Consider the following 144,179-nt stretch of genomic DNA (forward strand, 5'->3'; position numbering starts at 1 on the left):
TTAATAACTATACAAATTTAAAACGTGAAAAATATATGTATGTTCAAAAATCATATTTGGACTAAATTGGATGTACAAAATCCGTCGGGAAGATAAGTACCATTATAAAATAAAACATTTTTTTAAATTATTTTATTTCAACATAAAATATTGTACCTGAACTACTTTTCAACACAGCTTTCACTATTGTATAGATCCCACCTGTCATAGTGGGTGACCAGCTTATATCAACTTTCAGCAAATAAATATTCCACTGTTACGGGAGTGTCAACAGCAGCACTACATGAGTTATTCCGCAAAACAATACTTCGCGCATGCATCTCGTACGAGAATATTTCAAGATTCTAGACCAAGCTTATTTTATAGGCAACAATAAATTTTAAATAAAATGGCATTTAGATAAAGGCTGTAATCTCATTAAGTTGATGAGATGTCAACATTTAAATATAATACCACCTTTCCCAATGATGTGGACCACTGTCTAGGCTGATGACACTGACTTTCTTTACCACTGAATAGGATAATTATCAAACTATGCTTTTCTGCATGATTAACTCCTCTTACATCTCTTACTGACATTTTGTATTTTTATTTTCATTAAATGCTATGCTCTGTATTTATGCAAGGAAAAAAATCAAATCTCTTTCATTCATTTACCAACCTAACAGCCATATCAAACACCTGCCTGATGATGCAATGGAATTAAATGCTCATAACACATTCTGAACATCTTAATTTACAAAGTTCAGTTCAGTTGGAATTAAATGATCGTGGAGTACTCAAGGCACATTCTGAACATCTTAATTTACAACGTTCAGTTAGGTGGAATTAAAATAACGACAGAAAGTACTTGGAAATATATTTGATTGTACAATATGTCAGAACAGAAAGAACCAATAAGAGCTTAGCTCTCTTTACAATATCACAAGTCTACTCTACAGACAGACAGTCTTTGGTTCATCCTATGCAGCTAGGTAACATCCGAGATGGAAGCTATGTTGTAAATACTTTATTTCATTTTAGTAATCACAGAAAATTATACACAACAATTTTCTATAATATAATACAAGAGTTATAACAATTTTATAAAGTTTATTAATGTTTCAAAAATTTTTACTGCACTAAATATATTTTACATCAAAATGATAAAATGCAATTTTTTTGTTGTTTTATTACAAATTGTCAATTCCAATAATTTTGTTTCATGGTAACAATGTGGCAAATATAGAGGACACAAACATCTACTTTTAATTCAAGTACCAAATTTATCTTAGAATCTTCTTATTCAAAAATATTTGAACTTTTAATTTATTTACCACATCTATCATACAACTGGTTTTTTATACGTGCTTGTGGATCAATTCAATTCAGTTAGTAATACACCATAAAACAATTAGGAATTATTTCACTTTTGGAGTAATTTTCAGGAAAATCCTAAGGCTATTGCTGAATTTAAGGCTTTATAAATCAATGAATCACCTTGGGGAAATGATATTCAACACATATTTTCCCTGCAAAATCTTTGGTCAAATATTACACCTTAAATATGTTCAGTTGAATGATACAATAAAATTGTTAAAATAAATTATTTAAATTAGCTACACACATACTACTAATAATTAATAGAACTACTTTACAAAATATGAAGTCATTGGTATAAAAATATCTTTATTAGTGTCTATAGCCAAAAGGGGGTTTTAAAATGCTAGTTTGTTGGAAGTGTTGTTTCTAGTTTAACAGCAAAATCAAATGATCAGTATTAAATTTAAACATTTGCAACTAAAGAACACCTTCTTTAGTCCTTCAAATGTCATGATTTACAACCTACTAAAAGAATTCAAAAAGTTTGACATGATTGAAGCACCACAGTAATTTAAAAATATACCTCATTTTATCCCATTGTAATACACTAGGTCTAATATTATCAGACTAAAATTATATGCAAGACATTGGATAATAGAAGTATGCAATAGTGAAACTAAAATACCAGAGTGTGTAACATTCTAACTGAATTGAAAAATTAATGAAACAGGAGCTACTGGCTGATTTCTATAAAATAAACAAAATTCATAGCTACTATTACAATACCAAAATAATACCATGATTAAAAAAAATCAAGTCAACTAATAAAACGTAAAATATTAACATATGCTTTAGTAACAGATAACAGCCGTATTCGTTGTCTACCACTATCACTAAGCTACAAAGCTTGATTAAACTAAAATAAATAATAAAACACATTATTTACAGAAAAGGAACAAAATTATTTACTATTATACTATCTTAGCTGTACAGTTTTGTATGTATGCTCCACTTAAATTAGAAACTAGATTGTGAAGAATACCAAAAACATAAGAATCAGTGTTGAGTAATGATAACTATTCTGTTTATGTGTAAAGAACACAAAATACAGATTGTGTTTATGTGTTTGTGTTATTCTGTTCTCTTGTTATTATAGTTTGATTATTAGGAATGAAAAATAGTGAAAGTTTGGTAGAGCAGATATCTCTCTCTTACCAAGTTGCAAAAAGATGAGTTTTCCTTCCGGGGTTTTAATTTTTGTAACTCTTGTTTCCTTCAGTGAAGTGTCAGAGGGAGATTACAAAATGTACACTATAATTGCATTGACATTAATTTTAGCACTACTAATATTACTCAAACAGTTAATATAAAAAAAATCACAATTGGTGGATGCAGTTACAATAAACATTATAATAATATATACACAATTAATAACAATAACAAATTTAAAGATAGGCTTGGTTCGTTCACTTCAGGATTTGTGAATCAAGTGGGATGCTTTCCTTTTTCAAATTTCTTAAATTAATAAGCTTACGTGTACAATATTTAGTGATCAACCACTTAATGTAAAAACAGAAATGAAGTCAGACATATTTTTAATTGTTCAGAATTGCAATGATATTGAATGTTTTTCCAAATGTGACAAATTTAAAACAGTGACATTACAGCAGTCATTACATAACATACTATGGATTGTTTCTACAGCAATTTAAATAAAAATACAAGTATTACAATAAAAGTGTTATAAAACAAAACATAAACCATTTTTGGCACACACAGTTGATTGAATATACTTGATTTGATTTTAATGCTTCTTTTTGGGACTAAAAGTTTTTTACAAAATAAAAAAAAAATATTATCAAAAGTTTTACGAAAATGAGGATTACAGTTGTTATCTTTTCCAAATGTTTAGTTAGGACTTAAGAATTATTGGTGTTTTTAATTTGACCTTCAATACTTAAACATCACAAAATAAATACAATAATTTTCTTTTTTATTTCATTTTCCATGACGTACCTACTACAAACAACAATAGTGAATTAATATTCGAGTGTTAATTGAGGATTGCGGTTAGATTCCGTTATTTGTTATCAAAACTTAAATTTTTCCACGGAATTTATGGTTAGGAGTTTTTATAACGTTAGTAAGCTCTCCCAGGCTCTCGTGGTCAGACCTCTGAAACTGTGATCATTTTTGTGATAGATATTACATCTTGAAAGATGTTTTCTGTTCATCGCCATCAGTGAGGGATAGTACTATAGGTGCTGACACTGGTCACACCAAACTATAAAACCGTTCGTAAACTAGAAATAATTACTAATCTTATTCAAACAATTATTAAGGCTGTTTCTCTTGGCAAATCTTTTACAATACTTAAAGCGTAGTGTAGGAAAACTAACAGATCTGGCTACAGAAAATGGAAATCACCCACATAACCCTAAATGGCAATACTCAATCAACATTTTCAAATACCGATCCTCTGCCATAGAGTTTATCATATAACTAATGATAAAATTAACAGGGTGGGTATAATTATCACCTTCTATTCAAATTATGAAGATTCAACAATAGATTTACAATAGTATTCTAGGAACGAACAAATCTCATAGGTGTTCTTTTCACTTTTACCTTATTTCTTACCAATTCATTAAGTTCCGGTTTTACAGTAACACATTGCCTACTGGAGGTTGTAGTGGTAGAACTGTGAAGGACACTCCTCTGTTAGACACTGTGCCGCTTGGTAGCTAAAGTTTTAATTAACAATGTGATGGAAACAAAGTGCAATTCTTTTATGCAAATAACATAAAACAATAAGGCTACTCCACTGCAAAACCCATTATAACAATTCCCTCTGCATCACTAAATTAGTCTTTGAACACATAAAACAAAATTCACTTCGAGAAATGTTTTAGAATATATAAAGATTAGTCAACAATGCAACTCTTAACCCTTTAACTGTTAATAAATCCAGTCAGACCTCTATGTAATGTACAAATGTATTTTTGACATACAGCTGGATGGATAATTGCTGCTTTTTAAAGTTTTCCTGCATTAAGAAAGCTACTGCAGCAATGATATAGTGTGGAAGTCTTCCGTCTTGCCAGGTCCTGGTGCTTTACTTTACTTATATGTTTTTAGAGACCATGTTTAGTTACTGGTAAGTTTCTTTTAGCTACACAATTTGCATTGATAGTATTAAACACAATTTATGACTAATAACTGACGTCTTCAAAGACTTATCCCTTGATTTACTTTTTGAAAGTACTTGTAAAAACCACTCCTGCATTTTATTTTTATTGTAGAGATGTGCATAAAGAACTGGAACAGTTCCTTCAGAACATTCTAGAACCGGAATATTCCTGAACGGTTTCTCTCTTCAGAACTCCATATTCTGTTGGAACGATTTACTAATCACCAAAAAGTTTCCAGTATTCCAGAACTGTTACACATAATGATTAGGCTGGTAAATGTTCCAGTTATGATATAGACTACATGTAATAACATGTTTTTGATATAGTATTCTATATGATACTTTAAATAGTCATGAATTTTCAATAGTTCAAAAATATTACTTTCTACTTGGAAAGTATTTTAAATAAAATATTTTTAATTGAATTGTTTACTTTTATCACCAATAATGTCCAAAACTTAGGTAGGGGATCTAATTAATTAATTTCTGTTGAGGTATTGAATATTAAGGTAGATATCTATAATGGACGAAAACCATTTATGAAGAGATATTGTGTTTTAAATTCACTTATTGACACAATTGAGGTATTTATGTAGTAAAATATTTCACATCTCAAACATAATTAACAAAGTGTTCCAGAAAGTAGTATGTACTACACAGAGTAAATAAAAAGACAGGATTCCCCTCTATTGTTTTCTAAAATTTATATAAGGTGATATCCTTTAGGTGGTGGTGCAATGTAAAAAGGAAGTTTTATTTGATAATTTTTAAAATTTTATGTAACCCCCCAAAAATGCAGGATTTGGGGGAAACTAAAAAATTTCAAATGTAAACCCCTCTCAAATTACCCCTCATTTTGAAGAGCATAAACACATTTAAACAATGGTGAAAACCAGAGATCGCTACATCTTTCACATCCAAAATAATAGGTGATCAAAATTGTAATGGTCTATACACTAACATTTACAAAACACCAGAAGGAAATGTTGAAGATTTAAGAAACAGAATTGATGATGCCTGCAACCAAATACCACTTCAGACTTCCCAAAACACGAGAAAGGAACTCATCCTACGCTTGTCTCATTACCAAATAGTAGGAGGGCTTCAGTTTGAACATTTGGTTTGACTTTGTATCTTAAAAATATTGTTCTGGTAACACTGGCTATTACTTTGCATGGCAAAGAGATAACGATATCTGGTTTTTACTATTGTTTAAGTTTGTTTTTACTCTTCAAATGAGGGGTAATTTGAGGGAGGTTAATATTTGAAATTCTTTAGCTGCCTTCAAAACCCCATATTTTGCGGGACACAAAACATTTTCAAAATTATCAGAATCTTCCTTTCCACGTAGCACCACTACCCAAAGGATATATCCTTATATAAACTAAAAAAATAGAAGGGAGGGTTCTGACTTTTTATTCACCCTGTATTATTCCAGAATGAAATCAGCAAGGTAATAAACCGTGTAGGCCAGGATCTGTAACTATCTCACTGGACTAGTTCTGAATCTGGAATATTCGGTTGGAACAATTCGAGTTCAGGAATGGCCAGGCACACACCTATTTTATGGAGAAAATTTCAGATTTTTTTCTATGTACATTTTAAATTTTATACAGCTAGTGAAACATGTCAGGGTCTCCTCTCTGTTCCTTTCACTTTGTGGGGATGAAACTAGAGGTGAAGTGATATGTTAAAAACCTGTAGGCTATCTCTCTGACAAACTTAATGTTCTTTGAATGGGTAATATGTTATCTAATAAGTTGTTTTCAAATCTGTGTAACTCACTAAGAAGTTGTTATAAAATGAAAATGTTCTGTTAGGTTTCTTCCTATATCAATTTATTATTTTTAACTCTCACAACTATAATAATCCAAAAAGCTAATTAATAATATAATAACTAAATTAAGAATTACTTCTCTACAGCCCTCAAACATTTTCTAAAGTAATTTTTTTATTTGTAAATGTTCAAAAACTAAAACGGTTAGGAGAGAGAAATACAGATACCTAAAGAGATCTTACGATTTAAAATTGGGTTTAATTGTTTGTTAGTAGTGGCTTAAACAAACAAAATCGTGTCATTGTTACAAATAGTGTTCAAGAACATTTTCTGTTATTGTATAAATGACAAAAGAGCTGTTTCGTAAATAAGCTGTTTTATCTATATTGCCAATTTGGTACTAATTATGGTTATTATATAGGTAGGCCTAGGACAGTAAAACTTTATGGTGAAATGATACCGACTGACTGACATATACACTATTGACTTAACAATATTTATAATAATTGGGTAATTTAATTGATATCTGCCTTCTATCCATATCACATTTATATTTAATAATTTTTTTGAAGGTTTTACGGCAAAATAGGCCATTCTAATACATAAGATTGCAATGTTGCCAACGCACAAAATAACACAGGTCTTTCAAGATTTTTTATTTATATTTATGTAAATTACCTCTGATAAATACAACTTTAAAACTTTTACATAAAAATACATTTCTATGGTTTTGCTCTGATTTTGCAGATGTATCTGCAAAACAGTCGCTACAAACAAGGTCTTCAGCGGATAAATCCGCATTCGTCCGCAAAGAGAAAAGTTTAATTCACTTGTAAACATTTCATACTAATTTTGCAGAATTTTAAAACTGAATTTGCCACCATCATTGGTTAAGGAGTTTAAACAAGTACTGAGCTGACAAATGTAAAGCGCAAAAAGTGTGTACAAACAATACAAAATACCTGAATGTTTTGTAACTGTTTTAATTTTTACTTTCTAATTGATTCTGCCGTTCTTAAACCAGTTTGTTAACACATGCTTTTGCCAAAAGAAAAATTGCAAAGTCGATACCATAAAGCTCCTTGAGCTAGCTGAAAGTCATGGAGGAAATGCAGAGTTCATTAGTGTAAAATGAGTAACATATTATTGTGACTTTCGTTGGTGTCCCCAGATACCACCATCTGTATACATTACATTAATATAATTGGACATGTAAAAGGAGAAACTAGATGCCCAAAGTTAACAGTACAAAATATAGTGGCAGTTATGGTTTTGCTAGGAAATTTGCAAAAGTTTAGCTACACAAAGTGTCTTAATTTGTAAGGTGATTACATTTATTAGTATTTATAAATCAAAATTAAAAATGTTGCATTGAAATTTATATCTTAATTTTATTTCACGACAACACTGAATATACTTCACTTGCTGAACAGCTCTTGTAAAACATAACTCATAGGTTGAATAGCAGAGGAACACTTTGAACCTTTGAATGGCAGTCGTTTTAAAATAAAAACTACCCACTAATCACAACACCTGTTTTTTTACAAATTGATGCTCATTAAAAAACAAGATTCTCACTCTGTGAGTAGGGCATCTTAACAGAACGTTCAATAAAATGTTGTATGTGACAACGGAATTGTTATATCTGCGTTTCTGTACGTAGAGGTCTCTCTTCGGTTGACGAGTTGCTAGACCCAGAGCGAGAGCGAGGGGAGTGTACTAGAGCATCCGGGCGACTCTTGTACAGTACAGGAGTGTATGAAGAGTTCACCACATTGTCCAGGAGGATGTTACTGCTGCCCGCCTGTAGGCGCACAGAACAGTGCCTTGGACCTCGCGGTCTGTCCGGCTCACTCTCATCACTTGTGTCCAGATTTACTAGAACACCCTCGCGCACACAGCTGTCCTTCTCTGCTCTTTCCCACCCTCTCCGTCCCAGGCGCTCGGCCGCAAGTGTTGTAAAGTCACAGGGCTTGTCCGGGGCTTTCCCTCGCACCGACATGGGACTCGAACTCCGGCCCACCAGCCCTTGTTCCTCCTTACTCTGTCCCGTCCCTGTGTTCAGACACTTGTCACATGTCTCCACTGCGATAGTCTGCGTTGAAACATGTTGCGTCACACCTAATATCAACATCTAATTGATTATCTGTCCAACTTAATTCACTAGGTAATAAATACCGATATTTCCCACCAATTCTATTAAGAATGTAGATATTCTCAATTTGTTCTTAAAAGAATTTTGTATCTAAGATTTGAAAATATTACTGTCTTTATGGATAAACTGCGTAACATTATAATTCTTTAAAGAATCATTTATATTGTGCTTCCAAATATATTTGAAGTTAAATACTACTATTTGGCTACCGAAACACTTCAATTCTAATCAACTATAATGAACTCAAGTATTTAGAGTAAATGTTGATTTACTTAAATCATACAGTCATGTGCAAATTAATCTGAACAAAACCAATTTCAGTTAAAAACAAACATTTATTAGGCTAATTACATAAGTTTTCACATTATACATACATTTAATACTTAATGTGGCCTCCTTTTGCTTGTATTAACATTTCAAGTCTTTTTGGCATTGAATCGACCAGTTTCTTGCACATTTCTTGAATTTCAAGGTCATGAAACCAAACCTGAATCAGGGCTGAAATCATCTTTTCTTTAGTTGTGCAGTCCTTTTTTCTTAATCTTTTCTTACAAATGGACCAGAGATTTTCTATTGTATTGACATCAGGCGAGTTTCCAGGCCATTTCAAGCACAAAATACCCTGTTCATCCATGAATTTTTTAACTGCCTTGGATGCGTGACAGGGTGCAAGATCTTGTGAAACACAGGATATTTTACGTGATAGTCAGCTTCTAGTTTTTTAAGTTCAGGACTCACTCTGCTTTGTAGAATAGGAATATATTTCTCACTGTTCATCATTCCAGATATTGGTACCAAAGGCCCTAAGCCGAAAAACAACCCCAAAACATTTTTTTAACTGAGTGTTTTACAGTTTTTTGCAAATGTTTCGGTGACACAGGTTCATTATCTGACCTTCTTACATGGGACAACTTCCTACCTTGGACTTCAAAATGACTCTCGTCAGAAAATAAAACCTTCCTCCAATTCTCAACTTTAAAAAATTTGTACTTTTTGGCCCAAGCTAAGCGTTTTTTTCATCATAGCGGCTGTGTTAACAGTTGTTTTTTCCTTGGCCTTCTGGCTTTTCTGTTAACGGCCAAAAGACGTCTTCTGACTGTTGAGTCATGAATATGAACTCCAGCATCTTCTAAGTCTTTTTTAAGATCAAAACTGATTTTTTCAGGGTGAAGTTTACTATTTCTTAACAAAATTACATCATCTTTGGTTGTAGTTTTTCTTTTTCTTCCACAAAACCCTTTTCTTTTAGGAGATATTGATCCGGTTACGTTTTTTAACTTAATAATATTATTTACAGAGCCCAAACTAACACCACATTGTTCAGCAATCTGTCTTTGAGTCAAAGAAGTGTGTTCATGCAGAGTTACAATCTTGCTTCTTTTCCTAGGAGTTAGATCCATAATAAACTAATATCGAAAATAACCCAAGAACTCACCAAAATAATCGGAAGGTTAAAAAATGACGACACAAAGACAGTAATATCACTTAACCATGTGCAAACATAAACATAACCTCAAAAAGTGTTGTAGTGATGTAGAAACAATGAATCACATGTACAAAAGAAATAACACCACATCTGCAGGTTGGCCAACGCCGAAAATCCAAATTTACCTCTGTTCAGATTAATTTGCACATAACTGTAGCTTTTATTTTAGCCCTACAGGTTGTAAAGAGTTCTGGGCCAGAAATATTGCCAATTTAATAGGGCCCAGCCTCATCTTGCAAATGGAGCTTGGTAAAAAACACATAAGTTATAGTGACACTGATATTTCACAAATACCTACCTCAGAGAAAAATAAGAGAATTAAAGTTATCATATAAGGGTCAAATGTATCTTTTCTCTCAGCTGCAAGAGTATTGAACAACATGGGAAAGAAGGGGGAAAGTTACTCTTCATTATGTGCAAATATTGCTTGCAGCAATCCCTAAAGTACAATGGTGTTTAAAATGGACGCACAAATAATGACTTTCCACAATGTAAATTGATTATGTCACTGTAATCCGCCTCAGATATTACTGTACTACAAAGTTTGCAAGACTTTTATCTCATTGCCCTATGTCACTTAGTATACATTAAATTCAAGCTTACATTCAAATCCCTTTACAGTACTAATATTTATTACAATCGCTTACCTATTATGGGACACGTACAACTCTCACAATGTCGTGTCTGCGCACGCTCCTTCTCCCTCTCCTCCAGCACCTTAGCCATGATAGCAGCGGAAACAATATCCAGGGTACCTTGCTTGCAGTGCTTCTCATCCGGTTGCTCTTTCTCTGTACCACAATTACATCACATTTCATAAACTTGATGTACAATTGTAACACTTTGGGTGATACTCTAATGTGTTTCACTAAGATGTTAGTAATTTTTCAATTCACTTTTATTTATACTCCTTGTCAGTATTACGAAAGAAAATGCTCAGAGTTTAAATAATTTTTACATTTTGTGACTTTTACACTAAATTATCATTACTCTAATACAACCCTTGTCCCTATGCCTCATGTATCACCCTTGAAGTCAACAGATAAAAGAGCAAGTGATGAGGGTCAAAAGTGGACTCTGTTTTGAAGTCAACAGATAAAAGAACAAAGTGATGAGGGTCAAAAGTGGACTCTGTCAATATCAATAATGAAATCTCGTTTTAGTTTCAAAGAGCGATTTAGTTGGTAATAAAAAATTCCTTTTCAACTCAACATATATCTACAATACAGTTTCTTCTTACATTGTCAGCCACATTATCACAATATCAACGGATTGACAATAGCAGCAGGCTTTGGGTAACCTAACCTAAACAAACTAGATGCGTAACAGTCTCTAAACTGTAAGTAAATCAGCTGGTTACATAGAATTGGACATATACCTCAGTCAGCAAACAGTGGAGAAATCAGCCCTTTTTGGGGAAAATTACAAGTTGCAGACAACAGAGGAAACAGATTTTTGGCCCTAAGGTTATCTGGACTCTTGATGGATGAGTTTTGTACAGCGTTTCCACGCCGCCAGTTAACAATTCCTTCCAAATTAACTGATACTTCAATTATTGATACGTTACCTTGTTAGTGTTTAAATAAAACACTTTTTATAGTATACAAGCAGCTCCAAATATTTTTTTCATTAGTGCATTCTCTTCACGTTATCTTAAATATTATATACAAGAACCGTTTTTTTTTCCATCTCTGATCTTACACCATGACATCAAGACACGGTGTGCGCAGTTGTCAATTGCGCATCTTCCCCGCTACAACATCAGTCACTGCCGAGTTCACTGCACAAGTTTGTGCACAAGAGAGCCCACCTTAACAGTGGTTGGTATGCATAGAAGTTGATAGGATCTGTGTAAGTAAAGAAAACACCAGCTTTGCATTTTTACCTTTACTATTAAATAAGACCGCTTGATTTGTGTTATAAACAATAATAATAATTTAATCCTTGAAATATAGTCTGTTTTAAATACTTTGATAAAAGTTTGTTTTTCACTGAAAATATGCTAAAATAAATACAAGTTGAGACGTAAATCAGGTAAAAAAATTGAATGGAAAGGAATGTTAAGTCTCATATAATTTCATGATACGTAACTCTCCTGTTGATGAATATATTACCTGTAAATGATAGGGCAGTTTTTTCAAACATGTAAGTACATAAAAAAATATTTTACACTGTACAGTACTAATTAAAGTTATGCTTATTGTACTTCAAAATGTTCAGAAATAAATATAGAAAGTGATTATAAAAGAATAAAAATCAATCATATGAGCTCTTTATTCAAAAGTTATTTAGTTCCATCTCAAAATATGTTTGGACAAAACCCTCATTGGCATGCAAAATGTATAACCATTCGTACAGTACATGCTAAAAAAGCACAAACAATATTATGGCATAAAATACTTAGAGCACTGTGACAGTACAACAAAATATACATACCATATTAAGTTCTACATTGGAACAGACTATTTGGCAGGAGAAAATGAACATTTTACTAAAATGAGCGATAATCTGTTATTCAGTGACATACAGGGAGTTAAGTGATTTATTAGGTCAAAGTGAAATTGAAGCTCTGGATTCTCCTCAAGATTATCCTGCATTGGAAGACTCCTCCTCTGGAAATGAAATATATTCCAGATTTATATGAACTAGACCCTTCTGATCAGGAAACAGACAATATTCCTGGACCAAGTAATAGACAATGAACACAATATAGGCCTAGAGCAATCTAGTAATTCCAGTTAGAAATTTAAAACTTTGCACACAACTATTGGTGTATATATTAATATTGTATTCTAATAGTACTAAATCATGCAAATAGTAATACAAATGGTGTGTTAACTATGCACCAATGATTGTATATAAGCTTACCCAAGCCTGACGGACTCTTGTTCACAGAGTAGACCATGGCAGTAGGAGGAAAGGTGGGGATGGGCACTTTGATGGTCTTCATCTCAGTCTTGCTCTGAATGTTTCCGTTACCGTCAGGTATCCGACGCTTGCTACTTACGTAGCTCCTTACCTTCTGCTGCATGTCGTGAGGAAGCTGGAACAGCCAATTGTGGAGAATGATGCAAACGTAAAGAAATCTTTGGTGCAAATATATTGGAATTTTAATAATCTGTGACAGAGAAAATACAAGTTTACACTCTGTCTCCACAATAGGTAAATATAGGCTACAGTATAATATGCAGCCACCACCACAATCAAATCATGATTATCAATTAGAAATATCGAAACTATTGAATACAACATTTGACTTATATATATTCATAATTAATCATTGCCAGCTGTTTTTAATTTCATTTACGTACTGAGTAGCCTAGTGATTACTGCAAGAAGAATGTTGATGAACTGGTGGTGCAATTAATTATTGTGTCAAAATGTATTTTGAATATTGACCAATGTTTTAAATGGTTACAAGATCTTGCTCTTTTAAATCTGAAGTGCCCAGTTTGTAGTGAGGAGATGAAAACTAGAAATATAGGTGACAAACAAATACGACGTTGCAAAAAATGCACTTGAGAAAAGTTTTTTGAACATTCTAAATTTGGTATTACAGATATAATGGAAATCATGTACTATATTAGTTGAAACCAAACTAGGCCTATGACTTTTTAATTAATGAATGTAGTTTCGACAGCAACAGTACCTGCAGGAATACCATTTCAAATTTGCTAAAGTAATCGTAAGTACTATGCTGCTCAAACATAGTTTAAATAAAATTTATTTATTTAAAAAAATATAAAACAAAAACATTTAATTTACATACAAATTATAGGCTTCACTATAACACAATTTTAAGAGCATAAAATGTAATTCAGTTCGATATTGCTCCAAATTAATTAAAAATAAAATCATGTGTTTGATATTTGACTAATAGTAGCAAGTACAATTAGTGCAGTCATTGAAGCATTGTTGGTCCCGAAATTTTTTACTGTGTGAACCGAATTGCATAAAATTTTGGAATTAGGTTCATCTTACCCTTAACTTCAAAAGTGAAAATGATTTGAACTCCGCAACCACCCTGGGGGTGGTTGCCACCCCCTTCTCGGGAGTGAATTTATTTTTTTCAAAATAACCTCGGATATCGATAGAAGGCCTAAATTTTAAGCAAAAAATCATCTATAACGTTTTTTTCGAAAAATCCAATACTTTTCAAGTTATTGGCAATTGAAAATTCGCAACTGTTTTCACGTTTTTTTCATCGGTTTTTTGCAAATATCTCCAAAAATATACGTTTTATTGAAAATTTTATAAGGAACACAATTGTAGTAGGTAAAACAATGAACAATTTTGTTTTTATATAAAGTATTCCTAAGTGCAATATTAAGCTAGATATTAAAAATCAAAGCCGTTTTTATTTTGTCTGAAATTTAATCGATGTGGTCAATGCCATCTAGCGGCGAGCAGATGCATTTTAGGCATTCTAATAAAAAGAGTTTTATAGTGCTTGAAATAAGCTTTAAAATGAGCACTATTAAAAGTCTTTTTGCACGTAAAATAAGTGAGCTGTATTGCAAATAAGAGGAGCATCTAATGTTTTTTCTTTTTAAATCAATGGGTTTCATAAGTGCCATTTCCACCAAAATTAAAATTAATCGTATTCCGCCTAGAATCAACTTTATTATGAAGAGTTTAATAGATTGTATCAGTTTGGCTGCTTCAGGACACATATTTTTCAAAAAAAGTCACGATTAAAAAAAAATTTCAAATTAAAAAAAACCACCTTTTTTCATAATATCTCAAAAATGACGACACATACGAATAAAAGTGTAGGTATGAAAAATGTAGGTATATTTCTGACAAAACAATTTGGATTTTTTGATTTTTTCTGTAAAAACAAAAAATTGACGGAAATATGATTGTTTAAAGAGTGCTTGGCAGCGCAATCACAGCCTCTCTTAAGCCCTTTAACCCTTCACCGTTTGAGAAAAAAGGTTTTTTACTATATAGTATTGCAATGAAGGATGTTGTAGCTCTCTTAATTAACTTTACAATGGTTTTTTATAAATTGTGATAGCATGAAAATTGAAGGAGTTATGGTCAAAAAAACGTATCATATTTTTTTCTACTTAGTAACTGAAAAATTTCGGACTGTGTGAATATTTGGAGCAATGTGAAAGTACGCAGTATAATAGAGACCCAAAACTATTGTAATGTGTATATATATACATAATATGGCTCATATATTTTGGAAACGTAGGCATGAATACATACCAACTTTCTTATATGTATATATAACACATTTGAGTAAATTTTGTATAATTTGTAAATATGTTTATCCAATAAATGGCAATTTTTTACTCTAAATTAAATTATTTTTAAATAATATGTAATCATATATATTTACTGTTTTTTTTAATTTAGGGGTAGTTTTAAGGGTAGAAAAGCTTAAGAATATGATAATCATTTTCGAGAGTGTGGAATAATATTTAAATCCTTTTCATTTTATAAAAAAAAATTTGTAACAATTTTTTTATCAAGGGGTAGTTTTCAAGGGTTGAAAGGGGGTTAAAAATTTGATAATTATTATAGAAAATTATAAAATATTACTAACTCTATACTTACATCTTTTTTATATCATACCAAAGTATTTTTTTGTGATTTTTTCAATTTAGGGTTGTTTGCAAGGGTTGTAAGATGTTCAAGGGGTTGAAAATGATTTTAATATGAGGTAATTGTGTTATAAAACACTTTAAAATTTTAACCACTTACTATTAAACATGTTTTCTAGCGATAAAATGGCTCAATGTCCGATTTTTCCATTAAGGGGTTGTTTACACCCCTTAAAAATAATAGGCGGAGTTCAGATCATTTTCACTTTTGAAGTTAAGGGTAAGGTGAGCCTAATTCCAAAATTTCATGCAAATCGGTTCACAGTAAAAAAAATTCGGAGGTAAGACCGTATTTTTCGCTTCAATGACTGCACTAAATATCGATGTAGTGTGCTCTTTGTATCACAAGGAATCAGACATGTTTATCTTTTAAAATAGTAACAAGTAAGTTAATTTTATCTAAGCAAAGCAAGGAAGAGGGGAACTAGGCTACTATGTTATGCGGACGACCTAGTGCTTATGATCAAAGGAAAAAACAAAGGCAGGCTGGAACGCCTAATACAAAAAGAACTAATCCTCATAAGCAAGTGGTGTCATGGGGAAGGTCTACGGATCAACCCATCTAAAAACATATATAATTACCTTTACCAGGAAAAGAAAGTTCCAGCTAACACAATCTGTTCTGGAGGGAATCAGCATCAACCAAACAAAAGTAAAATACCTGGGTTTAATCCTGGATGAAAAGCTCACTCGGAACTCCCATATTGAAAACAGGATATCCAAAGCAACAATGGCCCTTGGGGCCTGTAAGAGACTTTTTGGATTTAAATGGGGACTTAAACCCAAAATGATATGCTGCTCACATATGCTGCCTTAGTGTGGTGGCCGAAAGTAGAACAAACAACAGCTGCTAAAAGGCTACAGAGTTTTCAAAGGCTAGCTTGCTTAAGCATCACGGGAGCGATGAGCTCCTGCCCAACACTAGCAATTGAAGCGGTCCTGGGATACACTCCTCTGGGGCAGGAGGTGGTGAGAACAGCCGCTCTAAGTGCAATGAAGCTTCTAGGAACAAAGGTAATAAATGCTACCTCCTTAGAAGGCCACATGAAGATATTGCAAAAATGTCCTGAGGCTGAAACGCTAACCAAAGTGTCAGACGCAGTGGTTAAGAAATACTCCTTTGACAAACCATATATGGTCTCTATCGGAAGTAGGGAGAAATGGATTAAAAAGGAGGCCTACCCTACAAAAGGAGTCCTGAAGTTTTACACAGATGGTTCACGCCTTGACTTTAGGGCAGGATACGGAATACACAGACCTGGAGTCGACATGGCTGTGCCCTTAGGAAGACATGCCACGGTTTTTCAGGCGGAGGTCATGGCAATAGACTCATGTTCCAGAAGACTAATACAAATGAGGACAAAAGGATTAAAATACCTAATACTTTCTGATAGTCAGGCTGCACTGAAGGCACTTAATACCTGTTCGTTTGATTCGAAAGCGGTCTGGGAATGTAAGAATGCTCTAGCAGAGCTGTCAATGAATAACAGAGTAACACTTGGTTGGGTACCGGGTCATGAAGGCATTAATGGAAATGAAAAAGCAGACATCCTTGCCAAAAAGGGAGCGGAATCCACAATGGTGGGCCTGAGCCAGGTTGTGGGATAAGCCTTTTCCAACATTAACCCATTAAAGCCCAACGGGTCGTTTTCGACCCATCTAAATACGTGTAAACCATTTTGTAGTAAAGCGTACTATTCCGTCTGTGATGATTTTGTCCGAGAGTGTACTAGTCTATTGACCTTGAGAAAAGGTTTGGGGCCTCTTCCACCACCCTTACTACTAATCGCAGTCTGCTACATTGAGAGTTGCACAATACATCATGTCTGCTCCACTTCACAGGTTAGTTTTATACATACCATGTCCTTTTAAAACATATCTAATAAGTGAATATTACTATCAATATATGTAGTAAACAAAATGTTTATTAGTGAGATTCACGAAACTTACTGACTTTTTACTATTACATGACAAACTATTAGTGGGTCGAAAACGACCCGTTGGGACCAAGCCCATAGCATAGGCCTAACCTCAAACCTAGCATTGAATCTTTTTTCAAATTTCTAAGTAAAAAGCGCACGGTGGTAAATTGAAATCAATATGTATACACATTATACATAAAACATTATTAACATTTATGTTATCTGCTTTTTCAACAGAAAATGTTTTATTTTATTTTTAACTTTTGGGTTATTTCAGGATCGACAGTCCGCTTACGCTAGCTGAGATCTTAGAAGCCTTGGAAGACACTGCGTCAGAATACACCGCAGCTGTCCTCCCGACAATGATGACCCTCACAATATCAGATGAAAAAATCTGGAGAGGAAGATTCTAATGACCCAGACCGAGTGTGCCGTCGTCAGCTCCAAGCCGAGGCAGAGATTCAATTTCGAAGTAATTGAAAACGATGAAGATACACCAATTGAATTAGGTGATGAACGAATTGGGAATGACTGCACAGGTACCGTCCGGGCAAACCAAACAGAGAAATGCCCTTTAAATGACAAGAAAATGATGTCTATTCGTGAAAGAGGGTCATTTGAAAACTACATTGACAAGTCAGATAACATAGCAGCTGTCGCTTGGAAAGATAACAGTGTTGACACACTATTGTCAAATGAGCATGGTGTGGCTCCTCTTGGTGAAGCCAAGAGATATTCAGTGACAGAAAGAAAGAAAGTTTCCATTCCTCAGCCATATCGTATTGCGCAATACAACAGGAATATGGGAGGTGTCGATCTAATGGACAATAATATATCGAACTACAGGATAGGCGTTCGTGGAAAACGGTGGTATATCCCAATCATTCTCTGGCTTTTTGATGCTGTGATGAGCTTGGTTTCTTGGCTCTTGGTTTCTGGCTCGCTCTCAAGGAGTTACTTTGGACAGTCTCAGTTTCCGAAGAAGTGTGGTCCAGGCTTTACTTCAAAAATTTGGACGCGCTCCTAAAGCAACTGGCCCAACAAGAGCACTGAAGAGGGCTTCAAACCCACTCCGTAGTGACCATGGAGGTTATCTTATAGTGGCAGGTCAAAGTAGAAGAAGGTATGTTCTATGTAAAAGTAAAACTGTAAAAGCGTGCAAACGATGTGAGGTCCCACTGCATGATACCTGTTTTGCAGATTTCCACAAAGAGTAATCATTTGTATAATAAACATGTCTTTCAAATGTGTTTGTAAATAAAGTCTCCACTATATACACTTTATTGTGTTTTACTAAGGCCTTACTCCCAACTCTTGTTAACGACCCATGTTAAAAAAGTACCAAAATGTTTAAAATAAATATTTTTTTGGTCATAATAGTGTAAATTAGATAAGGAATAATTGATTTTTTATAGTGAATGAAGTATTTTGAGAAAAAAAAAGTTTTGGGCTTTAATGGGTTAAAGCTCTGGTCAAAGATTGGGAAAAGAGGATAAGACACAATAATTGGAGTAGAGCCTCAGGATTAAGACTATCCAAATTGTTTATCTCTCCTAACGTTAAAGGGTGGACAGCTCTCTTAGACCAGAATAAGGAGGATATAAGACTGATATTAGGAATGTTGACAGGACATGGCCCTCTAAGGAAGCACCTTATGAAGGTAGGCCTTAGCCAGAGTAACGAGTGTAGACTCTGTGAAGAGGAGGAGGAGTCAGCAGAGCACATTTGGTTAGATTGTCCTGCCATCGTAGAAACTCGGAAAAGATACCTGGGAGCATATCTTTACGACATGCTGTGTGCTTTATGACATACTGTGTTCCATTTTATGACGCATGCAATGCAATTGTAAATATTGTTAATGCAATAAAGAGTATTATTATTATAATTATTATTATTATATCTCCTCAGCCCCAAGGATATCAGAGAACAGGAGCCCTCAAATCTGATTAGTTTTTGCAAAAGCCAAACTGATTAGTTTACTTTGAGGGCACAAAATTAAAGTAAGGGAGGCGCAAAGGTCCTTTTAGGACTAAGTGCAGGGACAAACTGTCCTTTTCCCTCAGGAAGGAAAAAAAAGTTAATTTTACATTGTTTTGTTTGTAACATTTTATAGATAATGAGAGCATAGATTGTTTTTTTTTTAATAATTTATTGTTAATATATTCATTTTTAAGATTTATAACCAGCAGTACTATATTGCAATTTAAAATACCTATTAAGTAATTTGGTTTGACATTTTGTACAGTACTTTTAAATAGTCATGAATATCAGGATTCAAAACACATGAATATCAATGATTCAATTGTGATGGTGGCCGCTTATTATACTGCCCATATTATATTCATAGGTACTATCCACTTTACTCACTTAGGACAAAAACCTGAAGATACCTATCATTGCTTATAATCCTATAAGGTCTTCTACGATACTTCCTTCATACAGGATATTTAGGTTGGCTCTTGTCTATATACCTTATACTGATTATAAGGAGCCCTGTGTTTTTAATAAGGACTGTTCACTTTTTAAGAATCATATCATTTTTATTCAAGAAAGTACAATATGCTCATGGATGAGTTGTAAAATACGTCCTGATTGGTTTTAAAAAATATCAACCCAAATAGGAACAAATTAGAAAATTAATAATTAACCACATAACTCTAATAAATACAGTAGGATATTAATTTTAGAACAGATTCACAACTGTCCTGTCAACATTTCTCAGATTAGTAACTGATCCAGAAAGGGATTAAAATCCTCTCTTGTGTAACAAAGGATTATTTTACTAGGACTTTGCAAGATTTTAAGGTGATAAAATTTAATAATGGTTTTATATTCAGATACAATTTATGTTATATCTTTCTTGGTAACTGTGTTACATTTGCAGTAACGTTTTTCGTTATTTGGCAATCAAGAATCTAAATTTGTATTGTATGAATTCTCCAAAATATTTTTGTTCTAAATTTTAACCTTTAACAAAATTTGTTTGCTACACAAATAAGATGAATAGCTAAAAAGAGGACTACCTCTCCTTTGCACCTTTTAGAAATATACTCCCCTTAAAATTAATTTAAAAAGATATGTGTAAGTATTCACTCCAGTGAAAGAAACACCTACAGTACAGCTGTTACTGAAGTGAATTACTAAATATCATTTGAAACTAATAAGAGAAGGTATTTGTCTATAAATACAAACATCACACATCATACTGTCTATAGTCTAGGTTACCTTCCAAAACAACTTGTGTTTACACAGGTTTACGACACTATTCTCTAGAAACATTCCATCCAAGTAATTATACAATAATCGTAATAAATGAAAAGAATATTATTACTAACCGAATCATACTTCTGTGAGACAAAGTTAGAGGGCTTGCATTGAAGCAGTTGAATCGCTAGATTCACGTCATTCCGATACCTCTCCTGCAACCAACAAACAGTCATCATTTAAAACTAAAATATTTCTACTAAAGAATAAATACATTCTACTTTCATCTAAAATAATAAATACATCTACATAATGTCTGAAATAAAAAGAACATAGCTATGTCATAACAATAAATGGCTGACTCATAAGTCAGTACAAAGAATAACTCCTGCAGTCGGTACTAGACAATTCCGTAAAATGACTTTCATTGAAGGGTTCAACAAGTTTAATAAACATACAATTATAATATGGCTTTGGAATGTAATAATATTAATAGCCATAATTACTTTAAAATATATTATTTTTGTACTTTCTGAATCTCAAATAGAAAACACATTACAAGCTAAATAATTTTTTTTAATTAAAAACATATTTAACCATTTTTATGAAGTAATTTATTAAACGATAATTTTATATATATATATATATATATATATATATATATATATATATAATATATAAATAATGAAATTTACACAAATTAAGCTTTATAGGAAGTATTAAATTTCACCCATCAGGAATCACTTCTGGCTGGTTTATACCTTTCAGTTGAACCTACCATTGGACACAGCAAAAACCGATGTGTCACTTAAATCTGGGCAACCTTATGGATGTCCAGGAGCGGCACATCACAAACCGCAACTGTCAAGATTCTGGGGTGGAAGGGTAGTTCGATAGGTCTAGTCTACTGCGGGAGATGATTGTTGAAGTTGGTGAGGTTCATTCCATAAGTATCAGAGGTTCTTGTTGGGCTAAACAAGGGTGTGCCACCCCCTGCCTGCTTTGAGAGTGGAGAGGCTGGTTCAGAGCAATGCAGATTCTCGACGATGCGCCAAAATAAATATAAAAAATACTAATTATAAAAAATATATTACAGTAGTTTGTTACTTTGGTTATCTATCTATATTTTTCAGATGGAAAGAACAAAAATGTTTTAGCAAGACTTATTTTTGGATTGGAGATTTAGCTTCTCCATATCAGTAATGTTGTGAAATCGTGATCTTTCAAGCATCGTTAAGCACTTCTGTTGGTGTCGGAATCGGGAGAAAAGAGCCGAAGTATCGAGTATTGGAAATGATCCATCGCTAGTAAAATTTCCAGGGACATTATAAAAAATTCACACATATCCACACATGTTTCCTGGAGTTCGAAATTCATGCATAATGCTTTAATAAGTGCTTATCATTTGTGGTAGTCCTGGTTAAATCTCACGAAAGTATCGTGGCTCCGAATATATCCCACTAGTAACGACCAATACATGAAGAATGCATCAGTATCGTTAGATTATAGTCAAAGACTACGAAACAACATGACTTAAAAATCCTCATACACGTTGGACTATTTGGTTTGAACAGTTTGAATCGTCCGAAACATTGTAAGGTGTGCATAGAAGTCGTTACTGTAAATAGTTGACTGGAGAACTGACGGGATTTCCAGCCGTCATTCAACAATGCCACTCTGATGACGAAGACAACATTACGTTGCGTTTACACTGGCAAGTAAAGTTGCAAGAGGATTTGCACAACTACTGCAACATAATGTGAACAAGATAAGCAATTTTATTCACGAGAACTATCACAAGTACTTGCTATAATTGTATCGCTGGTTGTTCCGGGAGTCAACATGAAGTCTGTTCACACACGGCAGTGATGTCTCGGCAATGTTTATAATTGAAATTTTAATAGCTGACACTGTTCTCCAGTTCTTGTAACCATCTGTCTGACAGTGGTTGCGGCAGCGCCCGCAAGAGCTCTTTCGCCTGTTTAAACTAGCGATTTTTACTTTTGGACACAAAACTTGCGCCATTTATTGCCGGTGTAAACACAGTTCAGTCGAGATTTGGATGTGACCGTGATATCAAAACATAACATCACTTTCTTTGTTTTAACCTATGTAATTTGATGACAATCGGAACGTGGGTGAGGAGCAATCGTTCATAGACCAACAGAGGCCTCGGCCATGAACAAGGGCTAAGTTTTGAGCGCTGCATCGAGCGGCGATTTAAAGTTTAATTACATATAGGGAACACTCAACACTAGCCATGGCAGACACGAGCGGCAGGGCAGTACCAAACTATGGCGCTTATCCGTCGCCAATTCTAGCCATTAAACGTTTCTCCTGCCGCTCATCCCTCAGCTCATTCTGTCATTACTGTACAACAGGACGCAAACGCCCCCTTCTCAACTTTATTTGTTGTAACTAACCCACTACTTTCTTCTCCAAAAGTCATCTTTATCAAGATTAGTAAAAATCACACTGACATTCTGGTGTACTCAAAAAACCGGGCTGCACCTCTTATCAAACTGTCAAACATTATATTATTCCATGAACCGAACTCTTAAGCCTGTTTATAACACTGTACATTTTAGCCCTGTGCCTATCTAACGCACGTCTTTTCAAAACACTATTTTCACTCAAGAATAAGAGTTGGACAACTTAATCCGGAGACACCACTTCGACGACTGAATAATATTTAAGTACAAAAAACCCATTTGTAATGGGGTTACTACCGCTCTACCGCTTAAAGTGTACCACTCGTTTAGTGCCAAAGTCCGAAACGGTCAGTCGACGGATTTTAATTGTCCAATGCATTTTACATATTTTGGGGTGAGACTTGCCGCGGCACAAGAGTAGAACTAACCAAGATAAACTCACTACACTTGTTGAGGTAACCTTAGATCAACTAGCGTTAGATGTAGCTCATGAACATAATATGTCGATCTTCATTCACAATTTCACGAACCACGTCGCGTAAAATACGATGTTTCGAGATTAATCAGCTCTTGTATCAAGAACTGTCAAATTATGTCTTGATTTTATAAGTTCTTGAAGACGGAAAAAGCATTTTTAACATTTTTCCAGTTCTCAAGAAAAATTCCCGGCTTATTCCCATTTGGGTGGCCACCCAGTTATAGGACTAATTGCAATTTATAAGCTTTTTGTCCTGAGAGAACAAAACAAAATTAGATATGTCCTTTTAGTGAAATAATGCAAATTATTGTGTTTTACCGTCACAAGTACTTGGAAATGAAATACTATGACACTTTGATCTGCACTAATCCCAAAGAGTTATTTATTAATACTTTATAATACAGCAACCCATTTGTTTAACTTGTAACTCACGTTCTCCTCTTGTAGCCTGGAAATGTTGAACTTCTCATCCACAAGTCGCCTGGTGAGGGACGCCACCTCGCCTGTCAGACTGTTCTTCTCTGTTTCACACTTGTCCACTATACGAAGCAGCTTGTCCTCCAGATTTTGATTCACCTTTTGCACTCGCTTGTGTGCCTCATACAACCTGTACAGTAGACCCGTCTCATGAGAAATGCCCACTGATTCCATGGAAAGATTATCACTTTTTGTTTTAAATTAAGTAGAGTCAAAAAGTTCCAGTCTGGAATCATTGCATATAATCAAGCAGTTCACTAAGAGCAAAAGTTCACTAAGCACTGCTGGCAATGCACTCAATTCTTTTTATCTGACATTCCATTATTACCATAAAAGCTGCTTGTTTTTTGCAATTAAAAAGTCTATTCTGATGCTTTCAACAGGAGTGTTGCCAAATAAGTAAGAATTTTCTTCCTTAACGAACCTCTAGTAGAATTTAAGTAACAATTCTAGAAGTATATGACTCCATCTTGTATGAGTAAACTTAAATGATTCATAGAATGTCAATCAAAACCTAAAAATTACATTCTATGACTGCTTTTTCAACATTCTCAATAACGGTACACTATAAAACGTAGCATGACAATACTTATACATAATACTGATTGTTAAAATTTTGTTATTACATAATGAAAGGTCAAAGTATAGTAAATATTGTTGTGTACAAAACAAAGATAATAAAAGAATAAAAAGTTTAAGCAATATAAAATTATCATGAGTAGATTTACTTGTCCATTTCTTGGATAAATATCCAAATTTGTATTTATACACTATAAAATTAGTAATCAGCTACTGTTACAACAACCTTCAAATTAAAAAGACTATTTAACATTAAGTCAATAACACATTTTTTAGAATAGAGGTATATGGAAACTTTAATTAATAAGCTTAATAAAATCTGAATGTTATAAAAATTTGCTATTAGAATTATCTTATTATATTACATTATATTATTTGGTATTTATATTCTTTCTTGCATTACTTGAATAATGAAAATAGTGTAATTTGTATATCACATTTCTCTGAAATTGGAATAATGATTGTATATTCAACACATGTTTACAAAACAACTAATTTTAAAGTAAAAAATTTAGAGAAATTTCAAACCCACGATGGCCTATATTAATATAATACACTTACAATAAAAATACTCAGTTATACAATTCCACAATAAATTTATGCTGGATAAATTTTTTTAATTGCTTCAACCTTAAGAATCAAACACAATAAAACCATTCTCTTAACAAAACCAAGAGTATTAAGGAACTAGCTTCTTAAGACAACTAAAGACATAATTTACATAGAGCTGCAGTGAAGATGATAAAACAATCTACACAACGTTCACCCAATAGATACAAAATAAAATAACATACAACAGATCTTCACAAAACATTTGGTATAGGGTTGGTTTACCATGATTACCATGTTCGTGTAAGGGATGTTTCTTAACCTTCTAACTGGTAACTGCCACATTAGGCTGCTCGCTTACTAGCACTGAGCAGTAATATATATATATATATATATATATATATATGGCAGTAAGCAGACGTTTCGGAAATCTGTTATTATTTGCGTATTTTTTATGTTTCGGTTTAAAACATAATATCAATCGATGGCAGAATAATCGAGCTATCATTTGATTTATATTATTACTTAATAAATCAAACTTTAATCTTCTTTGTATGGTTAGAAGAAACGTCTTGTGCAAGCAACTGTTTTGACTATGACCAGCTGACTGGGCCGACTTTCTTATTATTAGTTATGTCTGCTGTTGTGTTTTGGTGTCTGTCTAATTGATTTACTTTTAGTTTGTATTTTGTTTTGGTTATAAGTAATATGGCTGATGAAGTCACACTTAATTTTAGGAACAAATCTAATGATTTGAGAGAACTATTAGCTGAATTGGAACTGGCATCCTTATCTGGCTTGTTCAAGGTTAATTTTTTGTGAATAAAAAGACTATAGCACAATAATAAGCGAGTATTATTATTCCTTTAGTTTTCCTTGAAAAAATTATACATAATTAGTCATATATAGTTGGAATTTCAGTGTTGTAAAGCAACTTTACAAAAATGCTGAAAATACAATGTTATTAGTTTCTCATTAAAGTTCCAAAAGTGCTACGAAAGTAAACATGTTTTAAGTAGAAAGGCTAAAACTATATATATATTTTTTTAGTAAGTATAAAATTGTGTTCCTTTATGATGGCTTGGAATTTATATAAACCTTTCAAACATACATGATGAGATAGTGCTAAGTTATAAAAAATTCATAACAATTCTTATCAAGAATATTCAAACACCCAAATTTTTATGAAAGTAAGAAAACATGTTTATATAACGTGTGTTCCAAATGTTATGGACACTGAAGGGATCTTGGAAACTATAAGATATACAGCAAAGACTAAATGGACAAATTGTGTGTGATAACAAAACCATCAAATCAATGTGGTTAAGGTAAATTATTGGTTGTTTTGTTCACTCGCTATGCTCAAAAAACTGTTTTTGGTAAAAATGTTCAAACTATCACAACCTCTCGTTACTACCCATAACGGAATGTATTTTACGTGCATTGTGCATGATATTCCTTCTAGTTTTTAAATGTATTAATAACACATTTTTAAAGACCAGCAATCTGGGATAGGGTTCGAGTTAATTTTTTTTAATGCAATGGATCATTTACTTAATCAAAAGAAAGTAGATTTTCACTGATTTAAAAAATACCATACATCTTATATTAATTTCCTTGTAGGTTCTGTCAAATAACTCACAAAACTCTGTTTTTAGTATTGTTGTTTGAAGGGAATTTTTATTCTACTACTCAAATGGTTAGTAAACCTGACTGATATTTGACTGCAACAGTGTTGGAATCTGATGTTTAGTACACAAGTTTAACAAAACACAAACATGTATATGAAACTCAGTTTCTTGTTTAGTTTAGTCCGTTTTCCTATCAAAATGAAGGTTCCAGCCAAGAGCAATCTGAGCAGTCCAAGGTCAGATGAGCACAACATCAGATAAGGTCATGGTGGAGAAGTCAAGGATAACATTTCAGTGAGTAAACATAATCATTAAATCTAAACTGTATACTGAGTGTAAACTGTGAATATATTCAATGTATCAAATGTTGAAATGCCTTTCAACATACATCTCAAAGTTGGGTAAACATAACATGAGCTAATAAAAATTAACAAACATGGGGGAAAGTAAGACAAGTATCATGTGACCATTTTTTTATCATTGTTACATTCTAGATACTTAAATGAATGTCAAAATGGAACCAAAGTCATGTATATTGATAGTTATAATACTTCTTTAGATACATTGTAACTTGTTCGAATTATTTAACATTTCCCTCAAATAATTTCTGCACTAAAAATTCTAATAATATGATTTAACTTGTGTATATTACTTAGTTTTTTAGATAATGTTTTCCTGACTCCACAAATTTATCACTTTATAAATGTTAAATTCTTTGTGGTCTTTTAGAATTAATACTGATTTATTAAATATAGAAATATATACTGTATTTTTTATAACAACTACTAAGACAAAAATTATAAACAGATCAATTTAAGTTGTTTAGATTTGTCTCATGAAAAGGTGGAATTTTGTAGATTTGTAGTATTAGAATTTAACCCACAACATAATTGGTTATGTTCATTGATGTACAGTGTTAAATCTCCGGTTTCATTTATTTATTTAACTGGTATATCATGGGTTTTTACAAAACATTCAACTTTATGTAAGAGTACATCGCTGTGATATTGATAATTACAAAATAAATTGTACGCAACTATTAACACAAATGTTTGCCCTTACAAATAATCTTTTAATTATGTACAAACTATAATTTTAATGTAACTATGTAAAAAAACTAGTTTTACAAATTTATTGAAAATTAATAAGAATTCTTCCTTTAATGGTGAACTGATATGCCATCTATTTCAAACTGCATATTAACCATGAAACAACACCAAAAGGTTCAACCGAATAAAAATGGGTAAAATCTCCTATATATATATATATATATATATATATATATATATATATTTCTTTTTTATTTCAAACAAGTAAAATATTGTATACCAAAACATGCAACTATGTTGATATTTTGTATAGCCAATTCATAAAGATACAATAAGCTTACTGCTAAATTTAAACCCAAAATATGAAGTTAATTATGGTTTTGCCAATTATGTATACTTCAATTTTAAAACAGAAATTTATGACAAAAATATTGCACATGTAGTAATTTCCATATTATTTTTATTTTCTTAAGTTCTGAATCCAAAGAAATAAAATAAAATGAAATGTTCTTTGATGAAGAATAATAATACTTTTTCAGTTATAACACATATGTAATTTAAGTTTACTATGTATAGTTGTATGAAACCTAGTGAAAATAACATAGCATTATTTCAATACGATAACCTAGTTTTATGAATTATTGCAAGCAGAAAGTAGTTACTGTACTATGGCAGATTGTTTACAAGCTTTCACAATTTATCAAATAAGCCGTTATTGATCAACTGAAAGTAATAACGCGGCTCCTACACTATCTGTGCTATCGAAACTAATCTTTGTAATTAGGGAGACAATGGCATCATCGCAGGCTGATGTCATGTGCTCATTTAATTAAGATATTACACAGTCAGTTTGATGTATCTATTCAATTTGTTGACAACTCCACATTTCACTAAAATACATTAAATATTTTGTTTTTTATCCATATTTTGGTCATATTAATTCTTAAAAAAATACATTACACGTTGAAAAACTATAAGCTTTAGAAAACACAATGGATGTCAAACATTAAAACCACTCACTTTATTCTACCACCATTATGCCATTCACCATTAAATACATTTCCGAAGATATGTACTAACTTTACTTTTAACTTAGAAGAGTGGACACTTGGTACATTGGTCCCTTTTTGTCCAAGGAAGAATTCTATTGATTTCAGGGTCAAAAAGTTAGAGAGCAGTTCATGCTCTGTCTGTTAGTCTGTGCTATTACTCTTCATAGAAAGGTTCTGGAGACTTAAAACTTAGTCCAAGGAAGAACCCTATATATTTTGAGGTCAAAGGGGACACTGTCTGTGTGATAATTTTATTCTTGATAAAAGGTACTAATGACTTGACACATGATAAATACATCACTTTTGGTCCAAGAAAGAACCCTATTGATTTTCAGGTCAAAATATCAAAGGGCAGTTCGCCCGTTTGTTAGATAACTCTTGATAAAAAGATCCTAGAGACTTGAAATTTGGTACATATGCTCCTTTTGGTCCAAGGAAGAACCTGACAATAGATTTTTGAGGAAAAAGGAAAAAGGCTACCTGTAAGCAAATAACACACAGTGTACTCTTTCCACAAATGCAGCTCCAAGTATACTAACTTGATAAGGGTGTGTTAATTCAGCAACCACTCAATTCTCCCATTACTTAACACATTACATGAAATAGATGTTTTCTTTTTGAACAACTCTAGAATTTGGAGAAATTGTTGACTAAGCCTAATTAGTTATCACCGAAGAATAATATTGGACTTAAAACATTTCAAAAAGATAGAAATGTTAGATTACATTTCAATCATGCTTACGTGAGTTATATGTTTAACAAATTATTTTCGAATAAGCATCACATTTTAAAAGGACTAATTCTATTAAATTAAATGAAAAAGACCTTTATTGAGAAAACATTAAGTCCTCTCTACCACCCAATTTCACTGACAAAATTAACTTGACTAAAGGAATAAAACACTTGTCTAATTTAAATTTTAAAAAGAAACACACAAATCATGAGTTCAAAATAAAAATAATTATAGGCTTAGATTACTGATGAACAAAAATTTTAGTACAAGTATACTTGATGATGAAGATCATAAGAAGGTCAAGGCACCACTTTAGCAATGTCAACTGAGCAATTACTAGCATATGGTTGACATGTGCACCGTTTAGAGTCTACATTGCAATAACATAACATCATTCTGGCAGTACATATGCTGTTCCAGTACAACTGAGTTAACATGTTCACTGCCAAAGCTTACAGTATCAGCCTGTTATGAGGCTTATAATATTATTACCTCAATTGCCAAATATATCTCAGACATCTTGGTGTATCTTCTTAGGCGTATTATCAAATTGAAAATTCTGTTTTTGAATGCAAAAAGACGTTTAAAATAAAAACTAAATATGTAAATCTCACAGCCAATAATTCCCCAAACAAATTTTACCTTCTAATCGTGAACAAATAGCTGAGTGAGGTATCAAAATAAAACTATTCTCTATTATAAACATCAAATCCTGTATTTAAATCAAATGAAAAATACTTGACTTTGAACAACAAAAACTAAAAAGTAGGTTATTTTATACCAAGTGCCTTAAAAGTCCCCTCTCCCACAACCCTATTGACTTTCTTATGAACAGAGAGGAAGTGACTTTAGGCTATGTTTATATGACCAACTGAGGAGTTTTTTTATATGTAAAAATTGTTTATTCCCCCTTCTAAAATGGGGTAGTTTGGAGGTAAGGCTACCATGTACTTTCTTAACATAAATAAAGCGTGGATTCGAAATCACATCTCTCATTTTACAAGATTTCAGGTGTGATGAGATGGCAGCGTCTTCGATCCTTATCCTTATTTCATCAAGTTTGGCCATTCTTTATTTATGACAACATAAATGGTTACAAATACATAGACATGTTACGAAACGGCATTGTTCCAGTGATAAATGAGTTCGAACAAGGTGCTTACAAGCCTGTATTTCAACAGGACGGTCCTCCACCACATTACAATGTGTTAATCCGAACATTCTTAGATCAAATGTTTCTGGAAAGATGGATAGGTCGATGTGGTGCTATGGTAAAGTGGCCAGCAGCACTATGTTACCTGAACTTTCACCTCTAGATTTTTTCTTTTGGGAATTTCTCAACAGTTAAGTTTATGACACAAAGGCCGCAAACCTTGATGAATTAAGGATAAGAATCTAAGACACCTACCATCTCATCATACCTGAAATCTTACAAAATGTGAGACGCAGTTTGGAATCCAGGCTTTTTTTGTCAAGAAATACATGGACGCCATTTCAAGCATCTCATCAACTTGAAAATAAAGTGAGATTTCAAAAATGTTACAATTTTATTTCATTACAAAATTATTAAAAAGTAATGGGGTTTCATAGAAAAATTAAAACTTTAATTAACCATAAATTTTGATAGAGTAAAATAAACTTTTTGTCATAGTTCTTCTTATAGTACCCTTAAAATGATATGTCACTGGCTGTTCCTATGAGTTCCTATTTACAAATTTTGACTTACCCACTAACTACACCATTTTCAATACATTAAAAAAACTCCTGTTTGTAATATAAACATCCTCCAAAGTAAATCACTTAATCTCTGTGGTTCATAATAAAGTTAATGGGGGGTTGGGACTTTTAAGACACCCGGTATATGTGAATATAAGCACAGTGCAATTATCTCAACAAAAAATAACAATCCATAATGTGTAATCCATTCACCCTCGCTTAAAAAGCTAATTAGACAAATAAGCTTGTTCTGAAGCTCTGTTTCCGATAAAAATGAATGGAATTACACCTATATCTACTAAGTTAACAAAGAATAGAGAAGAAATTGTAGACAAAGTCTCTACAAAGCGAGTAAGTAATATAAAGCCGAATAATTGACCCAAACATTATCAATATGCAGATAGACCTCGTACTCAAATCACTTCAAAAAGTCAAATGATGCCCTCCTTTTTATCCTGAGAGCACTCTTGGGAAGTGTAATATTGGTTATTTTCTTTAATTCCAAATGTTCAAAATTAATCTCTTGATTGCCATGCCCATATTTACATTATTAAATGCCTGATTATGTAATTTCAGACAGTTGTAATCAAATAAACTACAACAGGTCTGTCTATAGGAGAATAAATGATTTTTTTTAAGGAGAGGCTGATCTTTTTTTAAGCATTACTCTGCTTATACAGTAGTTTGTGCGAGGGACATCACATTTCAACTACTATAAAATTATTACATTACACAGTGATATTTTCTATCAATGACATATTATTATAGATTGTGTTATAGAACTGCAATAGTGTAATGTCAGCCTTATGACCATAGTTTTTGTTTTCAAACTAAAGAAATTTGACAATAATTCTGTCTGATTGCTAATCCACTGTAATGGTTAGTTAAAATACAATTATAGTAATAAAATCATAAATAACTTGTTAACTGCTGAAGAGGACAGATCTATAAAATAAACTTTTTAATCTATCCATAAGCCCGAGATAATATAAGCACAAGACTATAGACCTCATAATCACGAAAAATATTTTAATTTGCTACCTCGAGTATTTGTCCTGCCAAGTGAGTAGTTCATCGGTGAGGGCCGCCATTTCTCCATTTGGAAACTTATCAGCCTCCTTCAGAAAGTTTGTCTCCATCTTGACGATATGATGTTCTCGCTCTAAGAGCCGTTGTTTCAAGTTTTCAATCTCCACATGGAGATGGAGATTCGCAGAATCCCCGCAGTGACGGCACGCACAGCCACATTCCTGTGATGCAAACAAAGGTTAATATGACATCATAATCATCCATCCCTTACTAATAGCTTAAACATGATCATTTTTAAATTGAATTCTAACCCTGGTGGGTTTTCTTATACATCTGTGTGCCTATGCCAGCCCAACTTATACGTAGTTTGGTTTTACTGCAGGACCAACTGTCAAGTAAACTCCCTTACTTAACACAATGACTGCAGTGATCAACCTCTGCTACTATCCCGGCTGTCCAAGATCACTAACACATACATAAATTTTGAAAATTCTTTTTTTGAATGAGGGAAAACCCTTAGTTTAAGTCATGAATGAACCTTTCCACATCCCATACTTATTTATAACCTTTTGCAGAAACCTAAGAGATTTGAAGGCTCCTGTTCTCTTATGTCCTTTAGACTATGGAGATAATCTTCTAATAATTCTTTTCCTGGTTTTGTAAATAGCGGGACAGTTTATCCCCATGTTCGTTCCACTGATTCTTCTGCCTCTTCGCAGGGTCTGTATTCATCAGTCTGGCTTAGACTCATCTTCATCAGATGTTTCCTAAGAGGGCCATTTCTCTTAGCATCTCAAGTACTAATTGTAAATCCTCCATGCTTAGATCCAGGAGTATAGACCATCCTTTTGCATATGGAGAGATAAATATTTTTTATTGCGTCATGAGGCCTTTCTCCAAGTCTTGGATTCTTTCTTCTCAAACATTTACTGTTGGAGAAATCTACTCCACAGCCCAGCGCTGACTCTACCAAAAGGCTTTCAGAGCCAATCTTGGCAAGAGCATCTACTGTTTCATTTTCCAGGAAGCATTTATGATCAGTACCCATCCGAAGACAACTTTATTCCTCTTTGCCAGTTCCATTAATACATTCTTGCATTCCCAAACTGCCTTTGAATCAAAGGAAAAGGTGTCAAGTGCCTTTAATGCTACCTGACTGTATTAGATATTCTCCACCTTTAGGTCTCCATATTCGAATTTTGCATTAACCTCAAACAGCAGTTACACGATATTCTGGTTATATAGCACTGCCCTTGGAAGACTAAAATAAGCTATCACCTGCAGATAACAATAACAATCACAGATAAAAAGATTTAAACACACAAATAGTTAACAAAAAAATAGTATTTTCTTTCAATATTTAAAAAAGTTATGTGAGATCATCACTCACATACATTTTATTATACAGTATAACTTTATTTTCTTCTGGCAGGCAAGTACAATAGGCTGCGAGTTTCAAAATAATGAATTGCAGCTTTGTCAGTTAATGTCACTGATATCATATGATTGCATTAGCAGAGAGGCTAAAAAATCACTAAAGACTATAGATAAACTGCTCGCAAAGAAACCTGTGCAGAAGCAAATTTCTGAGCAGTACCGCGCAGGAGGGCCCCCCCTTCGGCGGGGGGTTGTGGTGGGGAGTGAGACCAGTACCTTCTTGTGTCTGTTTATCAGCTGTGTGGATCAGGTCTTGCTTGCAAATTTTTGTTTACACTACAGCTACTTTATTTGCTCTATAACTATATTATATTTTTGTGTGTAAGCATATACTAGTGTCACATTCTAAGCGTAAAATATTAATTGAACAGATTCATGTAGCCATAGACGTATCCAGAGAGCTTGTATTTTGTTGTGAGGTTAGCCACGCAGTGGCAGTGGCCAATAGAGATGAGTTGTTCAGTCTTGACCCGTTCAATTCGAACGGGTCAGTCAAGTGAACGAGTGATCTGGATCAAAGTGTTTCAAAAGCCCCGTTCACCTTAAACGTTTCGTTCACTTTTACCTGCCAACTGAATAAATTTGATATTTTTTCAAATGAGATAAATTATTTTTAATGGTCGTTAAAACTAACAATATTATAATTAAGTTCATTTTAAAACCGCTAACCATGAAAAATAGCTTAACATCATATGGAACTTACTAAAACTATAGAGTGACATTCGTTGTTACTCTAGTTTCCCAAAATTGTTCAGTGGTTCCTTTCGTTCACTGCTAACCGATTAAGAATAAAACCGTAATCGTATAACTCAACGAGGACAGTAGGGAGTCTGGGTATTATGAAAAGTGGTGGGAAATTAATCGGTTGGATATAAAATATATTGTTATATATAAAAATCAATTATTTTCAAACAAGCAATGTGGCCGTTTAATTTTATTAAATCCGTTTTTCATTTAAACTGTAATTTATTTTAAATATTTGCAAGGGAATAACCTTACTTATGATAAATCAATCAACCAAGTCCATTGATTATAAATTAAGTATTAACATTTAAAATATTTAGTAATGTATCTGGTAACTTACAATTACATGTTCTTAATCAGTTTTAATAGATATATATTTACATTTCCTAGATTCCTGAAACAATACATTTATTGTTATATATATATATATATATATATATATATATATATATATATCCATTCACTGTACGTTATGCTGTTTCTTCCTCTGTTCGAACACTTTGTACAAGCGGATCCTTTCGTTCACTCGGTCATTATATTCAGTCGTTCATTTGTTCATGATGTTCAGTCAACATGATGACCGGTATAATACGCTCTAGTGGGAAGGCTCAATAACTCTTTACTGACCAGTTCAACTGAATGAATCACAGCAGTGAACGAGACCGACCGAGCCGGGTTAATCAGATGATCCAATACAGCGAATAACGAGCAGTGGTGGGGGTACTGAGAGAGGGAAGCATCAAAGCGTCGGAGGGGTATTTACCCCACCCTGCGTGAACTCAAATCACCTAGGGTCTTTTTGTAAACGGTTTGCCTATAGGAAAATTTCACTTCACTTATACATAGACAAGATGAGTTCTATGATGGTGCATGTCGAACCATGGAATTTGGCTGAGCATTATTGAAGCCTATCATTCAGGAGATGGACACAATTCGCCTTTTGCTGCCAGGGGATGTAAAGATTTATTTTCTGTATGATTTGTATGTATACCTAGATATCTGTCCACAGGATATGTCAAGGATGAAATGAGCTATAGATTTAAAAGTTTGCAAACAACCTCACCGAAGCTTGTTGGATAGTGTGATGTAATCCTGGCTAGTAGTAATCAAGAAGCCAAGAGTTAATTTGAATAGTAGCACAACTGGTTCTTCTTAGAATCAATACATTTTTCTTATAATGAGGAATTAATGAGAATCTTATAATGGCAAATTATAAGCCACCCTAATCTTGATCAAGGTTTAAATGGGACAGTATTGAAATGGTTAAGAATATGAAACAACAATTATTTTCCCAGATAAAGGGTAGCTCTCACCCCTCCCTCCCTCTTCTAGATAAGTCTCCTATCTTATTATACCCTTAAGAGGTATGTTTATGTAAGCTGTATAAACCATATTGACTTTCAGATTTTAAAAACTGTCAATCATTACTATCCACAGTCTAGTTATTCACGCTCTAACAATCATGGAATTATATTTTGATCAATTTCCAAGATGGGTGCATTTATATAAGTAAATTTTGTACAGTCACAATTTTCAGAGCTCCTATCAGAAAATATCCAACACTTTCCATTCACTCTCTTGTTAGTGGTACTAGCCAGATCTGTCACGAAAAATAATAATATAAGTGGCTTCACCAGATACCGAGCTGGATGTAGCCTATGTGCTTTTTAACAACTAGTGAATTGAAATAGGCTATTGGAAAACTATTTAATAAATTACCAAAAGGAGATGGATTGTAAATATAAATAGGTTTAAACGAGTTGAAAGCAAATGGCTTAAAGAAAAGCATTTTACTCTGTGAATGAATATTTGGCCTGTGATATTAGTTCCTTAAGTTTATAATTTTGTCTAGTCAAGTTTTAAGTTTTAACTTTTGTTTTATAGTTTGGAGATTGTATGTTTTAAACCACCTGACTTACATAATTTAAATATTTATATTGTTACATTTTTTCATTGGGTTTTTAATTGTATATCTTATTTGTGTTTCTTGTTCAGTCTGTGTTTTTTTACATATTTTACCCTACAATGCTTTCTTATTTCTTAAATAATTTTATACAACAACCACTCTCTATTTATACAGTTATTAGTTTTGTAAGTTCTTATGTCTTTTTGCAACATTCCTGTTAATTTTAAAATAAGTCTCCAATTCTAAAATTGTTAATTTTTTAAGTATTACTGCCCAATATTTTGACGAAGTCTATTGTAACTTATTATGTTGCTTAATGACTAATAAAGACATCTTGAATCTTGGTTAACTCTCCAATCATTTCTAAATAATGGCTGCAAAGAACTTATAATACATTATCAACGCTGGTTTTGTTTAGATTTAATTTTACAGATTTTCTCTGTTTGTTGTAAAGTATTTCCAACTAGGTCGATGGACGGACAGCTATTTAATGATTTAGAAAGCTTACAGCTTTTTGTGCTGTAATGTGAATTGCATGTTTATACTAAATTTGTGGTAACTGTGAATTTAACGCTTAACGGCCAAAGTGGTAAAAGAGTTTTGTGACCATCCCCCTATGTATGTGTACCTTTGCTACCATCCTCCTGAACAAAATATTATAAGTTTTCAAGGGTTGACAATGACAAATAACAAGTTTGTTGGTTTCTTTACAAGTTTATAGAACATTAAAAGTATAACAACTTTTATAGTGCAGAGTAATATTTCATTGTTCTACTTCTGGCAAAATAAAAGAAAAACATCCTCGAGACAGTACCTAAATTCGAGCTCAGATCACGTGAGCGCCTCAGTTATTCCAATGTGATCTGAGTTTGGAAAAGTGGCATATCTGGAGGCCAACTGGCCTATAAAAGAAACAATAACAATATTAAAATTAAATAAAAAATAACAAATATAACCCAAGAAAAGAAAGAAAAATCTGATATAAATAAAAAGAATTAAAGAAAAAAATAATGGTAAACTTACAGAATATCTAATGAGGAGGAGGATATAGATGACAATGGATGCCACTTTTTTTACGGGATACAAAAGAAAAGAAATATAAAATTCCATGTCTAACTAAATATGGCACAATATCTTTTCATTCTAACACAACCAAACAGAGTACCCAATACACATTTTGGACAAAATTTCAGAACGTATTATTTTATTATGCAACTATGGATCGGGACCCGCCTGAGAATTCTTCCTGGGAATGAAAACAGACTATTTTAAGAAATTAATAAAAGTTATTTGAGGATCATTATAGCTAAAGTGGCTAAAGTAAAGTGCAATCTTTATTTGTTGTATTTATCTTAAAAAAATATTGTAAAATTAATGTAATTTTTTGTTTAATAAATTGATTCAGGGAACAAGGTTAAAAGATGAAATTGAAAACCTTATAGTTATTTTAATCCTTGTATGACATCGGAAAGAAGTAAGTTTAAAGGAAGTAGTCAAGGAACTAGGTTAGGAGTAGTGGTTATTGTGAAAGTAACGGCCAGAGCAGCAAAATACAAGTTTTGCTTTAATAACTTATTGGAATCATCCTACTGAACAAAAAAAAAACATAAAGATTTCATGGGGTGGAAATGAGAAAATAACGAAGTTGTAGAACATAAATATATGGAACTACTTTTCACGTGCAGAGTAATATTCCATGTTGTACATCCGCCGTTGGTCGTCACGTGACCCTTTGTGACCGTGATTCAATCTTGTGATGACGTCATTGGATGCGTCACAATCTTTGGAAACGTAAATGAAAAATAATACTGAAATGAGCAGAATTTTGACCCAAATGAAGGATGTTTTTCTTAATTTCGAGCTACAAATTAGTTAGTTAACGGGTTAAGACAAGTGCCTCCGCCATCAGCGCGGGCTGCGGCAACGGTGCTGCCCTGCGCTGTTGTTAAATAAAAGAAAAATATCCCTCGAGATAGTACCTATCAGTAAAGTATCAAATTCTAGAGGAGCTGATAAGAAACATAAATTGAAAAAGTAATGCAAAGAAATTTATGTAAAGTGTAAAAAACTTAATAATCATGTAAAAACCCAATATTACTATATAATGGACAGCAATTGAGAACACTTACCACATTAAAAGGAAATAATCTCGTTTCGGTCAAAATGTAAACTCCTAACATGCCCAACAAAACATTACGACACACATAATTCACTACGATTCATCGAACTAGTGGATGGTTGATCCATGATTGACACGCACTCACTCGATCCGAACTACAGTACTCAAATATCTTGTGAAGCACTGGACCACAGCCCCAGAGCGTTCAGATAACAGATACGATAACATTGTACACAGATTTCGAGACACAGCACACAAACAGAACATTAAAATTAAAACGTTAAAACAACTATTTATGAATATACCCCCTAAAACCATATTATTTGTCATTTGCACCCCAAACGCTTAAACTTTTTTCAAAGAACTTAGAACGTTATAAAACGATGTAGTTGAGTAACAGAACTAACATTCCATCAATCAACAAGCATTTCCAGGTATTGTGATCGGTATTGTTGTCGCTGTTATCTTATCTTTCTCGGACAATCTCGATTACGGCAGGCCGTGCGGTATCACATGATTATTTAAGTTTTTTGCACGGTACATAATTGCCTTTTCCATTACAATTCAATTTATATTTATGATCAGCCCCTCTAGAATTTGATATTTTACTGATAGGTACTATCTCGAGGGATGTTTTTCTTTCGTCGACATCAGCGCGGGCTTCGGCAGCACCTTCGGCCGCGCGGCATCACATGATTATTTAAATTTTTTGCACGGTACATAATTGCCTTTCCATTACAATTCAATTTATATTTCTGATCAGCCCCTCTAGAATTTGATATTTTACTGATAGGTTCTATCTCGAGGGATGTTTTTCTTTCGTTGACATCAGCGCGGGGCAGTGCTGCCGAAGCCCACGCTAATGGCCGGAGGCACTCGCATTTTGGGTGGCGGAGTGTGATCAAGAATAAAAACAAGTTTTAAGTGTTTTTTCAATAAAGAGTTTAGTAATGTTTGTTTTTGTTGAATTTTTGTGTGTTTGGAGAAATGTAGAGGTAACTTAAAACACGGAAGTACAACAAAGCGACGAACCAGCTGAACGGGCGGCGAGACTCTGCAATCACGTTATCTACTAGACCGCTCGACTTTGACCTCTGTCTGAGGATGGGGAGGGGTTTGCGATAAGACAATTCCTGTTTTATATTGACGAAATATTGTTCTACGCTAATCTAGTAATCAGTAGAAGCAAAATGTCAAATAACGATTCATGTCTGGGTGTGGTCGGTATAATCCCAAAGTACCGATATTACTTAAATTCATAACCACTGATATAATCAATCGATACTGATTAATTAATTATTTTGAACAAATAACAAAAATAATCTATACAACAGCTGTAAACACTTTCAAATAGTACACGTAAGGTGATATTTCAATTTTACATATAAGTAACAATTGATTATTAAAAATGGCAGTCAATTTTAGAAAACTACACGACATTGCTTTGAAAGATGATAAGACATGTTTTACATGGCTTCAACATGTTGGACTCGTACCGAAAAATCCATTATGTGAAATTTGTGGGAAAGAAACAACTGTAACTGTGAGAGGAGCAAATATGGTCGTCTTCAGTTTTCCTAATTTTGCTTATAATTTGTTTCACCACTGTAAATATTAAATCCATATTTTAATTTAAAACATGATTGTTATTGAGGACTATTATAGATACTTTTATATCGATTGATAGTCTAGGATTTGAGATGCAAATATTAGGTATCGATGATTAACTTACATTGTTCGATATAAAAAACCGGGTCCGCTTATCGTACCCTACCCGAGTCCTCTCTGACAATGACATGATTTAACCATCAAGTTGAGATCTTCTCCTGATTAGACCCGTCCTTGTCTCAAGCCAAGAGAATTTATGGAACACTATGGATAGGCATGTGCTTGACAAAATCGAAGCCATGAAACAAGAGAAAAGTTAAATTATGATTATCACTCAGATCTGGAGGAAATTAATAGATCCTATGAAAAATGTCAACAGGTACTAAAAAGGCCGAGGCTGGCCAGATTGATTATACTAAATATATTGTAGAATTAGTTTATCACATTTTCAATATAACCTACTACTACATTTTTTGCCTCTTATAAACCAAAATTTGGAATTTTAAACCTTGTCACTATAATTTTTGACAACAGTGTAGCTTAGCCTACTTTAGGCCTTTTAATAGTCTCATGTATCAAATTAACAAATAAACCTTCTCCAACTTACCCTTGGAATGATAGAAATATGGGATAAATAATTTACAGTTGGCTAGAAATATTTAAAATAAAGCTTACTTACCTCACAATTCCCAAGTATTGTAGACATTGTAAAGTCTTGACAGAAAATTGGTTACACCCTTTATACTGGCAAGCAGGTGTGTTTAACTCAAAACTAGCATAAAGTTCATATGTGCTTTGATTTCAACTAAGTATAACGTTCTTCATACGCTGACTGACACGTTTCAATATTGACGCGTCAAATCGAGGTGGGAATCCCTAGGCTGATAATTACGAGATTCCTTCATAACAGTTTATAGGTTAAAACTGAAAAGATCGATCATCTGTTGCCAAGTCCAGAGTTGCTCACTAGGTATCTTCCATAATATCACCCTGACACTGATAACTCGGCAAAGACTTATATTTTGCAATGAATATAAAATGCTCCTGATTATGTACAGATGACACAAAATTGTGACGTGTCAGCATTTAAATCCTGGAACCAAGATCTACCTTCAGGCCAATTATTATCGGATTATTAAGTTCAGGGACAATGTTAAATGACAAACAAGGATAAGGTATTCTGCTCCTGTCTGTCTGTGTGGTCAGCAATTCCGCATTTTTCAAGGAAATTCCCGACAGTGATGCAAGGTGAAACTAATAGAAATGCAATACAAAATATACCACTGGAGTTAGTCATATAGTTTACTTTGGGATGTATTTATGCTGCTACTCTTTATTAATAATCAGTTTAATCTAATTACAGAAACTCTCACATAAATATCACTCCAATTATGCAAGAAAAACCTAAGAAAATATTCTTCATAACATACACAAATGATATAAATATATGTCTGATATGAATTTTCAGACTGAATATAAATCATTACGAAAAACAGATGTTTATAGAAAAACAACAAATAAATTGTTTGATACAGCTCAAAGAGATTTCTTAATTTGTGAGGAAGGCCAATGGTACAAACAAGTTCAACCGAATTTAACCATGATGTCGTGGATATAAATGAGTACTTAAAAAAGACACTTTTTAATTATGATGTGCAGGTTGAGATTTGGACACTTTTGCAGTTACCTCATATGAAGCTATTGGATAGTCCTAATAGTAAAAAATGCAGGAGTGGGATTGAAGAATCAATTGACCATATCTTCATCATTGTATTGGTTATAACACGGAACGTAAAATTATGTTTGAAAACCTGATCCCTTCCTCAAACGGACCATTATCATCTTAGGGAATACATCTTAAAATTTCTATTAGACACACAAATAAATATATGAAACGACACACAAATAAATATATGAAACGATAAATATATCATATATTATATATAAATTGAAATAGCCTGAAAATAAAATGGTACTTTGGGATTATACCGACCACACCCAGACATGAATCGTTATTTCATATTTCGTTTCTACTGATTACTAGATTAGCGTAGAACAATATTTCGTCCATATAAAACAGGAATTGTCTTATCGCAAACCCCTCCCCATCCTCAGACAGAGGTCAAAGTCGAGCGTCTAGTAGATAACGTGATTGCAGAGTCTCGCCGCCCGTTCAGCTGGTGCATCGCTTTGTTGTACTTCCGTGTTTTACCTCTACATTTCTCCAAACACAAAATTTCAACAAAAACAAACATTTACCAAACTAAACTCTTTATTAAAAAAACACTAAAAACTTGTTTTTATTCTTGATCACATTCCGCCACCCAAAATGCGAGTGCCTCCGGCCATCAGCGCGGGCATTGACAGCACCTTCGGTGCTGCCCCGCGCTGATGTCGACGAAAGAAAAAACATCCCTCGAGATAGTACCTATCAGTAAAATATCAAATTCTAGAGGGGCTAATCAGAAATATAAATTGAATTGTAATGGAAAGGCAATTATGTACCGTGCAAATCACGTGATGCCGCGCGGCCTGCCGTAATCAGGATTCTCGAGAAAGATAAGATAACAGCGATCACAATACCTGGAAATGCTTGTAAGTTTGTAATTTTGTAATTGAAGAGTTGTTTTTTCGTTCTATCATGTTTGTTTCTATAAATTTCTATTTTTGTGTTCTTCATACTAGTGTGGTCGGTATAATCCCAAAGTACCAATAAAATTATTCTTAACAAATAGTTTATGAGCGTAAGGTTAAGTGGTCTAACAACTAACTAAAATCAATAATTACTTTTGTGTAATACAAGTTTTGCAGCTTCATGTTATCAATATCAAGCAAAATGATAATCTGAAATGTTCGTATGGTACTCTCTCAAGGATAATCTATAATAAATTCATAAGATGCACCAGAGTATTCAATAAATTATGATTTTTTGCTAGATCTTTCAAGTCTGTATTTAGTGTCATTGATGTGCCTGTACCAACATTTGACCTAGAATGGAATACCTCGGTGTTCAAAAGAAAACTTGATACCATAATCCACAGAAGAGCTCTGTCTCGATAATTTAAACCACCAATATATTATGTAAACTGTATGGCGAGACATGAGTTCAATAAATGATTGGAGGGTTACGCTCTCCTGGTCCTGCCTATCAAACATCAACACTACATTGCCCAGCTACATTCCGTCGTTCTTCTTCCAGAGACGTTTTAATGTCGTTACACCTAGCGACCAGCGGGTCTCAATACACATCAGTAAAAGTGCTTTATTTAAAACCATGAAGTAATTCCCAAGTAAAACGCAACATTGCATCCTGTAAATATGTAACAGTGGCGACAAAGTTTAAGTTTAAGTTGCATTTTACTGCTATAAGTACGAATACAAAATGTCAGGTATTATCTTAGTTTTTTGAGACAGAAAATAAGAACTGATCCTCATAATGGTATGTAATTTTCGTAGCAAACCAAATGGTCTTTTTAATAATCTAGTTTTATGTATGTCCCCGGTAAGAAAAATCTCTTCCAAAAATACATGTAGTGGCCTCCCGATATACCGGGTTCTCACTCTGTTACCAAGCTTTGGCATTTGTAGTGTTGTAATTTTGTTGTGTCAATTGTATAACAAATTATTATTACAAAATTCTAAATATTGGTACTGTTATGGTAAATAAGTATGAAGCCTTACTTATGAATCCTTCTGAGCTCTAATAAAATGTATAGGTTACTATTTTTATGTTGTAATTTAGTTTGCGTATTTTTACCAGTTTCCACAAATATATTACATATATGCGTTCTGTTTTAAATTAAGGGGACTGTTACCCAAAAAAATTAATAAAATAATAAATGTTTTTTTTATTTTTCCTTATTTTCTTTTGGAATGTACTGATTTCATTGCAGTAATTAGTTTTTTCCTATGATTACTATAAGTTGGTAAAAAAATATATTATTGAAACCCTTGCATGTCATTTTTCGACACTAACTGAACATCAGTCATGTTCCACTAGCTAACACTTTCATATATTTCATTGTTTTGCTGTATTTAACTTTTTATGTTGGCTATACTGTCTAGCATCTTTATTTCAGGTTACTATTATTGTTACTACTGTCAAAAGAGGATGGGAAAGCGGCTTTAAAAATTAAAATCTGTCTCGGGTAAAGTAAAACTTGAGGATGGTAAGGGATTAGGTGGGCAGGGTAGGCTAAGTGAGCCTAATATTCAAAAACTGCAGACCTATTATGGCCTGGCTTTAAGGCGAAATGTGCAGAGTGTTGAAGAGATGAGAAAGGCAATATGGGCAGTGTACTTTCACACGATGTCATCAAATGATAAACCTACTCATCAGCTATGCCCTAAAGACAATGAGACATGGTGTAAATATAACCTGAGTTTACTGACCAATGAAATGTATGACCATGATAAACATTTTCACATCCCTGAGTGTGTTATGAGTTTTATAAAATCCATATTCAAAGACCTTTCAGAAACCAAACTGTTGGAGCGATGTTTGAAAGGGAAAACTCAAAACCAAAATGAGTCATTGAATAGTGTTATTTGGTCCCTAATACCAAAAAGAACTTTTGTAACTCTGCCTACCCTTAAATTTGGTGTTTACTCTGCAGTTTGTAGCTTTAGTGACGGCTTTTCTAGTAAATTACAAGTTTTGGAAGCATTAAACCTATGTCCAGGGAAAAATTTTGTAAAAGCGATGAAGCGCCTAGAAATAGTGCGAGTAAAGGAAGCGGACAAGAAAGTTCAAGAACTAGAAAAGAAAATAAGGAACAAGAGAGCTTTGAAAAGAAAACGCCTTGAAGACATGTTTACACAAAGTGAAGACCCAGATAATCCATCCTACAGCTCAGGAAACTACTAGGCTATTGTAGTTAAGAAATTTTCTTTGATTCCCGTAAGTTGGTTTTTTTCTATTTAGATGCAAGTTTTCTCAGCCATTTATGAACTCAGACCTCTCAAATTTTTACCACTTGTACTTTGTACTATAATCTAGGTCCTGACCAAAGGGATTTACAAAATAAAAAGTATTATCTTAGAAATAAAATATATTTTGTGATTTTTTTAGTTTTAAAAAGGTGAACTTTTTAAAATTATTTTTTTAATACTAAAAGATGATAAATTGTAATTTTGGTTGGTCACGAACTATAAAAAGGTGTGCTTTTAAAGACAAAAAAATCAAAGCTCTATCATGACTCATTATTTTAGAAACCTGCATTAAGTTTATATGGACTAAGATAGGCGGTAACAGTCCCCTTAATGGTGGTTTCCAGTGAAATAAATAAATACATTTTTGTTAGGTATTACTTAAATTTCAATACTTGTTGTGTATATTGAATGAACTACCAACACACCGATTTGAACAATTCGTTTTAAACGAATTACTTTGGATAATTTTAAGGGATATGGGTTTGTCACGGAAAAGGTTTTGAAACTGTTTGTCGTTGTGCGAATGATAGGAAAATAATCGTCCAAATATGGGAAGAATGAAACATTAACAATAATAAAGCTACAGTAATTCTAGAAATCTGTTTCTACACACATCTGGCACAAAAAAGAAAATAAAAATCCCTTGAGATAGTTGCTACCAAGTAACATATCAAACTTTCAAAAGTCAATGCTGGCTGCGGCAGCTTGGCCTTATGGTTACAAAAGTTACGCTCCCTCAAGATAGTATCATGTAATATGTAGAAATTCCTGAGGGTCTGATCATGAACGTGGAGGGCATTGAAAATAGTTTTAATTTTGAAATTAAATATTGAAAGGATCATCTTCCGTATTTCAGATTATCTTTCTTGCTGCATTTGGACAACCATTCTTCTGATATTTCGACCACGATGAAGCAGTTGAAATGTGTTTCCATCGAAAACACAATCTATTCGTCTATAAAATGCATTGAGCAAGAATTTTTGAAATTCATGTTTTGGTTTGGTAATCCAGTATTTACAAAACAAAATGTATTGGTATCAGAGTAAAAAATCGGTAAATTAAACATTTAATAAAGAACCTCCTACCAAATACATTGCAAAATAAACTCACATAACTAAGCTAACTAACTATTTATTACAGCAAGAAAGGACATGGCATACGGGCTTCCTACTAAAACTCCAAGTGACTACGGACCGAATTGATAGTCATACTCTATCTCAATGTTCTTGTTGCAATCACATAAGACGGAAATGAGGCTGTGTGTAAGGACGAACACCTTCTCTTTCCAGATTGGAATTTCTTAAAAATTATAGAAATAAATAATTGATTTATATTTCTCTGTATTATCTAGTTATAATTTGTCTTTCTAACTTAAAAAGACAAATTAAATAAAATACAGTTGTTTTACCTTTGAAACAATCAATAGTGAGTACAACCTTTATACAAAAAAAGGAAGGAACATTGAGTGTGTTAATTTTAGACGATCTCGATCCAATTTTTTTTACAGTTAATGTCAAGAATATTTCTAAATTGGCTAATTGCATACCCTTGCTTATCTTTACAAGAATCAAATCCTTTCTCGGTTTTAGTTCGGGTTTATAAACAGAAAATCCACAGTAAAAACCATTAATCAGCTCATGTTGCCACCTGCCTATCAGCGTATAACTTCGTCACTGTTTGTAAGATTATCTTTTGATTTAACGAAGGCTTTTGAGATGGTCTAACACATATTTGTTCTATACAAACGGTTTCCTATTTGGTTGATAGGTGTTACGTGCTTATAGATGACTTTTACCTGAAAGTCTCGATACGTCTAAGTTCTCTTTCATAACACTGCACATTGCCTGAAATTGGCGAGTTCTTCAAAATATAAAGTTAAGGGAGGAATTTCTCAGGGCTTTCTCACTGAGGGCGTTTCTAGCCATTCAACGATTTGCCTTATAGCTTCAGAATGGCTTGATTGTGATCGACACCTTCTTGTACGTATTGATAAAAACAGAATTGCCTTAAATATAATCCTTTAATATAGTCCTTCGGGTTTCAGTCAGAAGTATGTAGATTTTATGACAACTGCAATATTATAAGTTTTTTCATGAAATTTACAATAACAAAAATATTTCACTTGATAAAATAATAACACAGCCAGTTAAAATGCTTAGTTAGAGAAGATTGTTTCTCAAGGTCAACAGATTCATTTAGTCCAAATCTAGAACAAACATATGGCTTTTGCAGGCTTTGAAAAATAACATCGTGATTCGTGATACAAAACATGTGGTTGTTTAAGTTGTTTTGTGAATAGGTTATGTTTTGAACTAAGCCTGAAATTTGCACTATTTTGAATGTAAGTATTTATTTCAAACTCCTTCATTGAAATTGATTGATAGATAAAATCAGAGGCTATATAAGTTGTTTACTTTATTATTAGATTTTTTTCACATTGAAAGTTCGGAAAGTAGATGTAACTTAACCATTTTAGTCTACTGTGGTTAATATAAATATGGATATTATCAAATATATTTTTCTAGGTATATATCGTGAAATTTTTATTTACTTTTTACTATTTTCAAGGCCAAACGTCCTTGACTGATTGTGACACAAAGAACACACATACATCACCAATATAATTACAGATGGGCAGTATTAGTGTCAGTAATAGGTTATTCAGTAGTAATCTATAGGCCTACAGAATAATGTTATTACAGTATCAGCTGGGCTGAATGATTTGGTGTTCTTATAATGACTTTCTGGTTTAAGGTAAAAGTTATTCGGCAACTGGTAACCAGTAACAAGCAGTGAGACTAGGAATGAAAATTTTACACCATGGAATGTTGTTGTGTATGATAAGTATACATAATCTTTACAAGTGCTCATGTGATCTAAGCTTGAATTTAGGTTCTATCTCGAGGAATGTTTTTCTTTTTTTGCCAGAAGTGTGGGGTGGTGACGAAGGTGCCATCAAAGACCGCACTGATGTTCAGGGGGGGTATTTCCGATTGGTACTTTCCCCACCTCAGATCATTCGAGTGTTAATTTGATTGTTTTGGTGGATGCTTATTATACTGCCACTCTGGCTCTTTTTAATTTATAAAATAACATTGTATTGTTTAGAATTAATTTAAAATCATTTGTGTGGTATTTGAGTAATGTCTGTATGTACAACGGCGTCGAACCATGTGTTATTTATGTCAAGTTGTTAGATACAGGGAGTATTAAATAAGCAGCATACATTTGTTATTTAAGTGGTATTATTAAATAATTCCATATATTATCCTACTTTGATATTATTATATACAGTAACAATTGTACACAAGAAGAATTATAATATATTAAGAACAAGAAAAATACATCAGAATTTTCAGTAAGATAAAATTGAACAGTAACATGATAAAATAACAAAATCGGTACTTATGAACTATACGGACCCCACTTTTTTTTACAAATTGGACACAGTTAGGAGGAAAAACCATGTAAATCATGAATATGAATGTGTTGACAACAAGGAGCAGAGAGAGAAAATGGTTACAGTGTATTGTCGTCATCCCAGAAGGCCATGATGTCCGCTAGCATTGCATCAAACATATCGCTTCCGGTCTCCGCTACTGCACACAGCCACATATATTCCGCCAAGTAGGTATCCACATGATGCCAAGCAGTTCCCCTCCGGACCTTATTGCGTCACTTCGCACTACCCCACATTCTTTCTACACGCTCTGTATTGGCCCCAGTTTCGGGATCTACGAAGTTGTAGCTGTGGTTGACCGAAAAATGTTCAAATCCAGCATGTCCACTAACCTAGTCTCCTGACCTAGGTTAGGTTAGGTTATGTTGATAGTAATTTAACATAATCTTACTCTACCCGATATGTAAAAAACTAGGTGGGGTCCGTATAGTGTATAAGTACCACAAAATCAAATATGGCCTTGAGACCTACATATTAGAAAAATGTTACAATATTTATAGCAGTAAGTGACGGGATTCTATTTTGCAGACTGGAACAAAAATCTATAGACTGATTACGTAGACTAATCCGATTTCAATGAAACTTGGTAAGCAGATTTATAAGCTACGCGCTCTTTACATACAGAAAAAAACAGTGCTATGATATTATCTTCGACGCCACTATTTTTGGAAGAGTTTTTCTACCAGTGACCTAAAAACTACATTATTAGAAAGATCAGACTTGATTTGACTTACTTTGAAAATTACATGACATTATGATGATCGATTTTTTTCTGCTTTCCTAAAGGATGCGATGTCGTCAAGAAGGCAACTCTGCCCCTATCTATTATTTGTGATTAGGTCTCTGATAAAGAGAGCCGGGATTTTGAACGACCATTACTTAAAAGCTATTCAAGATAACTAAACAATTTAAATGTCAAGTTGAAGTTGAAATAACTAAGTTTTGTTTTCCGTTCAGCTTAGGTCGAAACGATGACCTTGGCATCTGCAAAACATCTGCCTGGTGCTAACTGCGAGTACAATATTTATGGCACAGTGTGTTCTGTGGTACGTTGAGTTGAAATTGATCGTTATTGTGTAGTGTCGGTTTTGAGTTACTTATCGAGGTCAAAATTCTTTAGATGATAAAGTAGTTTCATGACACAGGAAGTTTGTTGAAAGGACATTCAATTGGCCGGTCAAAAACAAGTGATAAAAAATCGAAGAAAACCAACAATCTTGCATTAGAAGTCCAAAAAATTAATTTTCCGACAAAGTCTTTAATTAAACATACCCAAATCAACAGCCCATGATGTTGGCCAGTTAAATGTCCTCACATAACTGGTTAAACCAGTGACGAATTGCTTTATCATCTGGTGAAATTTGACATTGATACATAACTCGAAACCGACACTGCACTAACAACAATTCTGTGGCGTACCACAGAACACACTGAGCCTTCTATGGTGTGAAAACATTGTACTCGTGACTATAGTTTTTTCGTTCAGTCATGACCTGTTCAATTCAGATACGTGAACGAGTGACCCGGATCACAGTGTTTTAAAAGACCTATTCACCTAAATGTTTCGTTCCCTTTTTCCCGCCAACTGAATAAATTTGTTGTTTTCTTTTTAATCAGATAATTTATTTTTAAGGATCATCAAAAACTTATAATATTACAATTAATTTCATTTAAAAGTTTTAACAATTGAAAAATGTTTATAACCATTAAAAAAGTAGCTTAAGAGGTACTTTGGGATTATACCGACCACACCCAGACATGAATCGTTATTTGACATTTTGCTTCTACTGATTACTAGATTAGCGTAGTAGAACAATATTTCGTCAATATAAAACAGGAATTGTCTTATCGCAAACCCCTCCCCACCCTCAGACAGAGGTCAAAGTCGAGCGGTTTAGTAGATAACGTGATTGCAGAGTCTCGCCGCCCGTTCAGTTGGTGCGTCGCTTCCAACGTGCCTCCGGCCATCAGCGCGGGCTTCGGCAGCACTGCAGAAAATAATCATGTGATTATTTAAATAAACTGCCGAAAAAACTTAAATAATCATGTGATGCCGCGCGGCCGAAGGTGCTGCCGAAGCCCGCGCTGATGTCGACGAAAGAAAAACATCCCTCGAGATAGTACCTATCAGTAAAATATCAAATTCTAGAGGGGCTGATCAGAAATATAAATTGAATTGTAATGGAAAGGCAATTATGTACCGTACAAATCATATGATGCCGCGCCCTGCCCTAATCGGGATTATCGAGAAAGATAAGATAACAGCGACAACAATACCAATCACAATACCTGGAAATGCTTGTAATTTATTAATTAAACAGTTGTTTTTTCGTTATATCATGTTTGTTTCTATAAATTTATATTTTTGTGTTCTTCATACTGGTGTGGTCGGTATAATCCCAAAGTACCGCTTAAGATTATATGCATCTGACTGAAATTGTTTATTTCCTTCAGCCGGTAATTCTGTTCAGTCTTTCATTTTGTTCAACAAGAAAAAAGATAAATCTTTAAAACATAGAAAGTTAGGAAAAATTGGTATATTCAATTTGGTGTATTTAGGGAAAACCTATTTTACATAACCAATACAGATTTATAACGATTCGTTTAAGATTCGATTTTTTTTGTGTAGCGTACGATCTGGCATTGATGTGTAATATATGTTGTAAATGTGTATTTTTACCTGAATATGTCACCACAGTGTAAAAATACTAATATTTCATTATTGAAAATTTGGTAAAAAAACCACCTACAAGTTGAAAAATTAAACAAAAAATCTATAAGTATAAATACATAATTTACTATATGTATTTGGTACTATCAAAATATGTTAGTTTACAACAAAACACAAATATCCAAACAGAAAAGTGTGTCTGCAATATATTAAATATTTAAGGTATTAGTTTTTTATATTAATTTACAATACCAATCAGAATTTTTGAAATTGGAGTATAGTCAGTAAACTCGATGATTAATTTAAATCTATTTTATACTCATAGCTTCCCTTAGTGTACAGTTTCACAAAGCAGTATTAGCCCTGGATTACAATCCCAGTGTTTAACCAAGGGTTTTATCAATAAATTTAGTGGGCAAAGTTGTTCATTTTAAAAATTACATGAGGAATCAAATACGATTACAATTTTAAATGTTAGTGTTGCATTAATTCGACTGTATGAGATGACAAAAATACTGGTACAGTAATTAAATAGCCCTTAAAAAGTAACTAAATCATTAAGAGATTTTCTAGGTTTTAATCTTTTGTATCTTTTTTTTTATTTATAGATGGAAAATGACAAAGATGAGAAATCACAAAACTGCAGATCTGTTGAGCTACCAAAGTCATTCAATGAGGTAGACGATTCTATTACACAACTCAATCGTCTTGTGGAGAGAATGAAAGAGGAAGTAAAAGGTGGAAAACTCAATACAAGTGATGTAAGTATAATGAATATGAAGAAAACTTTTTCTATAACATATCATAATTGGGTCATTCTATGTCCAAGGATGAACAATCAGCGATTGTTTTTTAATATATTTCACAATCAGGACACTTTTTTTATTAAATTGGAAGATTTGTATCCTGGATGTTTGTTTCATTGCTTGTGATGATAGCTTCTTGTACTTTAGTATGGGGAGTCGGATGAACACTGAAGAAAAAGATGTCACGGTATAGTTTCAACATCCCTGTGTACCATCACCATCATTTTTTGGTCTAAGAAAGAAGACTGCTGTTTACCTATTCCTCATATTCTTGCAATGGTGGCATCCCCAAAAACAATGAATGGAATAATCTACCACTTTTTTTCAAGAATGTATGACATGTATCCAAGCAAAAATTTGACAGTAAAAAAATTATAAACTTTAGTAACTGTTTTGAGCTGTTGTTGAATTTAAGATGATTAATTAGCTAGTATGACATCAAATAACACCACAAAATATAACATATATTTTATTAGGGTTCTGTTTATTAGGTTTAGATATAACATTAGCTTAATTATAGGTTTTGACAAGATTTAAGTTGTGTATAAAGTGAGTTGACATGGTTGATTAAAAGAATGTGTATGGAAATAATTGTAAACGTAAAGTACTTATTTAGCTGAAATAAAAGTGTAAATTTTAAATAATCTTTGGAAATAAACCCTACTTACCAACACTGTTATTATTTATTTTTTCAATAATTTTTTATGTATGACTTTTTACAGTTAGTAATCAATTTTTTTGAAATACTAATTTATTTGTTTAAAAAAGATATTTTTGTTGTAAAACTGCATTTCATATGCAAAAATCTTAAAAATAACACTTACAAAATTGGTTTGGTCTCAAATGAACAGTTGGTACTTTTATTTATTTTTTACAGTATTCCCAACTTTTTCATGTATAAATAAAAAAAAATCATCTAATTTGGTGTATTATTTCCTACTGGAAAACAGTTTCATTTCTCACGGGCTGAACAATAAAAAAAAGTAAAATCTAAACTGTAAGAGATACAAGGAAAAGATTTGGAAGGATATTTTCATAAGGGAATGGAACAACCATGCCAAGTTTCATAAAAAACTGAGATGTTGTGTGTCATTGTGTGGTTGAACTGACATGGAATGACCTAATTATTGTTTTCGTACACACACTATGGAAAAGATAAATCACTTAATTATACTTGTAATTTTTGATTATCTCATGTAATTAGTATCTAGGTCTGTGAATAGACCGGATGAATAATAAAAAGCTTAATAGTCACTTTTGACCTCAGTTGTTAAAAATTAAATCATTACTTAAGTATTATAATAACCCATAAAATCACCATGTCACTATTCATTTACTAATACAAATTGTAGACAGACCATTGTGTTAATAGTATCAACTCTGGGTTGAGACATAAATTATGCCTTTCTTTATTTTATACTATGGTTGGACAATAATATCAACATCGATATTGTACCTACAAGATTGCCTCAATGGCGGATTTTTCCGATACTTAGTCTCTTTCATGGTGTGCAACACAGTTCTCATTAACTAACAGGTTTTTGGTTTATTACACATTACTCCAATCACTTAAAAATTATGTTAAAACAATCAAATTATAAATTTTCATATTATAAATGGTTAAATAATAAAAGTAAAACACTGAATGTTGCAGGGAATCAGTCTCCTGGATGTGAAGAACCAGATGATGTTAAGTTACCTCATAAATACTGTTTATGTTGTTGCCAAAAAATGTCACGGAAGAAGCATTGAAGGGGATCCTGCCATTGGTAAGTAACTTGTTTTAGTTCATTTCTATGCTTTTTTACAAACGTTGAACATGCCTAACAAATATTTAAAACTTCATAATACAAAGTTAATTTGGTGTAATACATTTTTAAATTTATTTTTTTATAATAGTTTGGATATTCTATACCAAACAACTATTTTAGATGAAGTAATGTTAAGCACAATAATCATCCCGTAATTATTATTTTTTTAAGTTTACTGTATAAAATAAGGCTAGTGTGTAATCGTATGGAAAGATAATAGAAGGACATGTCAAATGTTTTAGGCTGGTTATCTAGTCAAATTTATTTGCGTCAAATATAGTTTTTATAATCAGCAAAATAAAAAATCTAATACCTTTAAATGAGCAATTTTAATGAAAATCGTTGGAGCCGTTTCCGAGATTCATATATATATATATATATATATATATATATATATATATATATATATATATATAAAATCTGAATGTATGCAGGGGGTTTTGGGGGCAATAAATCGATCTAGCTAGGTTTCATTTTAAGAAAACATTTTATCAGTATTTTCAAGCAATAAAAAACTGCTACAAAGTTAATACTTATTTACTTTGTATTTCTTTGTTTACATACTATAGTAAATGACATTTGGCAAATGACATATAAATTAATGAAGATTCAAACCAAAAGGAAATTTTGATTTTAATATAAGTTGATGAATAATTTCACTAATTTTAAAATTAAATCTATATATCTATTTCATATACTTCGTGTCCCACACAGACTGCTAAAATCTAATGCCTGCAAACCTTAACTAACATTATTCAGGCAGAAAGGTCTCATAATTTAGATGTTTCAACGTCTACAAGATTTGTGGCAGCGTGCGTCACAACGTGTAGCTACTGAAAATAACGAACGAGAGCCACGTCTGCAAGAAATGCGGGAGTGTGCGGCACAACGTGTAGCTACCGAAAATTATGAGCAACTAGAATAATGGTTAGAAGAACAAAGACGTCGAGACGGAAGATGTCGTAGTGCTTTAGAACTTAATAATTATTTACCAACATATAAATGTGCCGTTACTGCAGCTGTACAATAAAATTCCTTGGGACCATTTGAAATTTTGTGTATCCATTGCAGTGCATTGCATGTCCCTGAGGAACGGGTTTCTAATTGCATAAATAGAAATTCTTTTGGTGACTGTTGTATTCAAATATACTAATTTTAACGGAGCAACACAAATTTTCAAATGAATTAGTAGGTCTTTTTTTAAAACATCATCCATATTCAGAAGAGTTTCATAAAAATAATAAAAAATGTAAAAGCATCTTTCGCTCTATCATCCTTTAAGGCGGAAGATGACAGAACAATAAATAGCCATGGTATTTGTAGTTTTATCGTTTATGGACAAGTATATCATAAAATGAATCCCAAAACATGATTTCCCAGAAAAAATACTGAACAAAGCTCGGTTTCCTGATATCAATATATAAAATGAATAAACATAGAAGTATCGTGTAAGAAGTAACTAAAACTAATGTTTTATATTTTTTTATTTAAATAATACCTACTTTTAAACCAAAAAGGCCAAAATGCATAAATAAAATTTAATTTCCTGGATAGCTTTTGAATGCAGATTACTCAGCTTTGCGTCCTTCTGCATTGATTCTTCTTCATTTAGCTCAACTATTAATAAACATGTAGATTCTGTTCCTTTTGCACTTTGTACTGCTGTTGCTACTGACAATGGTCAAAACATTATTTGAACAAAAAAGTAATGAGGAACTGTTGTAGAACGTTTGGTGGAGATCCGAACCGTCCTGGAGAGAATCCGGCCACTGGAACACAAGCTCAAATACATGATGGAGAAGTTGGTCAAGACTGTCCTTACAGGAGCTACGAATGATAATGATGCTACTCGGTTCAAGTCCAATATGGATAATATGGCTGACAATGTAAGTGAATACATTTTTATTGCCATCATTGTTGAATTTCAGATTATGATGTTTAATCCTTTAAATAAACTCGTTTAGTGAAACATTTAACTCCTTTCATATTTTTATGGCTTAAGTTGAAACACATAAATGTTATCTAAAAATAAGATTGCTGAAGTATTAAGCTGATGCTATTGCTTAACTAATTCTATTTAATTGTGCAGCTTATGAAAACGCTTTGCTGCTTTGTGCTCTTATGTATCACACAGAGGGGAAGTTATTTTACATATGAGTTGTCATCAAACGATTGATTATTTTGAAATAAATTAGCGGTATAGTTATCTTTCTTCAAAGTTTTATGGTTCATATTCATGATTTTCAGTTTAAATGCTTAATACCCTGCTAGTTTTTGGTACACATGAACAATAATTTAAAAAAATACAATAATTAAAAAAAAATCTAAACTTTATTTAATAATTCTAAACTCACCATCTTGATATATTAAAAAAAACTTTTGTGTTTACTGATGCATTGTTGTTTTCATCACTTGAAATTTGTTATAAAATTAACTTATTGTTATCAATGTTTTAGTCGGGTGGCAGTGGTAGCGAATCAGAGAACGAGGAGGAAGCAACATCTCAAAAGAAGTCAGACAAAAAGTCAGGAGTGTACGTCCCACCTCGGCTGGCACCCATGCACTACGGTAAGTTGGGGGGTTAATTGTTGCAGGAGCCGTGTTAGATATTCTTGCAAGTATGTAGTCCTACCACTTATTGTACACCCATATTGGTCAACTAGAATGTTGGTTTTTACCAACCTTTTTTTACTTGTGATTCTTACAGGTTTAATGTTATTGGCTTCTTATGATTGGTTTTATGATATGGAATTACCATGACATGTTTCTGGTGCCAAAGAGCTGAATTCATTTGGCTGGTCGGGAAAATACCTTTTTTTAAATTACTATTACTATTTTAACAACTCTCTTCGAACAAATCTGTGTCATATGATGCCTTGTTGTAATGATTATTAAATTCACTATAATATGGTGGTATTTATAAAATTAATAAGCTTAGTCACTACAACACAAATGTCGTCTTGAACCTATCGTTTTAGTAGTAAAGAATAACAAAACTAATTATTTGTAAGATACAAATCATTCTGTAGGATATCAGCAAAAGTAGAAAGAACTGTGATGAAAAATTACTAGATTACCGTAAACGAAGAGATCAATAAAACATTTCATATATTACTCCTAGTTAGCATCCCTAGGCATAAAAACAACATTCAGCAAACAAAGACAATACTATCAGGAGATGGTTCCATTAAGATATCAAAAAACAATCACATGTTGGCAGTACAAAGTAAAGATCAATGATACAGCATTGGTGGCAATCTGGGGCGATTGGGTCTTTGGTATCAGGCTTCTCGTCATGGCAATTTGAAGTGATTGTTTGATATATTGTTAAATATTATTGCCAAAAGAACATTTGGAGTCTGGAGCATTAACAAATGACTAAACTTACTTTCTTTAATTACATATGTTATTTCCATTTACAATGGTTTACAAATAATTGCTTCTTAAGATTATTACAATTAAAGTTTAAGAGTAGTGCACAAACCTGCTGTTAATTATAAAGTTCAAACATGAGATCTTTTGGACTGACCTCGTATTGCTACCTGCTGCTTAAAAGTATTAATATTGATTAAATCTTAATATGAATCTTAATTCTATGTACATAATTAAAAATAATGGTTTGTTACATTTTTCATGTTGTTATGTTGGAAAAGTATCGAATTAATACGTAGATGTGTTTTTACAGATGAGGAAGAAAACCAAGAGGCCCGCAAACAGAAGCAGTTGGAGAGAGCCAGGCGGAGAGCTCTGCACAGTTCGGTTGTAGAGGAGTTGAGAGAGCAGTACCTGGACACTCCTGCAGAGGTTTCTCATGGTAACGCTCTCAAGGCCACCATCTCCAAGCACCAGCGGCTCAAGAACCAGTGAGTACAGTAATGTTGTCTCGAGTACTTTATGTCATTAATACATTTTACTTTTGAAGCTAACAGGCTGTAAACATTGTAGAAAAGTTTAATGATTACTGTTCATTTATTTATTTCTTTAATTCTTATTCTCGAATAAAAGAGTATAGATATCCGAGTTTTAAAGTTAAGCACGAACTAACCGGGACAGCCAGAATAATTGGAGTTACATTAAAATTTAGCTTGTTTATTTCTGCATTTATACATATAAAGCAAATAATTTACAAACAACTTGCAGTTTTTAAGTCGATAACCAAAAAAAGGCACCAGTTTTTGGCAATTTTCAGCTGAACTGCAGCTCTGAAAATTCAGAACTCGGAAACTTGTGATCTGATTAAGACAAATTGTAATAGAACATTTGTACAGGTGTACTGTTTTTGAATACACAATATTAGTATTTTAAAATCATAGGAGAAATTGATTAAAACTTGTAAAATGAATGATTTCATTTTCTGTATGAGATATCAGAGCTGTTGTGGAAAGCTTCTTATTTTTATTTTTGATAGCATGAACTAAATAATTGTTTGGATTAGCAGTTGCAAGAGAGATAAATAGAAACCTGTTTTTTAAGTAAGTACTGTCTTGACATATTCAAAAAATCAAGTAATAATTTTGAGACAGTTTTATTTTTATATAAAAGTCTACACTTTCGTCTACTTTTCTACATAATTGCCTTCAATATAAAGGCACTTATCATATCTAAAAATAACCTTTTGTATACTGTCCTCATAGAAGACTGCTGCCTAAAACAACTTTTTGTATACTGTCTTTATAGAAGACTGCCGCCTGATTTAACAGCCGTTCAACGCAATCATTTTGATGCTATTGTCGTTTTATCAGTGCTAACCTACAAGACGCTTCTTCTTCTTAAAAAAAAAGTTGTCACTGGGCGTTGGGAGATTATCAAATGTTCCTAGCAAAATGCTGTAATGAGATCTTGACTTCATTTTGCCCCATGTAGATGCACATGTCATACAGCAAAACCTGTTTGATAGGATAATAGAATTTCGGACATTTGCAATTGTTATATTTTACAAATGTATAAGGTGTAAGAAATTTAATGCATTAAAAAGTGCTTAAAACCTACAACGTGGGGCAGTGTACTTCAACTAAAAAATCTAAAATGTTCATACCTGACAACAGCTTGAAGTCCAGAAAGGAGAAATGAACCCAGGTGTTGTCACTGCACACAAGTCACGATAACTAACACATGTCACACCCGAAAACTGCTTAGATTCCAGACAGGAGAAAATGAACCCAGGCATTGTTATTTATGCCATAATTGCATCTGTACCTTGCTTACAGTTGTAGGTAGATATTGCACAAGCACAGGACAGTGACCACACCACGACAGCGGCGAAGTTTCAAAACGTTCCCTAAAAACAGCCTTGTATGAATAATCTATTTTCAAGAGTTGATAAGACAGCTGTAAGAACAAAATTAGAAGTGTGCCAGGCATTCCAGAACTGGAATTGTTATGACCAGAATGTTCAAGGTTCGGAACTAGTTTTACAAGATGGTTTCAGTTCCAGGCAATCCATTCCGACAGTCCTTGTCTACTTACTTAGATTCTGGTTGATTTCGTTATGGTACAATATAATACTATGTTCCAGAATGCTTTGATAATAATTGTATTTGATATGTAAGTTATTTACAAATGAATTTTAAACACGAAGTCTCTGCTGAAAAGGTTTTCGTACATCATAGATATGCAGTACTATAAAAATTAAATTTTGTGAATTCGAGAATTGGGAATCGATTTGAGATTCATAAATTTTGAATTTGCCCATCACTAGTGTGGCGTGTATTGAATGAAATAGGGGCTATTAGCTGTGGAATATTAATTGGCCAATTAGAAATAATTGTACAACTAGTTGACAACAGTGTTCAGACTCTTGTAACAGCCCTGTTAACTGTTTGTGTCTCATCTGGATCAGAGGGCATTACTGTATAAGCAGCTTATTAGCCAAACTCAACCAGTGGTGGCACTGTTGTCCCAGAATGCTGGTGCGAGCATTCACAGTTGGCTAGAGAACAAATATTTTTCATTTTAATCTGCTATTCTCGTTCTATATACTTGCCTGTTCACGAGGTAGTAATATTAAAATTTGTATAATACATAATATAAATATAACCCTGTATGCAGGAAAGTAACTCATCAAATGAAGATTTTGACATTCAGAAATGATCAGAAAATTTACTTTGATCAAATGTCATTATATATTGTGTAATATAGTCCTGTGCTAAGCCTTGGTACTAACATTGGATATTTAAAAAACCTTCTCAATCTTCTCTTTCTCTTTTTAATTAAAAGGATAAAAAGCAGGAGCTCTGTATTACTAAATATCATAGTTTTGACTGATATGATTCTGAACTAATGCTATTGTACAGCTGTTCAATTTTTATATATTTTTAAAACCATCAAAACCAAATTATTGAAAATATGTTCTGGTTTAATATTTTATAAAGTATAAGAAGTATAATATGTGAAAAAGTATTTTTATTTTATATTTTATAAACTTCACATAATTATAGTGAAAGTAAGTAAATAAGGTTTTTCTAAAACTTTCTAATTTGTCTTCATGAAAGGTATGAACAGATACTAGTAACTTTATAAGGATACTTGAATTTTATCCGGATATTTTTGATGTCACATGTATATTGATGTCGGTATCAAAAGGGTTTGCTTACTTACCTCAATCCATATTTTTTGAGCTGCAACGTTTCTTAATCCTCCAGTGGTTCAGTACACAACATACTGCTCATGGTTCTGCCAATTTTGTAACATTTACAAGATTATTTTTAAAAATTATTAAAAATACTATTAGAAAGTTGAGCACTATTGTATATAATTTATTCAGAACATTCCATACAGTTTTAAAATGTTGATCAAAATAATTGCTAACCATGTTGTATAACATATTTTACTAGTTAGAATATGAAAACAATGTTAAGTTCTACTTTACGTTTTCAAAATCACAAAATTAAACCTACATACTTCAGAACAAGTAGGAAATAGCTACTTTAGAAAGCATGTTTCTGTAACAACATATATAAATTTCAATGTATAAACTATGAAAAAGTTACATATCAAAAAATCTAATGTACTGTGCATAAAATGTCCGCACATGGAAGAGGTATTATTGTTTGAGCAATTCTGTTTTGTTGCCACAGACAGCTGTTATTCATAACTCAGTTTCTGGAAGAAGAAATAAAATATGATTGGTTTTTTTACAGCGTTGAATTGCCAATGCATGATTATTGCCGTCACAATGTAAACAAATCTTGGGAGGGTTAAATAAACATTTAAAAACGTTTGAAATGTCTTAATTGTATTAATATTGCATGGAATTAATTTAACATACTATTTGTGATGTTTACATTGTTTATATTTAGTTATTAAAGTTAGGTTCTTGCATAACAACATCAAAGTACAAACAAATCCAAATTAAAAAGAGTTTTTAATAGTGAAAACCAAAAGTCGGTTAAATTTAAGAAAACAGATGCCATCAGCTATCTCTTAAATCAACAACGATTGAAGATAGGCCTCAAATTAGATTCACCATACACCATGATCATTTTGTTACTTAACACACCAAAGTGTAACATTCTCAAAGACTAGGACATAAATTGATGATGCCAATGAACATTTCTGGCATATTGATCCTATGTTTTTGTAGTATAGAAAGAAAATCAGTTGAATCGTCAACTACTCTATTGTTTTTATGGTTGAAAGATAGGTCTCATCTGAGATATCACTGCCTTATGACTGAAATTTGAAAAAGTGTTTTATCATCGTTTATTATAGATGTGAAAGCAGTATTTTTCTGCAGGTATGAGGAAGAATACTTCACTCGTTTGCCAACATCTAAGAAGGATAGACATCGAGGACGACACTCTATGACTGTTGGGAACATTGGAGACCAGTTGACTCACTTCGAGAACATCTCGGTGCTGGAAGATGAGGGGGCCTTCTCAGGACAGAAACGCAAACGCAAATCAGGTGGCAAACCCAAACAGGGCAAAAAGAAAGGTGAGCTGTGTGGTATAGTACTGTAGAATCTGTTATGGTCTTGGAGGAGTTCAGATACGTCCAATCTAGGATACAATAAGTTTTGACAAAGAGAAATATTACAAATTTCTCCTAGATACCGATAGAAATTATTTTTGCAACTGATTTACAATCAACCTCAAGTACAATAAATGAAACGGGTCTTAAACAGACTACAAAGCCAATGGGATGGGAACTGCCAAATTGAGTATGTGGTAAGTTACTGAAAATGTACACAAATGTATGTATTTGTGTACTGTATTTACATGTAGAAATAGTACTTTTTTAAATGTTTGAAATGATCATTAATGTTTGAATTTTTCATTTATTTTAATTTGGGTAGATTTATTGAATTTAAAATTTGTTTGTTAAATGTTCATGTAAATTTCCATCTTGTGTAAACTCATTAATATTAATAAACCAATGAAAAGAAAATACTGTTTTACTGGAACAAGGCACTCTGGATCTTGTTACAGAAGATCTCTAGTTTTAGCCTGAAACAAATGTATGAATACATTTGAGTCACATTTGCAGCGTTTGGGTATTTTAAGGGAATAAAGTGGTACTTTTGTGTACATTAAGTTTTATCTTATGAATTATATTGAGCACAACATTAAAGTCAAAAATTGCTGTGAATGTTGAGTTTAACTCTAGTTCACCTTCCTTTTAGTGCAGCGTCTGAAATCTGACACTGTCACAGACTAGACTCTTATAATCTGAAATCATGTTCTTCTGAAGAGATCCTGTCATCTCGTATTTATGAAGTGCTCTTCAGTATAAATCTTTTAATCTGTTGGCCTCAGTGTCAGTAAAGAATTTTGGGTGATTTCTAAGTTTCCTCTGTGGGCATGCTGCATCTATGGCTAGTCTTACCATATAGCTCGAAAGCTACATCAACATCTTCAGCTTGTAAGATGTTTAACCAATTTTCTTCACCAAGTAGGCATTTGAACTCATAGATTTTTCCTTCTGGGCCAATTCTGGGTGGATTCCTCCAAATTTTTGAGAAGCTGACACTACAACTCTGAGCAGGCCAGCATGGGTAACTTCTGGAATGAGTTTCTCAATATTTACATTCCTCCCAGAATGACAGAATATTCAGGATGGGTAAGGTTAGAGGTAGGGGCCGCCATGAGGAAGAATTAGAGCACTAATCTCAAAGTCATATCCCCCCTGGAAGAAGGGGAGGCCAGCTCTGAACCAGCCTCTCCAGTCAAAGCAGGCAGGGAGTGGCACATCCTTGTTGAGGCTAGCAAGAACCTCTGATACTTAGGGAACGAACCTCACCAATTCCAACAGTCATCTCCCGCAGTGGACTAGACCTATCGAATTACCCTTGTACCCCAGAATCTCAACATTAGCGGTTAGTGATGTGCCGCTCCCGACATCTATAAGGTTGCCCAGATTTAAGTGACACATCGGTTTTTGTTGTACCCAGTGGTAGGTTCAACTGGAAGGTATAAACCAGCCAGAAGTGATCCCTGCTGGGTGTTATGGAAGATATGGTATGAGGGTTGATTCTAGTTGTCGGTAGTTGCAGTCTTTTGATATTAAGGGAAGCCAAGGTTTCATATAACCGTATACACAGGATTTAGAATTACAACATTTGATACAAATACAAGTAAGTTTTTATATTAACTTTACATAAACTCATTTTCAGTATTAAAATTTTAATTAGACGTAATAGAATTGTGTTATTGTTTGTAATTTATTTTTAAAAGTATAGTGGAATTCTAAATATTAACAGAGTAATTTTATTTGTTTCAGGTTTCAAAAGAAGAAAGGGCCATTCTTTTTAAAAAATACAAGTTATTTTATAAATTTTTTCAATTTGTTTTCTTTTCCTCTTCTTATACACATCATGTTGTAATTAAGTTTGGTGATAATTACTGCAAAGATAAACTACGGTTGGCTTTGGAGGCAAAACGCTTGGTGTCTCCACTACTGTACTGTCTCTACACTGAGATAAATTAACTAAAATATTTATTATGATATTTAGGATTATTTATAGATGTAGTTTCCCAAATATGCTTTGATATTCACATAGTTTCTTAAGTCATAAAGAATTCTTACAGCAGTTCTACTCAGGGTTAGTAATATTATCTTGGATATATATAATATTATGGATGGATATTTGTAGTTTAAATCCACATTGCAGAAGTGCTATTGGCACTAACTTGTAATTTTAATAATTGTAAGTTTTACTGCCTTTGACAATGAAAGCGAAAATGAATCTAAATTGATTAGATACTTTCAAAATTATAAAATAAAAATATCTGTTGGTTAATGAAGTTACCATAATGTTTTTCAGATATTTGCCATTAAGGATACAAAAAATTAGTGCATTTCATTTCGAGATCTGCAATTTAATGTCTTCCTTAGTTGCATAACTAATCTAAAACATAACAACAGTCAAGGTTAATAAACAAATCCAAAAAAATAAGGATTGGACATGACTATATCTTTAGGTTTATTAATAGAGGCAACATACATTACATTGGCAGACCAACCAATCAGTCAACCATCAGTCGAAGTTAGGTTGCTTTGGTTGCCAATTCTGAAAAATGAACTAGAAAGAAAACCACAAGTATCAAGCGGATTTGATATTTTTAATAAACCAATGCGGGAGTAACAGTATGGTTTTAAGAAGTTCATCTAGCATGAACCAATAATAGTAATAAAAAAGGCCCATTGCTGTCCCCCTTCCTTTTTATTGCCGCCATCATGTTTCTGCCGTGACGATTGCCATTTGCTATTGGCCTCTGGTCAGTTGTAGGTGGTTGGTAGACGAATACAGACGTATTGTGACCTGTATTCTGTAGTTCAGTTTTAATGATTAATGTTATGTACAGGTTTTTATTAAGTGCATGTTTTAGAGTTAGTGAAGTTGACACACAACATGGTGGTTGTAATTCCTGACTAAGGCGTGTCACAACGCTTTGGTATGATTTATTTTATCTTAGTTTGTAATTATGTATTAGGTTAGTTATTTACCTGAAGAAGAGATCAGATTGCACATCTTGAAACATAGTGTTACCGATTTTTTTTCACTGAACAGTGGCAAATGTCCGGAAAAATCCTGCTTCCTTCACAATCCTTGCATCGTCAAAAATAAACTTCAAACAAAGAACTATATCAATACAAATAAGTATCAAGAGAGACGTGGTGTTTTAAATATGAATACAGTTTGATTAAAAAAAATTAAAATAGGTTGATCCTTCATGTTATTACTGGAGAAATTCCAGTAACATCATGAGTGATTATTTTCATAAAGCTTTCAAAATCCTAGGTTGGCATTTGTAGATTTGGGCTTTTAGTTAGTCCTAAAAGAAAGCGTCATAAGGTGTCAAGTCTAGTAACTTTAGTGGCAACACAGTCATACTGTCCTAGGAGTGGAAGGGTGTGAAACAATCATCTCAATATTTCCGTAGATTGGCGAGCATTGTAGAGTGTAGTTCTAAATCACACCCTACTTCTTGTCTACAAATAATTGATTCAACTTGGCCCAAGAAACGTCTCTTATCATATTACAGTAATAGTCTGCAATAATTGTTACTGTTGGACCGGCTTCAAAACATAGACATCATACATACATTCCTGTAACATCACACAAAAATGTACTCAATCAAGGAAGCCATTACTAAAAAAATGAGTGCAATTCTTCCAGAAATACCCAAAGGCCTATTGCATACTTCAGAAAAAGGTTTCAACAATATGTCAATATTAGTGGTAACAATTTAACCAGATGTACAGTGAATTTAAAAATTAAACTGTAAATTTATAAACTAACTTATAATTTTTTTTATGAAACCAATTTTGAATGGCAAGTTGTGTTTTACAAAGTTTCTATTCCTCACTTCTATTATATATGGTGATAGCAATATATACAAGTCTTAATGGATAGTGGTAAATGATGTACATGGCTGTCTGCTATGAAACAGTTAGGCCTTTAGTGCAAAATGATATTGTGGTCAGGATCTTGCATTATTTGTCTGCTCTGTTATTGGCGTTTGCCAAAAACAAAGACCACATGTAATGGGGGCTCTGTTCAGGAAATCTGGGCAGTCGATGAAGAGTTAGACTAGCAGTTGCAGTTGACTAGCATTGATAAAAACCCTGACCTGCCCTAGTGACTTTAGAACGTGACTGTTGAGTTTAAATTCTTGTGAACCTCAGTGCGCTGTGTGGTCAGAACCATATGCATTTGATTTCAATACCAGATATAAAATAGATCATCTGTACTTTTTTGCTTGACTTGACTCAGAAAAAATTCTAGTATTGTTTCAAGAGTGCTTTACTGTCAGTATGTTGTAGCATTAGACTATAATAAGTGTAACGATTCTTTAGTCTGTAGTATGTAAGTATGTGATATCATTTAATGTAGGTTACCAATTTCAAAACTTATGGTCTATGAGATGTTACCCACGGCTTCGCCCACAATTTTTAAAATCGATGACTGTAGTCTACTTAGTCAAAGCAGTTATGATGTAATATAATGGTACCCTAAGATAGGTTTCAAACGTAAGTAGACATACGATCAGGTACGTATTATTTCACCGTTCATGGTTAGAATATAAGAGGTTGAAGGAATAACTTTTGTATCACGTTTTGTGTGTATAGGAGCATTTCTGGTTCAAATTAATTATATTTTTGATGCCACAGCGGAGTTTTCCTTGTTGCCCCAATTAAGAAAATTTATACATAGGTCTTAAAAACCTACTTGGTTAAAAAAAACCCTTAGTTCCAGCAGCTGTGGCCTACTTCCGGTTTAATTTATTACCAGTGCTGTAGTTGAGCTTGCCTCCTTATCCCAATGAAAGATATATATTTACCTACTTAGGACTGAGAAGCCTAACTGGGTCAAAAAGTATCTACTTCCAGGCGTTTAAATTCACTTCTAGTCTGATGTATTTACGGTGTCAAATTGAGTTTGCTTTATTGACTTGATTAAGTATATATATGAGTGTGTGTAGATTTAAAAATCCTACTCCTGTCAAAAATTGTTGACTTACAGTTTAATATATTTCCAGTACCATAGTAGAATATGCCATACTGTCATGACAAATAGAATATATGCAAACATTTAGGACTGAGAAACCTACTTGTGTCAAAAACGGGTTTACTTATGTCTCTTGCAACCTTCTGGTCTAAGATATATCCAGTGCCATAGTTCAGTTGCCTTGTTATCACGTTAAAGAAAATACACATACATACTTAGGCCTGAGAAATCCACTACGGTCGAAAATAATGTACTCTCGGCATAAGGAGGAAATCCTTAAAAAGTGTATGCAACATTTCAGTAATCAATTAGTCTTGTTTTTCGGACTGAAATATTGTCAAGGAAGCCAAGAATGTACAAGAATGTCTAGAAGCTCAGTCTTGAGCATCTAGACATTCTTGCACATAAAAATTCTCAATTATTATGAAACATAAATATTGTCATTAAAATAGTGATGAAATGAATGAAACATATGATTTGCCCTGTCAAAAAAATATTGATACCGTTGATTGCATTCAACAGAATTTTTTAACTAATATTGGGTTACAATCACATGCTATTTTTGATATTTAAAAGTCGTGTTTGAGAGTTCTATATTCCAAAGTCTCTCCAGGTCAGGAATTCACCGACTGTGTAGAAGGGCCGCAACGATAGCCACTGCTTCAGGTGAGGCTTCAGCCTATGAGAGGGCAACATTTTGAGCTCGACTGGAAGGATGTTGAAGTATCTCGCACCGGCGTAGGATGGTTTCTTCTCGAAAAGTGTTCTTCTGTGGGAGGGAAGGTTGAAGTTTTTGACGAATCTGGTGTTGTGGTCGTGTATCTGGGCGTTTCGAGTGATCCCCCTTGAGCAAGAAGAGATGATCACCTCGAGAATGTAAGCAGCCACCACTGTCGTTATTCACCATTCAACAAAAGCCCCCTCTACAACTATCTCTCGCCCCCAGATCTGCCATTCTCACAGCTCTTTTCTGGAGCACCAAAACTCGATCCAGACTAGTACGAGATGAGCCACCCCACAATACTATGGCATATCTCATCTTGCTGTCAAAAAGCGCATAGTAAGCGGTTAATGCTGTTTCTTTAGTTCCAATAGCCATTGATCTTATGGCGAAGAGAGCAGAACTTAATTTTAAGCAGAGTTCTTCAATGTGAGTGGACCAAGATAGATTGTCATCTATTGAAACTCCAAGATGTTTAATGGAATTCTCAGTTTGCAGATCTGGCAATCCCGAAATTTCATTTTTGTGGGCTCCAAACATCAACTGCTTTGTTTTTTTTTATTGAATACTAAGTCGTTATTTGAGCAGTAGTCGATTGCAAGGTTTATTGCTACATACGATTCAATTTCCAAGTTTTCAATGGACTTGTTGGACGAGAGTATCACAGAGTCGTCGGCGTACATGTAGCATCGCCCGTAGGGGCTGACATGGGCCGGGAAGTCATTAGTAAAGAGGGTAAAAATAACCGGTCCCATGACTGACCCTTGTGGCACACCTCTAGAGACAGGTAGAGAGGTGGATCTTATTTTGAAGATTTCATTGTTGCTGAGGTAACCCAGTTCCACAATCTGAGTCCTATCACCCAAATAACTTGTGAACCACTGCAGGGCTTTTCCGCAAATGCCCAGCGAGCCGAGTTTGTTAAGGATGAAGTCGTGGCTTAAGCAGTCGAATGCTTTACTCATATCAATGAAGATTCCGGTGGCATTGTAACCATTTTCAAGGTTATTGATAATATCTTCGATGAGGTCTACAAGAGCTGTGATGGTCGACTTGCCTTTTTTGAACCCGTGCTGATACTCTGTTAATAGCTTATTAGCATTCAAGAATTGGAGCAGCCTCTTAAGGACGACTCTCTCGATAATTTTCGAGAAGGTTGGTACCAGTGATATTGGCCTGTAGTTGTCCATGATGTCTTTTTTACCACGTTTGTGAAGAGGAAACACCTTCGAAGTTTTCATCCTTGACGGGAAACTTCCTAGTTGGAAGGATAGATTTGTTATGTGTAGAAGCGGTAGTAAGAGCTCCTCCTTGCAATGCTCAACCATTCTCGAAGATATCTCGTCAAGCCTTGCAGAATCCTTTATCTTCAGATTGTCTATTATTTTAGATATTTCGGCCATGGACGCAACTGAAAACTCCGATAACTTTGGTTGTAAGTTGTTATTTGGATTGGTTGAAGAGGATGGAATAATCTGATTTTGCTTTAGAGTCTTTGCTGCAACTGTGGTAAAGTACTCGTTAAAGCTCTGGGCAATTAACACGGGATCTACGACGGTCCTATCATCAACTATCAGAGATTTTATTTCTGGGTTGAATGTGAGTTTGGATTTACGTTCTTGGTTGATGACGTTCCATATGGCTTTGCTTTTATTATCGGCGGATGCAATGTAATCAGCATTTCCCTCCCTTGCGCCTAAGTGACCGGAGCTTCAAGTCATAAGCTTTCTTCAGGCCATTAGCTTTTGCCTTGTCTTCTGAGCTACCATTTGTTAGGAACAAGTTATTGGCTTGTATAAATTTCTCCTTTAACTCGTTCGTTTCTTCATCGTGTATACCGAAGAGTGAAGCGCCTCTTTTGCATAATCTTGAACTGGATGATCTGATGACTTGCATACGTTGTCAACTCAACTGTTGTATGATGGCAGAAGGGATTAGTGTGTCAGGTACTATTCATTTCCTTAACCGACAATGCTGTGTTGATTGCCGCCACGGACTCAATCCTCTGGTTTAAAAGTACCACTGATTGTCACACTGGTTTTACATCCTAGTTTTTAAGGTTCCTAATTACAATGTACTTCCTATCCTACTCTAAAAATAATAAGTTACCTTCTATGTATTGAATCTTCAATAAATATACAGAGTATTTCATAAGGCTTGTCCGATATTTTAGGGGATTGTCCCTACAGTTATATTAAACTAATTTTTAAGTATAGTTTAATTTTTAGGTTTTTGGTATTCTGTCTTATGTATGTGTTTTTTTATATATTAAAACATACTTTTATTTATAACCCTTACACATAGATTCATCAAATGTTGCATGGATATTAACAACAATAATGTATATAAAACTCATAACAAATTTTACTTCTATCCATTTCAAGATGGCGGTTATTTACAATTTTTTGATTAAAAATAACTCAAAACTCAAGTATTTTACAAATATTGTAAAAGAATAAGGTTTATAAAATTGTGTTAGAAATTCTACGTTATATTGTTTATATTGTTATAACAAATCATTCAACTTTAATGAAGGTAGCACTCAAGCTCTGTAGGTACTCGAGGCAGTTCTCAGTGCAACAACTGAAATTAGAATCATAGACAAATTTTCAAATATTTTGTTACAAACATGAATTAAATTGTGTTTTATTGTTTGTGTTCTATACTTAATTCTGATTCAGAAAACCTTATCTCCACTAGTGAAATAGAGAAGCACTGCATCCTACATTGGACTATTTTATTAATTTAAATGAAAATACCTGGAAAACTATACAGGTGTAACGTTTTAATTTATGATAAATATTTAATATAGCACTAAAACATATTATAGCGGTCTGTAGTAGACACCGCCCCTGCATAAAGAGGGTAAAGTAATCTTACTCATTATAAATAATCAATATGAAGGATTTCCTAGGTAAGAGTCTGTTAATTTGCTACTTAGAGCATGTAGTTACAATTCATTAGCAGTATTATTTTAACAATTAATATATATATATATATATATATATATATATATATATATATATATATATATATATATATATTGTAGCGGTCCCAGTTTGCTCAGTCTAGGGGGGGTGGGAAGGGTAGGTTGTGGTTTTCATAAGTTAACGGCGTAGTAGAGTTAACTGTTAACGGTGCTATCCGAGGGCGCCACCTTGTTTCCAGTAGTAGTGTGGTAGGAGAACGGAGTCAGAACAAGGAAAAGACCCGTTACTGAATGATGTTGTAAAATTAATGACCTTATAACCAACCAAAGTAAGAGTGAGTTAAATACAAGGTAAAATTTAAGAAAAAGGAAATACATGTAAGAAAGCTAAACTCATTCAATGTAATCATTAAGTTTAGAAAAATTCTAAGAGCCTGTTTTTTTTTTATTGCACAAGAAACATTTATCAAATGAAATATTTATTAAAATTATGTAATTTTACATTTCATATCATGGAAAAAGGTTTGATTACCATTTTCTGTATTTTGGATCTCAACAGTCTGAGGGTACAGGTAACCCTTAGATTTATCAATACAATATACCCTAAAACACCAGTAATTATACACTAAACAAACATTACCTTGGCCGGCCACTAGTACTTCTGGTATTTTACCCAATAGATATCAATCAAACAATACTTTACATAAACTAGACACATATTTACACAAAGCACATTAAACATCAATATATTGTATCCAATAAAGAAAGAATATTTATAAGTAATTATTCAAACTACGTAGATCACAACCATACGCCTCCGTAAGGGCTCACGGTCAGGGAGGAAGGCACAGTAGCAGGTATAGCACGGGCACTGGGTAGGTAGTGGTACGCAGACCTATGTGGAGGCACACAAACCGCTCCCGAACAAATCCCTTGGCAAACAATCCAGTAATGGGCAGGAAGGGTGCAATGTAGGTAAAGACAATATAGATAACCTCGTGGAGACTCAATTTCCAACTGAACAATCTTCAAACCATCGCCATGAGAGAGAGAGGTTAAGCCTCGTGAAGCCTGACAGTCAGTAACAAAGTCCAACAGGAAGTTGGAAGTCAATTGTTGTTTGGCCAGCTGGAGCTGCAGCTGTTTAATAGCCAGCTGATATGGATTTTCCAGGTTGATCAGGCCTGTCTGCCAAAGTTAATAAAATCTAACTCTTACTCTCTGTTATAAAATTTAAGGTTCACAAAAAAAATGTTACACCACCCCCTCTCTCATGAGAAAATTTCCCAAATTTTCATCCGTTACTGAAGATAAGGTTTTAAGTCCGAGGTATGCCAGGTGCCCATGAATTGCCCATCTTCTGATTGGAGCTGATAGGTCACTGGAGATATTTTCTTCTTAATTCGGTAAGGCCCAACGAATTTTGGAAAGAGTTTGGATGACTTGTAGTTGACGTGCATCCGCTTGGGTGAAGTTCCTCTTTCCATACAAGTTGACCTGCTTTAAACTGCTGCTCTCTCTCTCCGCAGGTTGTATCGTTGAGCATTAATCTCATGTGCCCTCTTCATCCTTTCTTTGATCTCCTTAAAAACTTCATTCAAGCGCGTCAGTTTCTGGAGGTGATCACCTGCATCGGAAAGCTGAGGCAAATCTTCTTCACCAAGATTCCCAGATCCCTCACCCGATAAGTTGATCTCATGTCCGAATACAAGAAAGGCTGGAGAAATGACGAGTGGTCTCATGTACTGCCGTTCGTAGGGCACACCCTATCTGAGGTAACTTAATATCCTAATTGCGGTGATTATCCCCAACATAAGATCTCAACATGTTCCCTATAGTTCGGTTCACCCGCTCCGTTGGGTTTGCTTGAGGATGATGACTAGGAGTGTAGATAGTCTTCACTTTATATTCCTTGAGCAAATCTCGAAAATGGTTGACCAATGAATTCAGATCCATTGTCGCAAATCACAATGTTAGGAACCCCATATACCAAGAATACATCTTCCTCCAAATGTTTAGCAACAAGTCTTGCAGTTTGCTGCTCTTTAATGGAAACAGAAGGGTATACCTGCTGAAGTAATCCACACCACTACCATCAGGTACTTGTAACCTCTTGATGATCTTACAAAAGGTCCCATCAGATCCAGACTTATTGTCTGCCACGGTCGGTCCACTACTCTCTGAGACCCCATAAGTCCTGCTGGCTTTAAGGTAGCCGACTTAGCTTGCTGACACACCCTACAGCGAGAGACATATGTTGCGGTGTCCTTCCTCATCTTAGGCCAATAGTACGTTCTGTAAGAGTCTGTGGTAGGTTTTATACGTGCCCAAGTGTCCAGATTGTAGGAGCGTCATGAAATTGTTTGAAGAGTTTCCCACGCTGATCCTTGGGTACAACTAGCTTCCAATCTCCTTGCTCATCACCAACCGAAGTAGATGAAGGGACACACTTCCAGAGCTGATTATCGACAACTTTCCATGAAGAGTAAAGGTCAGGCTTTTCTTTTACTGAGTCGATCATCTTCAGATACCACTTGTCACCAATCGGAAAACAGTTAGTGAGGGAATCAACGATAAATTCTGCAGTACAGATTCTAATGGGTTTCCTAGATAAAAGATCCGGAACGACGTGTTCTTTACCTTTGCGATGCAGCAAAGTGAAGTTAAAAGGTTGAAGACGTAATGCCCACCGTGCCAATCTTCCTTGAGGATCTTTTAAATTATGAAGCCATAACAAAACTGTGATGGTCAGTTACAACAACAAAGTGAAACTCCTTCTATATAAGGGCGGAACTTTTCAATTGACCAAATGACGGCCAAACACTCCCGCTCTGTAGCAGAAAACTTTTGCTCAGTTTTTGCTCAACGTCCGACTTGCATAGGCAATCACATTTTCTCCTTCCTCTGACATTTGGGAGAGTACCGCCGCTCCAACACCAACAGCCGAAAGCGTCACAAGAAATGGTAAATTCCTTCCCAAAGTTCTGGGCAAGAAAGGATTGGAGATTTTACAAGGTTACCCTTTATATCTTCAAAAGCATCCTGAGCTTCAATGGTCCACTTAAAGTTGTTATGTTTCCTCAGCATTGAAGTAAGAGGATAAAGACGAGAGGCAAAATTTGGGATAAACCTCCGATACCAACTTGCAGTACCGCAGAATGCACGGACTTCCTTCACTGAGCGAGGGGTAGGAATTTCCAAAATGGCTTTCACCTTTTCAGGGTCAACTCTCAGGCCATTAGCATCGACAATATAGCCCAAATATCGAAGTTCAGGTTGGCAAAATCGGCACTTGTCTTGATTTAAGGTTAGATTAGCTGCTGCTAGCCGCTTGAAGACTTCTTTTCCAGAATTTCAAGATGTTTCTCAAAGGTCTGTGTGACTATTATTACGTCATCAAGGTAGATAAAGACAAAAGGTTCCAAGTCCATCCCTAATATATTATCAAACCAATCGTTGCCAGGTGGCTGGTGCATTGTGGAGTCCAAATGGGAGAACATTAAAGTGGAAAAGACCTCTTCCTTGGATTGTAAAGGCAGTTTTCTCTTTACTTGAAGCTTCAAGGGGAATCTGCCAGTAAGCGCTTTTGATATCCAACGCAGACAAGTATTTGGGCATCCCTTAAGCGATCCAAAATCGAAGTGACATGAGGTAAGGGGTAAGCATCTCTGCAAGTGACTGAGTTGACTTTCCGGAAATCGACGCAAAACCTTTGGCCACCATCAGGTTTGTCCACAAGTATGATTGGGGAGGACCAAGCACTTCTTGAAGGTTCTACAACACCCAGTTCAATCATTTTATCAAGTTCGGCATACACAAGCTGCAATCTAGCGGGAGACATGGGATAGTAGCGTTGCTTTATGGGAGAAGCATCTCCAGTGTCAATTTTATGCTGCACTAAATGGGTTCTTCCTAATTTCTCTCCTTGATTGCAAAAAGTACTTCTCCAAAAGATTATTTAAGTCTTCCCTTTGTGACGTAGTCAATACGGTAGAGTCTTGTAGACCAATTGCACATATCTGGCATCGTGTTGGTGGGTTCTCAGAAAATTCCCAGGACTTCTCATAGGCGTCCATAACAATATGCATAGCATTCCAAAAATCTATCCCCAAAATAATTGTTTGAGATAGAGAAGGTTACAACAATGACAGATAAATGTTTTGTTTTATGAGCGAGAGTAATAGGAATGTTGGCCCTTCCAATAATCTTATGTTTCTGGTGGTCCGCAGTTTCTACAAATTGGTTGGACAATGGCGAATTTTGGCCGGGAACTTATCAAAAATCCACATCAGGTCTCTTCCGATCACTGTATTTGAAGCTCCAGAATCTAACAATGCTTTGCAACTAAATCCAAAAATTCGAATTGGTAGATAAGGTCGCGGATCATTAGCGGAAGTTTCAATCAGAAAATTTATACCTTTAGGCAATGAAGCCAAATCACAATTGGACAACTTATTGGTTGACGGTAAATGAGATAAGGGAGGTACTCCTAAGATGCCCGAGGAGGCTCCCTTCGTACCCCCGTTTTTTTGAATACACTTAGGACAGGTTGTTTTGCGATAACCAGCATGCCCACAGCCATAGCAGAAAAGTTGCCTCTCTTTAGGACAATTACTGTACAATGTGGCCTTCCTCACCACAATTCCAACATTTTGGACTTCCTTGGGGCAAAACTCGTAGGTTTATTAAGTGCATGAACTTGATGATTTGAGGAATTCTTGCGATTATCAGTGCGAGAGTAAGCTAGATCAGGTTCTAAGACGGTGCCTGGCCTAGGAGGAGGCCTACTATTTGTAGTTCTCAATCTTCCCAGCTCAGCCTTACGTCCCATTTGTCGGAGTTCATCAATAGAAGAGATCACAAACATACAGAGTTTGTCCTGCAAATAATGATTTAGATTCTTAAGAATCTGACGAAGCCTGATGGGTTCCGGAATTGGATTTTGACAAACGACCATAAAGACCCTCCATAGAAGCAATGAAAAGATCAATATTGCCTCTTGATCGCCTTGAGTTCTGTTCATAATCTCCTGCAGCAACATATCGTCATAAATCCGGCGTCTGAAAAACAAGTTTCATCTCCATACACAATTGCTCCCAGGAATTGACTCTGCCCACGGTCGACCGATACCAAATTAAAGCATTGCCGGTAAATAAATCAACTGCTGACCTAAAAAGTTGAGCTACAGAAACTCCGCGAGCATGACGAAGTTCCTCAACCCGCTGCAAAAATGCACCAATGCTCTGGCCAGGACCATTACTAAACTGTAAACCCCATTTGAAGACTGGTATAGGCTTTGCAGTTTCTGCCTCTATACATGACTCATCAGGTTTCAGTTTCCTATTTCCAACCATAGTAGATTTTCCTTGTCCAGCATGTCCAAGAGGGGGAAGGTGCTTTTCTTGTGCGATATTCTTCCGATTTACATTTCCTTGAGAGGGTGGAGTTTCTGTATTGGCACCTTGGGAAGTGCCACCTTCTTTCCGCAGTATTCACTGACGTATCTTCACTCGCCTTCTTTTCTTCAGCACCGTCCCAGCTTTTCCGCATGCTCTTCAACACCGTCCAGCTTCTCCGCTACCTTAGATGAGAGGGAAAGGAAGGTATCCAGCATGTGTTTTGATCTCTGTAATAAGTCGTCTTTTTCCTCCGCTGTGTCTTTATCCAGTCCAGATCCACAGGTATACGCTCCACTCGCAAGTAAAGATGCCAAAGGCGGGCAGAAAGTCTTCGATATTCATTGTCTTTTGTATTTCCTTCATAATCTTCAACTAGCTTTGACAGGTCATTGAATTTTTCCTCACATTCTTCAAGTTTCGGTTTCAGCATTTAGATTACTGATAACGACTTCCTTAATCTCAACATTATCAAGAAAAGCTTGAGAGAGCCTGGATCTCAATTCATTTGCATTTCCTGTAGTAGCTAAACCTCTAAGTTTCAACTCATATTCATTTTCATGACGACGTAAATAATATGCATTCATGGTGACAGCAGAAACCAAATTCCAAAGTGAAAAACGAACACTCACACAATTTAAGAAAAGATAATAGAGGTGTAACAGTCAGTAAACAAAACCACTAATAATTACGAGTACCGACAAAAGTGTTGCAATATACAACAAGTTAACCAACCATAATGTCCATATCAATCACCATCAGAAAAAAAAATTCACAAATATATTATATAGTCCCCACACAAGCCAGGCCCCACGTTGACAGCGCCAAATGTAGCGCATCTAGTTTGCTCAGTCTAGGGGGTGGGAAGGGTAGGTGTGGTTTTCAACAAGTTAAACGGCGTAGTAGAGTTAACTGTTAACGGTGCTATCCGAGGGCGCCACCTTGTTTCCAGTAGTAGTGTGGTAGGAGAACGGAGTCAGAACAAGGAAAAGACCCGTTACTGAATGATGTTGTAAAATTAATGACCTTATAACCAACCAAAGTAAGAGTGAGTTAAATACAAGGTAAATTTAAGAAAAGGAAATACATGTAAGAAAGCTAAACTCATTTCAATGTAATCATTAAGTTTTAGAAAAATTCTAAGAGCCTGTTTTTTTTTATTGCACAAGAAACATTTATCAAATGAAATATTTATTAAAATTATGTAATTTTACATTTCATATCATGAGGAAAAAGGTTTGATTACCATTTCTGTATTTGGATCTCAACAGTCTGAGGGTACAGGTAACCCTTAGATTTATCAATACAATATACCCTAAAACACCAGTAATTATACACTAAACAACATTACCTTGGGCCGGCCACTAGTACTTCTGGTATTTTACCCATAGATATCAATCAAACAATACTTACATAAACCTAGACACATATTTACACAAAGCACATTAAACATCAATATGTATCCAATAAAGAAAGATATTTATAAGTAATTATTCAACTACGTAGATCACAACCATACGCCTCCGTAAGGGCTCACGGTCAGGGAGGAAGGCACAGGTAGCAGGTATAGCACGGGCACTGGGTAGGTAGTGGTACGCAGACCTATGTGGAGGCACACAAACCGCTCCCGAACAAATCCCTTGGCAACAATCCAGTAATGGGCCAGGAAGGGAGCAATGTAGGTAAAGACAATATAGATAACCTCGTGGAGACTCAATTTTCCAACTGAACAATCTTCAAACTATCGCCATGAGAGAGAGAGGTTAAGCCTCGTGAAGCCTGACAGTCAGTAACAAAGTCCAACAGGAAGTAGGAGTCAATTGTTGTTTGGCCAGCTGGAGCTGCAGCTGTTTAATAGCCAGCTGATATGGATTTTCCAGGTTGATCAGGCCTGTCCTGCCAAAGTTAATAAAATCTAACTCTTACTCTCTGTTATAAAATTTAAGGTTCACTTATAAAATTGTGTTAGAAATTTCTACGTTATACTGTTAATATTGCTATAACAAATCATTCAACTTTAATGAAGGTAGCACTCAAGCTCTGTAGGTACTCGAGGCAGTTCTCAGTGCAACAACTGAAATTAGAATCATAGACAAATTTTCAAATATTTTGTTACAAACATGAATTAAATTGTGTTTTATTGTTCTCTACTTAATTCTGATTCAGAAAACCTTATCTCCACTAGTGAAATAGAGAAGCACTGCATCCTACATTGGACTATTTTATTAATTTAAATGAAAATACCTGGAAAAACTATACAGGTGTATAACGTTTTAATTTATGATAAATATTTAATATAGCACTAAAACATATTATAGCGGTCTGTAGTAGACACCGCCCCTGCATAAAGAGGGTAAAGTAATCTTACTCATTATAAATAATCAATATGAAGGATTTCCTAGGTAAGAGTCTGTTAATTTGCTACTTAGAGCATGTATTACAATTCATTAGCAGTATTATTTTAACAATTAATATATATATATATATATATATATATATATATATATAGCCTATCAAACGACTATTGCTAGCTGCATGGAGAGCACTGCTGCGACACCGCAACTCGAGCGACACGCTGACCTCCGCTCCCGTTGACGCAACCGCCAACTCATATCCACCCGCAACTATCTCTTTGGCCAGTGATACGCTGACCTCTGCTCATGCGGACGCAACCGCCAACATATCCACCCGCAACTATCTTTTTGGCCAGTGAGACGCTGACCTCTGCTCATGCTGCCACCAGCTCATTCAACTCGCAGCCACCGCTTCAATTGAAGTGCTTGAAGCGGAGTTGATCCTATATTACAATATACCACATCATGTCTATCAAGTAAAATATTCTTTCGCATATACTAAAATTTTCTCCCAGAAAGCCTGGCCAGTTCGTAGTAAAACCAGTTTTGACGTCTTAGAAAGAAACCTCTTACAAAAATTAGTTGTGATTGATATTGCACTAATGTGAAATATAATAAAAACCTTAGGACAGATGAAAAATAGAACAGTCAAAAGGCCAATAGTGCTAAATACGTGTTGCTACCTTTCAAGAACCTTCTGCTCTGTAGTGACAGCCATGGAAGACAAATGGGAAGTTTTTGGCAGGTATGAAAATATGGTTACAACTGTAACCAGTCTATGCCATCCCTCAGCTTAACTAGAGCAAGTCTTTCCAGACACCATACAACCTCTTGAGAGCTGTACGTTATCTTTTCAGGGCAAATGGTCTGGTCTCAAATATATGTATAGAGAGCTATATGTTGTGTTGCTCCCGCGTACTTGGAAGGTTTTGGATGTGATCCTCTCCTTCAAACACAACTGTCCCCGTTGCACCCTACGAACGGTGAGATTCTTCTAGTCAACGAGTACATCTGGGAGCTCTGATCACGTTACAAAGGTGTTAATGCTCTTGAATAAAAGAGGAAAACGTTACTTTTCGCATGATAATTAATGAGGTTCAGAAACTGGGTCATATCCAGCAGCGATTTTCCACACCCCTTCTAGACAATCTACCTACATCTTCGTCTCTATCACAAGAAACCGCAAATGACAATATCGGTACACAGAAAAATTGTAAAATCGAAGTAGAAAGCTATATGTCAACAGTCATACAAAAAAATACTAAAGTGACTAGATCATCGGCTTTGCCTAACGTGTATCGCATGATTTCCAGGATCGTCACCGTATGACAGCTAGGGGGTAGCTCAAGAATCATTTGGGGAAGCCAATAAAATTTTAGTGCTTAACCAACCATTGTTTCTTACAAAACGACGGACGCAGTGTCTCTATATACAGCCTAATAACAAAAGACCAATAGAATGGTAAACTGGACATATTAAGAGTATATGATTAAAAAAAAGAAAGGATTAAAGCATTTAAAATGTTTCCCTATCAGTTGTGTCTGGGACAATATTAAACTACCTAATTTATCTCCAATTTGAAAAAATCCACGAAATTACAAATCCTGACATCACTATCGTATCATACATCAGGAATCTCAGAAAACAAAAAAATGACCTATCATATCAACTTAGTTCTGACATCCGCTTCCGCATTTTCCCAACATTGGCAAACTCATTCAACTATTCACAGTTCAAAGGAGGTGAATTGTCATTTGTATAAAAAAACTAAATAAAATTAAAAACTCACACAATCAAATTAAGTATGAAAGGCAAGTCAGCGGCTTCGGCTTCTAGGTGGATCCCTGGGGGTGGGACGGAACTGACCCTTCAACCTTTCCTGTGGGAGGGGGAGCTTGGAACTGGCTGTTCATAGGTATTGGAAAACGGTATGGTGGATGACTGTGCATCGTGTATTTTAATATGCGAACGCTAAATACAGGTTTTGATAAGATGACTGCACTGACAACTGATTTTTGTTTTGATGATTCTAGTAAAGCGGAAACTTAGCTTAATCCAAATATCCTGTCTGATAACTACAATATATCTGATTACACTCTCCTGACACCCAATAAAGCAGTTGGAACCTGAGGTGGTGACGCTCTCTGCATTACACATGGGATGGCTTTTGATCAGATCCAAATAACGATAATTGATGCAGATACAGAGTTTATCTCATTGATACAAAAGATTAGAGGGGTCAAACTCTTTGTAACCTTAGTGTATAGACCATCGCATGTGAGCTACATTTGTCGGGAGTCTTTAGTTTCGGGTTTATGGACACTGCAGTTGAGCTAGGCTCTGTTGTACGTGTAGGTGTCATCAATATAGATTTATTTACAAATTTCTACCAAGAAACCAAGTAACTCCGTTGTCTCCTAAAGCTCTATGATAGCATTGCAACATGTTACAGAACCGACACAAGTAACTGTTTGTTCTGATGCTTAAATAGCTTAAATAATACAGTGATGCAGTTGGAGATGTGTGACGTTATGTATTGGTGCTTCAATTATAGCTGATTAAAAAAAAAATCACTGACCGTTATCTCAGTTATTGTGTGTTGAAACTAGAGAGAGAAATGCATCGCCAAATTTGTAACAGAAAAGTTATTTTTTATAGTTTACTATAACTAACACAACTGCAATGGTACACAATGCTAAATAGGAAACAGCCAACGAAATGAGTAATACATAAGACATAAACAGTTTTGTACATTCCAAAATAATAGATATTTATGATACCTAGGGGCTCCTTGTTACAAAGAGAGTGACAAAGATAAAAGCTCCTTGGAGAAATGAAGAAGTGATTGTGTTAACCGAATTATAAAATAAACTAAGGAGCAAATTTGTGAAGAGTAGGCAGGAATAAAACTGGACAGAGTATAAAAAAATGAGAAATACATTAAATAGGGCTGTAAGAAAAGCAAAGAACTTTTACAGAAAACCTGGGCTAGGAATCAAGAGATTTTTTGGAATATCTGAAATGTTTGACTACTATATCTTTACTGTTTACAATAAATATTAACAAATAATGTTCATTATGAGGTTAAAATAAATTATATCTTGAAAATAGTGTTTAGCAATATTTGACAGTATTGGCTATAATTAATTGAATATGCTATGTTTTGTGTTCAATCTCATTGATTTAAACAGCTACTAATAAATCCACGAGTGTAAAACAGTAAAATGAGAGAAAATGACTGAGAGAATGTAAAATAAACTCTCTGTTTATATATGTCTGTTACTTAAAATACTGAGTCAGAATAAGGCCTTAGGTTATGAGAAATATTCAATCTGGTTTTTGTGAGTGGAATGCTTCTTTTTGCCCTCACCACTTGTGTGTGCCTGGGGTGTGATAAGAGGGATTATGGTAAGAGTCGGGACAGAATGTGATGGTGAGGGTGGGGTGAGGAGGGAGGGGACAGAGTAGTTATTCTCTGACCCTGTAGAGAAGATGGCTATTGAATTTATTGAAAACATTCATCCACATCTCTCCACTTTCTTTAGTCCAAATTGTGTTTATAAAATCAAAATGTCGCTATTATTGTTTTACTCAAGTTCTATACTAAAAAAAGAATGTGCCTACTGTAGTCAAAATTAACCTATTAATAATCGGCAAATTTTCTTGCACGAATCTCTGATTGTATAGTTAATCAAAGTTTATACTTTATATAAGAATATCACGTTTTCATTATTCATTTTTTCTGGTAACAACCAATTAAGTTAATGACTATTCCTCCTTTTAAATTAATAATAGTTTAATTATTAGTTGGTGCTGGGAAATGGATGCTTTATTAAGAGGTTTGTGAAAATTGTAGTACTTGAAGGAATGTACGTTTTCGAAAAAGTCTTAACATTTTGGCTTATAGACCTTTTGGGCTAAATATGATAAAAATACATTTTATAGTACGAAATTAAATACCAACAGTAAATAAACATTCTTGATTCTCATGCAACCGTTATTATCTAAAAGTTATATACTTTTTAAAGGTTTGTGTCCAGTATTTGGCGTTTTAAGATAATATCTGAATGTAAAAGACGTTATTGTGACCCGTACACCCTACATGTTCAAGTAACTTGCTTCACAGGTTCAAATATTACACGAACAGTGTGTGTTTAAATATACACTTTTTTAAGCGGGCAAAATTTACTAAAATCGATATATAAGTTTCTGGAAATAGACATTTCTATAAATGTAAAAATAACCTTTGTGCTTTTATATTAGCATTATAACTGTTACGAGAATGTAAAGAGTAACAATATAAACGCTTTTATGGATTTTCTTGCAACTTTTTTATAAATGTACATTCAGTACAAATATGAATATCCGGGAATACTTACAACTATAAGATGTCTACAATGTATCTCGATATAAAATAATAATTACTACAGTAGGGGCCACGAAAGAGAGCAGTTGGCACATTAGTAGTTAATTAGTTTGCTCAGTCCCCGTTGGCTGCTCAAAGGTCACGTGCCAAATAGGCTTCTCCCTCAAGTGCACTTTCTGGTGGTCCCTACTGTAGCGACCTTCAGTTTTCCTCTATAAGAGGAATGACGCCATGCACGTTTATGCCATTAATTTTGAACGTAGCGTTATTGGGAATGTCTAATTTTAAACATTTAATTAATACGGATCCAAACTCTTTTCAATACATTTGAAAAGTGCACGGTTTCTGAATATTTAAGTAAACGATAAAGTTGAGAATCATGTTCTAAATAACCTATAAAAATATCGAGAAACTAAAAATAAGGTGCATGAAGTTTTGCGGCTACAAACAAGATGACAGCCACTACAGCTGGCTCTTAGGAGTTATAGAGTAACACTATAAATGTAGGTAATGTCAAAAATTTTAAATGACAATGTTCGACTTCATCAAGGACTTTGTCTCATTTGTTACACAGAGACGAGTAGAAAGGAGGAGAGGAATTTAGCAGAATGGAGATTACTATTTGCTAGCTTTGCTACAAATCCGAGCGAAATGTTGCTACCGGTAACATACTAAACATATAGGCCTTTACTACTCGTTTAGGTTTTAGAGTATTCAAAATTTTCATTATTTCCTTGTTCATTAACAGAGATTGAAACTAAAGGGATTTATTTATATCTACTATTAAACTCTGAAATATTGTTTAAAAAGAAATTTTCGTGCATTCAAAAATAAGACTTGTTGAAGGGAAGGGGTGACGATTCTTGTAGCCCTCCTTCATTCAATACTTCGTTATTCTAAAGCTTTTCATATAGATACTATCAAAGTTTCAGGTGTATTTCTTAAAGGGATTCTTTTAATACAAATATCATTTTTAATTGATAGCACTAACAGTTTTTAGGTGAAAAGGTCCAAACCAATTTAATTAGGGGACCGTAGCCTTACTCCTACACTAAGGCGTAGATCAGAATAATGAGGTATACACTATACAGGATCTAACAAAAAAGATTGGACGCGCTATGCATTTTCAGGTTTTATGTGTGATTTTTAAGCTATAAAACGAAGAATATTGTTTTCCATTTTCAAATTAATTTAGCAGCTATACAAACATTTAGTTTTTTTATTAACTAAAAATATATCTTTGTTATTATTTTTACGATTGTATAAAAATTGGTAAATGGGTCCATTTCAGAAGGTATTATATTAGAAAAAAAACATATAAAAATGTTTGAATATTTTCAAAATGAAGTCCATTTAATTTTTGTTTTTATGAAATATCTAATAAACCACTGTTTGTACAAAAATTTTACAAGGCATTTAAAAAAATACTTTTTCTGTAAAAATACCTCATTTGTAAAACTCAAGTAATAAATAATTATTTTATGGAAGATTTCGTATTACACATTGAACTAAAAGGTTGTATTTGAACAGCTGTTATTTAAATCAGCTGTCAGTGTAATTAAAATGTCACACTCAAATTGACCATTGAAACTTTAACATACAAGCAATATAAATATAACCGAGTTGCAAACTGATCTTACAAAACAATTCCATTTTATAGAATAGATGGAAAACCAATCTATCTTTAATTATCTTTCCAATATATTTTGGTTTTAATTGTAGATACTAGGGACTACAGTGTTAAAACTAGTATGTCGCTGACTTCTTTGTCATATCGTCTTGAAAACAATTGACAATATTTAGTACGTTTACCTCTGCGTGTCCTTAATTAGAAATGTTAAAGTTCTCTATCTATACACTTTATTTTTTTATTCAAATGTAAAGGAAGCAGTAAAACGTTGCTTTTGAGTGAAAACTGCCTCTATACAAAATATATACTTCAGTGAAAGCTATTCAGTACTTAAAACACTGGCGGTTCACACAAGTAAAAGTGCCATCGTGTTTGCTGGAAGCTCTATGAAAAGTTTTGCCGATTTATTTCAGCCAGTGACTCGGTAAATTGTCCCAGCTCTCACACCCTCAATTCCGCTCATGCTTTCAGGAAAATACTGAAGCATAAAATTGAACTGAAGCATCTTAGTTTAGTTACTGCCGTAGTGATGTTTGTCAGGGTTCAATATTTTTATAAAGGTTTGTTTTATTTGATTAAAGCCGTAATCTTTAAAAGACATTGAAATAAAGTGGGTAATTAAAAGTGCGAAAAATTGTGTTCCAATGTTGCATTAAAAAAATACAAATTTGTTCTAAGATAATAAAAATGTTTTTTTCTAAGATAAGGGTAAAGGTATGAGAAATACTACTGAATTATTTAAGATTTTTTTATTCTCGCTTCTAATTACTAGAATAATGGTACATATTAAACTAGTAAGAATGGAGACAGAGCTGATAGTTTTAGTTTACTAATAAGAATTGTGATAACGTTTATTATGACATTTCAGTATAGTTTTAGTTAAAATGACTTTTTCATATTTGCCGGTTCTTATAGAACACCGGGTGTGGCGTACTCCTAACTTGTATTTAAGACTAGTAGTTACCCGCGGCTTCGCAAGCGATTCCCAAAATTGAAGTCCATAGCTTTCCTGAAAGAATTTATGTTGGAATATAATGGAGCCCTCCTTATCAAATTTTATAATTATAAGTAGGCATAATTTAGTGGCTTTTTTAGTGTCCATAATTTTTCTGGTTCTTATTTCATGTTGAGTATAGGAGCATACATTTATGGTTATGTATCCAACGTCAGAGTTGGATTTTCCTGTCCCGAAACCTCGATCAAGGAAATATGTACATATAAAAGTCTCAGAAACCCACTTTGGTCAAAAATGTCATTCTTACGGCCGCTTAAATTCACTTTCGGTCTAATTTATTTCTATATAATTCAATAAAAAGGCGTGACTATTGGCCTTTGTAATATACTTCCGGTGTAAAAGTTTCTATCCAACCGTTCAAATTTACTTCCGATCTAATGTATGTAACGTTTTAATCCGCATTGTTACTGTAACCAACGAAATATAAACCAACAGAAACCAATTCCAATGTAAAAGTGTTACTTTTGGTCCTTGTGACTTATTTCTAGTCAAAGATATTTTACGTGCCATAAGTTGATTTTTCCTTGTTTTTTCGGATGAAGAAAATGTATTACATTTATGTAGGACTGAGAAATCCTATGCCTACGGCCTTTTTATCAATTAACAGAATAAAACTGTCTATTTCGACCGATTAAATTAACTTCCGGTCTAATGTATATATGGTGGAACAACTGAGTTTAACTTGTTGTCCTGATCAAGAATATATTGTATATGTTGATTACTTGGTTGAAAAAGCATCTATCTACTCTCGGATTTTATAATCTACTTTCGGTCTAAGATACGAGTATTTAACCGAATATCTGTATATGTCAGAATTCCTGTAGTCGAATTGCATTTTTAAAACGATGAAGAAATATGTTTTCCTTAAGGAACAGTAAAAATGTCAAATACCATGTCAAGGAAGCCAACCAATTTCGAGTACCTTATGTGCAAACATTCACAACTTTGTTTATCAAGGTGGATTTTATAGCAGTGTTCAACAGATATTCCCAATACATTCATGGTTTCGACACTTATGCAATCTGCTGTAAAAAGTAGACAAGTAAAAACGATTCGTGTAACATCATCATTGCAATCTGCATTACACTACTGATCAAGCACTGTATGCTTTATGTGTTCTAACATTTAAGTGTTAAAAAAATGTTTCAGCATCTTTGACGAGTGACCTAATAACATAAGCCACTGGAGAGATTCAGTTTCGCGCGTTCCATTTTAAAAGCAGCTACGCTTTGCATTATTAATTGGGACGATGGAACGAGTTTTAACAATCGTCGGATTTATAATTTTTCTTAGTTGATTGGTAGAACCTTGCTTTATTAAGAAAGACGTTTTTATTAAACGAAAACTCTATTGGCGATTTATAATAGAGTACATAATACAGCACGAATTCTATAATTTTAGTACATAGTAGCATTCTAATAACATATTCAATTTCATACAACGAGAGATATATGTAACAGAACACTAACTAAAAGGAGCAACATCAAAGGGCTTTTAGGGGTGGTCTCTACTTCAGGGACACCTTGGTGAAAAGTGACCTTAACAAGTTTAACCCTTTCTTCTTTTTATCAAAAGCAGTCCACGTCAAATTTGTTCCTCCGTAAAGTAACGCTTTTCTGTCGTCTTGCTTTTTATGCGTACACCTTTCTTGTTAGAACATTTCATAAATATCTTACTTTTATTATATTAATAACAACTTCATAACATTTAAAAGAGTTTCAGTAAAAAGATTCTTATTTATTACTTTTTATTATGATGAAATTTTGTATTTAACACAGCTACAGCACCCTTTGGTAATAAAAGAGTTAAATACCAACACTAGTCTAGCTATAGTATACTACGTTAATGACCTATAACAATATATCGCTAAAAATCTATATACGTAGATTAGTTGCGGTATATTTATTTTTATACAGCTTACTTTGTTATTTGTGTACTTAAAAAAGTTGTAATAAAACCAAATACTTTACAGTTAATAATTGTAGTTTTATTTTGTTTACTACTCTTAATGTATATATGTATGTATGATTAGAGATCTACGTATCTGAAGAAGTGTACCAGATACACGAACATGTTTAAACGTTTTTAACCATCAAACAAAGTGTTTTCTTGAGAATTAACCGTTTTTGTTATATTCTAGATAGGGGAAACAACGAAAACTCAACTAAAGCACCAGAAATACTAGGATCGGAGTGAATTTAAATGGCCATAAATATACACTTTTTCAAACATTTCCTTCTTAATCGGGGTAATGTAAACTCAACCTTGTTGTTGTACATATGTCATTCGCACAAGTAGTGCTCATACAAACATAAATCCTAAAATAAGGGTCACTGCCAATTTTATTTAAAATCTTAAGCTGTTAAACATAAACATATAATATGTACCTAAAATGTGCCTAATTATGTTTCTAAATTACATAGAGCCTCATAATTGATTACATCATTAGCTCTTCGATTAAAACTCAACTTTAGGATTTATCTATATTGGTCTAAAATAGTTCAGTTGTCACTAAAATCACTGGAGATATTCAAAAAAATTATATGGAGTATGGGAGAGAAATGCTAGTTATTTTACATGTACTTATAAAAACACTCTAAGACTTCAGGGTCACAATTTATGCAACAGTAGCAGTAAAGATATACATTTTATGTTAATAAGCAGTTGAACAAAGCAGATGCTCATTAAGAAATGCAAGTTTGCATAAGTAGAACAGTAAAGTTACAGCGTAGGAGCCGAGAGACAATTTGCGTTGTTTAAAGCACTCAAGCACTCAACCTCTTTTTTTATCGACAGAGATATTTTCCTACGAAAGAAATCAGTCGTCATTCGCACAAGTTTTGGCGGAGTTTCAAATTGGATTATGTCAAAAGGGTTAAAGACTTAACATGGTAATCTTTTCTCAAGTAATATTTTTCTTAACTTGACTCCAAAACCAATTGTCAGACACGTAAATAAATATTAAATCATCGTCAGCTATTGACGCTAAGAATATAAAACTAAACAAAATATAATGTAGGAACAAATATCTTTTCATATTTTAACCCTTCCAAACCCTCTTCTAAAAATCTAACGTAGCACGATTGGTTTCTTCTAAAAAAATTTCTTTATAGATTTCAAGAAAAAATGGGTTTTGTGCTTATACAGTGGAAATTGGCTACCGGCTCCTAGAAAGGACTAGAATACAGACTGTACAACAGTTATAGTACAAACAAACGATTATAGGATCGTTTCTCTGTGATTGTAGATAGTTTGTTGGAAGTAGCTGTACTAGTGAACCCTCATTTTGAATAATACAGGCTATATTGGTTCCAATTCGGAAGCTAGTTAAAACTAACTCTATCGAATTATTAGTGTTACCTCTGTTCAGTGATGGGCCATTAGAGTAGAGAACTATTTATTTATTGCAATAAATATCGTCTTTTGAAGTAATATTCGAATGCTTAATCACTTAATACCAAATCTTTGTGAGTGTTATGAACAAAACATAATACCGTAACCATCATAGTTATTATTTTTACTAAGGGTTTTAATGAGAATTAAGTAACGAGTGACCGCCACGCTCTCATCGATACTCTGTAACGAATATTTTATTCGTACCTTGATAAATATTTTTACTTACTAGTATTTTCAGTTAGTAAATGGTCTCAGATAATAAAATCAATCATTTATCTTCTTAATTGCTTTGATGATACAGTGCTTTAATAAAAAAAGTAAACTATTTTACTTTTTATAAATGACGCTATTATGTAAGGCACTAATATATTAATAACTATTTCATTCAAGAGATAGTTTTTTTATATCGCACATTGAAAAATGAAATGGTCTATTTTAGATAGATAAACTTAATACATTTTCTGTTAACTATTTAATAAAAAATAACCACAAATTAAAAAAATACATACCGTATAAGAATGTATGTTAGCTTTTGTTTTTGAGAAGATGAGCAACTAAAAGATGTTGTTACATTTAATTATGTATTAAAGTCTAATTACATTGATGTAAACGTTTCGAAAAATTTAAATGTCAAGAGTGAAAAATCACATATTATTGTTTAGTTTATTCGTTACTAGTGTGACGAAAGCAAATTGTTAAAGATAACAGTAACTTTACCATTTTTGAACAGCTAATGGACTCAAGCTTTATCAACCCATCATCATGGCTTATGTCACCGTTTCGGTTAATGAAAGCATTTTTTGGGCACTAAAATGATCTTCATCCTAAGATCCAGGACCACACGAGTTCTGATACAACTGAGAGTACTGTAGAATCCAACCGGAATATTTCGTAAACAAGTTACAAGTAGTCAGACCACAGGACGCGTAACAGGCTTCTCCGAAATTGCATACAAAGTTCCAATCTCGAGATGTCCTGCGGGCAGTCAGACGTCTAGGAGAGAAAGTTGAATAGCCCTTCTGAGTAATATACTATACTTCAATAATGGTATGGCAATTGATAATAAATATTGCATGAGCGTTTGCGAAGCCTATAACTTAAAGTTATGGAAGATGTAATTTCTGTCTATGTCTCTGTCCCCACGATATCTCTAAAACGAACTGACCTATAGACTTCAAATTTTGCCCGAATCTTTCATTTCTATACGTAAAGGCTACATTTGTGATGGTGCATGTCAATCCTGGGATTTGCTTATGGTCATTAAAGCCTATCACTCAGTAGGCTGGCACAAGTTCTCTTTGTCGGCCTAGGTGCTGTACAAATATATTTTCTGCATGATTTATGTGTCTTAGTTTGCAAGACATCTAAAAATAATGAGCTATAACTTAGACTTGACATTAGGCGTGGAACCTTACAGAAGCCTGTTACGCGACAGGTGGTGTGGCATTATCTTATTTTATTATTAATACGAGTGTGTAACTATAATTACAATGTATTAATATATTCGATTGCCATTTTTTCCGAAATATGAGGCCTGAATAGAAATACATATGCCACAATGATGATAATAACAATAACACTGACTATTATATCGGAACGTCATGTCATAACAATTTATGGTTTGCGTTAGTCATAAAATGGAACCAAATGAAGAAATGACGATTTATAGCAAATCAGTTACTAATAACGCACATGTGAAATGAAACTTGTGCCCTCGGGAGAGACCGAATGTCAGAGCCACAAATTATAACTTGACATGCCGTTTTGGAGGCTGATATATCAATAAAATAAACATTAAACTAAAAAGTTTGGTTGTTGCATTTAAGAATGTGTAAAAACGATATTTCCTGTTTACTGTGTACTTCTGAGCAAGACTATACTGTATAACAAATAATCATAAGGTCAATTTTATATAAAATCAATATTGACAAAACATTTGTTTTACAGTATTTCGTATCGCAAATAGTATTTTTTAGAGTAGATCTGGTTTTAAGTTTCGTGTGAATTTATTCTTCATGTATATATCATTATAAAACAATCTTGTTAAACGCTCAAAGTCGTAAATATACATACTTCATATGTACATAAGTGTGTTATTAGCCGGCTGTAGTGGCGGCCATCTTGTTTATAGCCCCGGAAGAACAATTTTAAATCACATGGATCTTAGTTATAGTCATAGAATTATGGGAGTATAATTATATATATATATATAATATATATATATATATATATATATATATATATATATAATTATACCTTAAATATATATTTAATACCTATCAAAACAATTTTTATTTTCTAAATATTTTAATATTTTTATTTGCTGTTAACTTAAATGCAAGTAAATTAACAGTTTATAATCTTTCCTGGCAAAGTATTTAGATACAATTTTGTTTTTAACTTTTCGATTGGTGCAAATATTTATTGAACCATTTCTATATTTTTTAGCTGTTAAAAACAAAAAAATAATCTTTTTTAAACAAATAATTAGAGTTTTATCATTTGCATGAGTTTTCTAGTATCTGTGGTTTTAATCCTATACTTGTGCAATTCTTAGAAATATGTGGCTGATAATGGAACATTCTCATCAAGCTGCGGCAACTCTTCTTGAGGAAATGCAATAGAACTCAGCATTTAGGCGTCCAGGTAATTATTAAAAGGTCCAATCAGCCGATTGTGCAAAGGCCACACCCGCCATTGACGCTTAATCGGTGTTGATAGGTCTGTTCCTCTACCTCTGTGGAATTTTCTTCTGCCCATTGAGTGTTATTGGTTGAAAGTTATTGACACCATCCGAGTAGTGAATTGGTGCATCTGCAGTGTAAAACAAAATATGCTTGTAAAGTTGATTCATTAACTATTCAAATAAAGTTTGCAAACTCAAGCGAAGCGGTACATCCCCTAGCTGGTAGAGGTTGAACAGTGGTTTTGTGAAAAGGATGTAAAATTTTGTTTCGATTAACGTGACTCCACACCGCTTGACTGCGGAAAAACTCCTTGCCGTCCTAGAATACGTCCGTGTTACTTACACTGGACTGCCCGCATGAACAGCATTAATAACAATATCATCATCAGTTTGGACAGCTTCTGTTCTTAATTTGGTTTCTAGTACTTGAAGTGATCCTGTTTCCCGAAAGAGTACGAAAAGTTCACTGAAATTGTTTTGATATCTGGAATCCTCCGATTAGGGTCACGTTGTTCCTATTCTTCTACCAGCAGCTTAGCAATACCATTACAGTAACCAAAATAAAAACTTTATCAGCGTATTCTTGATTGTAAATAAGTAAGCATTTTTTCGGGCTCTGAATAAACCATAGCGAATTATAATTCACAGAAAAGAATTGCATTTAAAACACGCATTCACAGAACCGATCTCCTGCTGTAGCTTGCAAAACACACTAATACCAACCAGTTCTAACGTAAAACTGTTACAGAATACCATTGTTGATCAGCTGTATGCATTGCGTTACCTCAAAACTTAGAAATGTAATTAAAACAAATAAACTGCATTTCGATTGATTAGTAAACAAGTAATGGGATTATGTTGTGCTTCTTGATTTTCGAACATTGATGTTAATTTTATTAAAAAAAAAAATGACATACGTAATTACACATGACATGATATGTTTTTATTTACAAATTCAAAATTATTGTAAAATACAGGGGGTTTTAAATAGTGTAAATTTTCTTGCAATTTTATCTCATAATTAAGGAAGAAACATTTGGTTTTTGTTTTATGTTAACTATAAATACGTACGGTATTTGCTTTACAGCTAGTAATGTTTATTACTGAATAAAATCGATTGGTTGGTATTTATATGCTGTTTGATTTTTTGACTTTGATTATATCAAATTTTCTCGAGAATTAATTGTTCTCTACAATTAGTAATGTCTTGGTGATGTATGTATTTATTACCAATTTAACCAAAGTTATTGTACATCAAACTTAAAAAAACTTGGTCGTGCCCCAAGTTTGGTGCATTTAACCCTGAATCCCTCAATAACTACTACAGGGAAAGTTCTGAAACATATTTTATTTAAGCTGTGATCAGGTATAATAAGACATTTGAATCCACGATCTGGGGCTTTACTGATTGTATCCGGTAACTAAAGTTAGTATGGCTTGAGTTGACTCTTTACCCAGGAGTGTCAGGCGAAATTTTTTCGCTAGCTGTAACTCGATAACGAAGCGTTTTCGGACCCTATGTCTTATATAACTTTTTTTTCTTTATTTTGTACTAGTACAATGTGCTGGTAGAAGTGGGGGGAGAAGAACCTTCATAGAATCACCATGTATATACAGGTGTTAATAAATGTCTGGTGACCTCCGACTAATTTTGTAACGGTCACACGGAGAAAAATAAACTCGCCACACATTTATGTTATATTATGAGTACTTTTTTGGGCCTAATTTACTTGCTTCATTCACAAAACCCAAAATGGGGGAATTTGGGGGCCGATCAAAAATGTTAAATGTAAAGCCCATCAAGTGACCTGTCATTTTCAAGACCTGATAAAAGAAAACAAACACGCAACACTAGAGGTCTCTTTATGAACCCAGTAAAAAGATGCCATTGAAAATTGTATAAGCCAGGAATAAACTACTTACAAAACATAGGATTAAGTAACTTTTGGGCAGCTAAAAAACTGTCACTATTATGCACCACTCAGTTGATCTCTCATTTTTTAGGTAATCATAAAAAGGTACAAATAGGAAAAGTGGAGAATTCTAATGAAACGTATTGTTTATTGTTCCCTATAAAGGTAAAGAAGAATATTTAATAAGAATTTTCTAACATCGTTATGTATTTTTTAAATGAGATACACTCTCTGTCATTTTACCTACCAGCTTAATGGTTTCACAATGAAGGGTTGATTTTCCGCTGCCACTCTCATAGAGGCTTGACCATGCGCTAGTGTGGTGTAAAACATGTGATACAATCACTGCAATGATTGTTATGAGGAATCCATGTATTTCCTGTACAACTCGATTTCTCAGATCATCATATCTCGTGGCTGTTGTTTTGTACACTCTGTCTTTAAATAACCCCACATGAAGTAGTCGAGTGGTGACAGGGCTGGTGATATGGCGGGCACCACTCATAAACCAGTCTACCCTATTCTCGATTTGGTGGAAAAACTTTATTTTCAAGTAGTGGCGGACTTGCCGGCTATTGTGGGAGGTGCTCCGTCTTGTGGAACCAAACTTGTTCAAAATAAATCTCTGGATGCCTGGATTGCTGGATATTATTTTGTTGGGGCATACCTAAGTACACATCACCAGTAAGGTTCCTTTCAACGGAAGAGTTGTCCAATATAGTTTGTCCCTCCCATCACCTTACCTTCCCAACGGTAATATTGTTTCGGGTATGTTTGAGTGTATTGTTCTTGCACCTGTAAGGTTAAACATCAAACTCCAAGAGGAGGAATTGTGTCCGATTTACTGTCCTCGTTTTTGAGCATTGAAGGTGGCTTCGTCACTGAAGTACAAATATATTTTAAGGTTAATGGTCTGTGGTTATTACGTTTGATCTTAATTTCATCACAATAGTGTACCCTTCTCGATCGAAGTCATCTTCGGTCTGCTCGTGTAAAAGGTGAATTTTGTTATGGCGTGTATTTATTTTCATGTAAAAATCTACTAACGGTTTCCCTGAGAATCCACTTCTCTTTGACAATGCATGTTGTTGATAATGCGGGTTTTCAACAACAGACTCAACACTCCAGACAATGGTCTTCAGTTCTTGCTGATCTCGGTCTTCCAGACTTAGGCCGATTGTTCACTGAGTCTGTTTCTTCAAACGTTAATTGTTTTTTCAAAGCAGATTTTGATATAGGGTTTTATATCAGAAAATGTTTTCATTAATAAATGTCTCACTTTCTTCATATGATCGAATTTTTTTAGTTCACCATATCCAAGCATGTCATTATAACAATGTAATACGTTCTGTTCGGCTTAGCTCCATGATAAAATTTAAGGAATAATGTGACTCAAGTCATATGGCAAGACACTGATTGGAATTGTAAAACATTGAAACAATGATAAGGACTAGTGTAAACAAACAGATAATTCGGGACAAGTTCATAACTAGTGGAATGTTGTACTTCCTGCAGTTAGGAATTCCCAATATTTCTTTTAACTTTTGTTATTTGCTATGGTTTGTTTATTTAAACCCATACTTCGTTTTGAGATTGTTGAATTTTAATACCTCAACAAATGAGAGATCAACTTGTGTGGGCATAAAGTGACAGTTTTTAGCTGCCCCAAATGTAAGTTATTCCTATGTTGTAAGTAGTTTATTCTGGCTTATACAATTTTCATTGGCAGTCATTTTTTACTGGTTAAGATAGAGACTCTTGTTTGCGTTGTTTGTTTTCTTTTATCAGGGATCTTGAAAATGACAGGTCACTTGTTGGGGCTTTACATATTTAACATTTTTGAGCTGCCCCAACAAATTCCCCCAATTTGTGTTGTGAATGAAGCCAGTAATTTGCCAAAATGTACCTCATAATATAACATAAATGTGGGTGGCGAGTTTAGTTTTTCTCGTGTGAGCCGTTACAATATTAGTCGGAGGTCTCCAGACTTTTTTATTAACCCTGTTATATATATATATATAATATATATATATATATATATCTATATAATTATACCTTAAATATATATTTAATTCCTATCATAATAACAATTTTTATTTTCTATATATTTTTATATTTTTTTTGCTGTTAACTTAATGCAAGTAAATTAACAGTTTATAATCTTTACCTGGACAAATGTATTTTAGAGACAATGTTGTTTTAAACTTTTCGATTGGTTGGCAATATTAATTGAAACCATTTCTATATTTTCTAGCTGTTTTAAAAACAAAAAAATAATCTTTTTAAAACAAATAATTCGTGTTTTATTCATTTGCTGAGTTTTTGTATCTGTGGTTTTAATCTATACTTGTGCAATTCTTAGAAATATGTGGCTGATAATCCAATTAATGAGTGTATTTTGGTCACATATTTCTAAGAATTGCACAATTGTATGATTACGAAATTCATCATTATGAAATTACATTGAAAGCACTGTTGCACCATATTATACATTTTTCCACATTGTTGTTTTTCCACATTTCCATATTATAAATTGTTGCACTCATACATTTTTCCTAGTTTAATTGGATAAAAAAGGTATAGTTTTTCACGAAAAAATACTGCAAATATTACTTGAAAATTTCTAGTTTTAGCGATCTATTTGTCTGCCCCTAACAAGCCGTACATATAATGGTTACTCGTGCTTTTGATAACATGTATATTATCGTTCTCCGCCACAATTATTTTTAATCCTTGACAATATGGAAATGTATTGGATAATCAACTTGTGTTTCTTCAATAAAATCCAAACCATGCAAAAAGGGATTTAACAAATTTCCAAAAATGAACCTGATAATGATTTACGCCTTAACTGACATAAAAAAATTCTTACAGATTATTACTGTTCATAAATGTAATAAAAATATAGTTACGGAAAAATATGTATTTTAAAGTAATTTTTATATTAAATATTAAAAATATACATTGCTATTAAAAATTATAACTACAATATGATTAGAATAATTAATTCTCTATCATTCCCACAAACGATAATGACATTGACAAGAAATCCTTGAGAGGTCGAGTATTGTTATAAAGTAATACAGTACGCCTAACATTGGTGTCATTGTCTTTATTGACAAGCTTCTCTGAGCCGAACAATGCCGCCCGTGTTATAACAGGACAAATGGGTTTGACCCAAACTGCCCGGCCAATTGTGTATCCTGACATACCCGCATCACAGTCGTGTTATTTCTCCACACACATGGTTTCATTCGAAATATGTTACTTATTCTGGAATAAATACGTATATGTCAACGTTTAAATCCTCTAATTACAATTTTAAAAAATCCTTCTTTCGACTTATTACTAAGTCAAATGAGACCGATCATTTCTGGCTACTATTTGTAAATTGCAAAATACTCCCTTTGTGAAGATAATTACATATACAAGGTACTGAAACAATTTATTGTTAGAAGTTCAAAACCGGCTGTCACATGTAATATTATATACAATTTTATAAGTTTGTCTGTTCTAGTTCCAGAGCATAATTGAACTCTTTTCAGACTGTTTTTACTATTAAAGATCCAAGATTGTTAATTTGATTTCCGTTACAATAGAATACTTATAGCTATTGATTCGTTTTAAAAATTTAAAAGTGTTGTTATTTTCATTGCATAGTTATGAAAGTTTTCCAAATGAAGTAATGTAGATCAATAATATTTATTATCTTTTATAGTTATTTTTAATAGTTCTTCTTAATTCTACATTCATGACTTTTATTATAGACTTTTGAGAGTGCATTTTTTAAGTGCATTTGCGATCAAAATAATTATTTGAAAGTGTAATCATACTCAGTTTCGTAGTGGAAGCTTAATCAGTTACCATGTTAGTAGTAATTTTGTAATAGATAAATAATGATGACATCCTCTACCAACGAGATTGGGTTTCCATAATTAGCAAACAGCAATGAAATGTAATGTCCTACCAAGGCTGATTTTCATTAACGTTTTTCATTATATGTTATTTTTTATCATATTATTGCTTTTATAATTTGCTGATTTATATAAATTTCCAAAACAATCAATGAAGTTATTTTTATAGGTTATATATTTCGATCTCCAACATTTGTCTGAATTGTTTAATTAATTTTATAGCTTACATCCTTTCATTCCTTTAATTTATGATTCAATTGTAAGGAATTAAAACAGGATTTTGTACATTTACCGCAGTTTATACAAAACTGAAGCACAAAGTTTCGAGAACTTGCACCTGATTTCTTCTTCGAAACCTATGACACCCGTACGTCGTATAATAACATGTCCTTACACATAAAAAAAACTATTATGCTTGTTTTAGATACATTCGGAAAAACTAATGGTCTATTTAATTATTCCTCTCCTATTAATTTTTATAATTATTATTGTGTAGGGGTGTGTACAAAAATAAATAATGATGAAAATATTTTAGAAAGCATTGATTGAATTTATAAAAAACTGAAACTTCAAATAACGCAAAAATATTAAACACGTTCTAACTTATAAAATTACAACAATTATTCTATAAACTAAATCCGGAAGTTTTAGCTTATAATAAAATATAAACACCACTGTACATTCTGTTCTTTAAATTCATGACATTTAGGACTTTTACTACATTACAGAAATACTAAACAAGTTCGTACGTATTCCATTTGTTTGTACTTTTGCAAAGCACAATAGTGACAAACCTACTTACATTGATAAAATGTAAAACAATTATATTAATATATTTTAAAGAAAAAAAATGTTTAAAAATATGTTTTTAGTGTGATTGGAGAAATTTGCGAATCCACGTGGACAGACAAATCGCAATTCCTTTTCCTCAATGTTGAGGTCACAAAAGTGAGTTGGAGATTAATTACCAATGATAACCCAATCTTAGACATGTAATTGAGTTTTAGTAACTAGAACCAGTAATTGTTTAATCAGTCAACAGAATTCGTTACTTTTGCATTGGGTTTCGTCAATTTAGTTGTAGGTCTGACCGTCGAAGTCGAATTGCGTTATGGCCAGTTGTTTCAATGTGACTTTAGTGTTTTTTTAAAAATTTTCAATTGAACTCGCATTAAAAATATTATTCGCTTTCACATTGTAAGACGTTACATTTTAGAGTACCATTGCTCTAAGACCGCTCATAAAGGAACGGACGGGACACGGAGGTTTACATGATGGTATCTGGTGGTGGACTCCTGGCTAGCTAGCTTGGACAGTTGGTTGTAGGGTAGTGGCGTGATGTGACGTCACAGGAGAGCAGCCTATGAGCATTCTTTATTCGCATCAGACTACATCGTATGATACATCGCCTGACAATACATACTGCCAACATAACTGGTGCAGACATTAAATATTGCTATGGGTACATTACCAACTTAGTATTTATCACACTAAATACACTACACACATTTTATTCTGCAGTGCTCTGTTTAGTAAGTATTTGACAGTACTACAAAACTTTAATACATTCCTTGAATATATTTAATCTAATTTTTACCATAAGACTACTATCGCCGGATTCACCGATGATAGATCCTACCATAGGAGATTGAAACTTACACATATATTGATTGAAACTATAGGAGAACAGTTCAGAGTCAAACAAGAGACAAAAAAGTGACATGTGGAATGACCAAGTTAAATAAAACAAGAACTCTCTTTGCGCCATTAATTACAAGAGCGGTGAATGTTGTGTGTTCGAATGTTTGCTACTAAAAGTACCAAAGCAAATCAGTATCAAAGGCCACTATTGTTTGTCCTGTCCATTTGGTGTATTACTCCACCCTTCCATAGAGACGTCACGTCGCCACAGCGTTCAATTGTATTACAGTTCGCCCATCGCGTTGGTCAGTAGCATTCACAGTGTTGTTACAGTATGATGCAGTGTTTTGCTGCTTACAGTAACGTTTTGTTGCAAGTAAACAGAACAGCTAAGTTTAATCAATAAACGACGTATCTGTTGGTCTATTGTTTCTATAATAAAGATATCGAAGAAAAATGCCTAGTAAATTATTTTAAGCTATTGCGGTTTTGTAAATACGAGTTTAGTCTCTATTCCTACAAATACTTAAGATTACCAGAATGTTGTTTTTGGTTTTTCTTTTATTTATAGCTATTATAGGCTTGACCTTCGCGGGCCGTGTTTAGGAATGATCGTGATACAAACCAGTGGCATTGATACACTTAAAGCGTTAATTTAGATATCATATATATGAGAATGGAAATTATTCAGAGCGAGGATTAAAAAAAAAATATTGTAATAGTTTTAGTGGGTTAAAATCTAAGTGGTACACGTTACGAAGCCTCAGTTTGTATATCAAAGGCAAGTATATTCCTTTGACCTTTAGAAGGGATCAGACATAGCAATCTGTATATCCCTTGACTGCTGTGTCTGGGAAGTTTTTAACATCGAAGGTCATATAGTTGTACTCGTAATAAACATTCATTAATAATTCTACTTTCCGATAATGGTGGACTCCTCAAACTTGATATCGTGTGTCGAATTAAAACTCCATCATTCACATCACTGATTCTTTAGGGACAGCTCATAAATTGAATTTAGTCTATGAAGTTCTACCACTGGTCTCTAACTAGAGACTTCCATTATTATATTCCATTTTAGTATACATCCACAAAACCGTAGGAAACCAATGTAAATAGATACTTCCAAACTAAAAATCTAAAACGTTGTTGCTTGAGTTGTAAAAATGAGTATGACATTAAATTGAATTAACAAAAATACGCCATAGACATATTACTCGCAGTAAAACTTGGAACTTTACAAAAATACCTAAAATCCTAAAGAGTGTCTAAGTCCTCTGTTTTTTGGGCCCAAACGAATAACGAATTTCTTGAGTTGATCAGAAAATGTAAAAAATATAAACATTCTTTTTAAAGCTATCAGAAAATTGGTTTTGAAAACTGAAAACAAAATGCATCTAACATTGAGATTTAAAATAAGAAAGTAATGAGTTAAATTACAAAAACTATAAAACATATCAGAATTAACTTACCTTTACTTCTTTAACTTTTACACAGCACTGCACATTTGATAATTAATTAACGAAGTTTTTTATTTTATTTATAGCTTTTTTGTCTTTACATAAACGTATCAAATCGTCACATTCTACGCTTATTACTCTGAACTGCACTAAAGATTGACGTATATTGAGCAAGGACAGCGGCAGGACACTGATAGCGCTTCTAAGGACCACAATCCTGTCGCTTATCTAATCACTAGACCAAAAGTGAGTGCCTAGATTAGATAAGCATGATCAAAATGGGCAATATTCATTATATGAATACTTTTTATTGTAGTTGGTTACAAAAACAAAAACATAAGTGCATTGCATTACATAGTTGAATAGACAGAATATAACCGTTAATGAAAAAAAACTGCATAACACTGTTATTTAAAGAAGAAACAGACCCATGGAAAAATTCAACCAGACGTTTTGCCACCAAGCCTCTGAAGCCTCGTCATTCCACACTTGTATGAATAGGGTGTGGGGAAGAATCTCCGACTGAAGATTGCCTGGGATCTCTTCCCTCAGTACACTCAAATCTATCAACTTTAGGAGGTCAGGGCAATCCACCTGTCCATTGATCAGCTTAAAGAGAAATATCATATCAAAGATGACACATCGACGATGGAGAGGTTATAGAGAGAAGAACTGTTTTAGTCGTATTGGTGTTCCAAGTAGGTGAAACCAGAAAAACCAGACAAACACGAAATATCCTCACAAAGCGAGTACTCTGGTCAACTCAACTATGTGGCTCAGTTGGTAAGCAGACCAAATCACACTGTCATATTCGAGCAGATGGCGCGCCAATGATTTGTACAAGACAAGCCATTATTGATATGATCTGAAGCCTATTGTTAACCTTTCAATAAAACGCAAAAGAGAATATACCTTGAAGGTGATACTAGCAATATGATCAATAGTAATTAGAGTACTGGTAATTACTATGATTACTGTCAAGATCCTTTATAGAGTTAATCTGTTAAGATCAATAGCGATACCCGTAACGTTAAAATTGGGTTTACATTCTTTCCTTAAATGCATAGTATTTTATACATAATTATTGGCTTTTGATATCAGTTTAGTGTAAATGAGGCATCCTATTAATGATACCTTACCGATAACGATTAATATTGTACATATTCGAAGACGGGAAGTAACTAACAACATTTAGTCTCAGAGCGCAAACGATTGACTTGATTCAACGGAAATACTTTACGTAGCCAAATAAACGATAATTCACTCCCAACTCTTGTTGTTCTGTTGGACTGGAAGAGTTGTTAAATTACTAAAGTGTGCCCTAAGTATTTTAGTTTTGAAATAAAAAAAAACAGTGAATTATAGGAGCAACTGGCATTGTATTAGCAAACATATTAATATTTTGTGGATTGCTTACTATACTGTATAAAGGAATGTCTCCTAGGACCAAAAATATGTTGTCAGTCATGCTAGTTAGTATAGAATTTACAATGGGAGCTTCCCAAAAAGTTAAAAAATTATGAAATTATAATTTTTTCAGATCATTGTTTTTACATAAAATCACTTAATAATCTTATGATCTTATTCATGCATTACCTAATCCCCCCACCCCCCCCCCCCCCCACCCCCCCCCCCCCCCACCCCCCCCCCCCCCCACCCCCCCCCCCCCCCACCCCCCCCCCCCCCCACCCCCCCCCCCCACTGGGGGTTAGCTTTAAGCTTTTTAAGCAAAAGATCCCGCCCGGGGAAAAAAATGTAATTTAATTTTTTTAACATTTTTCCCCTTTTTGGACCACCAAAAAAACTACGTGGCTGACAATCAGTTTTTTCTTTGAAGAGGGGCTCTTTGGGATTCCAAGAAAAAAGGCCCCCGTGTACCCATAAAATGAAAAATTGGCTCTCCGTCAAGAAACTACAGCATTCCTTTTTAAACAAAAATTTCAAAGTTCATTTTTGGCAAAGTTAAAATTAAATTAATACCCCCCCCAAAGGGGTTGTATGGGGACAGAGTGTGAAAATTCAACAAAACCCAAACTGAAACAAGAGCATTTCCTGAAATAAAAAAAAGGGTAAAATTATCCTTTAAATAACCCTTTTCTGGTTTTTTTTTAATTTTTTCCTCTTTGTCCATTACTTTTTCCCTTTTTTCCACATCTGAGTCTCCATGCGGGCCGAACTAAAACTTTATCTCCAAACCATGTTTAAGCAGCCCTCTCTAATTCCCATCCTTACAATTTAAATGTTCACTTGTCCTTGTTTACATGGACGATGACTTTCTAAAAAATTTACAGGTCCGTACCCGTTATAATTTCAAACAAAAAAACCAAGCATTCTTAAGGGGTCAGCTCCAAGTGGTCGAAAAAAATTTGCTGCCCAAAAACCTTCACCAAAAAGTAACCTTTATTTTACTATTTTTTCCAAAACCCCTTCATAAAATCTTCTTTTTTGGAAGTATTTTTTGTTACTGCAATTTAAAAATTTTGCTTTTGCCCCCAATATTTTGAAACCTCCTTTTTTTTCTTTTCTAAACCCTTGAAAAAGCAAGTCCAAAAAAACATTATAAAAAATTTTTTAACTTTTACTTTATTAAATTTTTAAATAAAATTTTGCTTAAAAAATACCAATAGATAGAGATCGTTTGGAAAAAATAAGCAAACAGGACTTTATATGACCTCCCTTACTTACTTATTTGATATGACAAATCTAATGGTAAAAGTTTGATAGATAAGTTTGGACTTCCCATATATTTAAAAAAAAACCCAAAAATTATTTAATCCCTAAGTTTTTTCCCAAAAATTTCATTAACGCTTCTTCAAAATACAAACAAACAGCATAAAAAAAGAAACCCATGAACAAAAATTTTTTGGGGACGTTGTGGTTTTTGGGTTCGGGGGGGGTTTTATTTTCGATGAGTTTTTTGGGGAATTGTTTCTAAAAGTCCCGCCACGAGGCGATTTCCCCAAAAATGATTATTTTGTATGAAAATCTGCCAAAATTTTTCACACATTTAATAAATTAATAAAAAATAAACGTACAGACTTGACGTGTCAGTTCGTCGAGCCCTAAAGACTTTACGAAAGTTTTCTAAAAAAAACTATTTATATCATTTTTCGTCAGAGAAATAACTTTTATGGGGGCTTTTTTTGAGATCATTATAAAAAACAAAGCCCATATGTGGGGTCGGATACGAGCGGGATCATATAATCGTTCAGGTCGACTTTTGGGAACTGGGTTAGGAACAAACGGATGGACGACAAAAAGTAAAACTGACCGCTTAGAAATTTCCCCCAACGGAAGTGCTCAATGACGCCACTTGTGGGTCCCCTTTCCCCCCCCCCCCCTAAACCCGGAAAGGGCTTATCCCACGCCTCCCTTTACAGCCTACAGATTTTGGGATAAAAAAAAAGAAAAGCGCGAGAAAAAAAAATACTGAAGATTAAAATTTTCCGTATCTCAAAATTTTTTTCTTATTGGTAATCCCACATTAGTGTTTTGAAAGTATTTTTCGATATCAAATCGGTTATCTCATTTTTTTTTAACGAGGCAAGAATAAAACCCTTCTTTAACTACCCCCCAGATAATAAAAAAGTTTAAAAATCTACTATTTAAAAAATTTTAATTATACTCTAAAACCCTTTTTTTAAAAATAGGTCTGTGGTATTCATTACAAAAAGGGTCGTATTTATTTTGGGAAAAAATTTATATACAACATAAATTTTTTACCAAAACCGAAATTAAAAAACCCAAAATGTAAAAACGCGAAAAGATTTTTCACTCTCAAAACAAACTATACCGTTAATGTATGCTTTGCGGGCGAGTCACCTCTTCAACATTTGTGGGGGTATTGACAACTGACTGGAAGCATGTCACAAGCGACACGGTGGGCTATACAATTTCGGCATTACTGTCAGGGCAACAAACCGTTGAATAGGGAAAAAACCTTTGGGTAAAAGGGTTGTTTTGCAGTCCCCCTCCCCAAACACTGTGCGAGTATTGACAACTGACTGGGAAGCATGTCTGCAAGACTCGAACACTGTCGTCTATACAAGCCTCTGGTCATTAACTGTCAGGGCAACAAAACCGGGTTGAGTAGAGAAAATACCGGGTTGGTACAAGTTGCTGGAGTCACTCCTTTTCCCAACACTGTGCGGGTATTGACAAATGACTGGGAAGGGCATGTCAGCAAGGACGACACTGTCGTCTATACAAAGCTCTGTATTACTGTCAGGGCAACACAACCGTTGAGTAGAGAAATACCGTTGTACAAGTTGCTGCGAGTCACCTCTTCAACACTTGTGCGAGTATTGACAAAAATGTCTGGGATACATGTCAGTTTAAAAGTTTTGAAAACTCGTCTGTTACAAGCTCTGTCAGTACTGTCAGGGCATCATACCGTTTGAGTAGAGAAATACCGTTGGTTCAGTTGCTGCGAGTCACCTTCTTCTACACTGTGCGAGTATTGACAACTGACTGGGATACAGTCAGTAAGTTGAAACTCGTCCTGTACAAGCTCTCGTCATACTGTCATGGCAACAAACCTTTGAATAGAGAACATTGTTAGTTGACAGTAGACGCGAGTCCGCTCTATCAAAACCGTGCGGGTATTGACTGTCAGGGGCAAACAAACCGTTGAGTAGAGAAATACTGTTAGTACAACTGCTGCGGAGTCAAATTCTTTCAACACTGGTGCGAGTTTTGGAACAACTGACTGGGATACCCAATGCAGTAAGTTGAAAACTTCGTCTGTACATGCTCTGTCTTTACTGTCAGGGCAACAATAACCGTTGAGTAGAGAACTACCGTTGGTACAAGTTTCTGCTGGAGTCACCTTCTTCAACACTGTGCGAGTATTTGTCAATATGACTGGGATACATGTCAGTTAAGTTGAAACTCGTCTGTAAAAAGCTCTGTCAATTAAACTGATCAGGGCAACAAACCCTTTTGAATAGAGGAATCATTGTGAGTGACCGTTGACGCTCGAGTCCGCTCTTCATACACTGTGCGAGTATTTGACAACTGACTGGGATACATGTTCAGTAAGTTGAAATCTGTCTGTACAAAGCTCTGTTCCATTACTGTCTTGGCAACCCAAACCCTTTGAGTTGAGAAATACCGTTGTACAAGTTTGCTGCGAGTCCACCTCTTCAACCCACTGTGCGAGTATTGACAACTGACTGGGATACATGTCAGTTAGTTGAAACTCCGTCTGTACAAGCTCTGTTCATTACTGTAATGGCAACAAAACCTTTTGATAGAGAACAATTTGTTAGTTGGTCAAGTTGACGCGAGTTCCCGCTTCTTCAAAAACCGTGGCGGTATTGACTGTTCCAGGGCAACAAAACCGATGGAGTAGAAGTATGGAAAATCTGTTAGTACAACACTGCTGCGAGTCAATTCTTCAACTCTGTGCGAGGATTGACAACTGACTGGAATACATGTCAGTAAGTTGAAAACTCGTCTGTACAAGCTCTGTCATTACTGTCAGGGCAAAACAAACCGTTGAGTATGAGAAATACCGTTGGTACAAGTTGCTGCGTAGTTCACCTCTTCAACACTGTGCGCGTATTGACAACTGACTGGGATACATGTCAGTTTAAGTTGAAACTCGTCTGTACAAGCTCTGTCATTACTGTCAGGCAACAAACCTTTGAATAGTGGAAAATCATTGTTAGTTGACAAAGTTGACGCGAGTCCGCTCTTCAACACTGTGCGAGTATTGGGACAATGATGGGGTTTTTAACATGTCAAGTAAGGTGAAATCTCGTATGTACATGCTTGTCATTACATGTCATGGCAACAGACCTTTGAATAGAGAATCATTGTTAGTTTGGGGACAAGTTGACGCGAGTCGCCTTCTTCAACACTGTGCGAGTATTGGACAAAACTGACTGGGGAATAATGGTCTGAAGTGTAAACTCGTCTGTTAACAAGCTCTTTCATTACAGTCATTGGCAACAAAACCTTTGAATAGAGAAACATTGTTAGTTGACCACGTTGACGCGAGTCCCCCGCTCTTCCCCAAAACCCAGTGCGGGTTATTGACTGTCAGGGCAACAAACCGTTTTTGGAGTAGAGAAATACTGTTAGTACAAACCTGCTGCGAGTCAATTCTTCAACACTTGTGCGAGTATTGACAACTGATTGGGATACATGTCAAAAAGTAGTTGAAACTCAGTTCTGTACAAGCTCGTCATTACTGGTCAGCCCACAGGTAACAAACCTTTGAATAGAGAATCATTGTTAGTTGGGACAAGTTGACGCCGGAGTCCGCTCTTCAAACACCGTGGGGTATTGACTGTAGGGAAACAAACCCCTTTGAGTAGAGAAATTTACTGTTAGTACAACCTTGCTTCGCGAGTCAGCTCTTCAACACTGTCTGCAGGTATTTACAACGACTGGGTAAGGATGTCAGAAAATGGAAAATTGGTCGTCATCACAAACTCTACTTACAAAGGGGTAAAATTTGGGGCAACGAGTTTTGAAGTATCAGTATCCCCCTTACTCATTTTCCCTTGTACAACAGTTACATTTTGCTGTGATTTCTTATAATGGAATTTTTTGTAATAATCACTGCAGATAAAACAGTATCTTATGACATTGAAAGGTAGAGTTCGTTTTTTAGATTCGCTTGAACATTCTAAACACGAGTTTACTAAAAAATTGGTGGAAATAATGAAAAATACAAAGTAGTTTTTAGATATAAGTATGGGCTTCCGTGGTGTAATGGGGTTTTAATGGGGCTAATTAAGCCAAGGATAACAGTCAAATTATACATTAACGCAATAAATATACTGTACACGAGCAAAAAAATAAACAAACAATGGAAAGTTATAGGTTATCATCGATTAGGTCATAATTCTGATAATAGAAGCAATGAATAATAGGGTGGCTATATTCATTTAATTTCCCTTAAATATATATTTATAGTAAGCCCATTAAGTAAATTACAAACTTCAAATGTTTATACTAAAAAAACCATTAAAAAATAGTGAGTTAAAATTTACTTTTGAACAGTACAACCATCACAAAAATAAACTATTGAATTCTAATTTCGAATTAGCTATCGGTATGTTGATAAACAAATATGCTATATGATGAATTGTATTAAATCAAAACGGATTGAGCGTGTGTTACTGTTGTTTATATAACTAATTTGTAATTTATTTTATAAGGACACGTTTATGATATATAAATTATATATAATATATATATGATATATATATATATATATAGTTATATATTAAGGGTGCTAGATTATTGGCTAAAACAACACGCTTAAATTTAAAAGGAGAATAGGGGAACAGTGTTGTGGAAGGGGTTATGAGAACAATGTAGGACAGCGTATAGCTGGGCAGGCTTCCTTGAACGGTATTTAAACTTCTCCTCCGCCCACAACCTCTCAGTCAGGTCGTGTCTACACCGTCAATAATGGTAAATACTGAGGCTTTGTGGAAGGGCTACGAACAACTGTAGGACAGCGTTTAGCTGGCAAGCTCTTGACGGTATTAAACTCTCCCTCCGCCTTACAACCTCTCAGTGGTGTTCTTTCACCGTCCAATATAATGGTATATACTCGAACTTTGTGGTAAGGGTACGGACAATGTAGGACAGCGGAATAGCTTGCAAGCTCTTGACGGTTATTATAAACTTCTTCCTCCGCCCCACAACCTCTCAGTCGTGTCATCAACCGTCAATAATGGAATGTTTAATACTGAGGGTTTGTGGTGGAAGGGAAACGGACAATGTAAGGACAGCGTAACTGCGTATTGATGCAGGCTCTTGACGGTATTTTTAAACTTCTCCTCCGCCCACAAACCTCGTCAGGTCGTGTCTTCACCGTACAATAATGGTTATATACTTGAGCTTTGTGGAAGGGTAACGAACAATGTAGGAACAAGCGTATAGCTGCAAGCTCTTTGACGGTATTAAAATTCTCCTCCGCCTACAACCTCTCAGTCGTGTCTTCATCACCGTTCAATAATGGTTTATACTGATAACTTTGTTGGAAGGGTATACGCGACAATGTAGGACAAAGCGTTTAGCTGCAAGCTCTTGACGGTTTATTAAACTTCTTCTCTCCGCCCCACAACCTTTCTCAGTCGTGTCTTCACCGTCAATAAAGGTATATACCTGAGGTTTGTGGGAAAAGGGTCCGGACCAATGTAGGACAGCGTATAGCTGCAGGCTCTTTGACGGTATTAAACTTCTCCTCCGACCCACAACCTCTCAGTCGTGGTCTTCAACCGTCAATTAATGGTAATATACTGAAACTTTGTGGGATAAGGGTACGGAACAAATGTGGGGACAGCGTATAGCTGGCAAGCTCTATGACGGTATTACACTTCTTCTCCGCCACAACTTCTCGTCGTGTCTTTCGCACCGTCAAAATGGTATATACTGAGGTTTGTGGAAGGGGTTACGGACATTGTAGGACAGCGTATAGGCTGCAGGCTCTTGACGGTAATTAAACTCTTGCCTCCGCCCACAACCTCTCATCGTGTCTTCACCGTCAATAATGGTATATACTGAGGTTTGTGGAAGGGTACGGACAATGTAGGACAGCGTATAGCTGCAGGCTCTTGGGGACGGTATTAAACTATTCCTCCGCCCCACAACCTCTCCAGGTCGTGTCTTCACCCGTCAATATTGGTATAATACTGAGGTTTGTCGGAAGGGTACGAACAATGTTAGGACAGCGTAATAGCTGCAGGCTCACTTGACGGTATTAAACCTTCTCCTCCGCGCCACAACCTCTCAGTCGTGTCTTCACCGACATAATAATGGTATATACTGAGGTTTGTGGAAGGGTACGGGACAATGTAGGGACCAGCGTATAGTGCTGCAGGCCTCTTGACGGTATTAAAACTTCTTCCTCCGCCCACAACCCTCTCAGTCGTGTCTTCACCGTCCAATAATGGTTTATACTGAGGTTTGTTGGAAAGGGTAACGGACAATGTAGGACAGCGATATAGCTGCAGGTCTCTTGACGGTCATTAAACTTCTCCTCCGCCCAACAAACCTCTCAGTCGAGTCTTCACCAGACAATAAATTGGTATTATAGCTGAGGTTTTGTGGAAGGGTACGGACAATGTAGGACAAGCGTATAGCTGCAGAGCTCTTGACGGTATTAAACATTTTCCTCCGCCCACAACCTCTCAGGCTCGTGTCTTCAACCGTCCAAAAATGGTAATATACTGGAGGTTTTTGTGGAAGAAGGTACGGACAATTGTAGGACAGCGTATTAGCTTGCAGGCTCTTGACGGTATTTTAAGAACTTCTCCTCCGCCACAGAACCCTCTCAGTCGTGTGTGCCTTCACCGTCAATAATTGGTATTATAATACTGAGGTTTGTGGAAGGGTTTACGGACAATGTAGGATCAGCGTATAGCTGCAGGCTCTTGACGGTGTATTTAAACTTTTCTCCTCGCCCACAACCTCTCAGATCGTGTCTTCTCACTCCGTCAAATAATGGTATATACTGCACTGAGCTTAGTGGAAGGGTACGGACAATGTACGGACAAACGCGTAGCTGCAGGCTCAAACTTCCTCCTCCCACAGTTGATTGTTCCTTTGCTGGAAATTTCTGGAGGGTAAAAAGTCCTTTAGGCCAAAATCGTTTGGTTGGAAGCTTCCACATGTTAGGGACAAGGGGGTAGTTTCCACTAGCACAAGGTTTGGATGCCTTTGAGGATATTGGCGTCCATATCCTCAGAACGTCGATATACCCGGAGGTTGACTTAGACCTTCTACATGTTGGTACTTTTCAGATCCCAGGAACTCCTCGATAAGATACCCAAAGTTTATACTTGCTAGAAGCATTTAAAGGTTATGACATTCACTGAGATTCTTGACCTAGATTTTGGTAGTTTACAGATCTCAGTAGTGTCCAAAGACCTCTATGGGTTGCTAGATGCGTTTGTTTGTGAAGCCAGATGGCGGAGACCTCTAGGAGGTTATTGCTTATTTGTTCAGGCTGTTTTCCCCAGATACATACAGCTTTAATATATAAGTAGCTAACAGGCATTGGTTGAATTCAGTCATATGGAGTCCTAAAGGAATTTTAGCTCTGGGTTAAAGAATAAAAATGGATTTTTTAAGTAATAAGAATAACCTGTTGGCGATAAGCAGTATCGGTTTGCGGATTAGATTACTCGAGGATAATAATGCATACAAGTATTACATTGTAACTAAGCCTCTAGTGGCCATAAACGTAAATAAATTCCATTTTCGAAGGACGCTATCATTTTTCAAAAATTTTTAATTTTTATGAAAAACCATTGTAATTTTCCTTAATATATGAGAAAGTTAGTTTGAAAAATGATCTAGGCGGACTAAAGAAACCCGATTGTATTACTGTGAAACATGAGATAAAATAATATGAACGTTGCAATTGTTAGATTGTTTTTATTCACTGGGTTCTGTTTAATTATACAATATTGTTTTGCTTTATGTATAAAAGCACTTCACTGTAAAGAACCAAACATCAGGTGACTTAATGATGGTTGTAAATGTTTAGCGCTTTATACATGGTAATCCATACAGAAATAAAATTCGAGGAAACGATGACTTTAACTGCGGAGCAGCAGTAGCGCCCGATGACAATCCAGTAGGCAATACGATCGCTCATCCATGTGCCAACAGTAGAACAAACAATTTGTAGGCATACTTTCGATTACTATACGAGCCACAAAGTTTTTGTTTGATTATTTCAGTACTACGCTGTATCTTTAAATGCATTTCATTTATCTGTATTTACTACGGAAGTATGAACAGACTAATAGGATTTCTGACATTTTACCCTTATTAAATGTGACAACAAATTGAACACTATGTTTCTAGGATTGAAGTTAACCTCTTCTTCAAGTGTCGAAAAGTATAAGCTTAAAAACTAATTAAACTCGTTGTCCAATTTTGGATGTAAGTTACTCAGGTTTAAAGTGTTTTAAGCGTTTCATGAATTAAGTTGTTTTGACACCTGAAGAAGAGGGTAGATTTCAATCCCCGAAACTCTGACTTGTTCCGTTCAGAACATCTGTTTCTGTTTATTATGTATCATAGAACGTTGGAAAAAATATCCAAATCCTCTACTTTAAAATTATTTTATCCTTAACAGTACATGCACATACTTAAGGGAACATGTTATAGTTCTGGACACATTCCAACAAACGTTGTTTTAAATAGGAACATTCATATATATACATATATATCTCTGTAAGCCAAAAATAGTATTTATTAGTAGTACTTCTACTCTTTTTTACGTAAACATTTGTACGAAATATTTGCTACAAGAAAGGGGAAAGTATATATTTATTCACTTTTATTACAATTTTTCATTTTTCGATGCTCGTTAAATTGTTATGAACACTGCTAATATGTATTGTATGAAAAACGGTTACAATAAGTTTTTGGCAGATCTATTATCGGTAGGAGCAATTGTGCACTAACTCGTAATATTGACACCAATGAGTCACTCTTGCCTTCACTCACAAATTCATTGTGGTAGTAAGAACAGTACTGTATTGACTGCCATAACTTTCCATCATCAAATTACCTCCCCCCTACCCACCTCTTCCTACTGCAGGTTATAGTAGTTACGTCCTGTCCAAACAGATAGGATGCTTTAACGTTCTTTTTTTTGCAGTTTTGCCTTATTTGAATGCTATATTAACTAGTACTTAACAAATACAGAGTAAGTTACTATTTTGCATTATACATGCTGTAGTTACATGCATAAGTTCTTTAATTACACACCACAATTATTTCCTTGTACGTACAAAAATGTTTGTACCACTGGACTTAAAATGTTTTTTGTAGCTCACAACACAAGTAGCTTTTCATTAGGAACCGTTTTGTAAAACGACTTGAGCGTTGCGGTATTTGCGTAAGATTTATTGTTTGCCAGGTAGAAGTGTCTTTCTGTTTACCATCAAATAATCGAGACTGCACCAATTTTACTTTCCTAACTTTGATGTTTATTCGTGTCTCGAAGGCGTAGTTTCTTTGTCCTTTCTCTGTCTTCTCAAATCGCCCACGAACCTCTCGTCTCCAACTGTACTTGATGGCGTTAACCGTGGTCTGCGATTCAAGCATCTGTCTTTTGGACTTTCCAAAAATATTTTCGTTCTGCCGTGACATGAATGACTTCCGTCGGTTTAGCTTGTTGTAAAGTGTGAAGCAAATTACCATTCTCGATGGTCATTGTAATGCCTTACAAAAAATGTAATACGGAAGATGGCATTGAACAATTTGAAACAATATTTTGAACTGAGAAATTAGTCCAAATTATATCACCTCAAATACACGGGTTAGCCTCAACTTCTGTTCGAGTCCGAGGTTGAGATTATGTCAAGTCGTTCTCGCTGGAAAGATGTGGCTTGTAACAAGAATACGCGCGACAAGAGAAAGGCGACTTGTGTAGAGCCGAGCCGCTTGTCACGTGTCAGATACTGTAGGTCACGTGATACTAGAACTGCCACCTAAACTCATTGAGGTCACATTAGGACATAATGAGTGCTGAATGCATTGCAAAAAATGTGTTACACGGTAAAAGAACGGTGGGGTTTCTTGTGTCATGCGGTTTGCATCTGTGGAAGTGACCTGATAGCCAAATGGCCGGCCATTAAGGTTTAAGGGATAATGTCAGGGATGATGGCCGTGATGAAGGTCATTGGCTATCGTCTGCTAGTGGTGTGGAGTGTTGGAGAGATCTTGGAGTATCGCAGCTAGCTGCTCAAGAGATTGACTAGGAAACTTCCGAGGCAGCAATATGGGTCGGGGTCCGAGAAACAAGGACCCGACAGAAACTGTACAAGCTGTGCAAGTTAAAAGAATCTCGTGCAATTACAGATGTAGTCTCGAGAAGTATTTCATATAAGTATACAATAATACAACCCATTAACACTTTTTGATAGATTTAATTTTGTACAATGTACATTTTGAATTCAATGAATTCATCATCAGGTACTTGTAAATTAAGGTAAATAAAGTAAATAAATAATTATTGAAACCAAATTTTCACGTATGTTTTTTACTACGTTAGGTGGCTAAAGTTCTGTATTTAATTTTATATGTAATCAATTTATATCGTTTAAAAATCTATCGAATAATAAAATGTTTGTTAGAAAATCTTTGGTCATTTAATTAATACATTAGGATTAATTTTGGCACTTTCGTAAATTTCAAAATGTTCTAAAGTTGACAATAGGTGACCTTTTTTTGCATGTGTGTAAAATTTCAAGATTGTTTTCGATGTTTGTGTATGTATGGCTGGTGCCATGTAAGCGGTCAGCATATTTTGAATTTGATGATGTCTTCAACGCTGAAGGATCGGGCCGGTAACTCGTGCCAAGCTAGCTACAGCAAGTGTAAAAAGAAAGATAAAATTAACTTTCCATATGTTTTGTAACTAATAAAAATTAAACTTGGCATTGAAATGAGGTAAGACTTTTCTTCTTCGTTGTTATGCACAAAAAATAGTATAAAAAGCTTCATCTCTCTTTGTAAAGGGACAAAGCTACTTTAACTTGTAGTGGGAGGAGGAAGTATTGCTGCCCTTTGACCTACAGAATCCAATATCAACAGAGGTTTTTCCTTGGACTAAGAGGACCATATGTTTGAAATATCAAGTCTCGGTGAATCAATAGTCAATGTAGTGGGTACTAGCTGACTATTCCTTGCCCTCATTTATTCATATTTATATCTGCTTATTTATTTGTTAATGAAAATAAATTCGGTGGGCACATTTCAAGAACTTGGTGTCATAACACCCCAGTTTTTAAATGTTCTAAATAAGCCATGTGTTCTGTATTTCTGATATTATTGGTTGATGATCGTCCGTTATTGAGAGTGTTCGAGGATGTTATGAATTATGACCTTATTATCTAAATATTCAGTTGTTAAAAAAGGCTGCAAACAATGATATTTTGAATTTTTTGCATTACTCAGTAAGTTTACTGTCGATACAAGAACTACGAAACCGCGAAAACCGACTGACCCCTTTTCTTGCTGTTGTTTGAACCAACCCAACCACCCCACAAACCTTCATGCTGGTTTGACAACGACCTTGTTTAAACGCAATAATTGTGACATTAGTTTACAGTTGCAGTGGAAGTGGCACAACCACTAACGAGTATAACCTTCACCGGCCGAGCCTAAAGTCAACAATTGTTTAATTGCCCAATAGTTGAAGTGGAGCGATCAGTCAGTTGTTTGTTTGATTATCGCGGTGTCACGAGAGCGCGCGGGAACGTCAGCTGTTCGCCAGTTACCAGCTGATTGTCTCGTTACCAACTGTCACGCCATGGCACTTAATTTCCCTTCGATGCACCGTTCCAGCTCCTTGTAATAGGTTTGAAAACACATCTTCCGGATCTTTTTCATAATATAAAAAAGTGTTGTTTTTTGTATTCTAATAAAGAATAATAAAATAATTCATTATTTTTATTTAAATTATTGTTATAAATTGTTAAAAATTACTCAATGTGTATGTTTTGTAGCAACACGTTTATTTATTTTTATTTAATTATTTATGTGTAACAAGTAATGACTCACGTCGCCATCGGTAAAAATTTTTGATATTAATTATTATTTTGTATTACTGAATTTTTATCATAATACAATTAAATTAATTTTCGGAATAACCCTTTTTACGTTAGCATTAATTTACACTTTATTCGTTCATAAGAAGATAAACATTTGGTACAAAAACTACTCTCAAGGTATATAATTATAATTTTATTTAGCTATTTTTTACTAAAAAACTTTTCTTGAAAGTTTGTATTAGGTAGGGTCCGTGGTCTGTATCAACAACAGCTCCCGATGCTGTGGGCATTATTTTGACAGATCTCACATAAGAGGGTTGTAATGCCTCGTCCAAGGTTCTGGAACTACACTTCTCGAGGTGGCCAGCATGAATATTATATACGAGTACGCAAAGTAAAGAAAAGTTTTCATGAAATACTGATCTTAAGATTTAAAAAGTAAGGTTTAAAAATCAATTTTTTACATATTTATGATAATTTATCGGTTACGAGGGGTCAATAATAATTAATGCACAATTTATTTCAAATTTAGAAATTAAATACCGTAGTAAAATAAGAACTATATTGTAATCATAAGGTATTTTAGTACAACGCGAGTATTAAAAGGATTTTAATAGATGATACTCTTGAGGCCCGCAGAATTAGTTTTGCAATATAATCCCCACTCGAGCTCTTAGTAATGGATTTTTGAAACACCTGTATAAAGAGCCAGGTACGTGAAGTAAGCGAGAGTTTACTACACAAACTCGCCTTGAACTCCAGGTGTGTTCCTTATCAGTCGAGTGACCTTGGCAGTTATATCAGTCGGCGGTCGCGGCGGTGAGGATGACAAGGTCGGTGTCAGTCGGCGCATGTGTCACTCACTGATGACTCAGTTACCGCCGGCGATAACCTGGCCAGTGTCCTGCCTAGAGCGTGGATCGTACAGTGTACAGTGCTGGTGGTGTAGTGCGGAGCGGGGATGACCGCGACCTTCTACGTGGAGGACCTCTTCAGGCCGGATGAGGACCTCGGGGAGCTCGTGCATTGTCCGTACTGGCAACGATGTCTGCTTCTGCGCCGGTGGCGATGAGGTGAGCGCGGGGGAGGGGGGAGGGCTCTGGAAGAAATCCATGTTTGGAAAACTGTTTTTTTTTTATTTTGTAGAAACGCCTTTAAAGAACCTTTATTCTTGGTGAGGTGGAGAAGGAAATTAATAAAAAAAATCCTTAAGTCCTGCTTAGTGGATAAACAGAATGGTTTGTCGTGAATGCAACGATGCAATCAGGAAAGAGGGAATGGTCTACCATTGAATGAGAGATTACATTAAAACTAGATGAAAGGGACAGGGTCTGATTATCATCTCTACAGGCGTAAATATTCCCTAATGTACTGTGCCAGTGACAGTTAACCCAGTACAGTAAATTGAAGGTTGTGATAATAACAGTTTATTACACGTTTGACAATTGTTGTGTTACAACGTAAAAACGTTTTTTTCCTTATAATAATGTTATCCAGTGCCTTTACCAGTGACTAATTTAACCTAATGTAAAGACCTTGTAACACACATTCTGATGGACAGTACGTAATTGTCCCGGAATTTAATACTTTTTTGCAGAAATTCCAATTAGTTCCAAAATCCCATCGACCTTCCATGATCACGTGGACCAAGTGGTTTTGCTTCTAGAAGGCGCCTTATTCAAGTTCGTGATTGGTTTGGATTTAGTGTTTGATACATTCTGCGGCTTGTTGATCAGCTTCGTACTAACCTTAAACGATAGATGTTTAAGTGTTGCCGCTCTTTGTCGTTGTGTTGAAAGTTCGACCCTGTCTCTTGTATCGTATTGGTGGACATCTCGGCCTTGTTTCTTTAACGCATCTTTGCAGTTTAAGTCGAACATAATTTTAATATACTTAGTTTGGAGTCCAAATATGCCTTCCAGTTCATACTGTACGGCAATTCTGGATTTTATCATCAAGGTGGAGGGTATCTGTTATCCATTTTTACGGCCACTAGGGAACAACACCTTGCAAGACTACTGAGAGGTGTATGCCTATCGCGTCTCTATCGCAGACATTGTTACTTGCTTATCAAGGTCAGCCAATGGTTACTGAAATGTCTTCTGAGAATACATCACCATTAACATTGGCATTCCTTTTTTGTGTCGTTGTAAGCAGACTTCGACAAATTTGGATTTTGGATTGCTTATTCCATTTAATTTCGAAAAATTCTGGATGTATATAACATTCGGACAGAGAATTTTGTTTCCATATTTTGGAATTTTTGTAGTCTCATTGCAGACGTGTCCATCAGCGTACTATACTGAATCACCACTCCATTGTGGATCGATGAGCTCAGGTGACGTAATTAAGGAAAAGCACCGGGCCTATAATGCATCCCTGAGGGGCGTACCGGTTTAAGCGTTTTAGTTTTTCTGAGGGATCTGTACACTTTGGCTTCTGTAGCTCTCATGATGCATACAATCAATAGCCTTAGAGAGGTCAAGATAAAAACCTCCTACATTCGCCTGTTTAACCCAACTACGATAAATACTACGATTTTGTGACCACGTCTGTTGGTGACCAATTATTCTCAATCCGATTTTTGCACATATAGAATGTCATAGTCATGTAGAAAACTTAAAATTGTCATCAGAAATACTTTTGTAAGACCTTTGCGTATATAACTAAGACAATATTAGTTGCAAGAATTGTCTTCTTGATCCTTAGGTGATTTGGTTAGGAGTATTTCTGAATATGGGAGATATGTTTGGAACGAAAACGTTTGTTACTTTTTACAGTAGTGTCAGGAGTAACTTTTCAGATCTGACAGTATTCTTCAGAACTGAACAACCATTTTTGTAGCACCCTGATTATACATAATGCCACTTTGCCTGGAACGAAATCGCAGAATGACGAACTTGCATAAATTTTTATTTTAAAATATAAAAGTTATGTAACGAATTTTGTGGGTTTTACAAATATATTGTTCTTCAAAGGCATTTAGGTTTAGCATTAGTGATATTAAAAATAAAACAAATGCAACTGATATATATTTTGTTTGACGGACATTATGCCTTCTAAGTTGTTTTCAAAATTTTGCTCTAACCCATGTGTAATAGTTGCGAGATGAAATAATTTCATAAATATATTTGTATCTGAAAACTCTTAATTGGATTTGTTGCCCTGTAAAACTCTTTTAGAATACGTTGAAGATGGAGCTTGTATTGGCTACTACCAACATAATTCCATTTAAAACACACAAACCAATAATGTTTGTGAGGCCATGCTATCAACATACACATTACAAAAGTATCCGAAGAAGATAACCTTGCAATCGCAAGGCCTCACAAAAATAAAAAGTTTTAAGTATTGGTTTGTGTGTTTAAATGTACTTAAGTTTTGCAGTACATGCATAACCAGTTTTTCATGGGTATTTATTGAGAATGGGTGCAGTGGTAATCTTCAGATGCTTTCAAATATCACAGTCCTGAAAAATGGGGTGTCTGTACTATACATTATCAGTGCTGAGAGTGGTTTGGGATATTTAAATAAACATTTTGTTAGATCAAGATAAATTATAGAAGTGCAATTTTACCGTACAGATTATTAAGCGTTCTAGTGACTCCTAGACTAACAGTGTCAAATTTTCTAATGTCAATTATTGGTTTAGATTTTATGAATTTTAGTGAGTGTCCATGGTAAATCTTAAATACACAATACGTACTTTATAATAGTGCACTCATCCGTTATAGCAATATTCTTGTACTTGTTACATGCAACGAAGGAACTTTCTATCCGTTACAGAGGGAAAAGGTACACACAATGTACAATATGTGAAGCAAATAGTCTGGAGTTATTTAGTCCTTTTTTCACAAGTTAAAGTTTCACAAACAAAGTTAAAATAAGTATTGTTTAATTGTAATTAACGCATGAAGGCAATTGATATATGTTATAATGCACAATCAATATCTTCAGACATACTACTCGTTTTGTTCTCAAAACATTATAGCAGTGTCGTGCAAAAAGTCCAAATTGAAGTACAGTTTGTTTCACCAGTAAATAAATCTGTCTTTAGAGCTGACAATTATTTGGTGTAACACCCAATTAATACATAATGCTATATAGCCTAAATACGATAAGATAACCCCTAAAACATAGTTCTCTAGCTCAGAACACTTTCGTAATGTCAACACGAATTTCCCATATAAATTTCTTAATACAAATACTTCTCTTTAACTGGGCGATAGAAGATCTTGGATCCACAAAGTAACGATGTATATTGACCATGAAATGAGCTTGAAACAGCCACAAATTAATCTAGCTGAGAAATTAATTAATAAACCTTCACCAAAAGAATTAAGCATGTGCAACTTCCTTACTGGCTTTGATAATCAAAAACAAAGGCAAAACTGAATTACTTTTATTATTTATTGTATTAGATATAAAATTAATATTTACAAGAAGTTTTTGGCGTAGTAACTATTAAATTGACGCAATATAAATACTTATGGGCAGAGCTCGCGAGAATTTGGCTCCGTGGCCCAGATAGCCCAATTTGTGTAACAGATAACACCGCACTTGTACCTTATTAGTGTGTGTTTATCTCAGCCACTTATAAAAAAATTAGGTGTTCAGTTAAGATCGTTTTAAAACCGTAATATACGAGTACTATATCCAGGTACACTCTAATATTAGGTTGGTTTTAATCTGATATATATATATATATATATATATATATATATATAAATATATATATATATTATATATAATTTCAATAAACACTGAATCGCAAAAAGTACTTGCTCCGCCGGGAGTCGAACCCGGATCTCTCACTTGCCGGGTGAATGTGCTACCATTACACCACAGAGCGCTTACTTTTTTCCGATTCAATTATTTTGTATTTGGCCGTATCTGTCACATATGAGTTTAAATAAGCAAACTAACCAAATACCTGTCAACGACTTTTATTTACATTAAATTGTATAAAATGGCAATAGCCTTATTTAATTTCAATAAACACTGAATCGCAAAAAGTACTTGCTCCGCGCCGGGAGTCGAACCCGGATTTTATATATATATATATATATATATATATATTTATTTCATATATATATATATATATATATATACAAAAATATATATATAGTATTTCAACTTGCTTGACGCCAAACTTTAATTAACTTGCTTGAAAATGATTGGAGGTTTAATTGTATTACCCAATACAATTAAACCCAAGTACCTTAATTAACTGATTCATTTTACCTTTTCCCAAGTACAAAGAATTAGCCCAAGAATGATTTTAAAAATGAAGTTCGATGACCAGCTCACGATCATTGAATATTGGGGTCTCTTTCACAAATTGCTACTCCACCCTCATTATGTTTTTTTTTGGACTAATTGTGCCAAACAAAGTTATTGTTTTTACCAGCGAACGCGTTCAGTTTATAAATTAATTTTCATACATGACTAAGGCATTTGGTTTAATCTTGTCTTACGTAAGTCAGTTCATCCAAATCGTTGGTGGTATAATCCAAATTTGTCGTGATTAAAACATCTGTTATCACCAAATTAGCGTCGTATTAGCGCGCGTTAACCAGTTTCGCTAAGTCACTGGTAAAATAACAATTGTTTACTTGAGGTTTAAAAAAAGAGATGACGTGGTTTGATGATTAATCTCTGTGTTCTTTGTCTGGTTTACAATCCTAGGAATCATCCTGGGGCAAAATATACATAATTTAAAGAATTCGTAGTACGTAGCGAATATGTACAAAATGTTCTATGGGATACTATTTATCAGCTAACACATTACCATGTACAAAACGCACTTTGTGGTTGCAGTTTGCTGACCAACCAATGACGATGTGTCCAGGTGTCCACTCAAGGTCAGGTCGATCCGGCTGGACGCTGCACGATTCGTGGACAACAATCAGCCTCTCGGTCACTGTCGGTCAGGGAACCAAAGCGCTTGCGAAATGTGAGAGCCAGTGATGTGGCTTTGATGGTCATTGACCGATTATAAACAATCTATATCCGACGGTTTGATTTCCCGTGACAATAAGAGATCCGGTTTCAACTAGAACAAATTTGCTTAGTTACTCGATGAGATTTGTTCTATAAGTGCTTTGAAGTAACTGGAATGCGATGTTGAAATTTCTCCACATGCACGAGTGTGTGTAATACTAGATTTTCCATTCATGTTGTAAACTTTAATGGAAAAGTCGAACGATCAGTATATTCTTTGTTTAAATTTTGTATTTTTCACCTGAAGAACAGATCACATTGCATATCTCGAAACGTAGAGTTACTGATTTTTTGTATCACTGAACGATGAACAAACGTCCGGAAAATCCTGGTGCCATCACAATGAGTATGTGTATAACGGTATCACGTTTGATCCGTAGTATTGTTGAATCACGTGGGCTCGATTCAATAATCTATAAGCCGAGAGCTATCGAAGAATTTTCTTCGTATCGATAGAAGAATTTCCCATATGGAATAAATCGTACTCAGTCGCTCTGTTGATGACGTTCAAAATGGATCGGTATCGAATGGGTTAAAAATATCATTTAAAACGTTTTCCTGTTGTTTTTTTTTTTTTTTTATCTGTATGCACTTAAAACTAACTGAAAGTCGCCATTCTCAGTGGAATATTCTGTCTTTACACGATTAGGTGACGCTGATTTATGTGCCTGACGTTTGTATTTTTCACCTGAAAAAAGAGATCAGATTGCATATCTCGAAACGTTGTATTACTGCTATTTATATCATTGAACGATGGCAAATATCTAGAAAAAAATACTGTTTCCTTCGAAGTCAAGTAGTTCCTAAAGAGTATTTCTAACAATATCCCGACTGCCTTACAGTAAACAGTAAAATTGAACTGCGCTATTGCCAGTGTTTGATTAATTGTCAGTCAGGAAGCCACAAACAAATGACTCGTTTCTTTTTACAGTGATGACGTCAGCCGCGATGAACGTGGCACACGGGCGAGGGCTTCGACTGTTAATGGAACGTAACTCTTTACTCGTAGATTCGTGCTTGAACATAAATAATAATACAGATGATTTATTGATGATTCATTTCTGGGTAATAACGTGGCTCTGTGGATATTCCTATAAAACAGGTCTTATATAGCTGGTTTAGTCTATACTCTGAGTAAAAGCAGTTTTTCCTGATCTGAGCAAGGAAAGCAAGGTAAGGTTATAACAGGAAATACACTTTATAAACTTCAGTCATAACAAACTAGAATTTGCACATGGCCCCATTAGTCTTCCTGAGGAATGTGGTTTGTTTATTGATTTCATTCCAAAGACTAAGCTATTTCAATACGTTTTTTAAATCTATAGGTATTTCATAGTTTTTTTCTTCAAAGCAAACCCGTGTAGGAAGGCTACTTTTACATATTCTAATAGTTCAAATTATCGTTTTTCTTATATTGGATTATTGTGTGGGTTTTCTCAACGACTAGATCGGTTGATTAGAATATACAAATAAAATCAAACAGCCATGTAGAAGAGCATAGTTATTAACAATACAGCAAACCGCATAATAAATTAAACACAAATATTATATCCATAAAAATTCAACAATAGTAAGTACGGTATATGTCAACTTTACATCAATATGTTACTACTGATGACAAGGTAGGAGTACGCCACTGCACGTAGAACGTAACAGGCTTCACTCAGGTCCAGTCCAACATTTCGTTTCTCTATAGCTCATTTCATTATTGACTTGTAGAACGATAGACTGTGGTACGGCAAAGATACTTCTACATATTCGGCGAACAAACACATTTATTCTGCTATTTATCTTTGTAATTACGGCTACACTTTAGACCAATGTAAAACATTCACTAACGCTCAGCCAAATCCCAAGAAGTGACGTTGCACCATGATCGAATTCAGTGTTGCATATATAGATATTAAGCTACATGCAACATTTCCAATCTACGAAATGTGGATATCATGCAGGCAGGCAGGCAGTAAGAACATTGTGAACAATCCAATTTCAATAACAGTAATAACTACGTGACAATTGTATATACAGAAGGGTACAAACCACATACCAACAAACAAAGCCCCTTTATGTATTTCATCTCATTACACGCTAATTGGAAAGTAGTATGTTCGTATTATATGGGTTGGGGAAAAAAGTTAAGTTTAAAATGCAACCTACGCAGAATTTTCATAATTCGTCTGCCATTTTAAAATTGTTGGAGATAACAATTCTGTGTGCTATTAAATATTTGTCTTTGATATTTATTACGGCTTTTACGAGCATCATACCGTTTTTTTAGTAGCCTATGAATGTTCTCCGTGGGTTAGTGGAAAGTTATTTGGCCAGTGGAAAATTACACTAGAATTGACTTCCTCTAGTTCTCTATATCTGAGCCTTCAACACAAGCCACTGTTGACTTAAGAAGCTCGTTACTCACAGTAAAGTTTTAACTGGTTATAAACGATTCACAATGGTAATTGGTGGGTCTTAACAGATAGCAGAGGTCTTTACAAGACAATGCAGTAATAACTTTATCATATGCTTCAGTCACACATGCTAGACTTCACAGAGTGGTCAATGTGTACAATTTAGCTTTCTGAAGTTACGTACCAATAATGTATTGTGCATAACAGTCTTTTATAACAGTTTAATTTACTGTTATATTTATATACTGTTATCATACACAAATGGGATACTTTTCCTAATTGTCTAGCAAATGTAAATAGTAGTTTTTACTTTAGAAATAAATTTAAATAAAGTCATCAAAAAGTAGTTTAGTGATAGACTACAGACAGTAGTATTAAAGATAAGAGACGTTTGAGCAAAGAATAAAGGACCTCAATATCATTAAAACAAGCAAGTATTATGTTATTATAAATCCTCGCGCAGGTCTATAGGACGGATAGAATAATACTTAAAAGGGAACCAGTCCCTTCTGACAAAAAATGAAATCAAATCGAAGAGTGGCCAAAAATATATTTATCAGAATGTTACTAGATATAGATAGTTAATGTATGTTTTCCAATAGAGACTTATTAAAAAAACTAGTTTTTTTGACATATTTATGTATATTTTGTACCACTGTTTTGACGTTTTATATGACAGAAACAAAACTATATGTTGTTATAATAAATTACTCATATAAGTGTAAAATTTTAAAAGTTATAGTATTAAAAGTATTTAAAAAATATTTAAATATTATAAGTTTAAATACTAAATTAAAATATCATAAATTGATTTGTTAATTCTGATCGTATAAAATATTAGTTTATCTACTAGTATCGAAAATATAAACTTTTTCAGGAACTTAAAGAGCAGTATAAATTTTGCCTCAGAACAAATAATTTTATTAAATGAAATTTGAGTGTTTTACATCCCTTTGTTAAAATGGTCAAACATTGTGAAATTATTCCGGAACTTTTATTGCTATGTTGATATTTTGTCATAATTCAGTGACGTACGGTAGTTTGCTAATGGCGAGTTAGTTATGTCGTAGTTATCCAACCAGATTAGAGTGGGGGCTACGTAAGGCACAGTAAGCTAATGTGCCAAGCTGCGATAATGCACACTAGTTCTAAAGTGAATAAGGAGAATAATCTCAGCTGATAAGTCTCAGGAAACTGGAGAAAGTTCTCTAGTTGGGAATTATTGGCTAAGGCGTCGTCGGCCATTTGCGAGCATTGCATCGCCTTTTAGGCTTTTGCGCTAATGGCGCGTCAGCAAGAAATTGAGTCTATATTACCATTACTGCCCCCCACCCTCCCCCCTCACCGACACTTCTCAGCAGTCGATCCCTTCACTTCACATTGTCCTGAACTGCTGCCATGCATAATTGAGTCTTGAGAGCTGAGGCTCCTTTGTTGGATTGTCTAGCCAATGTAACAAGAAGTTCCTGGCAGGAACTTCATATGTACAAACACTTGGTTTGTATGAATCGTCAGAATATTTGCCTTTCGTCTCAAGATCGAAACTGTTCGGATGGTATCCTCCTGGTATGTTTTGTATCCTCCAAAGTGGACTGAAAGAGATGACATGGCAAAACCAGCTATTGGTATTCCCAGGACTTCCTAATGGGCTCCGGTCAGACAAAAACAAAACCTAGTAAATGCTAAATTAATCATGGTTGTTGATTCTTGTAATTACTGTTTTATGATTTCGTGTCGTAAGTTCTCAAAATAACTAGTGAGTGAACGTTTTATCTGGTTTACAATAACTTTAAATACGACTTAAACTGTAAGGGTTTTATACAATTCAAACTTAATTAGCCACCAAAATTGATAGAGTAACGTTAGATACCTCTAGTTTGCGCCATTATCCTTTTTTTTGTAATACCTTTAAAATGAGATGCCACTTGCCAGGGTTTCCTATTTAAACATTTTGACTTGCCCCAAAATACCCCATTTTTGTGGGGGAGGGGAGTCTAAAATGTTCATACAAAAAACTCCTTAGTTGGTCTAATAAAAATTTCCCCAAGTAAATCACTTCAATTCTCTTTATAAGAAAGTAAATGAAAGGGGTGGGGTTGGACTTTGAACACACCCGTACATTGTGTTATTATACAACTCAGTCTGGAGTAGTAACTGATTTATGTAACCTTAAATTTCTTTCTTATCTGTTTTCATCAATAAATGAGTATTCTTAAATTTGTGTTATCATCGTATTGTGTAAAGGATTACAATATTTATGTTATTAAATTTGAGATAAATAGAGTGCAATTTATACGCAAATGCTTTAAATAAGTGTTTGTTGGTCTGTTTCTGTGATCACGCTACCCCCCTTGCCTGCAGTAAAGCATGGTTCACGATTACATGGGCACACACAGGTAGCTTGCTAATGACGTGGTAGTTACGTCATAGTTATCCAACGAGATTACAGTGGGGAATACGTAACCAAATTGTGATTCTTTAAAGTGACAAAGTGTACGCGAAGATGGTGTAAACTACTACAGATTGTACGACTTTTTACTCAGCAGGTACGGCCTACACTATCGTCGATATACGAGTACCGGCCAAGCGAGGCGCTGGTCCCCAGTGTGTAGGTGTAGGTGTAGCCCCAGCTTGTACCGTTCACTACACAGTCAAGGCCGCCCGGTCGGTCTGCCATTGTGTCTTCACTATTGTGTAGTAAACAGCTGCAGGCCGCACACTGTTAGCTGGACAGTGGACACTACTCCGCAGTTAATTAATGTTGCAGTGACGATATCGTTTACGCTTAGGCGGTCAGATGTTTCCGCAGTTACGATAAAATACAAGGAAGGAGTACGCCACACCGTGTCGAGTAACAAGCTTCACTGAGGTTGCGTGCAAAAGCTTAAATCTATAATTAATTTCATTCTCCAGTTGATCTGCTGCAGACAGATAGAAGTCATACAGAAAAATAATTGACAAAGCTTACCCCGAGTCAAATTTAATCGTTAAACATAAACCCCGTTCTTGTCTATGTAGGAATGAAGTTTCATGCAAAAATTGAAGTCAACTTCCCAGCTGTAGTACGTACTGACCGTCAAAACCGTTTAACCACAGTTCCAATATTGTGATTACTAGCGTGTCTTTCCTGTGTGACCTCTTCCTTATATGCTTTAACCATTAAATGTTATGTTTAAAAATTATGTCGGCCAATGTGAGGTTGTAAGAACGAGGAAACGTGTATCATATGATTCATCCTCGATATCAGATCTCGTCATGAGAATTACTGTTGTAACCACAGCTTATGGGGACATGCACATGTTTTATAGAAGCGTTTCGGAACAGGCCCCGAAAGAATCGTTCGCCTTAATCTACATAAACTAATTTTGCGCCAATATGACGTAGATGGAGAATAGTTTTCGATTGACGTTTGAAGGAGAGCACTACCTCTTTTAATTAACTATCATTGTAGATTCTTTGAAATATTGATTAGCTGAATATGAATCCGCTGTTTACAAGCATATTCATCTCAGAGTGGAGGTTATTGTTAACTCTCTATTGTCATCTTGTTGTTTTTTAAAGCTAAATTTTCCATAGCAGTCATGTAAACTGCGTTACTTTATAGTTGACGGAATATGAAACCACTACAATTGAATGTTTTGTGCTGGAATAGGTACTAAATTTAACGGATTGTAAAATACTTGTACATTGTTTTCTGGATAGTTTTCATAGTTCCTCAGATACTATTTATTAGTGAACACAGTACCATGTACACTAAACGCACTTTGAAACACAGTACCATGTACACTAAACGCACTTTGTGATTGCAGTTTGCTGACCAACCAATGACAATCTGTCCAGGTGTCACTCAAGGTCAGTTCGATCCGGCTGACGCTGCACGATTCGTGGACAACAATCAGCCTCTCGGTCACTGTCGGTCAGGGAACCAAAGCGCTTGCGAAATGTGAGAGCCAGTGATGTAGCTTTGATGGTCATTGACCGATTATAAACAATCTATATCCGACGGTTTGATTTCCCGTGACAATTAGAGATCCGGTTTCAACTAGAACAAATTTGCTTAGTTACTCGATGAGATTAGTTCTATAAGTGCAACTGGGATGTGATGTTGAAATTACTCCACATGCGCTAGTATATAAAATTAGGTTTGCCATGTATGCTCCAAACTTTCGTGGAAAAGTCAAATAATCAGTATATTTTTTGTTTGAAGTTTGTATTTTTCACGTAAAAAAGAGATTAGATTGGAGATCTGGAAACGTTGTGTTTACTAATCACCACTGAATGATGGCAAATTTCCAAGAAATTCCTGTTCTCGTCCCACTCAGTATATCTATAGCAATATAACGTTTGATCCGTAGTATTGTTGAATCACGTGGGCTCGATGCAATAATCTGGAAGCCGAGAGCTATCGAAGAATTTTCTCCGTATCGGTAGAAGAATTACTCGTAATGAATAAATTAAACTCAGTCGCTCTGTTGGTGACGTTCGAAATGGAGCGGTATCGGAAGGGTTAATAATAATTTTAAACGTTTTTTCTGTTATCTTTTTATCCTTATGAACTTGAAACTAACTGAAAGTCGCCATTTTTTAGTGGAATAGACTGTCTTCATATGATTAGGTGACGCTGATTTATGTACCTGACGGTTGGTTTTACATGTGTCAAGCTAAAATAATTACACTTTTATATGTTTTAACCCTGTCATCCTCCGTCACTATAACTATTACGGCTGACGATTGTTTTACATTTCAAGGAAATCCACAATCGATCTCACCATAAATTAGGCTTAGTGATTCTAAAGTGCAAATAATTTTAAAGACTCTTCGACTTACAATGCAATCGGAATTGTTCAGGTGTAAAGGAGTTGGTGAACGAGGTGTAAGTGGCTTAACACTAACGGTATTATGTGTACTTCCTTAATCCGAGAAATGCATCCAACAAAACCAGACACATTTAATTATTCTCTTATCTGAAATATGTATGTTTTATGGTCGTTATGTTTATCTCGGATTTATAAGAAGAAGATAAATTATAATTTTACTCTGACTCTTTAGGTACTTCTTGGTTGAAATAGTAGCATCTTATCAATGACTATACGAAATGTTCACTTATTGTTTTTCGGTTGATGATCTACGTAGACTTCAGGGAATCGAGTGATAAGTGAGTGAGTGTTTAGATAGGATGAGTCACTTGACTTGTCAGATAAGGTCGAGTTCTTCCTGTGACGCCACACCGACACAATGACAAGCTGAGACAGTGACTGTCTAAACAGACAATACTCGGTTACCCCCCTCCACTCAACCCCTCCACCCTTACTGCCATTCTCCTCTGTACTTGGCGACAATTGATATTCTTACACATGCTATCAAAGATAGAAGTATATAATTTTATAAAGAACCCAAATCAGGTAATGATCACGTGACTATAATGTAGTTATTCATTGTTCATTCTTTAATTTTATGGTCATTGATGGGACGCAACAATGTTTTACTATAACTTACCGGGAATATTCGTCAGTGGTACATCTAAATCAAAGGAAGAATTCGTAAATGTTTGGCATTTTGAAATTTGGGTTTGAATTAATATAGAGACATTATGAGGTTTACACATTTTGCATGGTAGATTTCCGTCGCCTTTTATTTGAATCAACACACACGCCATTGCCGATCAATTGATTTAAGAGCCAACCTTGCGTTTTTCCCTACTAGAACAACGTTAAATCACTTTCACTCATTTTTGATGGGAGATGTCTCATTTTGAAGAAATAATTAATACGTATACAAATTCGATTTTTATGTAAAGTGTATAATTTGAGTACTTAAGAAAAAAAATCACAAACAGTTTCGAGCACACTTTTTCTCAATAACCTTTAAAATATCGTAAAAAGCGTTAGGATACACTTTAATTATAATTTACTAACAATAAGGTCGTAAAAAACAGTGCTTAAGGTTTAATATAGTTTTTTTTAATCAAGTTGGCCGCCAGTGCAATGGGATATTAGTTTATTATTACAAAGTAATGTACTATCATTTTACGGACTTGGATATTCGGCACGCGTTCTGTAATATTCGTATGACACGTAAATATTATTTGTATTATAGTTATTGTATTGCATGAAATAAAGAATATATCATAATAAAATTATATTTTCGTGCTAAAGTGAGATATTAAGCTAAATTAGATCAGTTTAAATAATGATTCAGCTGCTTCCTTTTCATTAATAATTGCAGACATTGAAAATTATGTCTTTTTCTTAGATAACGGATTTGTTTTTGCTTGAAAGCTACAATTATCATCTGTCATGTGTTCTAAAATACCATTCAGCTAATTTGGAATAGGAACAGTCGTTTGAAAAAATTTATATTTCAATGTAACCGATTTCTCTTGGTTGTTCTTCGTTAGAGTTTAGACAGGTAGAGGTATTTAGGCAAGTAGAGTAAATTTCTCTTATTCTTTAATTAACTGCTAATGTCTACATTACTTTAACGGTTAGTTGCTGTATACATTAAATGAGCTCGTATTCTTTCACTTTCACAGAGTCAAGAAGTACAACAAGTTTTCCACTAAAAAAAAAAAAATGGTTTAAGGTAGATTTCATAAAAAATGCTTATCGCACTTGATCTTATGACGAGATTTCCGGGAGATTTTTCTCCGATATTGACTCCCAGACTCCAAAACTACTAATTCATCATTCATAGATCGAAAAGTTCTGTAATTTTTAAAATATCATCTTGGTACAGTGGCAATATTTGTATATAGCTTGGATAAGTTTGGTAGTCTTTCTGAATCAGTATAACATTTCAAAAATTACGGCCATACGCATAGTTTGTTAATTATATTAGGTACTTATAATTATTTTTATTTGTGTTTTTCTATATATATATATATATATATCTTAAGGTTTCAAGATGGCGGACAATCAATCTTTGGAAAGTTAATGCTTAATATATTGGTTATTATGCATTATTGCGGAAAACAAAAACATGTTTTAGAATTATCAGGTCATTTATAGCAATCTTTGTTCTCTCGTATTTGTTTAAATCTCGTGAGATTTCCAGATAGCGGGATTATAAAGTATTAAGTAGTATATGACATTGCGGGATTAGTTGTTAACAAGATAAGTATCGTAGTTCTTAATAAATGCAGACTGTTCGTGGTACAGAGATAGTGTTTTACACCCAGCTTGGGTGAGTTCGTTAGCTAGTCTTAACCAATAAAACGTTTCAAGATGGCGGTCATTCGCATTGAGGCAAATTTTCTATTTCGGGTATTTCATAATATACATAAAAATTGACTTTTCTTAAAATTGTAAAGGAGTTTTAAGCAACATTTAATCCTATTTATTTCCCCATAACTGTTAAGGTTTCCAGGTGGTTGGCCTTTTTAAGTTATTGAAGTGTACAATTGAACAGTTATAAGTGAATATGTTTAAACATAATTCGGTTTATTGTAACTAAATAAAATGTACGTTTTCAAAAGAAATATATGTGCGTAAATCAATTTTTGTCATATAAGGTTTTATGGCCATGGAGTTTCTTTGTCAGAGTAATGTATGAAAAAGAGTTACGATTATGTTAACATAATAACATTGACATTTATTGTTTCATTACTGTTGTGCGAATTAATACATCTTTAATTTCACATTAAGAATTGACGGACACATGATAAATCTAATTTTCCCCCACTTAGCCGGAAGAAATATCTATAGTTAATTGTAGTTAATCACTTGTGATGATTTTAATTAATTTTAATTATTAGTGCATAGTAATAAATCAGTCAAATACTATTTGTTACTACATAGCACATACTAAATAAGCATCTCTAAAGTGACGTTCTTGAAGAACCAAAATTAGGGGAAATTACAAAAGCGACGTCACGTTTAAGGTAATCTCTTATGTCGAGGGTGTGTTAAAGAACCCGAATTAAGGGAGGTTACAAACATGACGTCACTTTTAAGGCGATATTTTATGTTCAAGGTCGTGTAAAAGAACCACAATTAGGGGAGGTTACAAAAGCGACGTCTCGTTTAAGGTGATCTTTTATGTGCAGGGTGTATTAAAGAACCAAAATTAGGGACGGTTACAAATGCGACGTCACGTTTAAGGCGATCTCTTGTGTGCAGGGTGTGTTATAGAACCAAAATTAGGGGAGGTTACAAAAGCGACGTCTCGTTTAAGGCGGTTTCTCATGTCCAGGGTGTGTTAAAGAACCAAAATTAGGGACGGTTACAAATGCGGACGTCACGTTTAAGGTAATCTCTTATGTCCAGGGTGTGTTAAAGAACCCGAATTAAGGGAGGTTACAAACATGACGTCACTTTTAAGGCGATATTTTATGTTCAAGGTCATGTAAAAGAACCACACTTAGGGGTGGTTACAAAAGCGACGTCTCGTTTAAGGTGATCTCTTATGTGCAGAGTGTATTAAAGAACCAAAATTAGGGACGGTTACAAATGCGACGTCATGTTTAAGGCGATCTCTTGTGTGCAGGGTGTGTTATAGAACCAAAATTAGGGGAGGTTACAAAAGCGACGTCTCGTTTAAGGCGGTCTCTCATGTCCAGGGTGTGTTATAGAACCAAAATTAGGGGAGGTTACAAAAGCGACGTCTCGTTTAAGGCGGTCTCTCATGTCCAGGGTGTGTTAAAGAACCAAAATTAGGGACGGTTACAAACATGACGTCACTTTTAAGGCGATATTTTATGTTCAAGGTCGTGTAAAAGAACCACAATTAGGGGAGGTTACAAAAGCGACGTCTCGTTTAAGGTGATCTCTTATGTGCAGAGTGTATTAAAGAACCAAAATTAGGGACGGTTACAAATGCGACGTCATGTTTAAGGCGATCTCTTGTGTGCAGGGTGTGTTATAGAACCAAAAATTAGGGGAGGTGGTTAAAAAGCGACGTCTCGTTTAAGGTGATCTCTTATGTGCAGAGTGTATTAAAGAACCAAAATTAGGGACGGTTACAAATGCGACGTCACGTTTAAGGCGATCTCTTGTGTGCAGGGTGTGTTATAGAACCAAAATTAGGGGAGGTTACAAAAGCGACGTCTCGTTTAAGGCGGTCTCTCATGTCCAGGGTGTGTTAAAGAACCAAAATTAGGGACGGTTACAAATGCGACGTCACGTTTAAGGCGATCTCTTGTGTGCAGGGTGTGTTATAGAACCAAAATTAGGGGAGGTTACAAATAATGCGACGTCACGTTTAAGGCGATCACTTATGTTCACCACCCAAATCAGGGGATGGTACGCGTGATTTAGCATCCCCCTAGACTTGAAGCCACATGTAACGAAGCTTAAACATTTAGCTTCTCTAAATTCTTATATTTCTTCTTATAAAAAGTTAACAAATAATTTTATTTATTAACTTGTCATCTGGAAAATGTATTCACCTTAAAACACTAAGGAGCGACTTTTGTGGTGAATTCTTTCAAGCAATGCGGTAGTAAGTTCAACATTCTCCACTGCAGGAAACGAGGTAAAGGAAGTAACAGATCGCCTGTTATGCAGATTGTGGACGTCGTGATAAATAAAACATTTAATCAAGTGAGAAACTCATTAAAGCTACCCAACGCGCTTAAATAACCATCTCTTAACGTTACGTCGTGGGTGAGGCTGGTTGGAGCGGAGAACGAACAGGTCCCCAACTTGTGGCGCTTGTAACTAATTGATTCAACTCTCCGAGTTACTTAAATATATTAAAGTTTTAGTGCTTGAATGACAAGCACGTTAACGTTCATATCTACCTTATGTTTTCCACCTACTGTTATTTCCGAAATTGGTTTTTTAGGCAAATGTGTCGTAGAAATGTCTTAGTGTGCACCTTACATGATAAATCTAATTTTTCTCCACTTAGCCGGAAGAAATATCTATAATTAATTGTAGTTAATCACTTGTGTATTCACAAGTGAATAACTACAAGTTACACAAGTTGTTTACACTGCTGCATACTTACTGTATTTATTGAATACTTACATTTTGCTTTTATTGCTTCAGGTTATAGCTCATTCATTTACAGCGGGCTTAAGAAGGTGCCATCGATGGATTGTTCTTTAATATCTTTGTCTTAATATTTTAAAATACTTCCCTAAAGTGAGAAAAATATAAAAACCGTCACATTTCTAAAAGTAAGTACAGGTATTTAAGTAATAAGTTTTCCAATCTTCAAATCATGCCGTAGGAATATGGCTGAAGGTAAGGGTATAAATTGTGACAATAAGTGTATCACATGTGACTGACAGAAAACTACACATTGTGTATGTAATAAAACGCATAATTTCCGGTGTATTTAAGTAAAAAACGACCCATCTTCATGAATTCCATTTAATTTTAAAATGCGATGCAATAATATATACACTTCTTAGTAGAAGGATAAAAGATAACTTCTTTTTGTGAGACAATGAAATAAAAATAAAAATTACACACAATTTAACGATTTTCTAATTTTATGAAATATTTAACTGCATACAAAATGAAGAAATGAACATGGTCGTATGAAAAATCCGTATACTGTATGTTAAAGTAAACTTCTTAGAGAAAATACCTTCTTTGCCTCTACAAGTATATATCATGTTGACCCACGTACAAAATGATTTCACTAGATCGTGCAGTTTAGCACGAACTTGAAGTAGTTTTACTGAGTAGCGGACTAATTGTTCAGTTAGAACGGAATTAAGTCCCCAAATCTGTACTCTCTAGTCCTAGTGACTGCAATACGTATTAGGAGGCATATGTATGTCTACATATTGTTAAACGATTGATTCAGGTTCTATCGTAAGAAACATCGTTACCCAAGTACAAAATGATTTCACTAGATCGAACAGTTTAGCACGAACTTGAGGTAGTTTTTACTGAGTAGCGGACTAATTGTTCAGTTAGAACGGAATTAAGTCCCAAAATATGTGCTCTCTAGTCCTAGTGACTGCAATACGTATTAGGAGGCATATGTATGTCTACATATTATTAAACGATTGATTCAGGTTCTATCGTAAGAAACATCGTTACCCAAGTACAAAATGATTTCACTAGATCGAACATTTTAGCACGAACTTGAGGTAGTTTTACTGAGTAGCGGACTAATTGTTCAGTTAGAACGGAATTAAGTCCCAAAATCTGTGCTCTCTAGTCCTAGTGACTGCAATACGTATTAGGAGGCATATTTATGTCTACATATTGTTAAACGATTGATTCAGGTTCTATCGTAAGAAACATCGTTACCCAAGTACAAAATGATTTCACTAGATCGAACATTTTAGCACGAACTTGAGGTAGTTTTACTGAGTAGCGGACTAATTGTTCAGTTAGAACGGAATTAAGTCCCAAAATCTGTGCTCTCTAGTCCTAGTGACTGCAATACGTATTAGGAGGCATATGTATGTCTACATATTATTAAACGATTGATTCAGGTTCTATCGTAAGAAACATCGTTACCCAAGTACAAAATGATTTCACTAGATCGAACAGTTAAGCACGAACTTGAGGTAGTTTTACTGAGTAGCGGACTAATTGTTCAGTTAGAACGGAATTAAGTCCCAAAATCTGTGCTCTCTAGTCCTAGTGACTGCAATACGTATTAGGAGGCATATTTATGTCTACATATTGTTAAACGATTGATTCAGGTTCTATCGTAAGAAACATCGTTACCCAAGTACAAAATGATTTCACTAGATCGAACAGTTTAGCACGAACTTGAGGTAGTTTTACTGAGTTGCGGACTAATTGTTCAGTTAGAACGGAATTAAGTCTCAAAATTGGTGCTCTCTAGTCCTAGTGACTGCAATACGTATTAAGAGGCATATGTATGTCTACATATTGTTAAACGATTGATTCAGGTTCTATCCTAAGAAACATTGTTACCCAAGTACAAAATACTGATTGGCTACATAAACTAAATATAACACTTATTAAAATGAACACTTATTTCGGAATGTTGAGCTCTCATTAATATAATAGGCTATAAACTTTCCTTGTGCCTTTTATAGCTGAAATATTATCTTTTAGTTAAGTCCCATGTTACGTACGTTGTGATAAGAAAACTAATGACGTAAATAGAGTTAATTAATGTACCACACAAAGTGATTATGAAGACGTCAGTAAACACGGCTTACACAATAGTTATTGTGAGTATTCACGGTAGTTAGTTGGAAAGTTTATAATTAAACTACAATCCAGACGTAATCATCTAACTCATGCTAGAGTTTAGCACCAGTTATAAAAATCCATTTGTGTTTTGCAAGGAACTTTCTATTGCAGTACTAGACTAGTCAGTGGAACGCGTTGTGGAAAGTTGTTCTATTGTTACTTTTTTCTATTTTTCTGCTTTTGTGATCTGTAGATGTCATAAAATTGTCTATACGTTTACGTTTATCAGGTGTGAACACCCAAACTGTCACAGTAAAATCAGAAATCATGGTTCAAAAAGCGCAGAATTAAAAGCTTACAACGGAGAGGTTTTCTAAAAAAACCCACATCCTAGAACCTACTGCTTGTAGGATGGTGTCTACACATTTTACGACACTGGTTAGTACGGAGTTTTTTTGTTTATTTTTTTGTTAAACTTTTTCGTTTAATCTAAGGTTTTGGTTTTTAAATGAGATTTTCGCACATATTGTACTATACAGCATTCGATGGTTAATATTGTTCTCGCATATATTGAACTATATCTTTTGCACTTAAAATTTTGTGCCTTGAGTGCATCGTTAAAACTAATGTTAAGCTAATGGTGGGCAGTGCCGATGTTGTCGATAAATGATGTTTGGATTATATCGAAACTGCCTAAAGGATGAACGAAATCTAACTCCAGACAGGTTTGGACGGGACAAACCCGAGCCCAAACTAAACAAAACTAATGCTAGGCTAATGGTAGGCAGTAGTACCGATGTTGACAAATGATGTTTGGTTGCCACTCAAACCTGTGCAATCGATGTCCATTTATATCCCCCCTCTACTGTCTACCCGGCCACTGTTTGTCATTTTCGGGTGAAAAGAAAGAGTCTAAGTTAGGCATTCACACACTCTTAATACCCGAAAAGTTATAATATCGATACAGTGTTTTTAGGATTTTGCACTTAAACTTACAATTTTACAAGCCACGAATTGGAAGTGGTTTTATACGTGGTAATCGTGCATGTCTAATACCTATTGGATGAAAGGCATGCCACCAGACGTTGTTTAAAATTACGCATGTATTACTGACAGAGAGACCTTACACATTATCGGTACTGGATAATACATGGAATATTTCACTATCCAGTCCACTGACTCGTTATGCGGCATTAAGACCGTATAGTAAGCTCCCAAACGTGTCAAAAAACTATTTGGACATTGAAGTAAGTCACATTGTGTCTTGTTGTGGATGCTATATCACCTCGTAGACCAGGCATACTGCTCTTGTGAAGAATTTTGTTATTAATACAATGTTTATAACACTATGTCATAACAATATCTTTTTACAATCTCCCACTTCCACTAATTGTAGTTATGTCTATTCTTGACTTCGTAGGTTGTTTCACAGCAATGAGTTGCATATTCGTAGACTCAATACGTCCCATACAGTAATCATTCCCACAGCCATATCTGTCCATGTCTGTCCATGGGCTCCTAAGAGCCTCTACTTTACTATTGCTGAGTAGTAAATGATCTTGGGCTTTCCCTCTAAGAACAATTTTAAACCTCATGCAGTTTTACGCCCTGATATTTCATCGTAGAGTTTATGAGAGATGTCTCCTTTTTAAAGATATAATTATTACGGTCCAAACGCCTTTTATTTAGATTTTTTTGTAGTGTTTAATTTTGAGTACTTAATCATTAAAGTACAACAAAGTACTTTTTGAATAACCGATATAATATTTAAAAATGTGAGAGCGTTTGGAAGTGTGTTAATTATACCATTCTAATAAGACATCTTTCATGATATACAGGGTGAATAAAATATCAGGACCCCCTTTATTTCTTTATAAAGCTTACATAAGGAGATATCCTGTGGGTAGTGGTGCTATGTCGAAAGTAAATTTAATTTGAGGATTTTGAACAGTTTTTGTGTCCTCCAAAAAAATGCAGGGTTTTGGGGGCAACTCAAAAATGTCAAATGTGAACCTCCTTCAAGTGACCCATTTTGAAGAGCATAAACAAACGTAAACAATGATGAAAACCAGATATCGCTCTCTCTTTCCCATCTAAAATAATAGGTCGTCAACATTTTAATGAAGGCTTTACACTAGTATTTACACCAGCATAAACTCCAGGAGAAAACGTTGGAGATTTAAGAAACAGGATTGATGAGCCTGCACACAAATGCCACTGTAGAATTTTCAAAACGTGAGAGAGGAACTCACCTTACGATTGTCTCACTCCCTCAATTTGAACATGTGATTTAACTTGGCAAATTAAAGATATATAACGCGGTAAACGGACTGTAGGTCCAAGGTTACTATACAGAAGGTTGTCTCAGTCCGGTAAGGCGTGTGTAGACAGTAGCCACCGCGACCCTGACGTCACACGCCGACCTGTGCCCGCGCTCTCTCTGCTCAAGCCTATTGTTTGGGTCGCTTGAGCCAGTTATTTACCGATATATTTTGTATTTGTTCTTGGGGTACATTATCCTTTAAATCCTTTTTTTTTACTATTACGTACTACTGCATGACCTAATTGGTGTATTTATGAAGATACATTGATCTCAATATTAACAAAACCAACTTTAATGCACATATTAATTTGTTTTACTTTGAGAATGTTTTATATTCCTAAGATGATTGGTTTCCTACTTCATGTAATAAAAAGTACGTAGCAAACAGATAAATAAAATCAATAATTATCAAAATCTCGTGTTTTATTAGAAAATTTCTACTTACACTTTTAACTCGTGAGTTTTTTATATATTCTTTGAAGTTTTCCTGTCTTCACTCACTAGGTTCTTTCTTTTAAGAGTCATTTTTTCGTTTATAAACTTCATTCTAATTATGGTCCCTTTGTTTTATGAATACTCTGGCGACCCTCTTCCGGAATACAAGGGTATTTTCTGGATAACTGACATTGTCATTCGTTTTACGACGCCCTGAAAAAAAAAAACCTTTTGTAGTTATGACAGAACTTTATAAAATACATTTCAACGGGGTTTTCGGTTGAATTTAAATTATATTGCATACTAATAGACGCATCTGTGTTTGCTAGCTTGAAAATGGTGAGAAATATTTAGAATATAAATATATACATTGAAATAATATTAAAGCTGGAGCTGTGAAGAAGTTTGCATACTTTAACTTACTGTAATACATTTATTTGATGTCAATACTCCAAATCAAAGATGATTTTAGAATGTATCTATATAATGAACAATAAAACTGGAAACAACAATGATACCTACATAAACAAAATTTTAATATATTCTTATTTTTCTTTACTTTTAAGTAGTATAAATAAAATAAATATAGCCGTCCATTTGAAGCCATACAACTAAAGCATTTGAAATATCTCAATTTAAATGTAAATAACACTATAAATTGCTGTAGCTCTTTATTTTATGTAACAAAATTACTACGCCTGCAAATAACATACCATCAAAAAATATTGTATTATTCAATATTTTTTTCAATTTAAAAAAATAAGTTACAAAGAAGCAAACCTATTTTATTCATAAATACAGTTTTCGCTCAGCGCATTGAAAGAAATGAACACTACAAAAGCCTACTTGTTTTCTATGAAATATTAGTAATACGCACCTGGTTCTTTGGAAAGGTATGTTTTTATGAAATGATTCAAATTCTTCGTTTCATCCACTTTGCTTGGTTGAGCCATTCTGGTGATGGATGAGTCAATCCTCCATAGGATAAATGTTTAATCCATGAATCATTCATGCCGATTTCAGGAAATTTTACGTTCTCTTCATCTTGAACTGTCGTAAGATATGGGTTACTTGTTTTTAGCTTCTTGGCCACCCATCCTGAAAGATACTCCAAGGCATCATTCTTACAATCAACGGAGTGGTTGCTTGGTCCTGGTGTAATGGAAGTTTATCTTGTGTCATCTCCATTGAAGATAGAACTGTATCGAAGCAAGGACATGTAGTTTCGATCTCGTTTACTACTCCTGCTACGCGCAATACTTTACTAACGATTGTTTCTGACGTGTCTTCATCGTTGTTAGTGTTAGTATTTTGCTGTAATAAGCCTTGGGTTTTACCAAGAATGATCATTCGTAGACGGTATATGGCATCTAATGGGGTAGGATGATCGTTTAGTCCTCCTCTCGTTCTAATCTGAGAGAATAGATTCTCTAAACAGTCTTGGTTAAGCCTATGAGTGAGAATGTATTTAATGTCGTACGATGTTTTGAGATCTTTTAAACAACTCTTTTAGTGACATGATAGATATAATGCACCCCTTTTGAAACAACTGTAAGGACTTTTTCCCACAGCATCTCATTGTTGTCATCGTTTTCAACATTTCGTCCAATATTCATTTTGTTTGACCAAGTCCTGTCCATACGCTCTTTGAGAGGACTCACCAAATTGTCGGGGACTGTAGGAGTTCATCAAGTCAAAAACCATTTATATTCACAAGCTCAATGAAACTGCTTGTGGTCTGTTGCAACTTCGTCATTTCTTAAGTAATGTCTCAAGGCTGTTGCCGTTGTGTGAGACATTAGTTCACTAGCTTTCCGCACATTTTGGACGCTCAGCTTTTTGAACAGTTAAATGCGCTGTCGTTAGTTATGACATACTTTTTAAATCCTCATTTTCTTCCATATTTAGAATTGTATAAACTGGCTCTTTTTGGGACAAATTGATCATTAGAAAGTTCAAAACCAGTATCTTAAAAACCAGTTGCGAATTAGTTTCAAAACATGAGGAGCGTCTGCAAACAAGTATACCTTTTCGTTGGAGGAGGGGTTAGGAACAAAATATGTCTTTTTGGTAGTTATTTCTAGCTGTTTCCACAATCCTACATTTCCACCTCCCCATGTCACTTACACAAGCTTTTTACGGTATTAAGCCTTGTTTCTTTTAATTTAATAATTATTGTCGATAGAATCTCTTTAGTAAACTTGTGTGTCGAAATTAACGTAAAGGGGTTGCTTCCAGTTTTCAAAAAGTCCTCGAGCTGAAACAACTTGCATTTGACTGTGCGGACCCACAATTTGGTCGTTCTTGGAGTCGTACTCCATAACTTTTTTGACTTTTATTTCGTCAAATTGCAAAATAATCACACGCTCGTGCTCTTTAAAAAAATGAAGAGCTAGCTACTTCGAGATATTTGAACACTGAAACAAACAGCCCCTGATCAATTACAAAACGTGAAGCCCAACGTTGAAGCGTTGAAAGTCCTGGGAGGGGAATTTTCATCTTTCTTTTTATAAACAAATAACATCTCTTACTAAGGTACCATAGGGTAAAAGCCAACGAGATTTCATCACTTGTCCAAGCTACTTGTTTTTTCATACTAAGCAATAAATCAATTTGATTTTTTGTTAAAATTGATTTTGAGCACCTTATGGGCTTTATTGGTTCCTGCTGTAAGCTTATTGTTTTTTCTTTTTAGATTATGGTTTGTCTTTTTTAAGTTTTTTTTATTTCACGACAATCTAAATCAATTTTACTTTGCAACAAAGCGATTTTTTTCTTTAAGTTCACTGTTTTCTTTTAAAACAGGGTTTTCATTCATATCCGGAGCTTCTAAACTGGCTTCATTTTCAGTAGATTCATTATTTAAAATACATTCTACAATCTTTTTGGAATCCCTGCTCTTAATGCGTTTGTCTCGTTCGCTAGAAATAATTTTATTTTGTTGAATGCTTGCACATGTAGCAGTTTCAGAGCATGAAAAACAGTGTAGGCACAGCATTTGGCTTTAATAATTTCTTAGGGGCTAAATTTAAAAGTTCTGCTTTTAAATCACGTTCATAACACTCACTTGTAAAATGATCAGAACAAATAACAGAAAGTAAGAGGATTAAAATATTTATCCGGCCCGTTTACAAAAATGTGCCCACTGTTTTTGACCAATGACTGATCTTTAGGAAATCTGTGATAAAATACCTTATTACTTTCTTCTGACAACTTAACGTGTTTTTAACGCGGCTGTTGTTACAAACGGCTACTGCACACCGTTCCCCAGGCATCTCACACACTTAAATCACCCAAACTTTTACAAAACGTGGTCACTAATAATGATAATAAATACACTAAACTGGTAAAATCGTAGAGCGTCTGAGCGAACACGTGTTAGCGGCACTTGACAGCGGCTAGTGTACAGATGAAATAATTAGTCTGGGCGCGCGGCCGGTCGGTGGTAGGCTATGGCGCGGGGGGAAGAGGGGTGTGTGAATCGGTCATTCCTGAAAACATCACGCCCGCGCCACGGTGGCGGGACTTCAAGGTCGGGCCAGCCGGAAGGGCTTGGCTGACTTGTGACTCATCTTTCCCTCCAGCAAACCTTCCCTCCAAACAATATAATACCAGTGTGACATCTGTTGTCATAGAGTTAGCATCGTTAAACTTCAGTATTAACAGTGAGTTGTTCTAAGCTGTGTGTATTTACTGTGTGCAGTTAACTGTGAATAATTATTACGTTCAGTGTTTTTGTATTGTGTTATTTTGTTTTAGTAAGAAGCTTATTTCATAAGCAATATGTGTGACCGCGTGAAATCAAAACTGAAGGGTAGAGTTTTGCACAGTCAAAGTTGTGAAATTGTCAGTAATGTATATACATTCATGAAAAAGGAGGCTGATGAAAAAACTTTAAGTATACCCTTGGCAAAGGCCCGTGTCCGAACAGCAGTAGCTACAGGCGTCTCAGAACGTGAAATCTCAAGAATTAATAAAGAGCTTAAAAATTTAACCGTTAATAATGACAATGGTGAAAGTAGCTTTCTCACCCCACCCCAAACAAATTGAAAAAGAAATCGTAAAAAGCCTATTACAGGATTGGATGACTTTGACAAAGCTCTGATAAGGCGAGTTGTGTACGAGTTTCCATCTTCTAAAAAAACAAGCTACCAACTGTATCTTTGTTACATGAAGAATTGAAACAGCGGATCGACTTTAAAGGGATCAAAATCAAGCCTCAACAACATTCTTAAAGAACTTGGTTTTCGATGGAGAAGGACACAAAAATAACCGCAAGCTTTTGATCGAGACTAATGAAATAAGAGAAAAAAGAATTTCGTATTTAAGAGCACTCAAACGTTATAGAGATGAAGGACGTCCAATTATATTATATACTTAGACGAGTCTTATATACTGACAAGTCATGTGTCAAGTTCATCGTGGTCTGACGAATCAACTAAAGGAATGCGTGTTCCCATTTCGAAAGGGGAACGGTTTGATCATGATACACGCAGGAAGTGAAGCTGGTTTTGTTCCCAATGCATTGACAATGTGGAAAGGCATCGAGTCATTCGGGTGATTACCACGATAACGTGAATACGGAATCAATGATGAAATGGATGAGAGAAAAACTTCTGCCTAACATACCACCAAGATCAGTTATTGTTGTTGATATAACGCCCCCTATCACAATGTACAAAAAGACAAAGCACCTACTTCAAAAAGTAAGAAACAATTGATGAAAGATTGGCTTTCTAAACATCAAATATCCTTTTTTTCGGATGATTTGCTAGTCCCGGAGCTGTACAGGGTTATTCTCCTAAATAAACCGAGATTTGTTAGGTATGAGCTTGATGAACTAGTGGACCAGCTAGTGGAGGACATGTTGTGCTTCGGCTCCCACCATACCACCCGGACTTAAACCCTATTGAACTCATTTGGGCTGAAGTGAAAAACTACGTAGCCAGTAGAAATATTCAGTGCAGTTTTTCAAGTATATAAGTCTTTAGCGGAAGAAAAGTTTTTTCACTTATAGGTGCAGAGGAATGGGCCAGAAAGTGCGAACACGTGGAAAAAATTGAAAATGATTATGCTTCAGCTGAGCCCCAACAATCTCCGCGACAATCTCGTGGAATCAATGATCATTTCACTCGGCAGCAGTGACAGTGAAAGCAGTGTGAAAACGCGCCAGATGATTTGAGCGGCATTTGAAGACTTGGGTGATTTGAGCGGCATTGAAGATTTGGATTGAAGCGTATGTATTAACTTTGTACATAGTTTATTTTATTTATTAACATGTTTTAAATTACTTCTGTCATTAAAAAACTGTGGAGAATGTTGAATACAACACTGTTCTGTTCTATTCTATTATGTAAGGATATCTAGCTTTATATTTAAGCCATTTAAAGGCAGTTTAAGATTTAAAATGTTAAAACTGAACTTTTATCCTTATTTTATCCTAGAAAATATATTAGGTGAGGTTTATAGGTAAGCCAAAATGTCATTGTTGCTTTCACGCTAAAAGAACTGAAGACTGGGAACTGAAGAACTGAGACTGGGAGAAGCTCGCGTGCCGAGTGTTTATAAATATTAAGATAACGCTTAATTTTCCCCCGGAATGAGGGGTCGTAAAAAAAAGTTTAATCGATTTTCTAAAAATTTTCCACGGGAAGTTTGATACTGACAGAATAATAAAAAACTTCCTCGCAGAGCGAAAATTTCATGTAATAAAATTAACTAAACTAAAACTGTACTTTGGTTTTTTACTAATTTAGAGACATTATTATTTTTAGAATTGACATTTTGTTATACGTGTTGGTTGGAAAGACAAGAATGTGTTCTTTAATTTGATATAAACTTTTATTACAATAAAGTAATGGCAAAATGCTCATGTTCATGTGTTAAATGGAATGAGTTTTGTGAAACGTTGCGCGTGACAGTGAAATAGAACCTCGAGCGAGCCGAACCTTAGTTGAACGGCTAGTAGTGCCAGAGCCGCGAGCCCAGACTAATTATTTCATCTGTAGGTGGGGGAGGTCTGAGTGTGACGTGATGCGCCAAGTGTGTGCGCACGCGACTGAGGCAACCTTCTGTATAGTAACCTTGCTGTAGGTCCACGTCATAAAACTGTTTCTTACCTACTTTTTAAGGGGTGGCCTGGGACCCACTGTCCGA

At 34.5% G+C, this 144,179-nt stretch overlaps 2 protein-coding genes across 4 annotated transcripts; one reads left to right on the forward strand and one right to left on the reverse strand.

Annotated features, from left to right (window-relative positions):
- Window positions 1–842: 842 nt before the first annotated feature.
- On the reverse strand, window positions 843–41,395 carry LOC124364677. Its single transcript, XM_046820339.1, has 7 exons — window positions 40,870–41,395; window positions 32,389–32,597; window positions 23,994–24,168; window positions 20,783–20,866; window positions 12,779–12,953; window positions 10,558–10,701; window positions 843–8,390 (listed from the first exon to the last, which is right to left on the reverse strand). The coding sequence occupies exons 1-7, from the start codon at window positions 40,894–40,896 to the stop codon at window positions 7,909–7,911; spliced, it is 1,296 nt and encodes a 431-aa protein (XP_046676295.1). The 5' UTR covers window positions 40,897–41,395; the 3' UTR covers window positions 843–7,908.
- A 5,914-nt stretch (window positions 41,396–47,309) lies between these two features.
- Window positions 47,310–63,648, forward strand: LOC124364678 (neuroguidin-like). Of its 3 annotated transcripts, none has more exons than XM_046820342.1 (8): window positions 47,310–47,463; window positions 51,862–52,014; window positions 53,714–53,828; window positions 55,596–55,756; window positions 56,327–56,438; window positions 57,556–57,733; window positions 61,606–61,805; window positions 63,591–63,648. In XM_046820342.1, the coding sequence occupies exons 2-8, from the start codon at window positions 51,862–51,864 to the stop codon at window positions 63,620–63,622; spliced, it is 951 nt and encodes a 316-aa protein (XP_046676298.1). In that variant the 5' UTR covers window positions 47,310–47,463; the 3' UTR covers window positions 63,623–63,648. The 3 variants fall into 3 exon arrangements, with proteins under 3 accessions (XP_046676298.1, XP_046676299.1, XP_046676297.1); XM_046820343.1 differs by having other exon boundaries at window positions 47,335–47,463; window positions 51,855–52,014; XM_046820341.1 differs by lacking the exon at window positions 47,310–47,463 and adding an exon at window positions 47,928–47,957.
- The last annotated feature ends 80,531 nt before the right edge of the window (window positions 63,649–144,179 follow it).

The sequence above is a fragment of the Homalodisca vitripennis genome, chromosome 6 (assembly GCF_021130785.1).
Source record: "Homalodisca vitripennis isolate AUS2020 chromosome 6, UT_GWSS_2.1, whole genome shotgun sequence".
Lineage (NCBI taxonomy): Eukaryota > Metazoa > Arthropoda > Insecta > Hemiptera > Cicadellidae > Homalodisca > Homalodisca vitripennis.

What these genes read in the sequence shown, in the direction of transcription:
- LOC124364677 (XM_046820339.1), bottom strand. Translation starts at nt 40,896, where the DNA reads ATGTCTACAATACTTGGGAATTGTGAG. An exon ending in TGGCAGGACAAATACTCGAG is followed by an intron (nt 24,169 to 32,388) that starts GTAGCAAATTAA and finishes TCTACTGTACAG; the next exon opens with GTTGTATGAGGCACACAAGC. An exon ending in TTGTACGTGTCCCATAATAG is followed by an intron (nt 8,391 to 10,557) that starts GTAAGCGATTGT and finishes TGTTGATATTAG; the next exon opens with GTGTGACGCAACATGTTTCA.
- LOC124364678 (XM_046820341.1), top strand. An exon ending in GCTGGCACCCATGCACTACG is followed by an intron (nt 56,439 to 57,555) that starts GTAAGTTGGGGG and finishes GTGTTTTTACAG; the next exon opens with ATGAGGAAGAAAACCAAGAG. An exon ending in CAAACAGGGCAAAAAGAAAG is followed by an intron (nt 61,806 to 63,590) that starts GTGAGCTGTGTG and finishes TATTTGTTTCAG; the next exon opens with GTTTCAAAAGAAGAAAGGGC.